The following is a 144,179-nucleotide window of genomic DNA, read 5'->3' as shown; positions in this document are numbered from 1 at the left end:
ACAATAAAAAATTTGACTGTAAATATTTTTTTTTCATTTGATGATGGTTCTCTACAGAATGGTTTTTTACGTCTGATTAAGAACTATAAGAATAATAAAAAAAGAAAGAATATGAAAGTTTTTATTTCAATGTAAAGAATTCTTGAAATCGTTTTTTTATCCTAAGAATTCTTTATTTTCCGTTTTTTAGTTTATAATTTTTTGATAAAAATTGTTCTCAAAATACTTTTTTTGAAAAATTAAATGGTATAACATTATGTGTTTATGTATACTTCTTGTATATTCCAATGTTTGAAGTAATATGATTCAGAAAAGTATGGAATAAAAATTCGGTACTTACTTATTAACGCCACCGCCGCTACAGATTTGGCGGTTTTTAAGTGCCGCTAATCTACACTTAAAATTTTTGCGACAATTCATAAAATAAAACACTTTATTTAAAATCAAAATAGTCAATCGGATTTCGGTGGAAAATGAGCCGATATAGAGTTTAGCAAAGATTCAAAACAATCATATCGCCATATGAACTCTGATAAATAAGATTCCAAATGAAATAACATTTCCAAAACGAACGTTTACCAAGATAAAGTTTTATGTTGTGGGAATTGGTACATTTTCGTTTTTTCGGTAAAATATTTCCCTCCTAAAAAAATACAATTGCATCTTGTTTTTTTTTTGGCAAATCCCAAAGACGAATTTTTGTAGCACTAAAAATGGCGACAAAAAAGAATTGTTCATTTGTTTTTGTTTCGTCAGCATTCTTTATTTTACGTTTCTTAGTTTCTAAATAATGATTTTTATTGAAACTTGAAATTTTTTGATAAAAATTGTTGTCAAAAAACTTTGTTTACAAAATTAAATTTCATTAAATTATGAGGCTTATGTATACTTTTTGTTCATTTTAATTTTTGAAGTAATATGATTCTTAAAACTATAGAATGTAAAGTTTAAATGGGCCTTTCATGTTATATCATTAAATTTAGTAAAACTATTTCTCGGGCATTAGGTTTTAACTCTTATAAGAATATGCATATTTTTTTCTGTTAATGTACAAATATTTTTCCGATGTGTTTTGGATATTCCTTCTCTAATAAAAAGAGATACCATTTTGTTTTCGTTTGCATAAGAAAGAATATCAAGCATTTTTCTTTTTTAAATTTAATTAGCCACAATAAAGAAGGAACGTTGCAATGCTACATGCTACATTAACGACGTCTCTAGAGTAACTGAATGACGGTTCATGTAGAAATCGCAGGTATGCGTCTCATACAACAACGCCCCCATAGTTCGTTGCGATCGCGAATACTAATTGTAATATAATATATTATAAAAAAATTATTATATAATAATTATAATATATTATAAAAAAAACTAATTCTTTCGCTTTATGTTTTTTTACTATAACTGTAGATAAAATTAAACAAAATTTTTGGAGTAATTTTTTATTAATGACAAAAATATTATACTTCAGAATTTGAAAAATAATCCTATCTTTGTTCTTGAGTATGAAATATAATGACGGAGTGACCCTATAAATTCAGTTGCCATCTCATCTCCAACTTAAGATGAGATAGCCACAAAAATTCGAGGAGCGATGACCATTTTTCATTAATGTGTATAGATTTAAAGAAAAAAAAAAATTTAAAATGCGGAAACTTAAATTTTCAATTCTTCTTTATGTCAAAAATAAGATGTATTTTAATATATTCGTATTCACTATCATGTTTCATATTTCCTAAAAAATAAATCTCGTTCGTATTTTTGACGTTAAGGTAAGAGTTACTTTTCGTGGAAAGGTGGTAAGGATGTTCAAAGTTTAGGTAATTCTTCACAGTACGTAATACAGTAAAGAATTCGCATAAACTTAAAATTCTATGTTTTCAAATAACCAAATTTATAAAATTCTGTGTTTATCGCAATAAATAAACTTTATGAGAAATAGTCAAATGAACAAACGCATAACGCATAACCTCCCCTGTCCTCTTCTTGACCAACTACAATATTTATGAAGCATCGCATATTATGAATATAAGCATCGCATATTTATGAAGCATCGCATGAATAGTAATTTATTTACGTCGCGCTAGAAATGCACAACAGGCTTTTGGCAACGGTTTGGAAACCTGGCAGGTACTTAGCAGGAAACCTGGCAGGAAAATAGGCAGGTGCTTTATTTATGTTGCAGTAGAGCTGCCCAATGGGATATTGGTGACTGTCTGGGAAACATCCCTGAGAATGATCCGAAGACATGCCATCGCAATTTTGATTCTTTGCGGAGGGGATGGCTCCTTTGCTTTGGTAGCCCGACGACCTGCACGCGAAGACGAGCACTTTATGGCAGAACAGTTTAATGAGGACCGATACCGCACTCACTTGATCCCTACGCAGACTGATCAAAGTGGCCACTCACCCGCTTACTGACCGCAGCCAGTGCTGCCTGACTTCGGTGCTTTACTGGAAACCGTGTCTTTACGATCAGTCTACTGCGGGACGGATTGTGTAAGGAAGCATTTGCGCTGAATGTGATTGCGTTTGACGCACGAGCAAATGTTATATATATAAACAGCTCGCTCATGCGACGCGAATCGCATTGATGTACTATCACATATGCGATAGATGTTTAAAACATCATCGCCTATCACATGGAGAGAGAATGCTCAACAATCAGTAAATTGGTGTCATAACACGATCGCCAGTTGTTTCAGGCAGCCATTCTCACTGCATGCAACTCACTGTTGGGGGAAAAAGTTTTATTTTTGAATTATGGATGGTGTTCTTACAAGTATTTCTTCACATATCAGGTCCTCCTACCCATTCAATGACTATCAGAGATGCGTGAATTACGTGCAGAAAAAACTGTAGTCAAATTGATGAAAATGTCCTATAACTTCATATAAACAGTTTTATATCTGGCAACGACGGTTCTCTTCCGTGGGCGTGACCAGGCTGTCTGCTACTTAAATATCACATGCGCTAGTATTAGTTTAGAATTTGTTTTGGAGTGCTTTTATGACTTACAATTCGAAAATGTTTTAACTTATATGATGTTATGTAATTCTAACACGATTGTACATCGAGCAAAAATGAGAGGGGCTTGAAAATGGGATCAATGCCGGGGAAAAATACGATGGATCGATTTCCCCTCAAAGCTATGCTTCTTACGTGCTGTAATTGAATAAAATGGCGAGCATGCAAAGGGATCACTGGTCCCATGTGTGGTTGCGGTGCTTACTTCTTAGTCTTTTTTTATGCCGGAATGTGGTCCTTCCCGAAGTTAATAAAAATCGTGAGTTTCTGATCAAAAACAAAAGAGTTAATTCACAGTGTGTATCTCAGGGATGCACAACCTTTTTTTAGATCACGGTTCGGCAAAAAAGAAAATCTAAGACCTAGATGAAAATAAAAAGCGGCTGTTAATTCAAAAAAAAACTTTAACTATTTAACGCATTTAAAACTACTAAGCATGAACAAATATGAAATTATGCATATTTGGATCTAATCATTTATAAAATGATTTTGTAAGATTTGAATAAATGCTTTCTTATCTTACACATTTCCAGTAGCCTAGTGAAAGTCTATTACGTGTTTTTAACTTCTACCAACTCATTTTCGAGCCTGTTTTGGCCCACCAGAAAAAGTTGTGCATTACTGTTTTTTTATAATCTGATAGTTCTCCTCGCATGCGAGTCATTTTTTACAATGTATGATGAATGGATAAAAGAAGCAAAGTATTTTACAATACTTATATTAATTTTAAGCATTTTTAAAAATGTATATTTCATTTACTTTAAATACAAATTCTTACTGAATTGTAAAGCTAAATTCAAATCTTCACATTTTATTATTTTTAAAATTCTTATTAGTTTTATTTGAATATTACTTTTCTTGAATAATATTACCTCCTTATTGTAATATAATATTTATTTGTAATAAAGAGACAATTTGTTATTAACTCGATACAAACATAATAAAACTACCATACACATAATTTGCTTAATGTGCAAACAGTGCTTGTATTGCAAATGCTTTTATGTTGATCATATTGCAAAATTGTAATGAATGTTTCAAGTTCTTACAGTGCTCTTCCCTAGCGTTTTTAGAAAGGCTGTCCGCCCTGCCTGCTCTATAAATTCGTACATTTTACAAAAATGTTTTCCCTATAAATTTTCCTACAAATTCAAATTTGCCCTTCATTCCCATTTTCCCTATAAATTCACACATTTTGTAAAAATAATCTGTCATCCCTAAAAGACACTGCCTTTTTATCTGTATTCCATTTGAAAAAAAATCAATTCACAGTTTAAATAATAATTACACACTGGTAAAATTATCTGTTTATAGGTTTAATTCTGTTTACTATTACAAATATTTACTAGTTAGGATTATTCTCTACTCGATAAATTTTATAGCTATATTTTTTTTGGGGGGGGGGGGATATTAATAAATTTTTTAATGGTTTTAACTTTTAAAATTATCTTTTCAATAAGAAATTTTTTTTTCAAAAATTCAACTTTAAATGTTTATTTTCTCATAATTTTCAGTATAAATTATATAAAAATCTTTCAAGTTGTTTATTAAATAATAATTCTTTTTATATTACTTTTTTTTAAATAAAATTTATGTCCAGAGATTGTCTATTAGCATGCCTTTTATTATTTTTATTAACTACAAATTTTTTTCGTATTTTGATAATGTGAAAGAATTATTTTTTGAAATTTACACATAAAATAGTGTAAGAGGGTGATTTAAAAATTATTGAGAATTAAATTCAGTTATTACGTAATATTACACATTTTGATAAATTTTTACAGTGTTGAATGAACCCTTTCTATGAAAATTTATAGTGCCCTTTTCTGAGAGCCAGTGTCTTGCCCTTTTTTATTCCTAGGGAGAACTCTGGTTTTTATTTCATTGTTTAAAATATTATTGCCCAATAAAGCTCTGTATGCAATAGTTATAATTTAACATTAGTTAGCAACATATTTATAACAAAATTGTTATCATATAGTTATAATCTTGATTATAGAAGCTTTGAATGAAAGCCAAATCTTTTACCATTCCTGTAAATTGTAATCCCCAAGTGCCAGTGCTTGCGTGTGTAAAAAAATGCATCTAGTGACTTTTAGATTATTTTTTTTTTTTTTTTTTGTGATTTTGATTTTAGTTCTGTTGAGGGGAAGATATCCATTAAGGTACCTGCATCAAAAAAGTCGCCATATTTTGATGACAATCAGACAGTGGCACATGAAAAAATAAAATACTATTGTAATCGGCGACTTACTCAAAAGGTACAATTCGTAGCCACAACTAAGCAAACCAACTAAGCATGTATTTTTTAAAAAAAAAAAAATTTGATGAAAGCCCTTTGGCAATGGTATTTTGTAGGAATAGGTACTGATACAGGAATATCTTCCTGTTCAGTCACTTTATGTCAAAATTTTGTGACTATTTTGCTGCCAGTATGCTGATAAGAAAGTTTCCCAAAAAAGATTTAATATATATTTATTCTAGGAAAATTACTTTGAAATTTGTGAAGGCTTTTATCATTTGTACGTCAAGGATGTGTTTGTTGTTATGTATATTGTCACAATGCTTTTCTCTTTTTATTCTGGAATATTGATAATTTTCCAGATAAAATAAAGTTACTACTAGTTATTTTTTAAAAATGTTACAATGTCATTTGTTTTGTCTTGAAGTAAATATAATATTTTAAATTTGTAGTTCAGATGTCTTCACTGTGTTTAAGTAAATCTGAACCAACATCAAGGAGTGAGAATATAAATGGAGGAGCAGTGCTGACATCCAAGAATGAGCTGAACATGAAGTGCGTTGTGACATTTTCTACTGACACAATATTGCAAAGGTTCATGCTACGATTTGAACACCTCGCTTTAGACTGCAATGACCATCTCTATATCTTTGATGGAGGACATGAATATGGGAATCATGAGGTGAGAATTCTTTTAAAAGTATCTATATTTAAGAAAAAAACATTTTTTATTGACACAATATTGCTGCAAAGGTTAATGTTACAATTGGAGCACCTCACTTTAGACTGTAATGACTGTCTCAATATCGATTGTGATCCTATTGTACATATTTTATTCGTCATTTTATCATGTTACCAATACAAAAATTTGGAACATTAGTATTTATATAATGTATTGTTTATTGCTAATTTTTTAAATTTTAACTTACTGCACTCATAAAATGAAGGGGGAAAAAATCATCCAAATTTGATTTTGTTTTAATTTTTTTAACTGCATGAATGTAGTTTTTGTTGCGCATAAGGTATAAAAAATATAATTTTCTTCACTAAATGGTGGTGTTTAAATTTATTTATTTTTTTTTTGTAAAATAATTACATTTTTGTGGCTTACTCAAAACCAGTCACCCAACTTAGAAATCCTTATTTGCAAGAAAAACTATGTTTATTGTGAACATTGTGTCTAAATTTTAAGTAAATTGGTTGAAAATTGTATTAGTAAGAGAAACATAGTTTTGAGTTAATTATGTTTTGTAATCAATAATCCAAATAACTCTTTCAAAATTTTGCAACTAACTATAATGCATCAGTACCAGGTCCATAAGCGCCTCCATTTCCGCTGGCTCAAGTGCTAGTCTAGCTTTTTCTCCTTGCTGATTTACTCTCGTGTGACAGGGCTAAAGAATGAATAGAAGGGCCAGGTCACTCTTTTGAAGAGATTCATGCCCTTCTGAACTTCCGATTTTAATCAGTGACGTCATGGCGCTGTAGTGTCAACTTCTCACTTTAAAAATAAATTGTTTCGCATGTAACTAGCATACTTTTTTTAAAACTTATTTCAATGCATTCATTGTTTTCCATAATTTTTATTTTGAGGTAATTTTTTTCTTATCTCATTGAAAAAATTTCACAGTAAAATGTAACCGGCAAGAACTTTTATAAAACATAAAATGAGAAAATGTGATTTTCAATGCTTTACTTCAGAAAATATAAAGGTGACATCAAATGAATTATAAAATTTACTGGAAGAATTTATCCTGCTGTGAATAAAAAAGCATTATGCTTTTATGTTTAAACATTTAAGAAATTTTATTAGCCATTGAAATTAATACTGTCTCATAAGTTTAAACAGAAAAAGAAAAAATGTATAATGCTGTTTTAGTTTTTTTTTTTTTTTTTTAATTTTAATTTTTGGTTCTATGTTTTGGTCTGTGTTATTGTCACTTTCATCCAAATATTACACATTCCAAATATTTTCCTAGAATAAATTTTTCTTTTGAATTTACTTCTTTAACTTTTTCTTTAAAAAAAAGCCCAATTGATACTTGTAAGCAAACCAGTGAAAATGTTTATGGTTACTTTCTTAATTTCTATACCTGTACTGCAACTAATTTAAAAAAATTATATATTTAGTTTGATAAACAAGTTATTTTTAAGTTAAATTTTCCTTTCCAGTTACTCTGGAATGGTATAAACTCTTTAAATCTTGCTGTGCACCTCTGTATACCCATAACACTATAATATACTGCTTCATAACTTAGAAAATTTTCACAATAAGGAACACACTTATAAATCAAATTTACTGTATTATGAACATTTTCAAATTTTTGCTCAAAAAATCACATTAACTATTCTCTGAAAAGTTTATTTTTTAATTGGTTAATTAAATTATAAATTGTGCATTAAGAAATAAATTAACTAAAAGTTCATTGAATTATAAAGTTAATTTAAAATTCTTGCTGTAATTTTTTTTTTTTAAAAAAAACCTTTAAATGCAAATTAATATGTATTTAAAGATTGTTTTATTTAGTTTTTTTTCCCCTTTTCAGTTTGATCTTTCATGCCGAAGCACTCGTACTGATGTAGGAACCATTTTCACTTCAGGAAGTTACGTAACGTTAAAGTACATTACCGATGCTCGTAGTCATGCTGGAAATGGTTTTAAACTCATCATGACAGCAGTGAAAAAACCAAGTACATCTTGAATTTTTCTGTGTAAAAATGAATTGTTTATGTACGTGATGTATTTAAAAAATCGATTTCGCAATCGAAAAATGAGTAAAACAAAACAACTTATATAAAGTACAAATGAAGGCACAAAAAAGACAATCTTCAGTTCTATTATAAAAAAAATATTTTTCATTGTCTAAACAAAAGGAATTGCTCATTTAAGTACCTTTATTTGCACTTTATTCAGAATGTTTTACTTTATTCACATGTAGCACAAAATGTTCCATATCCTTATTTGGATCAATTTAATGTTGTCTGGAAGTTGAACAGCATTTTCCTTTCATCTTATAGTTTGTTTTTTTTTTGTAAGAAATATATTCATTTTTAAAAACTTGCCATATATTTGGAGCAACAGAAAAGTTTGTACATCATTACTTTTTGGTACTAAAATACAATTTATCGGAGACGAAATGTATTAGGTGGGTTAATTTATTGTAAATTCTGAGTAAATCATTTTAGGAAATTTCATGTCTCATGGTTTCGAAAGTGTGCCAAAGTTGCATCCTGTTATTTTCGCCAGATTTTGCACATAAACACTAACTCTGGGATAAATATGGATGGCTGTTTGATTCGACATTTTGCGAGACGAAACTGACCAGCTATCCTTAAATATTTGGTCGCCATTGGCAAAATGGGGAGTGGAGATTTCGCCAACTATATATATATGTACCAGAGTTCTCCCTAGTAATAAAAAAGTGTACTTTTAGTTTCAAAAGGGCACTCACTTAACTCTGTAAAAATTATCAAAATGTGTAATACTATGTAATAACTGAATTTGATCCTCAGCAATTTTTAAGTTACCCTCTTATTTTATGTGTACTAATGCAAAAAATAATTTTCACTCATTATTTAAATAAGAGAAAGATTTGTTGTTAATAAATAATAATTAAAGGCATGCTAAGCGACAATCTCTGTCCATATATTATTTTTTTTCTTCAAAAAAATGTAAACTAAAGAAATATTTTTTGATAATCAGTTTAAAAGATTTTTTCTATAATTTATACTGAAAATTATTCAAAAATAAACTTTTAAAAATGCATTATTTTTTTTTAAAATGAGGTATTTGTAAAAAAATAATTTTAAAATTTAAAATCAATGAAAAAAAAGTAATATATGTAAAAAGAGAAACTTATTAAAATTTAACCAGTTGAGAATAATCCTAACAAAGTAAATAATTGTAATAGTAATTAGAATTAAACCTATAAACACAAATAATTTTTGTGTGTAATTATTATTTTAACAGTTAATTAATTTTTCTTAAAAATGAATATGAATTGAAAGACAGTGTTGTTAAATGATGTTGACTTATTTTTACAAAAAAGGCAAACAGGGCACATTTATGGGGATCAAAAGGCAGGCCGCCCCTTCTAAAACCGCTTAGGGTAAACACTGTATGTATGTTAAATGTCCCTCTAAAAAAATTACTTTGTATCCAATCTGAAAATGTTCCATTACCCTTACTTTTGAATGATCAAAATGAATAAAACTCCTCTTTTTAAAATGATTTTTATTTTTACACTAAGGATATGCTTAAAAAAAAGTATTAGTAAAAAAGAAAAAGAAAAAAACTTTTTTAAAAAAATTCTATCTTGCTGTTTCTCTGATAGCCAAACATTTATTTTGCCCCAATAAGCAATGTTTCATATTTTTAGGTTGGGAATTTCATTTTCAACTGGTTTCTAAATTTAATTGAAATTTGAATTCAGTTCATTATGCAGTGTATTACCTGTTTGTTTCTACTTGTGAACTTAATTTGAAGGTGATTTTTACTGTTGGCTTGAACTGATGTTTTAGTTAGATCAGATTTTGTACTTTTGGGTTCAAATGATTTTCAAATTTTGATTTAAAGAGATACTCTACTTTTGGTTTGAGGAGATTTCTAATTTTTAGATTGAATGGATACACTATTTTTTTTTCTATTTTACTGTCTTGTTTATTTACAAATGATTTTGCTCTTGATAGAAAGATAACTTGTTATGTTTCAAAAATAACTTGCCTCAGATTGCCACTAGCCAGAAAGAAAATATTTAGAGGAGCTTCTTAAAATGTTTTACCTTCAAAAGTCTAATGGCAGTTCTGATAAAGTTAAGGATGGTGCCACAACTTCCTGTGTGTGCAATTTCTACTGATAATTTTCAAAGTACATAATATTACAATAAACCTAATGAAATGAAATGTATAATGAGATATTGGTAAACCAAATAAAGTTTGAATGAAACCAATGTTTATTTATTTTTTATTTATATTTGTCGGCCAGAATAGCCTGGTTAGCAGGGCGCTGGACTTTAAGAGCCCCACAACCTGCTCGGGAAGTCAAATATTTTATGGTAAACAATTTAACAAGAACCGATACTGCAATCCCTATGCAGATCAGAGAGGTTATCTTCCACTCGGTGACTATTGGAGAGTCAGGGAGTCAACAAAATAGTTTTTATCAATTTATTTTAATGTGTATTAAAGGAGATATTCATAAAATTTGGAATTGCCATTTATTGTGATTTATTTATTATTTTTCAGATGCTGCCTGTCAAGCATTTCGTTGTCTCAATGATCTTTGCATTTCTCAAGACTTGCGTTGTGATGGTATTAATCACTGTGGAGATAATAGTGATGAAACTAGTCAAGCATTATGTGGTGGTGAGTTTATCCGACTCATTTATAGTTCCTTTTTTATTTATTGCAACTTTGTAAACCTGAAATGTTATTCACAATTTAAGAAATTTTGACCTATTTATTAGGTGTAAAATAACTTTTAATTTTTAAAAATTTTCTACTTATTAAACATTGAATTGATTTTAATAATTTTAATAAAAAACAAAAAACTATTGCTTATTTATTGCATATTTTCTTCAACATGAACTGCTAATGTGGAAATGTTTAGCTGAATCTTTAGTTTAGAAGATTAATTGTATTCATTTCCTTTTTTAATGCAGCATTTAATTTTTTACAAATTTTTTTTACACAAAAAACATGTGCACAAAAAGAAAACATAATGGTTTATTTTTAAACATAATTTGATCATTCATAATGGGTACATTTGTTTTTGCACATAATTGTATCTGTTGGGATAATTTTTGTAGATATTAAATTTTATTCATCCATCCAACTATTCATGACGTCAGCAGAAGTGGCAATTCCGTACCTAGAAAATCACACTGACTAAAATTAGAATCGTTTGGGGCAAATCACGTACCTTCGATAACATTTTAAAGTCAATGGAGGTAACGCCTAAGAATAACCAACCTCCGTGAACAACCATTTTAATGTGGAACAGAGAATGGTCGATCCCCAGAGGTTTCACTGCACATATATATATAAATTGTCCTTTTTGGGGATGACTACTATAAAAGTGCAATATCTGTTTCTTTAACATTTTGACATGTCATTGCGGTAATAGCAGAGTATAATTCCACTTTACGAATGGTAACATACTTCAGTGTCTAATAAATTAAATAAAATTGCTACCTTTATATATTTTCTATACCTTCTTTTACATAAATAATGGTAAAATAGCTAAATGACACTGTTACCCTTGTATATCTTTATCCACTCAATGAATATTAAAATGAATTAAATAAAACTGTTGTATATGTTTTCATATGATAACCTATGTTTAGATGAAACTGCTACAAATCAAATAATGGGCCTCAACTTTGGAACATTTGTGTCCCTTGTGCTTGGAACATTTCTACTCTGCTGTGTGTGCATTGTTGGAGTTATAATATGTGTTTTCCGTAAAGAGCAGCAACAACGGCAGCTTGAAACAGAGGCGCAGTTCAGCGGAACTCCCCATTCCATGGTCATAGGCCAGCAGCCATATTCTAGTATGCCAGAAATATTTTTATTCCTAATAAAAGTAGTTTCTGAATTATTGAAAATCTTATGTAAATTCAAAATTTTAATTTAAAATGCGCTCATTGCTAAATTTTAGTGTTAAAACATTTTTAAAAATTATTTAGATTTTTTTACAATTTGAAGGTATGCAGTTATACATTCTTTTGAAAAATGCAATTTTTAATAACAAAATCAAAGATCTAAACAAAATTTGTTAACCTGTTGTGGAAACTATTCATCCAATTTCTTTTATATTTTGCCATAAAAAATTACACTGCTAAATTTATTAATGCTTAAAATAATGCTGTATATTTTACTATTCATATTTTTTTCATCGTCAATTAAATTAAATATTAATACTAAAAGCATGATAAATATTTTTAAAAGTAGATTTTATTTGAAAATTCTTTCAAAGTAAATGAATTTTATAAATTGATGCCAGATTTTTTTGATCTGCCGAATTAGTTCCACAGATTTTTTTTTTTTTTTTTTGAAAAAGGGAAAAAAATTAATTTAAGAGACTCAATCTTTGGATCTCTTTCCGGTAATAAACTATTGGGAAAATAATACTATATTTCAACCACTCCTCATGTTTTAAGTTCAAATATAACAGAGGAAGGGGGGGGGGACATATTTCTATAGAAAAAGTATGTTTTTGTAACCTTATTCATACTGAGGTACATACTAAAAATAAAACGAGGTTTCCATGATTAGTTGTTTAATTTCTAGAAATTTATTTCAATATTTCATTTGCGTATAGTAATTTGATTTTTACATGTGTATATTCATAACATTTCGATATTTCAAGGTTATCTGAACAAATTTCAAAATGGTTCCTCTTGGGAAAAGCTTTAAAAACTTGCTGTAAACAATAATTCTATAGTATTAAACTTAATACTTTTCACCTCATGATACAATATTTAAGCAAATATATTCGTAACTGATAAATTTATTGTAATCAAAATACTTTTTTTTTTTTTTTAATTGTATCCATTTCTAAGGCTGCCACAGAACAGGAAAAAATTTAAAAGTCAGGGATTTTTATAAATCTGGAAAATATTAGGAAATTTTATTAAAATAACTGAAAAGTCAGGGAAAATGAAATTTATGTCACCGATTAGAAAAACCAGGGAAGTTTGATAAAATCAGTCTGTAAAAGTCAGTGAATTTTTTTTCCAAAGTACTTCTGAGCACCCTGTTTCCTTTTTTTTTGCTATTCATGCTTGTAAAAAATCACCATTTTGTTATGGTACTAAAATGAGTTTTAAGTCTTGTACTACTTGGCTTCTTGAGGCTTGAATGAGGCCTTTGGGATCAATTAAATGAAACTCCGACCACCATAAAATAATTATTGGTCGTCCCCGGTACCAGCAACCAATGTAAATGGATGGTATGCTATTTTGTCTAAAATAGCATATTTTATCAAAATTGTGAACATGACACATTTTCTACAATTGTAATTTTTTTAATAAATTCACGTTATTAAACTTATAAAAAAGTATTTGTACAATCGAGATAAGCAAATGAACTGTTAAAAATGTGTACAGACTAGTAATGGTTGTTGGGCCTTTGGATCAGTGACTAAAGCATGGTGCATAGCTTTTTTAAAAACTGTTTATTTTCAATTTTCTTTTTTTAAAAACCCTTAATGGTGCTTTTTTCATGGAGTGTTTTTAGAAAGTGCTTAAATTTCCCTTTTCGAAAAAGAGATTTCTTTCATTACCATGTCGTTTTTTGCTCCATACTATGCAAAAGCGTAATTTTCACATTGTTCTATTCCACTTTTTTGCAATTTATTCAACCGCAATCTATTTTGGCGTATCGTCGGTCCATAGCGTATGAAAGCGCCAATGATGTTCCATGTTTGAGGAAATACTTGTCCATGTGTGCATCCACTGAACTGGGTTCAGTGAGATTCTTGCACTCTCATGTGCAACTCTGCTGCATTTTGCACGATATTCTCAATTTCAGGCTTCATTTTCCCTCTGAAATCGAACCGAACAACCTCTCTATAATTTTAAGGTGACTAATATAATCAAGAAAATAGTTCTTTGTTAGAAACTAGTTATTTTATCATGATCATGTGAAGTTTTGAAAATTATTTTTCATTTTGTTAGTGTATATAGTGCCTAAAGATATTTTTTGAGTGCTTAAAAAGTACTTTAAAGGTGCTTGTTTTTTCTTAAGAGATTTGGCTATGTACCCTATAAAGTTACTTAATTTCTACCCTTGTTTCTTTTTTAGCAATAAAATACATTGTGATTATTAAACTTATTTTTCTCCTCTCTCCCTTATGCCTCACCCATCACAGCCCAGCCCACATTCAGCACCTCTCAGCTGCAGGAGAAGCCGCCTCCTTATCCGGGAAATATGTTCCTCCATCAGTCACAGCAACAGCTGGACGGCACTCGAGGAGGAGTTTATTATCATGCAAAGTAAAGTCAGGCCGCAGGCGACCTCAGCCTCCTAAAAAAGAATGGCTAGTTTGACGACTACAGTGCACAGCTGAAATTATTATTATTTCTTTTTTTAAGCTACAGTCAATTTTGGGTAAACAAAGTTCAATCTATGGATAAAATATTTTAAAATGCCAAAACTTGAAAAAAAACTTTTTTTTTCTTCAAATAACAACAAATTAGTTTTATAATTATTTCAAAAATTTAAACCTTTACTTAAAATAAAATTTCATATAAATTCTTTTCTTTAATAAATAAATATTTATTAATTGAATAACAAGCCCAATGGGAACAATTTTAGGTAAGCTAAGTTTCATCTATGGTGTAAAATGATATTAAAATGAAATGAAATTTAAACAATGTGTCAAAACTAGTAAATTAAATGTAATGATTTGAATTTTAGGAAGTCTATATTTTCTAAATCACTGAAATATTAAAATCTGGAAGGCTTAATGTTGTATTAGTTAAAAAATTACTTTAACTTTCATTTATATTGTGCATATATTTAAAATTAAAAATTTTAAAAAAATTTGTGCATAATTTCTATTAAATTATAGCTAACAATCATTATGAAAAATCAGCTAATAGATTCGAATTTTAAATTTATCAATAATTGACTGAAGTTTTACATTTTGTCGTTACAAATGTTTTATTATTTTTTTATGACAAACATTGAAAGGTGCATTTAATAGTTAGAGTCAATTAAGTTTTAAAGCAAAACAAATTGGATTTTGTTTTATCTTTTACTCAATATTTGTGTTTTAAAATATATGAGAGGAAAACAATTGGTCGTAAATGAAGTAGAGGATCTATATAACACAATTCTATTTACTGCAATTCTCCATAAGTCGTGGTTGCAAACAATTTCTGTTATGAAATGCCTAAGCAAGAACTGTTAAATTTAAAATTTCAGGTCAAAATTTCAAAAGCTAAGTAAACCAAAATTTAATAACTGGTTCTTTAATAGTTCTAATGCTGCCAAAAATTTTAATTTTTTTTCTATAAATAATTACTGCTCTGGGGAACATTTTGTGTTTGTATCTAAGAATTATTTTAAATTGATCTGTTCCTGATGCCATATTTAAAGACAAGTGAAATACTTTATGTAACACTAAATTTCATAAAACAAAGCCTCGGGTTTCAATGCTTGCGTTATAAAAATCTTCTACTCTAATTTACTTATATAAATTATTTAAATTCATAACAAAATATTAGAAAAGACTAAGAAGATAAGACTTTTAAACCACATAAATGTCTCTACCTTTTTAAGCCAATATTATCTATAAAATATTTTCCTGCATTCAAATTTTAAGTATTACTACAATTATAAGAAAGTAACTTTAAAATTATAGATATGTTTAAAAAAGAAGTTAACGTAAGAAAGTCTTATAATTGCCCATGTAGCATATGGGTTCAGATGAGTTGTTGATCTATTGATTAAAAAAAAAGTTAAAATATATAGCTATTTTCTTTTCTTGTAAATTGATATTTTCCCAAATGCCCTGGGTGTACTGCATTATATATATATATATATATATATATATATATATATATATATATATATATATATATATATATATATATATATATATATACATACATACATATATACATATATATATATATATATATATATATATATATATATATATATATATATATATATATATATATATATATATATAAATATATATATATATATATATATATATATATATATATATATACATACATATATATATATATATATATATATATATATATATATATATATATATATATATATATATATATATATATATATATATATATATATATATATATATATATATAATAAAGGAGCAGTGTCACAAGTCTTAAACTAATCTTTTTATTAAAGTTTAGTTATCAATTTTAATTTTTATAATAATATTTCTTTTACAAATAGTGCTCAAAATATATGTAGAACCATTGTATGTAAAAGCATTTGAAGAAGTCTGGTATTCAATACCTTAGTTCCTTGGGCTGAATTAAATTTTAATTCAAGTTCTTTACATTTGAACTTTCATCAACTTAATCCTGGCTTGAATAGTTGTTTTAATTTATAATAGTTTTTTTTATTCAGAAGTTTTTAGAAATTCTGGGAGATAATATTTTTATCCTTAAAAGTATTGTTTCAAGTCAGTGATTTTAGTCATGTCTTGTTTTTGTCTATGTAATAAAAGAATGTTTGTTAGCTAGGTTTAACTAAATATGACTTAAAGATTTTCATAAATTTGCAAGGGCACATAGTACCTGAGCTATTTTAAACTCTTAAAAATAAATTCTTCAAATAGTAATAACCTATTTGTTGTCTGCCAAAATTACACAATTTCTTCCATATTACTAAATCTATTTTCAAATAATTGTTCTTATCCAGTCCAATAGTATTGTTGAGAGTGAATTGATTAATGATGTTACCCAAATTAAATTTTAAAAAAAGAAAGAATTTTTCTAGGTACATAGTACACCCATTAGACTAATTTGATCCCTTTAGTTTAACAAAGAGTAATTTAAACAAAACTCATGAATAAAATTTTTTAAATCTTGTCTTCCGTAAACAGATTTCAATTAATTAGCTGTTCAATTTAAGTTTTGATATTACTACTTTAGAAAATAATTGACTTTGTAACGAGTGCAATTTTCTAAATTAGAACTTACAGATCAAATCTATGGCATAAACTTTGGCCAAATTTGTCTGCGATTTCAATACAGTGAGACAGAGATTATTATTGTAAAGACTAAGCTTAATCTAACATGCATGTAATAAAACTTTCAAATATAAGGTCCTTAAAAACTTAGTTGTTTAAATTAAAGTTAAATTTTGTACAGTATACTCTCAATATCTCGAAAACTTTGTTATGTTGAAAAAATATTTTTCTCCTCTTTATTATATATCCACCTAATATTAATTTGAATGTCTATGTCGAAGAGTTTCTTCTCAAAACCTAGTTATGTCGATTTTTTTTTTTTTCGAAATAGAAAGTTTTTTCAGAGAAATCACAATGTAAGTTTATTGTAAACTAATTATTTTCTATTGAATCCATTATTCTTTTTCACATATTTTTAAAAATTAAATTATCATTGTTGTATTTTGACTTATAGTCAGCTATCATTATGTATTTATTAGTTGTAATTTTTAATTTCATGGCTCTACTTCTTAGTCATATTTTAGAATATTTTTTTAGAACATGTTTAGTTCTGAACATGTTATCTCGAATAATCGCTACCTCAAAAATCTTTAGCAACCCTTCAACTTTGAGATATCTAGAGTATATTGTGTACAATGATTTTAAAAAATACAGTTAAGCTTGAAATCAAGTAACAAAGAACCACTCATGCTTGTTATTTGGATTCCTGCATAAAATTATTGTATAGCAATGCAATAATTTCTGTGTAGACATAAATTAGTGTTAATGGTAAAAAACTTTTGCCAATAATGTGTTGATTTGAAATAAATAGTACTATATTAGTTACTGTTGTAGAGTGAGTCATTGCTATACAATTTAATTGCAATAAAATCCAATAGTGACAGAAACTAACACGCAAAACTATGTACTTTTATAAGCCAAATGCCTCTTCAGCGTCCATGACAAAATCCAATAATGTACTCTCTGACCAATTTTAATTGATTAAATTAACTGTCCAGATTACTGTGAGAACTGAAGTTGAAAGTTTATATATTCTATTTTAATGTTAAACGTCATAGATATGCTAGGTTTCACTTTGAAATAGCTCTATGTGTGTATATATACATCTCAAGGACTCTTTTTCTCTATTGAGAAGAACAACTAAACGTTTATAAAAGAAGATTTTCATTAATTGTGTATATATAATATGACTGCTGTTAAAAGATTGTAACCAGCAATTGTGCATTTATGCAACGTATTTTATTGCTAGAAAGCTACTTTTTTAATGATGCAAAGCTATGTACGTCCTGGATTTATAATTTTTTTTAAAGGAAAAAGTTTATGTCTTGTGTCTACATAAATTATTACAGGTTGCATCTCATAAACCTGCCCAGGTTTCACCCTGAGGCGACAATTTTGTGTGATGCATCTTGGATTTCAGGAGTGCTAACTTCTTGAGGCTTTTCACAATTATTCATCCATTGATTTCCATAGTAATTCACACATATTATGGAAATGAAACTGCTAAAATTATTTCGATGCTTAGCCGCTGTTTTGAAATGCGTTGTTCAGAATTGTATGCATAATTTTGTAAGAAAAATATTTTTTTAAAGATGCAAAACTATTAGCATTTTTATATCCATGCAATATTTATGAATCAGTAACAACTTTATGAAATTTGAAAAAATGTAAAGACATAAATTGCAGTGGCGTAATAACACCCCCACGACTCCCGCAGTGTGTTGGGGGGGGTTCTCGAGATTCGAGGGTGCGCAATCCAGAAATAATGATGGGGCCTACGGTACTGTGACCTACTACCTGTGACCTACGGTAGCATTTAAACCTGAAACACAAACAAAAAACTATTGTATTTTTGTTTTGCAAAAAATAAATAATAATAAAATAAAAAATCAGAAATTTTGCATTTAAGTTTTTGAACCTGCCAAATCTAAATCAATGTTTTTTCTTTGATCGCTTTTTTCAATGGTTATCACTACAAATTTCCAAAGTTTAAAAAATCCCAACAATTTTGACATCCCATCTAGTGTTCTTGTCTCAATTATAATTTTAAAAATAATGTGTTAAGTCTAAGATGTGTTGCATTTATAATTCTTGCAGGAGAGGGCACACCTAAGTCTATGTACACCACTGATAAATTGCAATGTTTAACTCTTCCCATTATAATTTTTATTTTTCGAGGAAGTTTCCTCGATTTAATATTTTCAATGTTTTTTAACCCTCTTGCACTCATCTGACAAGATACCATCACAGAAGAAAAATTTGTCGCTCTAAATTTTAAAACTTTTAGATCAAAATATTTAATAACCACATGACTCCATGATACTATCAAATACTAAATAAAAAGTAATTTACTTTGTGTTTAACTATTCAAGTTATTACAATCTTTTAACTCGAAATTTAAAAGTGTTTGGAGTATGAAATGTTGAGTCACAAGTATAGGGCAAAATTAGGAAATTTTGTTACTGGCCAGTGACAAGCATTATTAACAGTAGCCACTTTTTCAGAAATTAAAAATTTTAATTTGTTAAAAAAAAAAAAATTTGACATCATTAATGTGAAGCATTTCTCAAAATTTTTTTTTTAATTGCCCTGTGTCCAGTAGAGACCATTAATTTTGCCCTACAGTCACAAGGCTATTTAATGGCATGACTTTTGTTATTTATTCATCTCAAAAAGTTGGCATTCTTGAAATGAAATGCTGCCTTGGGTGAAAATTAAGTCCTAAATACATGTTGCACTGGAACTATGTATAAATCACCCTGGTCTGCTGAAAATTATATTTTTGTTATGCGATGTTTTTGCGGCTGTTGCACTGTAGTCAGTTGAAGGGGGCTCTGCCTGCGTTCACTGCCTGTGAATTTTCTTCCATTTTACATGTGCCTGTACCTTCTCAACAGAACTGCTGAAGATATTTGCTTAAGGAACAATTAGCATGTGGCAAGTCTTTCTTTTTTTAATATATTTCGATTGGTTTTAAAAACTTGATTAACTACTTCTTTTATTGTTATACTTCACAAAAAGTTTTGGTACTCTTATGTTACTACTTGACTTGAGTTCAGTGGTACCTGCTAAATTTTTGTAAAAGCCAGAATTTTATTCAACCAGAAGTTATATTTCTCCCTAATGTATTTTTAATGTCGTTAAAACTATCATTATCACTTTAATTGCATTTCTTAATTTTGATATTAATTCTAACAAATAATTATTTTTCAGGCATGTATAATTAATTATATCATATATTAACGTTATTAAAATGCTGAAACTTGACTTGATTTTTGAATTGGGGTTTTAAAAGCTTTTCTATAATTTTACTCATTTTTGCTGATTATTTGGCTACAGCTTTTGATAAAATTTAAAGTAATTTTGTCCTTTTTTTTTATAAACTAACAGCATGAAAATGTATCTATATATTTAAATCTGTAAATAACTGTTGCTGTTTTTTTTCCCTTGTAATATAGTTCCCAGAATTATAGGAGACATTTTGCCTCAAAAAAAAGAGAAAAATGTAGATTTGAGTTTTGAAATAGTAAACAATATTTTTATTTATTATGATACAAAATCATTTCAAATAGTTGAAAATTTTCTAAACATATTTGTTGCTTCTTTTAATCAAGTGTGTAAGTTTTTATGGCTCTAATTTAGTTATTGGGTAAATAATAACCAAATCAGGGTGCATAGCGTTTTAAAAAGTGCTTACTTTCGTTTTTTAAAAGCCCTTAAAGGTGCTTTTTTCATTGGGTATTTTTAAAAAGTGCTTATTTTTCTCTTTTCCAAAAGGAAATTTTTTTTTTTTTGCAGTATCATTTTTTGCCACAAATTATGCAAAAAGCATGGTTTTCATATTGTTCTATTCACCATTTTCACAATTCATTCCACCACAATCCATTTCGGCCTACCATTGATCCATAGCGTATGAAAGCGCCAATCATTTTAAATGTATGATGAAATACTTGCGAGTACACATGTGCGTTTACTGAACTGGATTCCGTGGGAAAAATTCTTGCATTTTCATGAGCAACTATGCTGCATTTTGCAAGAGATTCTCTATTTCGGACTTAATTTACCACCTTCTGAATTCTACCATTTTTACTAATAACGGGGACCAACTAAAAATTGCAAATTTCTTTCTCCATAAAAGCAAAAAAAAAAAACTTTTATTTCTCTTGTTAATTTCATCGTAGGTGAAGCACCATCGTCTTCGTCACGGGCAAGCTAATGACCTTCTTGCCTCTTCTATTTATAGATCAGTTCCATAATCCATGAACTTGACTTGGGGATCATTCATTAATTACGTATTTTCATGTTTGTCCCCAGAGTAGTAAAGAATTACAAAGGTTTCATTTCAAAATTTCCATCTCCCTTTTGTTCTTTTAATTTAATAAACATAAGAATTAATTGAGATTTGAATTGGTAAGATTCTTTACATATTTTTTAAGTGCTTAAAAAGAGCTTATTTTTTGTTCATGTTTGGCTATGCGCCCTGTAAATAGATTACTAATAAATAGAATTTTAATTAAAGTGCAAAAATGTCTATTAGTATAAAAATTTGTCATAAAGTATTATGCTTCATTACTTTTATTAAATTATAAATATAATTTTAAAAATTTTAAATAAATTATTTCATTTTACCTGTTATAGCATTTCTCATAAGTTATCTTTTATAAAAGTTTTAATCAATTCCAATTGATCAATCAATTATTGAAAAGTAGTTATGATGTCTTTTCAGTAAAATTCTGAATAGTTAGCTAGTAACACTGTTTCTGCTACTTTGGTAACAGAAATTTTGTCCCAAAACTTTTTGAATACCTATAAAATATATTTTTATTGTATTTTTTATTTAACAAATATAGAAATGAATTTTGTTTAATGAAGAAAATTATACATTTTGTGATGATTTTTTTATTTTTAGCGTTAATTTGTTACGCTTTTTTTGTTGAATTTAAATATAGTTCTTAATATCTTGCTCTTATTTTGAAATCATTCTTTTAAATTAAACACAATTTTAAAATTTTTGAATCAATTTTTCCTACAGACAACTGTATGATGACTTTAATTTTTTAAACTTTACTGAGATGTAATAGGAGAATTATGATTTTGCAAGTTTAATGTTAGTCAATCAGTAACTGAAACTTTGTTTTTAAAATATGTTAACTACAAGAACAAATTTAAAAGTTTCAGAAAATTGTGGCAGGTATGTATTTATTATCTGTTAAATCACATTTCATTCTGCTATTCAGTTTATATTAATTAAATATTTTCCTTTTTAATTTATTTTTTAATATATCATTAACTTTTTGCACGGTGTAGATTTCGAGAAACATAATTACTATTGTAAGAAGAATGATGATAAATATTCAATTATCATATTTGTTAAACAATTTATACTTATCAATTTGTTAATTCTATTATCACATATGTTACTTGTGATAATTCAGTTATCACAAGTAACATAGTCGAAAAATAAGCTTCAGTTACTTTCTGCAGTTAAATTTGCTGCATCTATGTATTTTGTTCCCCATAAAAATATTTTTGATTTATGCTTTAAGAAATTTTGTCAGCATTACTTTTATTTTTTTTAACAAATAGAAAATAATGAGAAATTGAAAATGAAAGCTATTATTTTAAGAGAAAAATTGAAATAATTTTAATTAATAGAATTTTTCAAATTATTTAAAGAAGGAAAGCTTTTTTTTAAAATAAAAACATCAATTAACCTCAATTATTAAAAAAAAAATTCGTACTTTCCTGTTTTCTTGCAAAACAAATCAGTTTCTCTATTGCTATATATATTTACAGTCTGCAAAGATGAAACATTAGGGAGATTTCAAACTTTTATGTTAGCTTCTACACTCTTCCATATGTGAGATTAAAACAACTGCACATGTATGCGTTTATTTTAGATAATACATATCTTTATGCTGGCATGATTTATGCTACGAAGACAAAGCTATAAGCGCTTTATAGCTGTTAAATGTTGTTTTCTGTTGAAACCTACCTTCGAACTAAAAATATGAACATGGAATGCGAATTTGAAGAAATGTATTGAGGAAATTTAGAAATGAATCCTGTGATCTTACAATTATTGGTTCATTCAGTAAATAAATAATTTTATTGTTTTTTGTTTAAATCTATGGTTGTCTAATTGCACTAGTTCCATAAGAAACTAGATTTTTGCCATTTTAAAATTATAAATTATGTTTGTTTTAACTATACAATTTAGTTAAAAGAAGTTAAGTAATCAATAGAAGTTTAATAATATTTTTTTAAATATTATTAATAATAATAATAAGCTGCATTCTTTATCGCTGAACTCATCAAAATCAATAATCTATCAAATTTTTCTGCTGACAGAACCGCAATTTTACACATCCATTGTAAATATTTGTTTTGATTTTGTCGTCAGAGTTAAAATGATATTCCACTACGTTAGCGTTTTTAACTTACGGATTTTTGCAAAATCTCTTACATAAGTTTTCTATTACATAAGTTAGATATTTTTTCACGAGCACCTGTGCAATTACTTGAAATCTTACATATGGAAACTAACGTACATTCGCGAAATCTCCCTTTTAACAAAAATTAATTTTGTGACAGCTTCAGACCAGAGGTAAAAAACTATGTATGGAATATAATAAGGTTTTTGGAAGAGTAATGAAAAAATGTTATGAATTTTAATAAAATTAAATTTCATAAATAAATTTAATAATTTGCCTAATAGACTAGAAATGTTAAACATTTTGTTCCGTAGTATTTCATTTACTTTTTGTTGACCAAAATTTCTTTTCATTCAAAGTTATTTTGCAAGTGCAAAAGGTTAATGCCTAAAAGAATGGTAGAAATAAAATTTATTTCTTTTACTGTTGCTTACACAATAACAACCGTTTGCTTTTATTCACATTCGTTAATTTATATAGATATATATTTATAATTGAAAATCACTCTTCTGTATTATTCATATATTTGCCACCTGACTGATATCACAAACATAGATGCTCAAGCTTTGCGATATAAATCTTCTTCTGAAACATATTAAAAGGGGGGAATCTGTTGCATTTAATTGTGTGATATAGCTTTACTGTTGTTTCTGGTTATTAGTACTGAATATACCTTTATGATAACATTTCTAGTCTTAGAAAAACTATTTTATTTATTAGGCTTTTTTTTTTATAAAGCCTCAGTTATCGTTTATATTGAATCTCATTTTCCTAAGCATTGTTCGAGATTTATCATTTGTTGTTTATTTTATGAGAAATCTTTATTATTTGATTTTGTTTTATGTTTTTAATCTTTTATTGTGCTCTACAATTTATTTTTATTCTATTTATTTAGTTGCATACAAGTTATAATTTTTTATTATATGATGTTTTATTTATTTAATTATGTTTATATTTCTGCAGAACAGTGATTTCCAGTTGTTTCATTACTAAAAGGGAAAACTTTAAAAGAAGTCATTAAACCTTAAACTTTTCAGCTATTATCTTAATAGTCAAAGATGTTGGAAAAATAAGTCACAATAGAATTGTTATTATCATAAAGTTGTAAAACCATGTTTAATTCCTTAAGCGAGTGATTCTCAAACTGTAGTCAGTGGGACATATTCATTTGGTTTTCAAAATATTGGCCTTTTGGCGTAGTTTTAGCAATGGAATTTTGGCACTGAAAATTTGCCTTGTAAATACCTAAAAGTATGCTTTTTGTTATAAAATATGTTTTAAATATAAATATTTTTTGGGGGGAATTATATTTCAAAAGTATGATGAAACTTTACATAATTTGATGCCCCGTTCTGGGTTCCCTTTCAGAAACAATCACAATGCTATTTCTTCCTAATTAATTAGAAGTGGGAGAATGGTATTTTATGTTACATATTTTATTTTACATATCATAATTTCATTAAAAAAAATATTGATAAATACAATTGTAATATTTTCTTTATTTCTAGGTATTTATAGGCTTCCATTAATTTTAATGTATGTGATCTGCCACTTAAGTTATTAAAATTAAGTTGTTGACTTAGACTGTTATATCATTGAAAATAGACTCTGATAGACCAGGAAAATTTTGATAGCTTTGCTTGTTTTAAAATTATGGCACTGATGATCTATTTCATACTATTGAAATAATAGCTTCTCTAAAAGTCAAATTTAGAATTTAACTGTTTTAACACTGCTTCTAACAGACAAGCCATTTATTTGTGATAATCTTTTACAAATTATTGCTAATCGGTCCTCATATAGCATTGATTGAAATCCCAATTGGAAAACACTGCTGCAGAAACTCCTATTACGTTATGTATTCTGCTCATTTTGAAACTTAGTAATGAATGTTAAGTTTGAGTAAAATAACTAATAAGTTATCATGAATTAGTTGTGTTATATTTTTTATTGCAAAAATATTAAATAATGAACGGGATTTCTGATTTTTTTTTGTTGGGGAAACTCTAAATCAATTAAGTCTTAATCAGGTAAAATAAGATTACCTCTCTCACATTCGATTTCTTTTGTCGATTATAAATTTTCGTGATTGTTACCCACCAGTTATTAAAATTTAAAGTGTATAAAAATAATTGGAGCCCTACTTAACAATGTAAGAGCTTATGATTTCTTTATATACTTATTTATCTTGTATCCAATTAAAAATAAATTATTTTTCATTATTATGTCTTAAAAACATTTTTATTATTAATTTAAAATTCTAAATACTTTATGAATAATGTTGTAAATCAAAACTACTACTTTCAGCATTTTCAGAACTGCATTGGCTTTAAAAATAGGAAATAAAAACTAAAAATGTAGATATTGAGTGAAAATGGGAAATCAAAGCATGAAAATTTTTTTTCATTTTTTTTCTTCTTTTTTTTTTTTTCAGTTTCTTAATTGCTTTTACGTGGCCCGATTTACAAGTAATGGGGCCAAAGCTAAGTTACAATTTTAGGTTTTCAATCTGTTAGTTTCCTACCTTTTCTTTTGTTTAAATGATTTTGTACTTAACTTTTAAAAATCTCATTTTAATTTTTTTTATCACTTTAAATAATAATATTATGTATATATTTTAAATAATATGTATTCATTAAATCATTTTTTATGAAATGTCAATTATGTTATAGTTATTTATCTTAAATATTTATTTTGCTACGCATTGATAGTACTGGTGGGATAGCAACGGGATATTCCCCTACATATATCTTGTCCTTATAGAGCAAATCTGCTGATATCTTTCATGACATTGTATAATTTCATAAAATTTTTTTTATGTAATTGCCAATTCTGCCTCCTTATCAAGGAGCTTTAGCCTGTCTTTCACCAACCCTGTTATTATACTGTGTTAAGTCCAATGAAAGTTCATTCTATAAAAATCTGTGTGTAACTACATATTATTCAACTATTATTAATATTTAATAAGTCTGAGGTAAAATCTAAAGGGTTTTATTAGGGAATTTTACTAGGTTTTTTAATGAATTTTTTTTAAAAAATCTATCCATATTTTCCCCTCTAAATTATGATTTAATTAGAAAAAATTTCTCATAATTAAAAGGCCATAAACTTTTTCGCATAAAGGACAAAAAAAATTTCATGATTAAAGGACAAATTTTTTTCCATATAGTTAAAAAAAAGCAAAGATTTCACATTTCATACTGATTTTTTCCCGTATGATTTTGAAGGTAAAAAAAAAAAAAAAAAAAAAATTATTAAATGAAAAATATCTCTCCAACTGAAGAAGAAGCAGATTCTAAAAATATTGATCTCCGAGTGGGTTTTGTCTTTCATCACTACAATGTGTGACATGAGTCTTCCTTTTAGTGAGCACGATCAATTTGTTTAGGGATTCGTGCCAACTTTCTTTAAGAATAAATGTGTAAAAACTTTGTAAAACTAAATTAGTTTATTTTGGTCTCCTTCTGTTGGAAATTTGTTAATATACAAATTTTTCTCAGGGTGATAATTGAAATTTATTTATTTTAAACTATATTTCTTTTATGTGTATATTGATGTCATTTTTTATTTTATTTGATGTAGATATGTTTTAATATATATTTGTTGCACTTTTATTAGGCTTTTGTATTCCAAGTTTTAATAAAATTTAATCATGTTACTGTAGATAAGTTTCTTTTTTTGACATTTTAAGAATTTTTTTTTTATATTAGTCATTTAATAATTAATCATGTTAATGTTAACTGTTCCTTTTTTCACATGTTATGTTTTTTAATAACTCAATAATTAATCATGGTATAGTATTTTTCTTTTTTGATGTGCCAATATTTTTAATGCTTTTAACTAATAACTAATTTAATTAACTAATTAATGCTTTTAACTAATTTAAGCTTAACTTAATACTGATTTAAAGTCTAAACATGCTGTTATGATAACTTGCTGAGAAATTGAGAAGAAATAAATCCCATTTTTACATATTTTCAAATCTTGATTAAATACTTTTTTAAAAATAAATAACACAACCACCTTTATTTTTCAAGTTCATAAGGAATAAATTCTAATTTAGTATCGTATCAAAGCATGATTAAATCCATTAAAAAGAAAAATGTGTATAACACATGCACCTCTAATTTCATATTTAAATACTACAATTAGCTTAGTTCTGCTAAACCCAAAACCCAGATCCTTTTTTTTTAAATAATAATAAAATCATAAATGCCTAATTGATTGTTTTTCAAACTATTTGAAGGGATAATTGTTATTTGTGTTTATTTTAAAAAAGAAAATAAGTAAGAATGAAAGGTAAACCTCGGTTTAAATTGATTACCAATCCTTGTCAAAGTTTGAAGAATGTTCAATGATTCTACACTACCCTACAATAATGGAAGAGACACTTTCAGTAGTTTTTGACATATTTTTTAAATTTCTCAAGAAATACTTATAAATTATTTTGTAACTTAAGAGATGTTTAGTTCATGCGATTTTCAGAGGTTTAAGAGACTTATAATAAATAACGAAAGAAAACATGCATTTTTAAACACCCTCTGCTAGAAGACCAAGCAATAAGTTTTTAACTTGTATCGATTACTTTAGTTGTTATTTTTATTAACTGCATAAAGCTTCGTAAACCTAGATTAAATATTGATGAAGAAATGGACATTTTTATAAAAATTTAATTTTTATTTTTTTATGCCTTACGTCTTTTCATTATAATTTAATAGATATTCAATGGAGTTAAACAAAATTTTTGATGCAATTTAAAATTAATTACAAAATTGTCGATTTAAAAGTTTGAAAAAAAAAGCAATAAATTAAAACTGCGCAAGACATGAGTATTAAAGCTAGTACTTTTATACTGCGCATTCACTGAAATTTTTTAAAAAGTTTTTCATAATTTTGTAGTGAATCGTATTTGGCAACTAATAAAAAAATTTATTCGACTATCTTCAAAATTTAAAAAGTTTCAAGCCATTTTCTAAGTAGTTTTTGTACTTTTCAAAAGAAAGCTCAAAACGATCAGGGGTTATGCACAAATGTTATTTTGTATCATAAGACAAAATTTAATGACAATACCTTACAATAATCGTCCGGAAACTAAACTTTGATGGTATTCAGAAAGAAAACATACTTTTATGAAGGGGGGTGATCCCTGCAATGCCGGTCTCATTTATAATAAATCTTTTTTAATAGTACAAGATGAACAAAAACTACTTAAAAAATTAGTTGAAGCTTTTTAAGACATTCAAATAAAGCTTTTATCATTAGTTGCCCAATACGATTCCCTACAAAACTATGAGAAAAATTATTTAGATTTTTTTCTGCGCTCGTCTATATAAATAAAAAAAAAAATTTCTAATTTACCAAAATAAGTTTCTAAAAGAATTTTCTGATGACTGTTTGAATGCAAAATAACAAACTTATTATTTTATTTTAAACTGCAAACATCTACTAATAGTACACTTAATTTTGATCTGCTAATAGTGGACATTTGATTTGCTTAAATTTTCCATAGCGTTTCTTAAATAGCTTCTGTTAAACGTAGAATATTTTAACAAATAAATGAAAAATATCTTAACTATTATAGTCAATTCTTAATCTTCCTATAACAACGAAATGCACTTCACGTGCAATGAGATCTACCTTAGTATAATTTCTTAAGCGTTTCTATACTCATTGAGAAATTTTATCTTGTTACCAATGTTGAATAGAAGATTCATTTAATGGATTTGGTGCCTTTAAGGTTACAACTCAATATCCATGTCATTAAGAGCCCCTAATATATAAAGTAATTCTAGATCAAGCTACAAACAGGGAGCAAATTTACTTTCAGGGAAAACTTATAGTGAAACTAATGCGGATTTGTGTTATACGGAGAGAAAAAAAAAAGAAACTTCCCATGTTTAACTCGACGGTAAGACAACTTAAACTAGATTGGTTGGAAACTATGATTATTGACGTAACGGGTAAGTACGGTTCGCTTACTAGTAAAAATTTAGTTTAAAAGTTCTGAAGGCCAATTTTGTCCATACATGTTTCTTTTCAATATAAACATAAATCAACTTATTTGAAAATGTTTCCCAATGAATTTTTTGTCGAATTTTGTAAATATAAAAAGTTTTTTTTTAAAAAAAATAAATAAATAAAATCTACTTTTAAAAAATTTATCTCTTTTTGTTAACATTTGGTATGAGAGTAATACATATTCATCGTATTTTTTAAGCGGACACCTTTCTTAAGTTTCTTTGTACTAAAGGATTTCTTTGTACTAAAAGTGGCCATTTTGTCAAGGTTTCACTGAATTTAAATTCTGACGAAATATGTCATAATTAAACTACTTATTTCTAATTGATTGTTAAAAAATTGACATAAGGCAAGAATTTTCAAAACAACTACTATTTAATGAATAGTTTTATAATTACTCTAAACCTGAATACGGTTGTGCCATGCATACAGTATTACCCAGTAAAGTTGACTGAGCGCTTATTACCAGTTCTTGAAACTGAAAACCAGATTCGGGTACCTGGTAGAGAAATTTTTATTTTAGATACTTGTACCCTGTACAGCCCTAGTTCTAAACAATTCTGGTTGGCTTGACTTATGTAAATAAAATACTTCGATTAAATTAAAAGTTCCAAAATTAAAGGGCAAAACTAGCACACAAAAAGAATCGAAAGTCATAAGTAAATGGGGTTGCAAATACTATACAGAAAACCTAAAGGGGGTTCAAAATTATATGTAAAATACTATGATAATAAAATTAATTTTATTTATTCAGTATTACCATATATATTCAAAATTTAGAACTACAGGAAAGGCTCTAATATTTTGCCAGATGCCTAAGGAAATACATAATAAAGAATGCTAAGACGAAAATTCTGATGTTCTTTTTATTTGTTTAAGAAATATATAAAAAAGAACACATCTTTAACTTTGCACAAAATTGCACACTTTCTCAATCATTCCTTAAGATTTGCAACCCCCCCCCCTTGCAGCTCAGGGTGGTGATTAGGAGTCCAAGATAATTTTTGCATGTCAGCTTTACTTTTCACCTTGGTCACATTTTGAAGCACCGGTATACAAAGAAATTTTAATAACTGCATAATTTAATTCATTTTTACGAAATTTGAATGTTACCAGTTTAATTCAAAGCTGAAATTTTATTTCTTTACAGAAAAGAAATTTTCTTTTTTATAAAAGGAAATGCCCTCCCCCAAGAATATTTTCTCTTCAACATATACTAAACATGAGAAAATTAGTATTTGATATTTTTTGCCAAGCACTGCATATTAAAATGATAGTTGAAACTGCAAAAAGCAGACACATGACAAAAACTTAGCAACTCAGAGTCATCAAATAATTGGTACAGCTCTGTATCAGATTATGATACAAGTTTTGGAACTTTTAAAAGCTGTTTCTCTGAATGAATATTTTGAATTTATTCTTCATTATTCAGGGTATTCATTTAGAAAAAAAAATAATCTTCATTCCAGGATGTACTTTATTTTTAAAAAGTTACAGAGAGCAAATAAGCTGCACAGCAATACTTTATTTCAGTAATTCAGCAGGTAGATACAAAAATACATAAATGTATAGAATATAAGTAAAACCACTGCAAATAAAACTCAAAATAAAACAGTTCTATAAAAAATAAAGCTCTAGATAAAAAGCAGTAATTTGCCTTAAGTAATACTTCAAGAAAAATAGATTTTTAAATGTAACAATGTCTACACACAGAACATTGCATGATTTTGAATGAAAGGACCAGTCAATAAGAATAAGGTGGGGGCATTGGACAAACGCATAGACGGTCAAGGAGCTTGTGATTTAAGACCCCAAAGTTTTCTTTAACTTGATTGGGTCCAACAGATGGATCTCTTGGAAGGTTGGCAACACGAATTTTTTTATCCACCCAACCTATGTACGTATTTTCTCCATCAACTACCCGAGCTGCATACAGACAGTGGTCTTCATTCCCGCCAGCAACGAATAATAGATTACTTTCAAAATCTGGTGACTCAAATTCTAAAGGATTTCCACAGTCGCATGTAAGTACCTAGATATGGAAAAGAAATTAAAGAATGTACTAAGCAGTAAAAAATTACATTGATATTCAAATCAATAAATAAGATTCTTATTATCAGGATGTTCACACTTATATTATCAGGTTTCATACTTCCCTGATTTTTCAAGGTAAAAATCATAAAATCTCAGCATGTTTTTTTTCCCTCATAAAGTGTAGGATGGATACAAGAAAAGTACCAATAATATAAAGTATTTTATTTAAATAAATTTTCCTAACTCTTCCAGTATAAAAAAATGCCCTGATAATTTCAGGTTTTCCAGGTGGGTAGCCACCCTGATTATCTAAAAAAACATTCACATAAGCAATTATCAACAACTTTTAAATTTCAAAATATGATATTTTAAAAATAATAATAATAATAATATTGCACACATGCTAACTGCAAATAAAACAAATACAGGCTATAGGAAAAATATTTAATATCTTTCATTTCCATATTTTTATGACTTATCTTTGCCTTGATTTCTTTTTAAAAAAGCTCATTTTTTATTTTTATTATTTTTTAATAGGCTAATCATGAGATTAAATTAAATAAGCTGAATTATTTTCTAACAAATACGATTTTTTTTGCTTTTACAACTCATCATCCTATTCTAGCTATAAAAATTAGGATTGCAATGAATATTGGGTGTTAGATTAAAAATCCAAATATTTGGTTTGGCTGAAAAATGAAGTATTTGTCCAAATATTAAAAATAAAGCTATTTACATTAATAACAATTATTACACAGCTTTAGGATTACACTTTGGTATCACACATTAAGGAAATTGCTTATTAAATTTTAAACACTATTTTAATTTTATTTTAAATATGAACTATAAGTTTATTTTAAATTAACTTATTATTTGAATTTTATAAATAAATAAAAATTTAACAATCATTGATTTTTATTTAATAAGAGAAACATGAAAAATAATTTTATGATAAATAATTGTGTTTTTCAAAATTTGAAAAAAAAAAAAAAAAAAAAAACTTCTAGGATAATTCTAGGAGGAATATTTTTCAGGAAATGTATTTAAAATACAGGGCTAGAATTAAAAGGAAATGAAAATTATAAAAAAGATTTCATTATGGGCCAATAAAAAAAAAATACCTTAATGGTCAAAAATAATAAAAAATGTTTAAGTACAATATTATATGTCTTATTTGAATTTGTTTAAAACTATTGTGATGTGAAGCAATTGAAAATTAATTTTAAAAGTTTAAGCAATTAAGATAGTAAAACCTAATAAACAAAATATTTTAATATAAAAACAAAATAATAAAGCTGTAGTAGCTATAATCTCCATAAGCAACTTTTAAAAATGAAACATAACAAATAGAGCTCACAAAATAAAACTCATAAGTTAGTGATGCTATAGTAATTGAGATTATTCAATGCTTTATTCATAAAATATTTTGCTATTTAAACACTGGGTACTTATGTTTAGTTTTAATAAAATGTTAAAACTAAATCAAATCAGTTAGCACTGCCTATATCATTAAAACTGAACATGTTTAATAAAAACTGTAAGACCATATTACAGAATTTTGATTAAGCTTAGAATTTAAAAATCATTACTTGAAATTAATATTAGAATTTATTAATCAATTTTTGAACTCTTTTTCTTTTCTTCGAATTTAACTCAGATTTTTTTATTTCAATTGTAATTCTTTTTATGACATTTTAAAAATAAGGGAATTTTAATGTCTTACATAAGCATTACTCATACTCCTCTTTAGTCAGCAAAAATAAGCAGATGATTTAGGTGCTAACATAATATTTGATAATGTCCCTAAGGAAGGCATTTTATTTACATCGCACAAGAGCTGCACAATGGGCTATTGGCGACAGTCTGGGAAACATCCCTGAGGATGATCCGAAGACATGTCATTGCTCCTCTGCAGAGGGGATGGCTCCTTCGCTAGCCGTCGAGTTGCGTGCAAAGTCGAGCACTTTACAGTAGAACAGTTTAACGAGGACCGATACTGCGCATTCTCGGTCCCTACATAGGCCGATCAAACTGGCCACGCACCCGATCACTGACGATGGTCAGCGATGCTCGACTTCGGTATTCTACCGGGAACCGTATCTTTGCGATTGGTCCACTGCGGGACAAGGTTCCTAAGGTAAAAGATATACTTACGTCATAGGAATCTGTAGATTTGAGTTCAGCATTTCTGCTCAAGTAATGGCAGACACCTTTTGAAGGAACAGCAGTACCAATCAGCCAACAGTCATTATCATAAACTCTTCCAATGTAGACTTGATCTCCATTCAGCTTTCCAAACTCTACAGCATTTTCAGATATGCTGCTACCAGGACTTACAGATTTCCATGGACAATCAGGAGGACCAAATGGAGCTAAAAATAATGATAGTGTAACAACACATAAAAAATATGATGCACAACATTTATGAATGTCATGTTCACAGACTTTTGCGTAAAACTCAGTTTAAAAATACAAAGTTCTAATAGTTTTTACTATGATAAGTGAACACAAAACTCAATTTTTAGTCACATTCAAAACTTTTTTAAAAATGAAAAACTCTTTTGTTCTATAGCAATCACTTTTTAATTTTTTTAAAATTTCATATAAATGAAAGTGACTGGAATTCAAAATGTTATATCCATTTAAAGTCTGCAAACGTGACATTCATAAGTCGTGGAATTGCCGCTAGATATTAGATAAAAAGGCTTAGGACAGTTTCAGTTAGAAAACTTCTGAGTGAAATTTTATCTCAATAGTTGCAATGATTAGATAACATGCTGGTCTTTTAGCATAATGCTATTTTTGTAGCAATCCATCTGGGAGAATGTCATCTTTTGAAAGCAATTGTTTTAAAATTTTACAAGAAAAGTAATGTAATTACATAAAACTTAGTTCTCTTTGAAAATATGCAAGCTGTGGCTAAAGAAATTTCGCAGCGATCTACAATAGAATTATTCTGTCATCTTGGTGTTTCTTCTGCATATCTACTCCATACAGAGACTGATGTGTCACTACTACCTTAATGAAAAATATATTAAAGGAAAAAAGAAATTTTTTTTCAGTTTTGGAAAAAATGTTGAATTATGAAGTTATTTTGTTTTTATTGATCAACTTTTTTTTTTTTTTTGTCTAAATTTATGCTTACTTTGATTGTCGCCACATTTATGTTCATAATCAGCTATTTTCATTTGTGAATTCAGTATTTACTGCAAAAGGCAATTTCTAACAAATCTAAACAAATAAAATTGCGAAAAAAGGAGAAATTTTAAAAATTGAAAAGAAAAATATTAAAAAAATTGTTAAATCAAAAATAAATTATTTTAATCTGATATTGAAAACTAGCGAAACAAAATTTGTTTAATGTGCCATAATAAATTGCCTTGTGGAAAGTCCCAAATCCGGAATGTGCAACCTCTGCATGTTCAGCTAATAGGACTTCAAGGTATCAAAATATGTCTAAGTTAAGAAAAAGTAAGAAGCAAAGTCTATAATATACAACAACATTTTCGAACAGGTAAAATGAATGATAAAATACATGCACAGAAATTTATACTTTTCCAATTTGTTCGTGCAAATAAATTTTTTTTTCCCTTCATTTATTTAGATTTTTTTAAATCTCCAAAACATTTGACAACACAAAATGGTAAAGTACTAAAATAATTCTTTAACTGCTCTTTTCTTTTCAATGACTAACAGTGAGTTAATAGAAGCTGACAGAATAAATGTTTAGTTAACAGAAAAACAGCAAAAAGGAAAAAAATTTGTTTTTTTAAATAATGCTTGTTTTTAAGAGATTTAAAAAAAATAATAATGTTTGCAATCTTAAAAAGTGAGTAAAAAATATATTTTTCCTGTATGAATGTCCAGATATAGGAATTTTCACTGTACATAAATTTTTATTTTCATTTGTACTTGAGTAAGGGAATTAGTTATGCACGTATTAGTCACAGATGATACTTTCATTATGGATAATACATCTAAAATTTTTATGATTAAAGCTCTATACCACCTATATTGGTTCCCAAACATGGTATGTTTTAGTTTTTGAAACCAACAATACAGTTATGCATGTATACTTTATATTATGCATGTATACTTTAAAAAGTTATTACTTGCAAAAAATTATGGCATGCAGTTGGATTTTTTTTTTTTTTACATAATATTATTTCTTATTTTTTTCCAAGGTGACATTTATGCATAATGATGGGGAATATGATGAGGCAATTATGGAGAAATAAAGAGAAAGTAATGTGCATTTTAATTAATTTTATTAGGTTCAAAGTAGATTACGAAAAATAAAAAGACTAATTGTGGATTAAATTGTTGTGGATCTTTAAAATTATAACTTTCCATTAGCTACACTTAAAATAATTTGTTATTTTATAAACCTATTTAAGTTTATACTTATATAAATAAAAATGTTCTTAACATTTATTACACAATGTAATTTGTGTATACAGGGGTCTGTCTAGGTTTTTCTGAGAGGTACCTATTTTGTGAAAATTTAGACATAATTTGTGAAAAATTAAAAATTATATTAAAAAATCAACACAAAAATATGGATTTATCGTTTCTTAAGGGATACAAAAATGAAATTTTAAGAAAAAGTATTTGTGAAGCTACCGTTTTTCCTAAAATTGAATTTGTGAAACTACCGTTTTCCCTAAAGTTGAATTTGTGAAGGTACCGCTAAACGGTAGTAAATTCGGCCTGGACAGACCCCTGGTATACATATAATGAAGAAAGACTTAATCTGCAGATTAGGTATTATTAAGAATAATTGTGTGTGTGTGTTTCCTAAATAAATTCTTCGTTTGATTTCTAACCAATAAATTTAGTCTTTATCTTTACAAATTAATGAATCTGTTGAGTTTGAATAAAAACAACTATGACTTAATTTTTTTCAGTGATTAGTTTGTAACAATTATATAATAAATTTAACCATTTCAGTTAGAAATTACATTATGGATATAATATTGCTTTTTTTTAAATAATATTAAGCATTATGAATATTCTAAATTATAACATTAATAGGTACATGTAATAAAATAAATTTTAAAAAATCTGCTTTGAATTTTAAAAAAAATTTCTTTTAGTTTGTTTTTTTTCAAATCTAAGACCTAAAGTAAAAAATAAAAAAAATTTAGCAAAATAAAATTTATTCTAATTTCATAAAAACGGAGAACATATTAACAGGTACTTCTTCATAGAAGTTTCTTACATTAAACAATTTAAGCAGGTTACGCCCTACTATTTCTTACAACCATTAATTGATAAGAAATAATTCTAATCTTTAAAATAGAAGTCTACTAATAATGATTTAAAATGAAGTCTCGATATTTTTTTAAAATATATACATACGTTTAATTCTTCCGTCAGGTAAACGTGCAGGGTACATTATTCAACAGGCTAAATTACTTAATAAGTTGAGTAAAATGTTTAACTTTAGACTGAACAGAAAGAATATGCCCGGTCTTCTCTTTTTAAAGGGGCAACAATGTAAACAAATACGTTGCTTAGAGATATGTAAACCTGTCACGAGGAGATAATAACCAAAGATTCTTATTGTGACGTAACATCGTTTTTTTCTTTTTTTATCACACCTACACTGATATTTTTTCTTAACTTCCTATGAGTCATTAAATCAATTCCTTAATAGTAACGAAACCAGATGGAAATTTTCATTGTTTACTTTTGAATACGAGTCAAACTGCCTGTTTTTGTACAGTTAAGGTGCTTTAGCACAGTTAAATATTGAATTAAAAAGCGTCAAGCTGAGCTAATAAAATTTTCCCGTCCGAATTAAGATTCAAAGTGAAAAGAGGCATTTGCCATGTTTGTTTACAAATCGGAGTGTCTATTGCACCGATTATCGGCGCAGTAAAATTCATTTTGCTATCTTACCGATCAAATTTTTAACCAATCATAGAGCGTATCTGTCCACGTGACTCTCCGATTTTTTTTTCAAAAATAATTTAGCTCTGTTTATCGTAGTCAAGGCAGCTACAATTTTTGTAGCATCTTGATTTTCTTCATATGAAGAATAACAAATAGCCATTCATGAATTTGAAAAAGAAAAAAGGACGATCTTCTGGAAGAGAGAAGCGAAAACTTTACAAAATGCTTCAAAGAAACTTAAAAAATTTGATAAGGCTCCGCTGGAATTGAAATACACATGGTGGAAGAATTCATTAAAAAAAATGTACAGATAACAGTCGCCAATCCAAGTAAGTAAATTTTGTATTGTTTAATTAATTTTTAAAATGTGTTATTTAAAATGAATTATTTAAAATGTGTTAATTGATTAGCAACATCGTTCCTGATGTCACCATGTCAATAGTCACTATACACCTTGTAAAGAACAATTTAACACTCTTGTTTTATATGTTCTCTGACCTGCTATCTATTATTTTATATTGTGTCTGCAAGCCCTTATAGAGTTTAGTTTATACATTTTTTATACGTAGTTTGTTTAAAAAAAATTTTATTTTCCAGAACCTTTACTCAAAATTGTCCAGCTGCTGTCTCCAGATAAACAATTTTTGCAGATAAAATCAATGAATGAGGATCATGACCATGTCCTCTCCGAATCTTTGTTCCGTTCTTCGCCTAAAGAAAGCCTGATACCTGTTGAGCACCAAGAGAAAGTTCAAAAATATGTGAATCTCCAAGTATCTATATTTCTGTTCCATTTCATATAGGTAAAAATTTTTCCTACATTTACTCTAATTATCTCCATTTTCTATCATAATATTGTTTGTATAGTTAAGAAATTATTTTGTTACTCAGAGTGATTTACACTGACTTACGTGTGAATATTATAATATCTATTTGAACTTATTGTTGTTGCTCAAACTGTTGTTAATGGAGATTTCTGTATCGTGATCTGCGGTAGAGTAATCGCATCCAGGAAACTTCCGGGCAGTGACCCGCGAGAAACTAAAAGAAATGTCATAGAAAGGGACTGACTCGTAAGGTATAACTTGTAGTTACCCCTAGGCAATTATCTACATATATTTTTTAAAAAATTTGCAAGTTTAAAATCTGTTTGGCACCTTGGCAATTGTAGTTGCTTCGCCAGATCACAATACGAAATATCCCCTGTTTTTTTACCTTGCCATAATGTCAAATGTATATATAAGAGCATAGTAAATTTTCATATGCAGTCCTTGCTTTAAATTTTATGTATCCATAAAATATGGTTAGAAGCAAAGACACATAGAAAATTCAAGTTCTGAATTTGTTTTTGACCAAGTAAAATAAGTTTTGAGGCAAATTTAATGTTTGTGTTCTAAAAATAAATTCAATGAAATACTTGTAAGTAAAGCAAGTACATTGATTTTAGTTATGCAAACTGTTATAACAATATAATTTTTTTAATAATTTAATGCATGACCCTTATAATAGTATTATATTAGTAAACAATTTGTTTCCGATTGAGGAAGAATATATTCGGAGTGTTATTATCATAAATAGTGATTTTGTGCTGACATTTAATATAATTCATATTTCTTTAAATATCTTTATTCACTTTAAATTATGACATAGTATTTTTTATGATAATGATCTTTTTTTTACAAGTTTTACTGTGTAAATATTTTTATTTAAATAGTATTGTAAAAGCTTAAAAATAGAAATAAATCCAAAAAGTTAATATAAAATGCATATAACAAAACTAAAAGGAGTTTAAATAACGCATCATCACCAACTCACTAATACATATACAGTGATACCTCGAGATACGAGTTTAATTCATTCCCTAACCTTGCTCGTATCTCAAAGCAATTTTGCCCATTGAAATGCCATTAATCCGTTCCGTCCCCAAAAATGCTACCCTCAATTGTTTTTGTTGTGTGTTTTTGAATAAGGAAAATGTATTTATAAATGACAAATACTATATAAAAACATAATAAAAGAGAATGTAAAGCAGAAAAAACTGCTTTTATAAAGTGTACATGCATATTTGTATTTTGGTTACTTAAATGCAACTTACACACAACTTAAATGGTACTATATGCTTAATTTTAGTCACTGCTTTTCACTTCACTGGTCTTTGCTTTTTTAGCCAGATTTAAAAACTGTCCAAGGAGGTTTGTTTCTTCCTTTTCAGAATGCTGGAGAAATGAGTTAGGCAAGTCTCATTAAATAGCTCCGATGTACTACCAGTTTCAACTTTTTCAGGGTGTTTCTTTTCCACGAACTGTGAAATTCTCTTCCACATTCCCAAGAATTCTTTTATCTCATTTGTAGAGATAACCTCCTCCACCTCTGGTTCTTCCTCGAATCCAATTTCTTGCAGTACGCCCGAATGCTCACCCATCACCAGGTCCATGGATTTTCTCAGAGGCACAATCTCCTCCTCCGCTGGCACTTCGAGTTCGAATCCTTCAGAGCTACGGACTTAGCCGACAGCACAATTTTCGGCTATAGACTTCGAGGCTCGGCGGGTGAACGGGAGCATTGTCGAGGACGAGAAGGGCTTGCAAGGCCATTCCTCGTATCTCAAATAACTCGTATGTAAGGGCATTCGTATCTCAAGGTACCACTGTATTTGAATCTTTTTTATTGTTAAAGACACAATTTTTAACTCTAACATTATAAAATATAAATGCAACAATAATGTGAAAGTAACAAGTATATTAATCTTGCATTAAAACAATTTCAATTTGGTCAGATTTATTATTTTCCCTTCCTTAGCTTTTCTAACTGCACAATTTAGCAAATGAGATTACAATACACAATTTAGCAATTCTTTCTAAAATTAAAAAATAAATTTCCTTTTTTTTTTTGTTTTGTTTTGCATATTTAAAAAAAAATCACTCATTAAATGGCCCAAAAATGAATTCTATTATTTATGCCGGGTTCCCATCGTCCTTAAAAACTACTTTATTTTTATTTTAGCAATTTTTATCTTCTGCAATGATTTCTTTTATCTAGCTTTTTTTTTTCTTAAAATATTTTATATTTTTAGGTTTAACGACAAAAGTTGTTGGTTTGAAGAGGAAGAAAGGTAATAGGCCCACTCCTTTTACAAGAAAAGCAGTTTTGGAGGGAAAAAAATATGCTTATGAACTGCTTTGTAGATGAAGAGACATTATCGAAGACCATAAATAAAGGCATTTTGAAGAAGAAGCTGCTATAGAATGTGGTATAGAGAAGGTTTCTTCTTGTATGGAATCATGTGTTGAAATTAATGAAGTGAAGCTGTTCTTTACTTCTGATGGGTGGCTATTGGTTAAAAATGTGATTTTACAAAATCGAGAATGATGACATGGGAATGTTATTCATGCAAACAAGATTGCGGTATGGTGATACTATTTTGTGCGACTCTTATTCGCAGTGGTATCACTATTCCTGTGTCGGCCCTCTGCAGCCTCCAGAGCAAAAGTATTGTTCAAAATCTAAACTTTTTAGACTTTTTTTTTTTTTAGCTTATTTTGATTTTCTTCCTGTGAGATATATTTTGAATAGATATTTGTCATGTGTAAGCCAATTTTGAATAAATATTTGTCATGTGTAAGCCAACTTTATATTTTTTTTAATTCTGAAACAAACTTTATTTCTTAATTAGTAATTTTTATTGCCTTTTTTTTAAAAAAAAAAAATATTTGTTTAACCATTGTCAAATTTCAAGTAAATGTCCACATAAAAACTCATCATTTACCTTTCATTATTAATTTCTGATGGACTTCAATGACATAAATTTTCCCACCAAGTTGTTAAATAATTAAGTTTCTAGGTATAGGTGTTACCTATTTTGATAGAATAGTACTTTACTTTCAATAAATTTGCATTCAGTATGTTCCTTTTAACTGTAATTTATGTAGTATATGTTTCTTTCAACTTTGTGATTGCTTGCTTCTAATCCTAATTGTATAAATTTATATTTAGTTTTTTAAATCTGCTACATTTTTGTCCAATAAAAGTTTAGTTTCTTCCTGCATTTGTGTTTGATGAAATTTTGATAATATACAAGGTTTTGTATTTATAGAAATGTTTCGAGAATAAATTTTTAAAAAATCTACTCCTTTCTTTCCTACACTTAATCTTTAAATATTGATTATAAAATTCCTATTTATCAACTTCCTCTGTTTTATGAAGATTTTACTTTGAAAATTATCTTTTATATTTGATTCTTAATTTAAATAAGTGGAACTTAAAAAATTTTAACCTCCACAACATATGTATAATATCAAACATATATAGTACCAAACATGGTATTACTTTGATACAGGCACTGAAAAAATTAAATCGTATTTAATTAATTTTAAATCTTAAATGACAATACAAATAAATCTGAGTTACTTAAGATTCCAGCAGTTTATCTTCACACAATTTTATTTTTTAACTTATTTTTGTGTCTACTCCAGGTTAGTGAAAGGACATTTTATACTATGTCCCAGGTTCAAAAAACAAGTGCTTTAAATTTCTCAAGAAATACTTAAAGGATTATTTTGTAACTTTGAAGATGTTTAGTTTTTTGCGCATCAGATACAGATCTATAGCAATTCAGTTGAAATTTGAGACTTCTACCCGTAAGGCAGAAAAAATTCTAAGTTTATTTACAATAATTCTCTTAAGTGGTAAAGTGACAAATTTTGCTTTCAGTGGTCCAAAAGTAATCGTAACTTGTTTTGTCAATAGGCGGGGCTGATTACGCTCTGGAAAAATCCCGAATTTTTCGCTAACAGTGATCCTAAGATCGAAGGTTCAGACGTTTCAACAAATCATTGATCACAGAAGTTTCTGGAAATCAAATTTTCAAAGGCGAAACTTAAAAACACAGTTTATTTTATTTGTTTGTAAGGGAGAGCCAGATACTTTATAAGCTTATGTTCCTGATAAATATTTATTTTTTATTAGTAAATGGTTATTATAATCATAAACTCAAGAAAAACATACAGTAAAACCTTTTTTTGTGCGTTGGATAGGGACCGCATAAAAGAAATCATACAAAAAAAATTATAAGTTATTACGTATAACAAACAACTTTGTACGATATAGTACCTAAAAAAAAAATTTTATGCGGTGCTTAGGGACCGCATAAAAAAAGTTGGACTTAAAAAAAATACATCAATGATTTATGAGAGAATGCTTTCAATTAAATTAGACCTAAAGAAATTTTAAAAATAATTAATTCTTCATTGTCCATGTACATGGAGAAGTTTTCATATTATGCGTTAAATAGTTTGCTGCTACTCAGGGCCGTCTTAGTGGCAAGCAGAGCCCCCGGGCACAGAGATGTTTTGGCTGTAGCTTGTCATACTGTTAAAAATCGAACAAAAAAACTTCACATACATAAAACAAAGCATTTTTAAGATATGCAATAATTTTAACTTACTTAAACATATTTTTATTACCCCTAAACACTCAATGAAAAGCATTAAAAAAAAGCATTTTTAAACGTGTGGTCCTAAATAAATAATTTAGGATCCCCATATGCATCATTTTTTTAAAAAAATTGAGATTTGAGATACTAACCATCAGTTGCAATCCTCAAATAATAGAATAATTTTGATAAACCAAGAAGCTAATAAAAAATAATTTAATTAGAAAAACTTAAGGGTACAGCAAATAAAAAAAAAATTCTAAAAGTACGAATTATTTCGCCCAACTATTAAAAAATTGGTTATTTAAACATCTTTCACTGCACATCAGACACAATCAGTTTAAAAGTTGCTGTCCCATTGTGCTCTGCAATTCTAAACTCTCTCAATTATTACTTTATTTAACTCATTATAAATACTAAACAGAGTGGATGGCGGTCAAGCACATTTAGAGACATTGACTTAAAGAGTACCGAAAAACTTCATTTTAACGTAAAAAAAATAAATTTCGGTTGACTTTTTAAACTATTCAAATTGTTGGTGTTTACATCATAAACAATCACTATTGATAGAAAAAAATGCTCACTTTTTACACGAGAATATATTTATTTTAAAAATGATGCGGTGTTGTTTATTCATAGTTTTTTTTTAAAATTCAATTTATGAAAAATTAGATTCTCAAGGGCCCCCTGAGTGGTTGAGGCCCCCGGGCACTGCCCGAGTGTGCCCATGCGTAAAGACGGTACTGCTGCTACTCGTCGTAAGCAAAACGCGCATCTTCTGAAATGGTTAACAATAGCTTGAAGATAGGATTTCAATTGATTTGTTTCTTAGTACCATAAAATCGGTGATCAGTTTTATGACGACGGTCGACTGGTCAATTGCTTGTAAACCTCATGAAGTGTAACTTTAAACACCAAATTGTATCTCAAAAATTTCAGAGTGACCCTCGTATGTACGTAACTGACTCTGCCTTATCAAGAGATTGTTTAAAATAAATGAACAGAGCATCGCGAAGTCCAGATACATCGTTGTCAAGGAGAGACCACGTAATCAGAGTTCGTCCACAACATGTATATGTACATTGATAGGAAAAATTAAACTGGCGCTAACGCCGCTAAGATTCATATACCGCATAAAAATAAATCGCACAAAACCAAAATCGCATAAATAAGGACCGCACAGAAACAGGATTTACTGTATTTGTAAATTTTAATTACTTCTCCTGGTCATCATAGGTATGTATAAAATTTTAAATATATTCTAAGTAAACTAAGAAATATTGAAAAAAAAGGAAAAATCTGAAATAGACTAAAATTATGGAAGAAAAAAAACTTAACGCTTTTTTTTTTTTTTTTTTTTTTTTTTTTTGCATCCTGATTGAATTAGGAAGTAATATGACCCTTCATCCATTAGTTACATATGTAGTTTTAGTTTAACACAAAAGAGAAATTCTTGGAAATTGATCATGATCCGATCTAACTGTACAAACAAGTACGCTTTTAAAACATTGCCCCTGTCCCTGAAGCTGATATGCCTTCAACCATCAAGATTAGAAGCAAAGCTATTTTAAACTGAAAATATTTTGCCATAGTAAAAACGAATTGACTATCCTTTAATGGCAGAAAGGGATGTTTGTCCTGAAATGTATCGTAACATACATTCCATTCGTTTTTCAGCCTGGAATGTACAATGCGCAACAAAAGGAAAAAAACAACGTACTGGACCACCCTGAATAACTTTTGATTTGATGATAAGATGTCTAGGACTTGCAAGTCTGCACTAAAATTAGCACATTTGAGGTCACCATGGTGACCTCAAATGTGCTAATTTTAGTACAGACGATATTTTAAGTGCCAAAATTAAATAGAAATCGCACTTTCTTCCAATAAGCATACCATTTCTGACGGATTTGGATTTCTAGACCCCAAAATATACGGGTAGCAGCAGTCCATGAAATATGGCGGTCAAGAAAGTGCTCCAAAGTTTGGACCTCTTAATGTTAATTTTACTTTACGCATTGTGTTACATCAAAATTTTTTAAGCGAATCGAAGAAAATTTTCACACACTTATAAAATTCATTTATCCAAAAATAATTTTTAGTAAACTTTCATTATTTTTTATTATTTTATTCAATTTTGGTAAAAAAAACTTTTGAAAAGTTATCAAGTTTTTTTGCATCAGTTTTTAAATAATATAATTTTGCATGGCAAAATACAAAATTTGAGCGAAATCAGTCGAGCAGTCTCTTAGAAATTGAATTTCAAAAAGGCTAGATATTTAAACTTCGATCTCTCAGGAACTATTCGATCGATTTCGCTCAAATTTTGTCTTGTAAAATTATAATTTTTAAAATGGGTGCAAAGAATTGTATACCTACTTTTAAAAAGTTTTTCAACCATTATTGAATAAAATAATGAAAGTTCACTAAAAATTAATTTTTTGCATAGAATTATCTAATTTGCTTTAAAAGTTCTCGAGATGTAGCGAAATACACAAAATAGTAAGATTTATTACATTAACTTCTCCTGGCTATAAATTGTTGCCGCTTCCACCTATATTTAGGGGGTTCGTAAATCTGTCTGTAGCCTTCCAAAAATGGTATATGTTTATTCAGAGAAAGTACTTTTTTTTTGTCTGACTTCTTCGTAACTTAAAATATCGTCGACTCTTATTAATTAGCATATTTGTGGTCACCCATCTCTTGAACCATTAAGATTGAGCCCTAAGCGTGAAGGTCTCTGATCATTAGATCAAAAGTTATTTAGAGTGCCCTTAAGGATAAATCGAGGTATTTTTCAAAGGTAAAAATGAAATTAATATTTAAATATGTCATTAGGTTGAAAAGGGTTCAAATGAATATCTCAAAATTTACCTCAAATATACCTCCAGAGGTATATGTAACAACCTGAGGTGTTTCATCTTACATTTGAGGAGAGGTAGATATTTACTACTTTAAGGTGTTTCTTTTTCAACCTTAGGTTATTACTTATCAACCTGAAATATAATTCTTTACACCTAGCTATGGAACTATTTGTTCAACAACCTTAGGTGCTTCATTTTAACACTTCAAGTTATTCTGGAGCTGCCTAAAGTGTATTTTTTGACAATTGTAAAGGTAATATTTCATTAACGTGAAGTGTTCGCTGCTCTACTCATTACAGATATATCGAGCCTAAAATAGCTATTTTTAACGCAAGTAAGTAAGAATGTTGGGCCCAAGCATTATAAATGTGAATGCACACTTTAAATATTGCCAATGATTTCCCCATCATTTTAAATTTAAAAACATTAATCTGAAGACAAAATGTTGAGTGTAGATATAGATTCCTAATAAAACACGGTTTCAAAGTATCTGTCTTTGGATGGAGCTCCCACTCTGCATTTTTGGATTATAAAACCAAGTGAGAGGTTTTCTTGGACGATGGGTTGGATTTTGTCATTGGAATCCATCATTCACTAAGAATTTTGGAATTAAATGACTAAGCAAAATTAATTGCTTTTGATTGTTAAATAAGACAAAAATTAAATTTTTTTGCCATTAAATCCTCGTTATTGGATACATAATTTATTGAAAAAAGTTATTTAATCTTCATTTAATTTATAAGTCAACCACCGAAAATAAATTACATAAAATATATTTGATCAATATGAAGTTAATAACATTAATAATTTATAAGGCAAAATGTTTTCTCTCGCAGTCCCAACAATTCTCTACAAAAATAAATAACTATTAATATTAATATATTATGTTCAAATGCTAGATGTATTATAAAAAGCTGTATCGCAAAACATATTTTCATATATTTTAATGGTATACCATTAATTCCTCTGTCACTTTATGTAGTGTATTATTATTATTATAAAAACAGTTGAATTTAAATTATAATTATGAAATATTATTATTAAAAAATATTTTTCAACCAGACAATTAAGTTTAATATAATTTATTTAAATAACCGTAATCGCTACCGCCCCTAAAACTGTCTCAAAAAATTTATAAATTAAAAGAAAAATAATAATTTCGAAAATTTTGGTACCCTTTGAAATAAATGATAAATAAAAAATAGATATACTTCACCAGAAAAAAAGTAGGAAAAGACACCTTTATTTGCACTTTAATAAAAACTTTATTTAAATTATTAATTATATATTTCGACTAATTTATATTTTATAAAATATAAATTAGTCGAAAGAAACAATTAATATATTTAAATAAATCCAATATAATGTTAATAAATAATTTAGTTTTCAAAAATTCTATGAAAAATTTTATACGCTTTAAGGAAAAAAGAAATAATGTTCTTTTATTTTTAAATTTTTTGTTGTTGGTGAAACAATGATAACCCATCAAACAAATGACAACCCATTACCAATTTCACATACACAGGTAGAAAAGCATAACTTATAGCTATTGTACCGATGAATTAGTTTCTGTAAAGTGGCGCTGTTTTCAATGTCGGCGCGATAGCTCTGAGGCTATCTTACCGATAGTCGGTGTAATAGACACTGCCTTTACAAATAGCTTTGCATGCTTTTGCTGCTAATCTTTCTTTTTTTATATTATAATTTGTATATTTAATTGTTAGAGTTTTATTTAAAAGATTTATTTCAAATATTTTTTAAAGCAAGCTATGGATAAAATAAAAGTCAACAATCAGGTTACTTATTTATTTTCTAAATTTTGTTTTCAATATAGATGAGTTAGACCTCATTTAAAATTTTTATCTGTTTTATTTATTTGAAATAAAATAATATTGAATTAAGAATAATGTTATCATTATAAACACTTGGGATATTTTTTATTGTCTTACAAATTTTGTTTTCGATATCGATGAGTTTGAAATGAACGGAAATTTTACTTATGTCTTATATGAAGTTAATAATGTATTTATTTTAAATGATAAATGTTATTTTAGGTGGTTCAAATGCGGAAACATGTCAAACGTGCCAAATTGTTTGCTATCAATAAGTTCACCAAACAACTCAAGCAGTTGCAAAACAAAAAGTAAGATTAAGCTACTGATCTTTATTTCTTAATTGCATGTTATAAAAGTATATATTAAAAAATAAAGTGATTTTTCTGTTATAGTGCGAACAAATGTGGAATACTTATACAGACTACCTTTTTCTTTTTTTTTTAAATGTGTGCAATTAGTTTTACAAAAGATTCTGGTCTTAAATTAAGAAGAAAAATAAAATCTATGTTTTTTTTTTTTAATTTTTTTGTAATTAAACCCAAGGAAAAAAAATTGCTTTTTTGACCATTTATCCTTTTCTACTTCTCCCCAAGAAATATTGGGTTTATTTCTCGTTGATTCTAATCACTACATTTATCAGATTAGCTTTTCAAAATTTAATTATTATTTATAACACCTTTGAAATGGCAGCATAAACTGGATATTTAGTATACATTTTTATTTAAAAAAGTCATGCCAAAAATCTATAATAAAAAGAAAACATTCTAAGTCCTTCGTCAATTATTTTTATTTATTTTATCATTAATTTCATATTTAATTTGAAACTGTTAAGGCTAAACTTGAAACTTTTATCTCTTTCAATCTTGCTATATATTTGAACTACATAATGTGCAAAGAGATATAGAAAAGTTAGAGAAAACAGTATCTGTTGCAGTTCCATACCATAATTGCCATGTCAGCACTTGAAAACCTGAATAATAAGAAACAGTGTAGGTACATTGGTAAATGAAACAGTTAAATAATGTTCTCTTATGTCTGTAACATTATGCGTTTGGGTATAACATTGAGAATTTTTTTTTTTTTTTAAATAAAGAAAAATTATAAATGTTCCTTTTAATCTCACATTTAAAAAAAAAATATGTATGCCTATATATTTATATGTGTCAACATATCATTTCAGAGGCAATGATAGCCAAGCTGAAAAAAATCAAAGAAAAGTTGAGAGGCTTTTAGAAAAAATTAAAATACTTAAGGTGTGTATATTTTTTATGGAGTTTAATTTTCTGTTTTTATTCATAAAATAAGGTTTAGTATTAATATACCAATATACCAGACATTTTTTATCAGCAACATTTGTTGATGTTGTCAGCTATTACTTAAAGGTATAAAAATTCGTACAACCTTGTAAACTATGTGCATTTAAGTAACAAAGTCCAAAATTTTAACAGAATCAGGTCAATGATTTTCAAGTCAAATCAATTTTGATTTTCAATTAAAAAAAAATTTCCAAATGTGTCTGTTTGAAGTTGTATTGACTGAGTTTGTTTGAGTTGTATGTTTTATAATTTGAGATCACATTCTTTAAAATGATCTCAAAATCTGTGTGTCTGCAACATAAAGTTTTTTGACCAAAAACTTAAAAATATATATTTTGAATGGACTGATCTGTGGGTAAAAAATTTTTATAATTATGTTACAAATTTTAAAAAAAAAATGACCATTTGCAATTGTAATAATTAAATTTGATCAAATTTTATGTTTTGCCATTTTAAATTACATATTTTAAAATGATCCAGAAATATGTATGTCTGCAACAGTAAGTTTCGTGTTCAGTAGATCAAAAAAATTTTTAATCGAATTATCATGGGGTGAACTATTTTTGTTATTGTATGCAAAATTTTTAAATTTACTAAAATGGCTTGAAAAATACAATAAGTAAAATTAACATTATTGAGCCTAAACTTAGGACAACTTTCCTAAATTAACTATTCAGACCATATTTTCAAGGTTACGATTTTCCATCTTATTTTTAGGGTCAGGGTTCCACATCTGTCAAAATAGCTATTTATTTAGAAAAAGTATGTTTTTTACATGAATTCATAATTTAAAATATCGTGTGCTCTAATTAATTAGCATATTTGAATTCACCCCTTTGAGCCATTAACATCGGCTCTTAGTTCATGAAAATCTGATTTTCAGAACAAAAATTATTCAAAATCATACTTCATATTTTAACATATAGTCAAGATTAATTAACTAGGCTATTTAAAGTCTCTCTTTTGAACAATTAAGATTGCATCTAACTGTGTGAAAATCTGACTGAATAGTTGAAATGTTATTTAAGTAAATGTTACTTAATCTATATAAATATTATATGTAAAATTTATCTTTTATTTTATTTCTGTGTGTGTTACAAAATGCCAGTATTGTAACAAAATGCTGTTAGAAGCAATGTATATATATATATATATATTTGTCTCATTTAGTTGTAATTTTATTTAATTTTTTATGAAATTATTTATTTATTTTTGATTATTATTCTTGTAGAAAATGCTGCCTGATTTTGTGAGCAAAAAAGCATTATCAAAAGCACAAAATTGGAATACTCTTTTAACCCAGGTAATGAGCATTGAATTTGTCTGTGTTATTTCAATTTTCAGAAAAAGTTTTATGATCACAAACAAGAACATTATATTCTTTTTCAATAGGTATTATTAAATAAAGCCGGGTGGAGCTGTTCAGCCATAAAAGAATCTTTTGCACTTTTGAAATTTCGACTTTTTCTGCTGTAACTTCACTTAATATATTTCACTTAAAATAGGGGTGCACAATAGGGCTGGGCAATGTCAGAATTTCGATATTGTGGTATATTGTGAGCTTCATATCACGATATTATGATATACTGCGGTAATTAAATTGTTATGTATATTATAAATGCTAAGACTATTTTGCAATTAAAAATTAATGTGTTTAAAGAGCATCATTTAAAAAAAATGGGGTACTTATCCTATATTAGCTCGCAGCATAATTATCCCATGGAATCAACTAATTATAAAGCATCATTATTTTAAAACAGAAAAATTTTATTAATATAAACATCAATTACTAATATAAACATCAACACAATTATAAACATCAAAACAGTTATAAACATCAACACAATTATAAACATCAACAATTATAAATATCAACACAATTATAAACATCACAAGGAGATCCGACAATCTCGGATATTTTTAAAATCAGAAGCACGCTATTCTCAAAATGAAACCAAAATCAGTAACTAAGTATACCATGGAGGGTTGATATAACGCGCGGGTGTTTGAAATCCGATATCGCCAATACCACGGATATGACGCATGCGCTTTAAAGTCAAATGATACCACAATATATTGTAGGAGAAATTTCTAGCTGCCGAGAGGAGGTACCGAAAATATTACGCGCAAGCCTTTGAGTTCTTCACCCCTAAATCAATCACGTGCCATACCAATACCTCCTAGATACCATACCATACCGCCACTTCCTCGCCGCCGGTCGGCCGAAGATATTGGCTAGCGGTGAGTACCGAGAGGTGCAGGCATACCGAAGTTCAATAACTCGGTATTACCGAAGAATATACTTCCGAATATCATTACTGCGGTATCAAAGAAATACCGGTAAATGATGGTATTACGGTATATTGCCCAGGCCTAGTGCACAACCTTTTTGAGTGAAGGGCCACTTGCACAGCAGGTAGATTAACAAAGCAGTCATGTTAGCAGCAAATATGATAATTTTTATCTAAACATTAGTGTTCTAAGCACTAAATATTTTATCAGTAAACTTAATAACATATTGCAGAAAATTAAATGCTTTTAATTATTTAAATTTATTTAAAACTAAAAAAACTTATACTTTTTTAAAAAACACAATTTTTTTTCCCCCAATAATTAATTTATTAAATATATATTAATATATTAATTTATACATATGTCTTGGGAGTGGATATAAATTCTAACCAAAAAAAAAAGCTTACAGAATGAAAGTGCCAAAAACATATGCATTCTGGAGTAATATAAATTTGAATTGAATATTTTAATTTAAGAAAATTTATTATGTTTAATCAAAAACTAAATTAAAAGAATTCTTTTTTGTTGTGTTCAGAAGTTCCCACAAGCCACATATCAACAGTCGGTGGGCCACAGGTTGTGCACCCCTAACTTAAAACATTTTAAATACAATTTAGGCAATTTTTAAAAAAAATTGTGAATAGTGTAATGTGATTGTGAAAAATGGACCTAGATTAGTTATTTTTTGCAGCCAAAAAAAATTTTTTTAGTATACAATTTTAATGTAAGCCAATCTAATTTCCAGATCCTGTGTTTTCTTCTTTATTTTTAGTATTTCTTCAGCTTATATTCAAATTTTAAATTACTATTCTTTTTCAAAAAAAAAAAATAATAAATTATAATAATACTAATAATGCTTTTCAAATAACTTCTAAATTATAAATAACTTAAAGTACCTAAAATTTAGTGATTTGTTTCATTATAAATTTTAAAATTAAAATATAGTGAAAAAATTCAATATATTTTCTTCAAGCAATTTTTAATTTCAAGAAAACTGTGTTTTTTCTCTGGTTTGAAACAGAATCTTGTTTTCTAATTTTAGTTCAATACTTAATTTTAAAAACAATTTAAGTTTAGAAAGTTCTGCTGTTATATGTAAATATAAGAATTTTTGTATACATTAAAATTGAGAAAGATTGTCTAAATGGCAATGTATGTCTGATCAGCTCTATTTGCTTAAAAGTAGCATATCTTTAATTGAGTATAATATTCTAATTATATAAATTGAAGTAACATTTCTCTTGAAAATCCAGTTTTAGCTCAATGTGTGTCACATTAACGCTTTGACCACTTTATCCCTTCTAAATTATTTTAAAACATTATTTATAATACTTAAGCTTTAATTGCTTATGAACAGTAGTTGTGTATGAAGTTATTTAAATAGTTATTGTGATAAAACTACTTAGTAGCAAAATAAGTTTGGCCCTTATTGGACGAATATTCATGAATCTTGGCTCAATAAGGGCCATTATTTTTCCGATATTGAAACTGTATTGAATTGTCCGATTCACCCGATATGTCACTTTACGAACAATATCAGTCCGATAAAAAATTGTCAGATGCATCCGATATTTTATATCCATTATTTAGCCAAAATAGGTTTTATGTTGATCAATGTGGGCCCTATATGGTCATTCTCGGAACAGTATTACAAAATATTGACGTCCCAATATTCGTTTTCTGGTGTATGTTCTTATAGGACCCATCTTCTTCTTATTCAGGAGCGCAACAGCCCTTTGCAGGCCTTGGCTGCCTCAACAGCACGCCTTCTTCAGCTCCCTCTGTCCATGGCAACTCCCCTCCAGTTCTTAAGTTTTAGGACTTTGAGGTCATTTTCGGTGTCGTTGATCCATCGAGTAGATGGTCTATCTCTAGAGCGGGACCCCTGAGGGTTCTTGAAGGTGGCAATTTTTACAGGGCTATCTTCAGAGCCTCTCCAGATATGGCTGAGCCATCTTAGTCGGTTGCTTCGGATTATCTGCATAATTTGAGGATGTTTATAGAGCCCATAAAGTTCAAAGTTGTACCGTGTTCGCCAACATCCCCCCTCTGGTACGGCACCAAAGATAGTTCTAAGTATCTTTCTTTCAAACATTTCTATCGGGCGTTGGACGTCAAGGTTTGAAGTACAGGTTTTGTTTCCGTATAGCAAGACAGGCAGAATGAGTGTCTTATATAATTTTAGTTTTGTTTTTCGGCTAATAAAATTCGATCTTAGTTGACTTTTTAGTCCAAAAAAACATTTGTTGGCCATATTGATTCTATTGTCAATTTCAGATTTCAGTTTGTTTTGGTCATTGATAATTGTACCAAGATACTTAAATTCTTTAACCTTTTCAAAGGAATGTTCGTTTATCTGCAAAGGTTCACTATAGTTTACAGTTGAGCTTGAAAACTCCATGAATTTGGTCTTGTCTTCGTTAATGGAAAGGCCCAAATTTATAGCAGAGGCCTCAAGGGCTTGAAAGGCATCTTTAACAGCCTGTTCTGATCTTCCTATTATATCGATGTCGTCCGCATAAGCGAGGATTTGAAGAGATCTGTTCCAAATCTCCTCCTCGGTTTAATCCGCTATCCCGAATGCATTTCTCCAATGCCAGGTTAAAAAGCAGACAAGCAATTATAGGACATGTTGTGCCAAATTTGAGCCCAACTGGGGCCAAGGTAAAATTATTGCTAGGGTAAATGTATAGGAAAAAGTTATATGTTGTGCTACAATCTAAGAATAGAGAACAAACAGAAACATTTTTCCTTGCTAAAATGTTTACGATTTATATACAGGGTGCCTAGCATTTTTAAAACATGCTTATTTTTAATCCTCCTTTTTTAAAAGCTCTTAAAGGTGCTTATTTTGTAGGGTATTTGTAAGAAGTGCTTAATTTTCTTTGCTTGAAACTTTTTAAATTTTCAAGGCATTCAAATTTAATTTTTTTCATTAGTTACCCAATATGACTCCCTGTAAAATTATGGGAAGTTTTGCTCAAACAAATTTCTGCGCTTGCACAGTATGAAAAGATTATTTTAAATGTTCAGCTGCTGCTCAATTTTTTGCAAATTTTTTCAAGCTAAGTTTAAAAATACTATTTTTGTTACATTAAAAATTACATTAAATATTTTGTTTAATTTTATTGAATAGTTTCGCAGTTATAGTACCTATAAAAAAAATGTGAGGCAAAAAAATTTATTTTTTATAAAAATGTGGGCATTTCTACAAATATTTAAGATCAGCTTACAATGTTGGCCCCTGGTAGGGACCTTCAAAAATCTGGGCCCCAATAGCCCACTTTAATCCAGCCCTAATTTTGTGAAGGAATCATTTTCACAGTATAGTAGTTTTTATAGAATCCATTATTAGACCTGAATTTCAACTCAATAGACCCTTGGAAGCTAATTAAGAAATGATAAATTTAAAAAAAAAGGAGTGTTAAATTTGAAATAATTAGGGAGGGATTTTATTAGTCTTAACTTGTAATTGAAGATACTGTTTGTAAAATGGTTTGATTTAAAAGGATTATTTACAAAACTTGTTGATTTGCTGTCAAGATTTACTTACCTAGAGATTTAATTTTTTTTTAAATTTAATGCTTTATTTTTTGTAGAAATGTTTTTCTTTATTCAATCATTTACTTTTATAATGCTGAGACAAATGTTTTCTAAATTATTTTGATATCTGTTTTTTTTTTTTTTTTTTTTTTTTTTTTTTTTTATAAGGCCATTAAACAAACTAATTATAATTTAGCTTTGTTTAAAAACTGTTGAGTGACAATTCAAAAACATTCAAGCTTTCATATTTAAGGATATGTTGTACAGCTTTAAGTCTATAACATTAATTTGCATTTAAAGCTTTTTCTTTTTTTCTCCAAGAAAAACCAAGCAACAGCTTGTGCTCCTGAAACTCAAAATAAAATGTTAATTGCATAATTGTGGTTAGATTTTTTTAAAGGAACAAATAGTTGAAACATTGTTGAATCTTTAAAAAATTCAACATAATTAGCAGTTTTTCACACACTTATTATTAATGAATAATTTTCAAATTTTGCATATTTCCATAAGCTCAGACAATATTGAAGTCACTTTTCAAATAATAAATATTAATGTGCAAACACTTAAAGAAAAAAAAATTAATAAATAAATAAAAATAAGAAACTACAGATTTTCTCTTCGTATTAAAATTCAACTCTATTTTCACTTTCTATATAGTGGGTACTAGCGAAATTTCTAACCTTTAAAAAATAGTTACCAACAACTGTTATGATACTAGAATGTTATTTATTTATTATTTCATTTGTTGAAAGATCCTTTAAAAAAGTATTCAATAAGGAAAATAATAAAATGCATTGCTCTGTCTAAGTTAAAGCTTATTTTAACAAATTTATTTATTTTGTTCTTCCACTAAACTTAACAATTCAATCGGGGACTTTAAAATTTAAAGGGAACAGTTGTTCTGGGTTCAACTAAAATCCAACTCGGACAATCGTGAAATTATTATGAGTAGATCAGTAATGGATCACCATCAATCAAGTGTAAAATTTATCGTACTCTGACTTGTGTTTCTGCTACAAAAATGGCATCATTTACAGCTGTGAAAATCACACTTTTTCTGTTAATTTTTCATTCAATTTCATTTTGATAATTTTTTTTTTAATTTTATAATCTAATTTTGGTAAATATGTAACTTTTAAACTATTTATTGAAACATACTGATAAATTTCAATTTTAATAAACTTTCATTTTTTTAATGATTTTATTTTTTTGTAGAGGTATAGAAGTTTAAACATTTTATTTGTTTGCTATAATTTACTTCATAATTTTTTTTTTTTTAAATCAAGAAGGAATCTTAACAATGAAAATTTCTATGGGCTAATAAAATCTTTCAGTGACTGGTTCTTCAGATCATTGACTAAGTTTTAGTTTAATAAAAATATGTTATTATTATTTATTTTTTTTTTTTTATTGTACAGAAAAATATCCCTCTGGAAGATCAGTGTCTGGCCTTATTAGCTAATGACAGTGAGATTCAAAAAGAAGTTGAAAAGTTTCATGCTAAAGAGTGTCATTTAGTGGAGAAAATTCCAACTCTTCTTTTGGAATGGGAAATAAAGAGTCAAATGCCCAAATCTCCCGACAAGAAAAAGAAGGCGTCTGACATAAAGAGACAGAAGTTGGAAAAAATTGCAAAGAAGAAAAAGAGCAACTTTAAAGGCGCTACTTTCCCAAACAATGTCGCAGTAGACAAAAGTCTTAGCTCACCAAATCTTAAGAAGAGAAAGTTTTCACAAAATTCTAATGTAGAAGATATGGACGCAAATGAAAAAAACCCAAACGAAAATCCAGAACTTATGGAATATGGTACCAATGATAAGGATCAGCTGAACTCAGAATCGTCGAATAATGCCAGTGGCAGTGACGAAGGGATGGAAGAATTTTTCACAAAATCTGCTGAAAGCAAAAAAAACTTAGTGTCTAAAAAGCAAACAATTAATAAGAACACATGTCACAAAAGTGCTAAGACATCAGATCCTAAAGGAATGCCTTCAGAAAATTCTAATGTAATAGAAAGTGATGTGGATGAAGAAAATGAGGATGAAATCTCTGATTTAATGGAAGACGATTTAAAGGATGATGATCAGTTTAATTCAGAATCATCTAATAATTCTAGTGTTGGTGATTCAGAAGAATTTTTTGAAAATGCTGCCAAAAGTAAAAAACACTCTGCATCTAAAAAGACAATAAGTAAGAACTGTGCACGTAATGAAACTAAAGATTCCCCAAGTAATGTTAAATCTTCAAATGAAGAAGAGAGTAGAGATTCATGCAAGAATAATATTAAAGATAGTATTTCTTCTAAAGTAGAATCAACTGAAGGCTCAGCCACCAACACCCAACCTTCAATATTTGAAAGACTGGCTGCACTCGCTAATAGAGATGCCAGAAAACTGAAGCCTAAAAATAAATCAAATACTCGGAATACAAAAGCTATCAAAGTTCTTGACTTAAATGAACTGCAAGATTCTGAGCTAATTCCTGTTCAAAGTTCTCCCACCCATTCTGAAGAGCTTGACACTCCGCAAACTGCTGTGCCAAAAAAGGATTCATTTTTTCTGAATGGAGACGAGGAGGTTGAGAGTAGTGATGATGATAAATCAAATACAAACAATTATAGGCACTCCCAAACTAAACGTAAATTCTCCGATTTCGATAAAAGTGCGAGAGGTGGCGAATTTAAGAGAAATAATATTACTGATAAGCCTCGTAAATCTTTCAACAGTTTTAAAGATAAAGATTTTAGTGGAAATGAAAATCGATTTCAAAATAAAAAAAGGAAAGATTTTAATAGAAATGAAAATAGATTTCAAAATAAGGGAGAAGATTTTAATAGAAATGAAAATAGATTTCAAGGTAAAGGAAAAGATTTTAATCGAAATGAAAATAGATTTCAAAATAAAAGAGAAGAACGTTTTAATCGCAAAGAAAAGAGATTTCAGAAAAATATAAAAGGGGATTTCCAGCTGAAAAATATCAAAAAATTTGATAACAAATCTAGAAGAAATCCTCAAGATGACTCATTCAATCATGGAAGGTTAGTAATCTTTTATACCTTTTATTTAATGTATTTTTCAGACCATTTGTAGTCATTTAATTATTATTAATTTTATTTATTTTTTGTTATCACACAGCCTATAATTCTAGTGGATTCCTTATTAGACTAATGGAATTTGCCTTATTCTCTTGGTTTTAGTATATCATTACTAAAATTAAGAAAGCAACTAACCTAAAATAAAGAAATCATCATGCCTAAAATTAAGAACGCAACTGATTTTTTTTATTATTTTTATGAAATCAATGTTTTACTCAACTTAAGATTTTAAAAATATTTTTTATACTAAATATTTTTTTTTTTTTTTGCTTCTTCTGTAAGAATTTTTCAAAAAAGTTAAAATAACAAAAACAATTAGGGTAATTCACGATCAATCTGTTTCTGGGGTAAATAATGATCACCTAAGTTTTATTTTAAAAAAATAATTTTTTTCTAAATTTGAGACATGGACAAGAATGCTTGTACACTTTACTAAGGTATAACTACATTTACTTAATAGTTTCTTGTTTAATCTAACAAAATAAGTATCTTTAAACTGCTTTCTGTATTTTCCATTTCAAAGATGGGTTTCAAAAAGTGCACATTTCTGCAAAGATCTCCCTCCTTCTCTTAATAATAAATATTTTGAGTTACTTTTTTTTTCTTTGATATGAAAATAATGTAAGCTCATGTTTAATTGTTTCACATCTACTGTAAACATTATAATTGATTATAGGAAATTATATCAAATGTTGCCCCCTACAGATGGGGTAATTATTGATCACTGCGGTAATTCCTGATCATTGCCATTTCTTTTCATAAATAGTATTGAAATAAGCTAATAAATAGCTAATTGTCTTTTCTTAAGTAACAGTTCATATTTTTCTAGTGGAACGACTATAAAATATATTTTAACTCAATTTAATCACAAAATTTGTTTTTAACCGTATGCTAGACAAATGTGTTCTGATTTGTCTTACTTTGCTTCTATCTTAATTTTATGTGTGTACATTGTTAGAATAATTTTTAAGTTTATAAATTAGCCTAATATAAATATGGTGAGAAATTATAAGCCTAAAAAGGATACAAAGATTCTAGAAAGCAAAATTAGTTCTAGTAATTAAAATTTCTTTTAATGATTGAAAATGAAAATTTCAGTGCGAGAGCTGCTGCCAGAGCTGTTGACATACCTTACTTAACTTTACACTCTCCCTTAATGAAGTTACAAAATCCAGCAAAAGTAACCCATGTGGGAATTCTTTCTTATATTCCAGCAGAACATGAGAATGAATTGGCCGCTTGCCTAAAATGTATAGCACGATACTAAGATTTTTGGAAAATTTAAAGTGCTAACCTTTATTTTTGCTTTTTAAATAAATTGTTTTATTAGCTGCTTAAACATATATTTTTGGTTTATTTGTTTGATCTTGATGTCTTATTTTTGTTAATCACCACTGTATAATTATTTTTAAACAGCCCCTTTATGATTAAAACTGGTGATCAGTAATTACCCCAGAAGTGATCAGGAATTACCTCAGAAAAGATCAAGAGAAGAGGTAATTCCTGATCACTAAAAATTTAAAATATTTTAAATTCTAATTAGATTTTCAAACAAAACAAGGTAGCCTAGGACTCATCTCATATAGCCTCAAACTTCCAGTAAATATTATAATTCTATCTTGAATAGTTTTCTTACAAAATAGATGTTTGCATTTTTTGATCAGGAATTACCCCAGGTCACCCTAGTTCATGTTTTTTTTTTTTTTTTTTAACTAAAAGAATATAATTGAAAGTGTTTACTATTTTACGTAAAAACTTAGTTAAAGATAAATCATTTTGGTCTTTATTCAACCTAGCATTTTCACAGCATTATTATAAAAGTTTTTTTTTTTTTTTTTTTTACTATTTTCAATTATTTAAAATTTTAACTGTCAAAATGTTTTTGTTTTACAGAGAGAATAAGAATAGCACAATGAGTAATAGTTTTCAATCAAAGAAACAATCAAATGAAAAAGGTAAGCATCATAATAAAACTTTCAATTTTCTATTAACCATCAAATTTAAAAACTTAATTTTTAAGACTTAAAGTTTGCAAACCAGGTTTCTTTACCCAGGTATCCAGGCATTCTTTTTACCAGGTTTGCAAACATGTTAAAGTTCACTCTTAAGTGTAGAATATTGGCTTGTTCTGTCAAATCTCACTATATATAAAAATTTAATAATGTTGTCATTGTTGTTCAGTTTTCCATTATTGTCAATGCATTTTTATTGGTTGGAAAATCACAGGGTAGGATCCAGTTTTCTCACATTCATTTTAATATTGATTTGGTTGTCATCAGCAAATTGATATTAGTCATAAAGTTATTGTTTGCCTTTAAGTAATTTTGTTTCCCTAATTTAAAGGTTAAAATTATCTGTACTGCTATTAAGCTTTTGATTTTGTTTAATTTCTAAATTAAGAATTTAGGAGGATCGTTTTTATTATTATTATTATTATTAGAATAATGCATAGGGTATCCGCACTCCTGGAAAGTCATGAATTTCGGTATTGAACAAAATTTTTCATGGATTTAACTATTTTTTTTTTAAAAAAATCGTGAAGAGTCATGGATTTAGGTTACCGAAAAATCTAGTTTTTGAAATGGAATTCACCTCCTCCTCCAATTTTATGGTGTTCGGAATATCTGAATTTGTAATAAAATCCCCACTCACAGTCATATTTGATTAAAATATAAAATGTTTTTATCGTGTTCTTTAAAAATTATGGTGTTCTTTCAAAAAATGAGAAAAAACATAATTTCTAGAGCTAATTATCTTTTAAGCTTCTGTGATTTCAGAATTTTTGATATTTTTTATTTTATCAATTTAAAATTTTAGCTGAAGCAAGCCAGTCATTGGCGAATTTTTTTATTCCGAAATGAGAACAGGAAAATCAGGAGTGTTTCTTTCCTTTCCGATGAATAAGAAAAGTATCTTTAGAATGTAATTCTGTAGGAAAAAAGAAGAAAGAAAATTATTTGCTTTTGTATTTTTTTCAGCTATTTTATTGCTTTAACTCTTTCTTTACTCTGTTTCTTAAATTTAAAATCTATGAAGATGCAGAGTATAACAATTTTGGTAATACCTATCATTTCAGTGAATGTTATTATAATGCTTTTTAAATTGTTGTGTTTTTGTCGTAGAAAATAGTAACTTCGTTAAGTCATGAATTTGAAGATCTAAAATGTAGCAGATACACTGAATGCAATTCTACGTTACATTTTAAAATAAAGTAATTTAAATTGGTGTCTGATTTTATGAACTGTTTTACAATTATTATTATTTTGGTGCGAATTACCTAATAATACTTTGCACATAAGAGATTCGTTCAATGATTTTGATCGTAACTTTCAGCTTCGCGCAAAGCGATGAATGCGAAAATTGTATTTAAAATACATCGGCTCGTTTGGTAAGCAAAATTATTAAATTACAGTTGCGAACTCAACTAATTTGTTATAATAATATACTTTTCATTTTAAATGTTATAAAATGATTTATGTCCATTAATAAATTTTAGAAATATCATAAGGGAAATATTTTGACGTGGGAAATGGAGGCACAAGTGTTCTTTTCAGAACATATATTTTTAGTTGAATAATGTCAACTGTTCTGTGCTAAGAAACAGCGATTATTGCAATCATCGGGGTTGGTGAGCATCAGCAAACAGGGGGCTTAGCCCCCTAGGCTTCAAATAGAAGTAATTTTCAGTAAGAAAAGTTAAGAATCGTTTGAATGAATTGCTTTGTAAGAATCGTTTGATGTTGTTACTCATTCTTAAGATAAATTATCTTGCTGAAAAAATCGCTCTCTCTTCAACCATCTTGTTATGGATTTGTGTTAGTATTTCTTAAGAGTACAATTATGTTAAACTTAAATGTTATTGTGAATTCGTTATGTTATGTTAATCTAATAAGCTCAGCATAATTGTGATTTTGCACTCTTTGTTATTGGTTTGTGTTAGTTATTGGTATAATCTTTTAAGCTCAACATTGTTGTTTCTTCAAAGAATAGCTGTTGGGTGATCATAAAATATTAAGTTTGTAGGCTTATTACTGGAAAACTACTGAAGAAAATGTTATGAAATTTTGTAGTTATTCATATGAACCAATTTTTATTTTGCAACTAAAAATTTTCACACTATGTGTGACATTTTTAATTTATATATAATAAATATAAGTTTTTTAGAGAAAATAAAAATTTGTAAAAGTCTGGTTTATGTTTTCGATAAATTTATTTTCATTCTGTTGTTTTTCTTACAGGTGAGAAAAATGTTAATCTGCATCCATCGTGGGAAGCAAAAAATAAATTGAAAGAAGCTGCAAAAAGTGGATTTAAAGGAAAGAGAATTGTATTTGATTAGTGATTTAAATTTTGTTTTTGGTGTAAATAAATTCTCATATAGATTGTTATCAGTAGTTTTGTTCTCTAAAAATTAATAAAAATCCCTCATCATATATATGGGTCATTCTCACAAAAACAGTCATTTTCATGTCCCCAGTATATTTTATGTTTGTTTTACAGCTTACGAAGAAAAAAAATTCAGGGAAAGTGTCCTTCAGAATGCAAGCTAACAAGAGAATAAAAATAAAATTATCAATTTTTATTTTTTATTTATTTTAGGTAATTAAAATATACCAATATGTCATTCCCTCACTTGTCCCCACTGCTGATTTAAAAAAAGAAAAAAATTGTTTCTGAAATACAAAAATTTTTTTTACAAATTCGTGTTTTTTACTTCAGAATACTGAAATATAGAATTCAGAGAATGAATTTTAAATTGAATTTCTGATAAAAATATTAACACAGCACTATTTTAAACTTTGTCCCCAGTGTTTCGCGTCATTCCCTCACAACAATGTTCTTATCACCTGCAATCTTCTTAGAATAAAAATATTTTAATAAAAACTTCAGAAGTTAACAACTGGCATCATAGAACAAAATTGCAGTATGTTTCCATCTTCAACTTAAAGAAGCTTTGCTGTGGAATAAATTTTGATGAATCAAACCAGGTAAAATTTTTTACATTTGTCATTCCCTCATGTCATTTTTTAGAGTAAAATAAAATACAACTTCATCGAGAAAGTGGATAATTATATGCTGCTTTCTTGTATGAATATAATTGTATGTGATTGACTTCAGAAATTCATTAGGCCTAACTGTTATTTTTAAATTTTATTGAATTCGTCATTCCCTCACTTGTGTATAAAGTGAGGGAATGACGCTGAAGTGAGGGAATGATTCAAGATGAGTATATTATTAAATTTTTTTTTGTTCAATCGTGCCAGCCAATTTTATTTCCCAAGCCTGTAAAAACTATTAAATATATAAGACTAAATTATAATAAATATTAGATATACTTAGTATGTTATCATTTTCAAACTTTAAGTAGATGTAACTTAGATAAAAACATGTATTAAAATAAAATATCATTCCCTCACTATTAGTGTCATTCCCTCACTTTTTAAATAGTGAAAATAATTAATTTACTTATTAATTAATTTGAAAAATGAATTAATTTATTAAATTAATTAATTTATTTAATTAATTATTATAAATTAATTATTTAAAAAATTTATTAATTTAAATATTAAGTATAATTTATAGGATATATACTTTCTTTATAATGTTATTACATATTTCTATTAATATAAAAAGTTTCAGAGCTTTTTATTCACTTTACTTTTTTGGGATTTTATGAACTGAAAAATGACAGTTTTCGTGAGAATGACCCATATATAGTATATATATATATGTAAATCACCCTATAATAATTATATGCATGAAAAAAAGTTAGAATTATAATGTTTTGAATATAGAAATTTTTGAATTATTTTATTTGGAAATAGGACGAATATCAAGTAGCAAGGAAAAAAAATTTAAAAACTAGTTGCTCTCTTTCTGCCAATGTTATTTTACTTTAATCCATAAAAATAAGAACAAGGATTATCACAAAACATAAAATTATTATATGTATATTTGTTTTCTTTCAAGTTACTAAAAGATAACAAATTCGCAAAATTATTTTGTTACCTGGCATAATTTTTATAAATGGAGAAGAATTTCTGGTTCTAGGCATATTTTAATTTTGGTAAAATTCTTTCGAAGCATTGAAATAAGTCAAAAGAAATTGAGAGGTTTAAAATGATTATTTTAAAAATACATAATTGTAAGTGTTATATAAAGTTGTAATATTAATATTTGGATGAGTCGTAAATAACTTCTGACGCTGTTTTGTCTTTATAATTAGATTTAATGAAAACTTTTTAAAATATTCAGATCAACATTCTGAATTAGATCAAAGTAAAATTAAAAAAACTTATGTTGAAAGCTTACTCGTTTAAAATGAAAATGAGTTAAACCAAATAATATTTACATCTGCCCAAGTGGAAGCCAAATAAAATTTGTAATAGGAAGGGATGAAGGAAATTTTCTACTTCGCAGATTGTCAGAAAGAAGAGGATGAATCCCCCATTTCTCTTAAAAATGCATCTTGCCCTGATTTGCGTTTTTTGGCTACCATCGCTTTCTCAGATACCGTAGTTTTCCTCCTTTATTATTTTTCATTTGCTACCGATTTAAATCTGTTTTCATCTTTTACGTTTTGGTTCATCTTGATAATGAGCGTCTGATGCAGGAAATCGGATTACGGTTCGGAAGGGCCAGGGTTCGATCCTGGTTGTTCGTAACGATTTTCCATTTTTTGTTGTTTATTATTGTTATTATCAACGCTTTTCTACCTCGTTCGTAAAGGAAAAAGGGAGAAATAAAACCACAGACGTTTTAGAATATTGAATGATGTGCCCTTAATTTTGTACTTTTAAAAATCTTTATTTATTATTTAAAAATTCTGAATTTGCACATTAGTGGAACTGCATGATATAAATATAATTATCTTCGTTAGCATTTGAAAAAGATATTGGGACAAGTCATATTCCATTTCTAGAAAGATAAAATGGGAACACACTTATGTGATTGCTATATCTCTAGAACTAATATTTTATAATTTATTTGGGTTCTAAGTATAAAGAGTAAATTTTTTTTTTTTTACTTGTACCTATTTACGTATATAACATTGCTATCTAAGCAAGTGAAGTATTGTTACCTATGTATACAAGGCAGCTGATTTTCTATGCTTTTTGGAGCAATTTCTTTTAGGGGTAACTAAGTTTATGTTTTAATGAATGATTCTTTGTTTTGTAAATATAATTTGAACTTATTTGCTTCACCACTTCATGTAAATGGTTCAAATGAAGCACTATTTTGTCCCAGCTCTTTCGTGATAGGGCTTTTAAAATGTTAGCGAAATTACCGAAAATTCTGAAACCTTTAGTTTTTTTAGAATTGTTTAGCACTCTATGAAATGTTTTGAAAAAAAGCTTAACTGTTTGCAGTTCTGTTACGCTAATTCGAATGAAAAGAAAACCAAATTAACTGATTTAATAGTTTAACAGTTATAAAGGTTTCGTGTATACTAAACGCAATATTTGACTTAAATCTATTTACGCATCTGACATTGCTATCCAGAAAAGTGAAGCATTGCTTTTCAAGAAAAAAAAATTTATTATTTTTCTTTTTTCTCCTTTTTTCGTTGTTCTGTAATTTTCCCCTTGTTTTATCTACATTTTGAACTTATTTTATGAGTTCTATTTCTGCAGCTTATACGCAATAAATAAAACTTACTGTTTTTTTTTAAATTTTCTTCGTGTTTTTTGTATTTATTTATTATGCTCAAAACAATCTAAGTGCTCAAAACAATCGAGATTTGATGATTACTAACATTCTGGTTCATTTCTTAGCTTTATGTAAATATTTATAATAAATTGTTATAAATGAAAAAACAATATTTCTTGTAGTATTTATTGAGTATTTGTTATCTACTCTAACAATAACAAATAAATGGGAAACATCACATCGTTAAGAAGCATTAGAATTCAAAATGTTCAGTAAAAACGCGTTTTAACCCATTTTCGACCGAAGATGCGTAAACGCACCATTTCAAAAAATATTTTTTATTAACACTGTGACATATTCACTCAGGTTATTTTTCTTCTAGTTTCAGGTTGAGAAATTTTTGAACAACACTAGTTCCTTCACTTGAAACCAAATTCAATTATTACCAAATGGAATTTGGTCATTACCAAATTTAATTTTTTGAAAAGGTGTCATTATTAAATCTGTCGCAAAAGTCCGCCATGTTCCCATAACAAATCAGTACCTCTGGAGGTACTGGATTGGAGATCGATCGTTCTCTGATTCAGGTCAAAATTACGATCTGAGGATGAATGAATGGATGTACCAATGGATCCGCCCTGTAAACGTCGGTAGGGCACTGAGCCCATGTCCGAGAGTTCGTGGGTTCAAACCCCACCGGCGGTTTCACTAAACAGGCTTGCCCTTGTGGCAAGTGGCATTAGAAACAACAACAAAAAATATGCAGCATTAACAATTGACGTATATAAATATATAAACTCTATCTTAAACGAGATGTAATTTATGGTCAATTTCATATCAGCCTGAATATGAAAATCTACATATTTTAAACATCTTCATCGTAAGTAGTCACTTTTAATAATAGTTGAACTTTGTTATTATTCATAAACTAATTAGAAATTTCGGCAGTTTTTGCCTTTTGTTTTCCAGCGTCATTATCATATTTCTTACCCATAGTAAACTTACCTTTTCTTTGAATTCCTACAAGAAAAATGTTTCAACGGCAATTTCGATCTAAGTAACAAAAAAATTATCTTAGCAAATGATGATGCAATTACTTCAATGATCTCACCTATTCAAAAATTGTTGACTGCCATGAATTATTTTACTTGGAGTAGGTACAGTCCGCAAAAAAAAAAAAAAAAAAAAAAAAAAAAAAAAAAAAAAACGAATCACCCTGAATAACTTTTGTTCTAATGATCGGATTTTCACGAACTAAGTGTCAATCTTAATGGTTCCTGGGGGTGACCTCAAATATGCTAATTAATTAGTGCTAACTGTTAATTAAGTTACGAAATCAGACACATAAACGTACTTTCTCTGAATAAACATAATTTTTTTTTTAAACATATTTGGATTCTTAACCTTCAAAATAAAGGGGGTAGCCGCAATCTGGGAAATACGGTCCCCATAGTTTGGTCAGGAGAGCGATCCAAAGTTCGTACCCCTTAATGTTAATTTCACTTTTTACGTTTTTAGTCATATTTTCAAAACTATTAAAGCAATTCGAAGAAAATTTCACCCAGTCATAAAACTCATTTACCCAAAGATAATTTCATGAAAAAAATAATTTTTAATAATTATTAATTATTTTTTATTATTTAATTAAATTGAGGATGAAAAAATTTTGAATTATAAGGTATACATTTTTTTATACCATATTAATCTACATATTTTTCAATTGAAAAATCTAAAGTTTCAACTTTTTTGATTTATTAAAAGCTGAGAAAATTTAAAATTAATTAATTTTAAAAAATAATTTGGCGACAAAAAAAAATAATTAAATGGGGCGATTAATATTAAAATGTGATAAACTTGCGAGGAACTTGACTTCGCGCGCGAAGCGTAAAATTTCATTCATATTTTTTTCGCTAATAACCGTTTGCTAATCTTTTTATTTTTATTTCTTTCGAACTATGAAATAGGACATTTTTTTAGTCGTTTAATGATTTATTTGCAATTTAGTAAAAAAATTTGAATGAAACATTTTGAATAAAAAACATTTTATTCAACGAATGTCTAGTTTTATAAAAGCGTGCTTCTGATAGAATATGATTATACACCAGATTGTGCTAATTTAATGCGATTATTTTTGATTTTTTGATTTTGTTTTCCAATAACAGATACAATTTCAATAATATACATACGTATGCACAGATTTGGAATAATATTAATCGTCCGTTCTAAATTATGAATGTTTATCATTGTGTAATCCGATGATGTTTTTATTATTATTATAATTAGATCACTTTTTTGTTTACTCTCTTCCCCATATTTTTTGAGGCTTTTTTTAATCTTTTTAAGTATTTTTTTTCTCTTCGTCATACTTTCTGCTTTAACGTTTTTTTCAGCTCTTTCAATCTCTTTAAATTTTCGTTCTTTTTCTGAAGTTAATGCAAAAAAAGTAATTTTTTTCTTTTTCTTTTGATTTAACCTTCCTCTTTTTTCCAAATTTTTGGCCAATGCAAATGTATCTTCGAAATTTCTTTTGATTTTCCAGTACCATTTCTAGAATTCTTCACTGGATAATAAATGAGAAAAAGGATCACGAAGTTCGAGTATAATCCATCTCTCATTGACTTATATCTTGTGGGTCTTCAGCAGTACTTACCATTTACTAATGGAACCAATTGTTTTTGCAACTAACAATGCCTTAAGAGGACTTATCTCAAAATCAGTTTTCAATAAGATACTTTCATTATCATTGTTAGTTGTATCAGCTTCAGAGCCAAAATTTGATTAACCAAATGTTCTTTTTGAAATAAATTCTTCCATATTGAGAAAAGTACAGGCTATTGGATATTTGGGAGATTAAACTTTTCTGTCAGTGCTCCTTTAAAAATTTGCTTATAACTTTAAAAATTAAAAGTTATATTTAACTTAAAAATTAAAATTTTGAGACCAAATAATTTGAGTTAATGAAATTAAATATTTTATCTTTCAAGTTTTTGTGCCCCCATTTCAGTATCTTAAGGATCTTACAAGCTCTGTTTAAAAAGAAAGTATCAGATATATATAAGAAAACAAAAATAATCATAGTAGCAGTATTTGGTGATAAATGTTGCGTATTGTAATTGAAGAAAATGTTGTGCGACATTTTATGGTGAATTTGCGAACGTAAGTTTTAGAATGTATCGAAACATGAGGATGCTATTTGCTAATCATTTTTATCCAAAAAAAAACCATGTAACCTAAATATCTAGCAGAATGAAGCGATTTTTTAAACAATGAATCATACAATATACAACATATTATTTCAATATCTTATTCTTAAGCATAACATATTTCAATGTTTTTCAAATGCTACTAAGCATTCAGCAATTCCTTGAGTTAAAGAAAAAAAGAAATATCGTTAACTATAGAAAACCTTGTGAATGTGCATTAGAATTACTATACAATCTACATTTTATTTTTCAAGTACTTTTTTTTTCTTCAAACTTTCTTGCCTAGAAGACTCGATTAAAGCTGTAAAAATGGTTGTCCCTAAAATTTTGTATATAGCTATAATAAGTTATGTTAATTTGATTTTAGTATGAAATCCTCGAATAAATATAGCAAAAACAGCATAATTTAAGTAATATCAGATATAAAGTTCATGTATTTAAATTCTAAAAACTTAGAAAATCATAAATAATTAATGAATCGATTCAAATTTTCTTTTCAAAGGGGATTAAAATAAATTTGTTTTTGCTTTTTGGACAGAAATCAGCTTAAAAATTGTCTATTGCCTAAAAACTTCGTGATATTTTCTATTAACAATTAATTAAACCTCTCCGAGCAATCACAAAACATTATTTCAATTTTTTTTACAGTCAGAGCGTGGTTGCCTTAACAACCTAGTAAAATTAAGCATTCCTCTTTTGAATTAGTCAATGGGTTATCTTAAAATATTCATTTGCGCAGGCGACTTTTTTTGGCGGTTTTCTGGACTATCGCCAAATATATAAACCTTTATTGCCACCCAATTTACCACCCATTTTTTTAAAAAATTTTCTGCCCCCCTTAATTCAAGTGTCTAGATTCCAAATATGTAAAAACAAATATATGTTTATTCAGAGAAGGTACGTTTTTGTGTCTGATTTCGTAACTTAATTAATAGTTAGCACTAATAATTAGCATATTTGAGGTCACCCCCAGGAACCATTAAGATTGACACTTAGTTCGTGAAATCCGATCATTAGAACGAAAGTTATTCAGGGTGATTCGTTTTTTTTTTTTTTTTTTTGCGGACTGTACAAACGATGTTTCCCACTGACTCAAGAACATTATTCTTTTTTTCCCCTTTCTTTCTTTTCTCTTATTCTTTTGTGTTAAACAAAACTTTCAAAGAAAACAAAAATGTAGTAAAATAAAAAATTTTTAGATTTTATCATAAAATGTGACATTAAGGATGCCAGTTTTTTAAAAAAAAATATTTTATTTATTCTTACTTTTTAACTAAACAATTTCCTCCATTATTGCATTTCATGTTGGCCTGTTACTGCAGCCCCCTTTCATTCGGCCCTGAGTCGATCACGAGCTACTCGTAGTAGCTCAGATTAACGCTCCAGCAGGATGACCTTAATTCATCCACTTTGCCAATAAACTGTATCTAAATTGTTGGGTTTTTTTTCTTCTTTTTTTAAAAAAAAAATCTATAGTTTTTTTGATTGATAGCTCAAAGATTTTATATTTTATTTCAGAACCGTCGTTGAACAGCAGAACCAAATATTGAATTTACGGCTGCTAATGTTAAACTCCGTAGCCTTGTCATTTTGAACCCTATCCCGAAGACAAGGGAACCATTGATATTGGCGGAAATTTTACCTTCGTAGAGGACTTTTTGAATGGAACGAATCCTGCATTTGCGTTACATGAAGTGGAAAATCACGAAAACCTCCCGTAGTTATCTTGACGGTAAGGAGACTCTAACCCATGATCCGTCTATCACTGAGGATATTTTACGTCAGCACTGTGGTCAGAGTAAGCCAGATACGGAATTCGTATCGACCAGCTATAGCTGAGATTCGAACCGGTGTCACCTCAATCGAAGGCGAACGCTTTATCCTGTCAGTCATCACGGTTCCATAATTAGATTTCAAAAATTTCATTTCAGTTCGGCGACCACTTTTTTATCTTAAGGGATTTTGTTCAAAAAGAATGGAAGCTTTTGGAGTTCGTTCCAAGCTGTTCATACGATACGGTTCGAAAACTGACTGAGAAGTTTAAGGAGTCTATCTTAAGAGAAGTGGGGAGATCCTTCTCTTTTTGTTATGACTAAACAACAAATATTTTGAAAACAAACTTTTCATTTTAATATGAAATATTTTCCAACGCAAGACCAACAGTATTATCATGCTCTTTTTTATCAAAATAAAAATTCCTATAAAATATACATTTCGGAATCTGATTGGTGCATATTGTAATATCTTCTCTAACCACAACTGGAATTTAAGTGAATTGCGCATTGTGTAGTTTCACAAGCATGTTTTAATTTTGAAGAGAGTAAGTTCGATGGAGATACTCTTCTACTGAGATATGGATCAAAATGTTCTTTTATTTTTTTATTTGATAAGTTTTAATTAAATTGCTTTTGTTTGTAACCAAGTCCAGTCGGAATTTATGATTAGAATACGTTACAACTATTTTATTTTATATCCGTTGTTGAACAGCCGAACCAAATTTTTTGGTTTTACGACTGCGAATGTTCAACGCTGTCATTTTGGAACACAATCCAGAAGACAAGGGAATTCCTAGATCAAGTATTGGGAAAAATTGTGGAGGACTTTTTGATGGAATTAACCCGCATTTGTGTTACACGGAGAGAAAAACCACGAAACTCTGCCACGGTTAGCCTGACGACAAGAGGATTCTAACCCATGTCTACCGTAGAGGATATTTTACGTCAGCACTTTGGTCAGAGTGAGCTGGGTGTGGAATGCGTATAGACCAGCCATCGCTAGGATTCGAAACCGGTTCACCTCAAGGGAAGGGGAACTCTCCCCCTGAGTTACCACAGCTCACGTTACAATTTTTTAAAAATAACAAATGCGTAAAATTTCGTAAACCTAGAGTAAATATTTATGGTAATATGGACATTTTTATTAAAAATTAATTTTTCCGCCTTAGTTTTTTTTTCCCTTCGTTTTTTTAACTATAACTTTATAAATATTCAATGGAATGAAACAAAATTATTGTAAAAATTTAAGATTAATTATGAAATTGTTTATTTAAAATTTTTAAAAAATTCGTTTAAAACTGCGCAAGATATGAGCATTAAAGCTAGTTTTTTTTATACTGCGCATGCGTAGAAAAATTTAAAAAAGCTTTTTCATAATTTTGTAGGAAATCGTATTTAGCAACTAATGATGAAAGCTTTATTCGAATATCTTGAAAATTTAAAAAGTTTCAAGCAATTCAAGTTGTTTTTGTACTTTTTAAAAGAAAGCTCAAAACAATTAGGCCACAATTTTCTAAACAGAATTTATTCAAAATGAGATCGGCATTGTGGGGGGGGGGGGGGATCACTCCCATAAAAGTATGTTTGTAACAGATTTATACTACCTTAAAACTGAATTACCATCTTGTGGCGAAACTTTTGAGTTGAACTGCGGCAACCGATTGGAGAACATCTCCCAAATAATCTCTCCGTTTAGTGTTATGTGAGTTTCGTTTTGTTAATATGTTTTTTTTAGTAATTTGTAACTGTTTTCTGTGCTCTGCTAGTAACTAAATAAATAAATAATTTCAGAGCTAGCCCGGTATTTTGTTTTCTTATTGTTTATTGAAAAATGGTTACGTGTTTTCTTTCTCTCTAATACTATCTAAGTTTAGTTTCCGGACGCTTGTTGTAAGGTATTATCATTTGTTCTTAAATTTCGTCTTATGATACAAAAGAAAATTTGTGCACAACCCCCTGATCGTTTTGAGCTTTCTTTTGAAAAGTACTAAAACTTCTCAGAAAATGGCTTGAAACTTTTTAAATTTTTAAGATATTGAAATCAATTTTTTTCATTAGTTGCCAAATTGGCTATATTATCAGAAAAGAAATTCTAATGTAATTTATAATTTAACTTAAGTAAAAGTCTGTTGTGAAAAGAAACTATAATAAATATAAATAAAAAAGTGGAACTCACTGGGATTTAGATGATCCCCCGCAGAAGGTGGAGCACTTCTTCATTTTTAAGCAATTCCTGTAATTCTTTGATTAATAACGCTAATCAGCGAGCAAGTTTAGGCTTCGAATTTGATGTTGCTCGAGGGCTCCTTCTGCTGGGGCGGGTCTCGCACCCAGTTTAGTTGGCTGTGTGGTTTTTGTAACAATTACAGCATTTTGGAGGTGTTGTTCTGTCTTTGTTGCATTCATGAGACCTGTGGTTTTCAGCGCATTTTACACACCTTGCAGGTGCATTGCAGTGGCTTTGTGTATGTCCGTAATTTTGGCAGTTGTAACATTGTATAGGTCCTCGACCTCCTCGAAATCGTTCGATTTTGATCGGGATCTGCTGTATGTTGTTGACTTCGAATACTCTATAGTGATTCGCCGTTGATGTTAGGATTATGAGAAAAGTGGAGCCGATAGGCCTCTCCCGTTCTCTTCTTAAACTGCACTATTTTAAAGGTTTCAATATTGTTTTCATGCAATTCTGTATTGATGGCATCTGTATCAAAGTCCACAGGCAGGCCCCGAACCAAAACCTTAATAAATCTAGCTTGCGGTGTCATTTCAGGTTTGCTGGGTGGATCCCGTACTTTGTCGGTATCCTCCTTAGGTTTTGTTGTCGGCAAGATAGTGGCGTCATCTGTTGAGTTATGTTGGCTAGAAAAAGGACAGCTGTTTGTAGACATGAGTGTAGAATTATCTTCAATTATTTTGACTGCATTTTGCTTTTTCTTCTTCTTTTTTTTTACTTTGCTGGTGGTTCTGTATTATTGTTATTATTGATGTCCGTGTCAGTTTCTGTATTCGGTGTTGTATTCAGGTTTTCATCTTTATTTTCCATGGTTATGTCTTCAGTGCTTAGATTAGTTTCAGTCATTATTGATTCGACTTGAATGGATTTTTTATTCATCTCCTTGTTTTCTTCTGCTTCAAAGTTTTTCCTCTTCCATCTGACGCGATAAGCTGCATTTGTCAGTTTTAGGAAGTATGAGTATTCATATTCTCCAGGGTAACTTGATCGTATTTGAATGAGCAGTTTGCTAAGTAATTTATCTTAACCAATCAGCTCCTCTGTATCAAACTGAGTGTAAAACTCTACAAGATCGTCAATATGTTCATGTTCAACTGATGGAAAATATCTTTTTGAAATCCCACAGGTAGCAATGATTTCTTCTGATGATGTGGATTCTTTGCAATGCGACGGTGAATTACGACCGGACTGGAGAGTGAAACCTTTCCACCACGAGCTGTTTTATGATACGGCATGACTTGAAAAAACAAAATGGCGAATTTAAAATCCAGTTATCAAAATGGTCAGTTGTCAGTATTGTCTCTCCCGCCTCAGGAACCTGACGAGATCAAAATCAGTATCACTCACCTTGTAACGTTCAGGATAATCAGCATCATGATCAGCATCGCAATGGAGAAGAGAACATCAGTAGAGCATGACCAGCATCAGTAATCGGCATCCTAGACCAGCATGACATCAGCGTAAATGTCTCTAATTCTTCAGCAATACATATCACGGTTCCAGACAAAAACCCTGTTTAGAGTCGAGTTAACATGTCTTATATGCAAGGGAATTGTATTTTTGTAGTGGTAGATACACTACATATACCTTACAATTTAAAATTTTAGGACTACTGTTAAATAAAATAATAAAAATTTACTAAAAATTGTATTTTTCATTGAATTATATTTAGATAAATAAATTTTATAATTGTGTGCAAAAATTTTTCAATTCCCGTAAAAAGTTCCGAGATGTGGTGAAAAGTTAAGAGGTCCAAACTTTGGAACGACGCTCTCCTGACCAAACTATTGGGACTCTATATCCCCAGATTGCGGCTGACCACAAGGGTCAGAAATCCGAATTCGTCGAAACACAGGTATGTTTAATCAGAGAAAGTTCGTTTTTGTGCCCCGATTTAGTAATTTGAAATATAGTCTGCAATATTTAATTAGCATATTTAAGGTCATCCCCTCGAACCATTAAGTTTAAGTCCTAGATCATGAAAAATCTGAACATTAGAACAAAAATTATTTAGGGTGGGCCGTTTTTTTTTTTGGTGCACTGTACGTTATTTTAATTATGTTGCTTAGTTTTCTTTAAAATTATTGTTAACAAAAAAAAAACGTTTTTTTAAATATTTTTTTTTATTTTTTAAATAAAGAACTGAAAACTATTTATAAAGCAAACATTTCTGTCTCAATTATTTTTCATAGTTTACTTTTTCAATTACCCAAAACGGTCTTTATTTTATTTGATATTGATTCGTAATTATTTTTTTTGTTTTATTTTATTTATATTCAATGCATATAATATGTGTGTGATTGGATATTTCAGATGTATTTCTATGTGATTAAAAATGTCGAAAGTTTTATGTCTAATTTGAAGAACGTGCTTTTGCGTCCACTGTGCAATATTAAATTACCCGTAAAAAACTACTAGCTACCTAATTTGGTTACTTTAGAGTTTTGAAGAAAAAAATTCATTGAAGTTCGAATGCATTAGTCTATGTTCGAATGTCTTCGAACAATCGATATGTGAATTATGGGGATTCGGAGAATCAAATGCTATTTCTTTTAATCTAATAAAGCAGCTAAAAAAATAAATTAGCAAAAATTTAAATCTAATAATTTAAAATAAAATCCAAGTTGGTGAAAAAAAAGGCGGATTTGTGAAATAATAATAAATTTTTTTTTAAAAATCACTCAATGTTTGTTGCATCAATCATTTACTAGCTACTGTTCGAGAGTGTTTTACTGTATAATTTTACGTAGGAGATGACAAACGGATTGTTACGATAAATTTTAATGATTCTAAACAGATAGCACGTCCTCAAAATAATATTACGCTTCATTTTCCCTTGGAAAAACGGTTGTTGAAGTTCTGAAAATAGGATGATTTTTTCATTATTCATGTCCTTTACATTTACATACTGCATGAAAGTTACGGAAGAAAAACGGAAGAAAAATTAACAGGTAAGTTTATTTTAACTAGTTTATATACTCCGATTATTATTTTTTTTTTGTGTGTGTGTTGAGATATTGCATAGTTTTTTGTTTCCTCTCCCCCTATCTTTTTGTGGCTACTACAGTATTTCTTTAAGAACTGGAACTTTAGTTTGATATTACACAGATAAACAATCTATAGATATCTGGTATGGTGTTTTTTTTATCTTATCTTCTTTATATGAGCTGATTTCAAATCTTAAAACCATTTAGTTCTATGACCTCAGATTTTTAAGCTATCAACAAGTATTAATTTTCAAGGAATAAAGTTTAATTTTTATAGAATACCGTTTAATGTTTACAAAATTTAATGGAATATTGTTTAAATTTTATTAATTTTAATTGAGTTTGTTTGTATCTGTTACAACAGCCTGCACACCACAGCTACTTAGATTTTGTGAATTTCTTCGTAATGAGTAACATTTTACGCTGAAACCACACAAAAAAAAGCACTCGAAGAAAAGGGATCGGGAAAAAAAAACATTACTTTAACAATTACATGAGTGATTGTTAAAGATGATATTGAGTGACGCCACACTGTTAAACATGAATTTAATATAGTTAAATATTTATTCGAATGTACTTTTTTAGGAACTGATTAATATGCAAAGTTTGCGTAAAAACAACTTTTAACGAATTTTTTAATTTTTCTTAATTGTACATAATACAATTATGTAATATATTTAATAGTAATATTATATAAATTAAATCAATTAACAATTGTTCCTCAGAAGATTATTTTTGCGATAAGTTGATATAATATTGACATCATAATATGGACATAAATTATGAAATGTTTCATTTCAAAACATTTTTTTAAAAAACAATCTCCCTCTAACCAAACTTTATGACGACATAATTAGTGTCATTATTGGAATTGAGAGAAATTATGAAATTGCTTAAAATTCTTATAAATGTTGTTAGATTGTACGTAAAATTCCTCCCAAGAGCTTTAAATGAATCCTAGTTAGTTTTTTTAATAAAAATAATATCTAATTTTATTAGAATAAAGTATTTAATTACTTTGAATTTGGGCTTAATTCGCTGAACGGCGCAAATCAAATCGAACTTAAATTCGTATAATTGTCAAAGTAATGCTTTTTTTTTTTCGAGAGAGAGGCCTAATTATACCTAATTATTTATTTGATGCCCTAATTATTCCTAATTATTTATAGTTGTATTTAATGCCCTGGATAGATAAAGGAGCTACGTGCCGCCATCTTGGTGACCGTAACTTTTTTCAATGTAGAAATGCTGAGTTTCTATTCTTTTATCTGAAATTAGATATTTTGCTTTCTATTTATTCCATTCAAGGAAAATAATATCTTTTCTAGAACATAATAAGGTAAAGCTTTCTCATTTCGTCTTTTATAATTTGCGATAACTTTTTTTTCTAAACTCATTTAAATTTCTTGCAGTCGAATTTTTATGAGGTTCAAAGGGTTAAATATAGTTAGATGTAATTAAAATAATATCAGTTTCTTAATCAATCAATAAAACAGTCAATAATTAGTAAATAGGAGCTTTGTTACATTTAACAGCAAAATAGATGAGTTGAGAATTCTTATTCAAATTCAGACTATTAAATATAAAAAAATTATTTTGCACTGTTGCAAAATTTTACTATAATGTATGAAATATTTTAAAAAATATAAAATAAAGGAACTAAGACTTCAAATAGGAATTATATCATCTTATTAAAACGTACACTTTTTAAATTTATTCATTTGAAAGATATTTAATATTTTATACTAGTTTACTTTCAATTCCGGCAAAAAAACAGTAAAATATTTAATTGCTATTAAAATTTATTTTTAAAGTTTTACAATTTAAGAATTATTTAAGTTGAAAACAATATTCGTAGTCTTTTTTCATTTCTTTCAGGTGAATATATCTAATGCAATTAAGTTTGTTAAACCTCTAATTGAAAAAAAAAAGCGAAACATATTTAACAAATTCTTTTGGCCTCCTGGATAGCGTAAATGTTCCACTGTGCGTCGACGAGGATCATTTCTAGGTAAATACAAGTAAATTTAACTTGAAAGTCATCCACAAAAACGACTTTCTCTCGATGTGAGTTGGGTTCTAAATTGCAATAAATCAGTAGTTCTTTGGGATCCAAATTACAATATTTAAAATAAGTTTTCTTACCTCAAATTTTCTTACTCAAATTAAAAAAACTGTATTTATCAACTTTTATGAAATGGACATAAAATACCCAAAATTCTTTACTAAACACTTTAAACCATTAAAAATTTTAGCAATTTTTTGAAACTTTAAACTCAGTCTATAACGTTTAATACTTGCTACGATGAAAAAAGAAAAATAATTTCATTCAATCATTGAAACGAACTGATTCATCGATTATTAAGCTCATTTGTGTCCTGGTGCAGATTAAAAATTACAAGAATACGGAACAAGTTTTATTGTAATAATTCTACTGTGTTCATAAAATGATTATCTATTATCAAAATACAAATTTCAATATTTCACTTATGTTGGTCAGTAAAAAATCAGAACAATTTATTATAGTTCTTTATTCAATCAAAGGAGAATAATATTTGCTGTGGTGGAAAAAGAAGAAGAAGAAAAAAAAAACGATTTAGAATTTCATTTGTCTTTCGATTAGGGTTCCCCAAATTACAAAAATACAGAATGAGATTGTATTGATAGACTGTTTATCGATGAATAAGAAATTAATAAAATGAAATACTCTTAAGTACTTTACATAGTGAACCATTTAAAAATCATTGCAATTTATTAAACTTCTTAATAACTAAAGAGAAAAATTTTTGTTATCTGGTGAAAATAGAACCACGATAGTTTGAAATAATTACTTTCATTAAAGTAATGAAAATAATTGATTAGATTTGATAAAAAAATCTTTAAGACACACAATTCTGCCTTTAAGAGATCGAATAGTTTACAGGAATAAATCGAAGTTTTACATTTAGAAGAATCATTATACTAAATGAATCATTTTAGTTTATCAAAAAAGTAAGTTAATAGCCGAGAAGAAACCTAAAATGATTTACAAGCTAAGTATAATTTGAAAATCCTTTTTCGACTTACTCCAAACCTTTATTTTGTTAACTATTTTTAGTTTCTTAAAATTTTTTATACCATTATTAACAACCTGAAGCAAATCAACAAAAATTAATAAGTAAATAATTGTTATAGTTTTCCCTATTCATGTTATTGTCGAACACATATTGATATTTCTTCAAATTCTTAGAACTTGAAAATATTGTAATGGTGTACCTACAAGTGACGTAGTGTGAATTTCTCGATCTTGATTCGTTGCTGAAACGTGCCATTTGTTTATGTAAACAACTGTTCTTTCCATTCTATTTCGAATTAAGCCAAGCCGCCAAACATCAATTTTCTTAAATGAATTTTCTTAAATTCTTTCTATATTCTTACACAAAGATTTCAATTCTATCACTATATATTTCTTATTTAGCACAAAAACAGACAGGAATCCATTTAGAACATAAACATACTAATTATGGATCAAAGTTGCCAGGTACACATAGCAAAACTATATCACAATTACAATAAAATGCATAAACAAATAATAATTCTAAGTTAAGTAAAAGGCGTAGAAGATAAATAATTATATTTCAATTAATTCGATACGACACTGTGTTTAATTAATTTCACGTAAATTAACATTCTAGCTTATGTGAAAAAACTTAGTTGAAATTTAACATGTCATTTTGCTTAAGAGCGATCAGCTGACGTCATAGGTCACATGTGTGGGTATACATGGTCTTCTTCTTGAAGTGCAAGTTAGCACCCATTTCTAAACGATTTAATTCAAATAGAGCATTTTCAATGTTTAATTGGGGTTAGAATTTATGACGGAAATTGACTTTAAAATAATGAAGTATATATCTAAATTTATATTTATTGCATTCAATTTAAGTCTAATATGTCTTTCTTTAAAAAAGAGTAAAAACAATTTTAGGAAAGGTATAATATATTTTTTTCAAACTGTTTTGATGGTGTGTTTTGCTTTAACGACTTTAGTTTCATGGAAATTTGACGGAGAAATAAACAGCATTACAATAGGAAATTTTCTTTTGGCAGTAGTGATAGTGCTTTTTAGAATTATTCTATTATTGAAACAAAGTGTAATGAAGCGAATTTTGTGTTACAACTTGCCTAAAACGTGTCAGAGAGACAAATCTACGAAGAACTGGTTCATTTGCTCCTGGATTACAGCGATAATAATACTACACGTGATATTTGCTTTTTATTCTGTACAAGCATTAAAAAATGAAAACCACAAAGGACTGTACAATATTAATAACATGGATTTAATATTTAAATCATTGTTCATAGTAATATATATTTTCTTTAACACGATATGTTTTATATTACCAATCAGTACATTCTCAATATTTTATGTAATTGTTTGCTACACATTTATTCTGAGACTAGAAATTATTGCAGACAGACTATCATCACGTGGTCCAGTTGATTATAATAAATTAATTCAAAAGTTAGATGAAATTAAAACTGCGGTCTACATTATTGATGACAATATTTCGGTATTGGTGTTTATGGTGTTCGTTTTTGTGTCGGCTGCAACATATTTTTCTACTTCCACAATCTTACATCCTGTTCTATTTAGTAGCATCGAAATGCGTCTTGCTCTGTGGTCTTTATTTGTTAACAACTTTTTATTAGTTATAACCGTGACTGTTTCTGCTTCTCTGATGTCAGAGGTTTCTTCAAAAATAAGATTCAAAGCAAATAACCAGCCTGACAACGAGGAGTTAAGGAGAAAGTTTTTGTCTGCTCTTAAAAGTGAAGTCAATTTCACCGTCTGGAAAATTATACCTATAAAAAGAAATTTCATTATAGGGTACATCGGAGCTATGTTTACCTACATTGTTTTATTTGACAACATGAAACCACAGTGACAAACCGTATAAAAGACCTTAATACTGTTACCCAACTTAGTATTTTGATTTTTTTTTCTTTTCAGTTTTACAAACAGCCCGTTTCTCCTTTCCTAAAAAAACACAAAATATGTATCCGTAAAAGTTCACAATCATATTAACTAGCTAATCTTAGGATTGACTAGGATGATAATTTAAAGTAAAGGATCAAAAGCTTTCTCAATTTATCAGAGAATAAAACATTCTCAAACTGAACTCTCAAAATTTCCTGAAACTTTTACTGGTATTTAAAAAATTGCGAGATAATCCATGCCTTGAAAATTAGCTGATAAATTGCAAAGGTAAAGCTATAAAAAATGTATAAAAATTTTCACTTTCTACGCCCATTGCCAATTTGTGAAACCAAGTCATCCGAGTTTTTATTGTGCGATTTTAAATTTATTGAAGAGCATTTTTTTGCATTCGATTTTGCATGATTTTGCATTTGAAATCATTTGATATCCTATTTAAACATATATTTTGCGTTTAAAAGTGCATTTTCTATTATTTTTTAAAGTTTCATGAAATAAAAAAAGGCTTTAATTTTCTGTTATTTTGTTTGATAATGAAAATCACTTTTATTTTTGAGTTTAATCAAGGATTCCTTTTCTCTATATTGAAAAGCCTTGTTGGTAGTATTGTTTATTTTTCTAAATCGATTTTTTTTTTAAAGAAAAATCTTTTTATAAGTTTAGTGACCTTAAAATAATGTCACAACAGATTAATACTTTTAACGAGGTGTGGACGTTGGGCAACGAGTTTCCTATTCAAGAACTACCTGATTTTTCAGATGCCTAAATAATGAACTAAATAAACTGAATGAACTATAATACAATATAATATAATATAATATAATATAATATAATATAATATAATATAATATAATATAATATAATATAATATAATATAATATAATATAATGTAATATAATATAATATAATATAATATAATATAATATAATATAATATAATATAATATAATATAATATAATATAATATAATATAATATATGTGGAATACAGATCCAATCTACGAAGCATTCATCCTATCACGTGATTGAAACCAAGGACATTAATAGACATACGTCTACATTCTTTTGTTCTTTTACAAGTACACCATTATTGTTAGAATGACTGGCTCGAGGAGGATGCCAGTGGAAATTGTAGCTTACTTGCCTATTATTGTTAATATATATTTTTATTAAGTTTAGCACAGCTTCTTTATTTTTGAGAAACCCTCGCTTCACCCCCTTTATCCTACAAATGGGGGCTCGTCCACGGGAATGTGGATCGCGATTTGAGCAATAACCGGATCTGTCGCGAAGGACAGAATTGACCCAGAAACTTTCATGAAACTTTCGAATCATCCTGAAATTATTGGATTATTTTGTGAAGCAGAAGTGCAGTAATCTTTTCCGTGGAAGTGCAGTGTGAAATCCTTGGATACGAAAAGGGATACGAATCTGGTTTGAATCAACGAAACATTGGATTACCATTGGACACTGAGAGTCTCTTCAAACAAGGTAGGAAATTTTCAATTTTAAAAATGTATAAAAATTCAAAGAAAGAAGACCTAGTAAAAGTATTAGAGGAAATAGGAGGCATCGCAGACAGCAGCGATAATATCGTTAAATTAAAAGAAAAAATTGAATGTTCCGAAATATTTAAGAATGATTCTGAATTTGTCAAAAATTTGATAACTAACGCCGTAGAAGAAAGAGTAAAAATAGCAGACAGGGAACTAAAACAAAGCGAAATTCAGATTGAGTTAGAAAAACTAAAATTAGAAAGACTCGAGAAAGAAATGCTTTTATTAGAGGCGAAAAACAAAGCATTTGAAATTGACCCTCCCAAAACAATAAATGATACACCTCAAACAAACATTGAGAATCTAATTCATAGCATTAAAACTCTATCTCTTCCAGTTCCATCGAAACCTGAAAACTTTATTCAATTTTTTTCATCGTTGGAAAGAGCTTTTAATACGAAAAACATAAATGAGAGGCTTAAAGCTGAAATCTTAATTAATATGCTAGGTGAAAAAGCAAACAGCATCTTGTTATACATTGAAGAAGAGGAATTAAAAAATTACGAAAAACTTAGATCATTAATTCTAAGAGAAAACCAAATAACCCCTCAACAGTGTCTATTTAATTTTCGCCACCAAAGAAAAAATTTTGATGAATCACACATTCAATTTGCAACACGAATTCGTTCAACTTTTGAGTATTATTTACGTCTGAGAGAAGTAAATGACTTTAAAACATTATGTGATTTAATCATTTCGGATAAAATATATGAAACACTAGACAGAGACACATCCGCCCATATTGGCGTAAGACAGGCTAATGGTTGGTTCAAGCCTCTCGAATTAGCACAAGAATGCGATATTTACTTTACGGCAAAAAGAAAATCGCAAAATGAACAGCAGTCAACATTCAACCACACAGAAAATCAACATCGATATAGGAGCACTTTTCATTCTCCTAAAAACACTCATCAAGAAAGATATAGGGCAAACACTTTTAAACGAACAGATAAATTGCCAGACACTAGAAACTGCTACATTTGCGGTGCGAATTCACATTTCGCAAAAAACTGCGACAGGAAGTTTAAAGAAACTCAAAACCAAACTAATCCTTCACAAATTAATCCAAATCAGATTAATCAAATCGAAAGTAAAAACTCAATCAATGAACAATGTGTAAATAATTTGGAATTTATTGAATTAAACGTTAATGAACGAAAAATTAACTGTTTAGTAGATTCGGGTTCACGCATTTGTGTTATAAATAGCAAATATGTAAATTTGAAAGATCGTATCCCAGAAAGTTCAATTGAATTAAAAAGTTGTTTTGGAGAGATAATTAAAGCGAAAACTTATTCTCTTACAATTTCACTCCCAAGTCAAAACATCATTAAACGTGAATTATGCATCCCGTTCGCAGTAACCGATAAACTTTCGATGTGTTGCGTCATAATCCCTCAAGTAAAAGCTCTTCTTTTCGAGTGTCAAATTTCAGATTCGCCAGATGTTAAATTCAAAACAACTTCGAACACTTCGAATAAAAAAATAAATGATCAAAATGCTTATGCAGGAGATTTATTGCAAAAGGAAAATTCTCAATCTCAATGTTTACTTTTAAACAAGAAAAACGATCTGTGTTTAAATGATTCCTTGTCTTTTGATAATTCCTTATTATGTGATACTTTGCATGATGATAACAACTTTTTATTTGAATTTCATGATGATATTTTTAATTGTTTTCAATTGAATATAAATGATATAAATACTATGCACTTAAATCATATCAAAAATGAGCATGTTAAACAGGGTGTATTTAATCTTATCCAAAACTATAAGCCTCACAAAGTGAAAACAAGTAATTTAGAAATGAATATAATTTTAACAGACGATACACCAATTTACTGTAAACCTCGTCGATTACCATATGTTGAAAAACAAATAGTTGATTCCCAAATAAAGGAATGGTTATCAAAAGGTATTATTAAACCTAGTAATTCAGATTTTGCTTCCCCTATTGTTTTGTGTAAGAAGAAAAATGGTACTATGCGTCTTTGCGTGGATTATCGTAAGTTAAACAAAAAGACAATTAAGGACAGATTCCCCCTTCCTGTCTTAGATGATATTTTAGATAGTATAAGCGAGGCAAAAATTCATTCTCTACTGGATCTTAAAAACGCATTTTTTCACTTACAAATAAATGAAGATAGTCAAAAATACACATCATTTGTCACCACCAATGGTCAGTATGAATTTACCAAAGTACCCTTCGGTTTAGCTAATAGCCCTGCCGAATTTCAACGATTTATTAATCACATATTCAGAGATCTAATTAATGAAGGCATTATGGTAATATACATGGACGATATAGACGTAATAGCGAAGGATGAAATTGAAGGTCTAGAGCGTTTAACAAAAATCTTTAAGATAGCCTCAGAATATGGCTTGGAGATAAATTTCGAAAAATGTCAATTTCGAAAAACTAAAGTTAATTTTTTGGGACACATAATCGAAAACGGTACTATTACACCTTCAATGGAAAAAACGAAAGCAGTTACAAATTTCCCTGAACCTAAGAATATCAAGCAAATTCAGAGTTTCTTAGGCCTTACAAGTTATTTCCGTAAATTTATTCAAGGATATGCATATATTGCAAAACCATTAAGCGACTTATTGCGTAAAGACACTAATTTTATTTTTGGACCAGAACAAAAAATCGCTTTTCAAAAATTAAAAGAAAAATTATCAACAAACCCAGTTCTCAATTTGTTTAGACAGGGTGCTAGAACAGAATTGCATACAGATGCATCTAAACTTGGTTACGGAGCAATCCTATTGCAAGAGGGCGATGATGGAAAATTCCACCCAGTTCATTACATGAGTCGGAAAACCTCAGTACAGGAAGAAAAATATTCCAGTTACGAGTTAGAGGTCTTAGCTATCATAACAGCTTTACAGAAATTTCGCATTTATTTATTAGGACAAAAATTCAAAATTGTTATCGATTGTTCGGCATTCCAAAAAACTATGGAGAAAAAAGAAATTACCCCTAAAATAGCTCGTTGGGCATTATTTCTAGAAGAATTTGAATACGAAATAATTCATCGCTCAGGGACACACATGCGTCACGTTGATGCCTTAAGCCGTTATCCAATAATGATTATTGAAACCCCTGAAATAACACCTAAAATTTCAACAGCCCAAAAAGAGGACGAATTTATATCAACAATTAAGGAATTAATTAACTGTGGTAAAAAGGATAATTACTTTGTGAAAAATGATATTCTTTACAAAATTGTTAACGATAGAGATTTATTAGTGGTCCCTAAGACCATGCAAATAGAAATTGTAAAAAATGCTCATGAATTAGGTCATTATGGGGTAAACAAAACAGAAAATCTTGTTAAAGATAAATATTTTTTCCCAAACATCAGACAGTGCGTAGAAAATGTAATTAACAGTTGTGTTAAGTGTATTTTAGTAAACAGGAAAAAGGGAAAAGCAGAGGGTTTATTAAACCCAATTCCAAAAGGTGAAACTCCATTAGACACATATCACATTGACTTTATTGGTCCAATGCCATCCACCAATAAAAACTACAACCATATTTTTTCTGTGGTAGATGCATTCACAAAATACGTATGGCTCTATCCTGTAAAATCTACATCATCATTCGATGCCATTCAGAAATTAAACCTACAACAAACAAATTTTGGAAATCCTAATAGACTGATTAGCGATAAAGGTGCCGCGTTTACTTCTAAAGAATTTAGCGACTATTGTGAAAATGAAGACATTACTCATCTTACCATCACAACTGGAATCCCACGAGGAAACGGAATGATTGAAAGAATTCACGAGACACTTATTCCCATTTTAGCAAAACTATCCATAAACGATCCAGAGAAATGGTATAAATACGTACCATTAGTACAAAGAACATTAAACTCTACTACATCTAGAAGTACCAAATACTCGCCATTTGAACTGCTCACTGGCATTAAAATGAAACAAAAACAAGATGACAAGCTTTTGGAAATATTGAAGGAAGAACATGAAAACACCATAATGTGTAACAGACAAGAGATTCGTGACAACGCTAAAGTCAACATTTATAAGATTCAAGAAGAAAACAAGCGAACATATGACAAAAAGCGGAAGAAAGCTCACAAGTATGAGAAAGGGGATGTCGTTGCCATTCAACGAACGCAGTTCGGTACAGGACTCAAGTTGAGACCAAAATTCTACGGACCTTATGAAGTTACTAAGGTGAACAACAACGATAGATACAATGTCAGAAAACTTGGAACTCACGATGGTCCTAATATGACTTCTACTGCTGCAGACCATATGAAGATCTGGGGAAATTGAGGAACCATATGGACTGAAAAAAAAAAAAAAAACTAATAATTTTTTTTTGTTTCTTATAGCCAATTGTTTTGAAATATTTGCTTTTGTACTGTTCTTTTTTTTTCTTGTGTATTTTCAGAAAATGTCTTTGGAACAAACATGTCTATTGGTGAGAAGGTGGTCACCGCGGTCGGTGAAGAGCAGGACGGCCGTGTGGAATACAGATCCAATCTACGAAGCATTCATCCTATCACGTGATTGAAACCAAGGACATTAATAGACATACGTCTACATTCTTTTGTTCTTTTACAAGTACACCATTATTGTTAGAATGACTGGCTCGAGGAGGATGCCAGTGGAAATTGTAGCTTACTTGCCTATTATTGTTAATATATATTTTTATTAAGTTTAGCACAGCTTCTTTATTTTTGAGAAACCCTCGCTTCACCCCCTTTATCCTACATATAATATAATATAATATAATATAATATAATATAATATAATATAATATAATATTGTGTAATATAATATAATATAATATAATATAATATAATATAATATAATATAATATAATATAATATAATATAATAAATAATGAACTATAATAAAAAAATAATGAACATTTTGATGAAACTTGAATGTATTTATTTGCGAAAAATTTAGCGATGAACTAGATTCATCGCTATGAAAATAAGTTTTCTGGTTTTAATTTCGACAAAACAGAGACGACTGATGAAACTTTTGTAGATTGGGAGGCTGATATTGAAGTATGTTAAGATTTTCCATTTGAAACAAATCGTTTGTTGATAATGTATGCACTTAAAAAAAAAAAGATGAAGAAAAAGAAGATTGGAGGTAGTCAAATGTTTAATACTGATAATTGGGATACCTGCAGGTGACGTAGTGTGGGAATTTCGATCCTGTTTGGGCTGTTGAAACGTGGCATTTGTTTACTGTTTTTTTTTTCTCCATCCTATTTCGAGTAAGCCAAGTCCACCAATTCTCTTAAGTGACACATACTATATTCTTACACGAAGATTTCAGTTATTTCACTATATATTTCTTACTTAACAATAACAGGCATGAAGCCATGTAGAACATAAACAAACTAATTACGCATCGAAGTTGCCAGGTACGCAAATTGTGGAGAACTTATGCTGAGAAACTGAACTTAAACATGCCATTTCGCTCAGAAATTATCAGCTGGTGCTGACGTCATAAGTCACGTGTGTGGTTATCTGTGATCGTCTTCTTCTGGAGTACCCAATTGTCATTTAAAAAGGAATCTCATTCAGAGAGAACACTTCCTGACAGAATGAAAGTGTTTCATCCATGCTACGACCCATTCGTACACCAGAATACCCACAATCAGCTAAGATGGAAAGTTGTTGTCACCTTTATTTTTTTGTGGAACATAAAGGAGAAATTGGAACCCGAGTTTGGCAAAATGTGTTTCCATCCGACATTAATGCCTTTATTTCAAACTGTGAGAAAACGGGATCAAAGGATTTATGCGAATATTTAAGGTATTTTATGAAATTATATTTTTATTGACACCTTTTGAAAACAAATATTTGATGGCAACCAACGGGTAAAAAATGCTCACAACTCATCTAGTATTAGTTTCCGTTCGGGGAAAGTTTCTGATTTAGTTACAACCAAACAACTGATATTTTCCAATATTTAAAAAAGGCAATCCACAATCAGTTTTATTCACCATACTGAATAAACATGAGGAAATAAATACTAAGTATTTTAAAAATAAGAGTAATTTCATTTAATGTATAATGTAAAATCAAGAGCATTTGCTCGATGTAGCTGATGTAAAATATGCTTTTTCTCATGAGCTTCATACTTGCGATACTTTTAAAAATGTAATCCTTTGCCGTCAATCTATTATATTACCTTTTATATAATTACTGGGATGTCTTTTTTATTTTCCGAGAAGATTGGTTTTTCATTTGTGAATGCAGCTTAAAAGTGTTGAAACTAAAGTTATCGAAATAAGATAATATAATTTCACGAATCGAAGTAAGATATTTACCTAGTAAAAATAATGATTCATTTAAACAATGTCAATTTATTTGTTAGAAGTAATAACTAACAAGTGAATAATCTTTGCTGACAAAGTATGGTTGAAATTAAATTTAGAACAATTTGTATTAATATTGTACCTTTATAATGATGACTTTTTGCAGATCGTAGAAAATGTGGCTAGTAGATATTTTGAGTGCTGGTTTCGGCATAGGTTCATGGATTGCCATGACTGGTTTGTGGGTAGAGCTTCCACTCTTGGTGCAGAGATTGCCAGAAGGATGGGCATTGGCGTCTCAGCTCTCTTTATTTCTTCAAGTGAGTATATGGAGAAAAAAAAATTTAGAACTTCGATGCGCAAAAATTTAGCATTTTAGCCCTTCACTGGTCGTATCGCGTTAATCGGCAAACAACACAAAAACAACAGCAACAAAAAGTACTGTGTATGAAAATCGCAAAAAAAACAATGAACTATAATAATAAAAGGAAGAGTTTTTCTGTCTGTCTGCATCTCTCATAACTCCAGAACCGCTTGCACTAGCGTTCTGAAATGTGGGCAGTGGTTGAAAGAGAGGAGCAATTTTAGCCCCCGATCCTAACAAGTATTAAAAAATTTCAGCTCAAACGTTCTTGAGAGACCTTTGAAAAATGGAGTTTTCCCATTGGCTTAGAACTCTTGCCATTGATATTAATTAAACTGTAGATTCTTCTCTTTTTTTTCCCCTTCAAATATTATTATGATAACATCAGTGATATTTTTCTAGTTAATAGCTCTCATTCGAATTCTTTTGCGCGTTCTTTAATGTATAGTTTTTTTATTCGTCAAGTCAGATAAATTCAAGGATTAATGTAAACGTGGTGACATAAGAGGACAAAGTGCGAAAATATCATTTATCTATATTAATAAAATGAAGAGTTTGTCTCTCCTATAACTCAAGAACCGTTTGGTCTATCATCCTGAAATTTAGACAGCAGCTGCAAGGGGACTCTCTTCTTAAATGAATTAATAATGTTTCTCGATTAATTTTGATTACAACATAACTTATTGTTTTATTTTAACTAGCACTTTCTAACAAAATTAATTGTCATGTCGTCAAAAATGGCAATTTTTTTTTTTTTTTACATTAGTCCTAAACGAATTAGTATCGTTTCTCCATTAACTTTGCTTTTTTTTACTTGGCTTATTTTTTTTATTTCAGTTAGTACCCATTATTAAAATTAATCGCGCATCATTTTTGTTAATAATAGGATGGCTATTTTTTACGTTTCCCCTGAAGGAATTATTACTAATTCTCCATTAATTTAACCTCTTAGTACATAACTTTTTTTTTCAATTCAGTTACCGATGATTTTAGATCACTTAGTTTTATCGAAACACGTTTTAAAAGCGTAACTATAAACCAAATATACACATAGTTTCAGTTAAATTTAGAAACACAAAATTTAGTGACACAGTCCACCTATGCTTCCACTTTTACGTTGATCGTTCAATTAATTTGACAAAACGAATAAAAAATAATTTAATACTAAGAATGTGCAATAAAATTCTTTCTTCAATGAAAGTTAAAAGCTAGAAAACAACTGATGTTATCTTTAAAATATTTGATTAAAAAAACGGAATTGTCTGAAATTTAGTATTTATCAATGGTAAGTTCTAAACCAATAAAACAATTCAATACGTATTTCGCTAATCTTGCTCGAACGGTTCATAGTAGGCTATTCTTGTCATCCAATGTCGACAGTGACTTTTTCTGTGCTTTGCAAAGTTTCCTCACTTTCAGTCTGATAGTTTAAGAGTTTAACAAGGACAGACTGACAGATCTTGATAGACTCTTAAACTACATCGAATTTAATAAGCATAGATTTTAAATTATGTAGCATCTTGTAAAATAGAGTTGGCTGCCCTCAAAAATAGACATTAAATATTCAAAACATTGAATACTTTTTTTTTTCAAAAAAGGAGCAAATCCTACAAGATTTTATCACGTTTTAATTTTTTTCTTAAAGTTTTGTATACTTTTAAAAATTTAAATGATGCTGCAGTGGAGCAACTTTCCAAATCATTAAAAAATCTAGTTCACGAACACTTTTATTCTTTAAAAACGTTGGATTACCTTTAAATTAAAATTATATATAATTTTAGGCTAGACAAACTATACTTCGAGCAAAACAAACTAAACTTTTGAAGCTTATTAAACTCAAAACAAACTTATAAAACTCGAGCCAAAACTTAACTGTTACGAGCTCACAGCAGTTTTAAAAATAGCATATAAATCACTAAATAGCTTTATTTCCATGAGAAGATAGACTTCAAAAATAAATAAAGATTTAATATAAGTGGAGAAAACTATACTCCATTACAAGTTTAAAAAATGACCATTTCATATATATATAGGATTTAAGTAATCATCTGCGACCGCATATAATTCCGTTTTTATTTCGTTAGCAAATTATACAAACATGCTTTCGAAACAGCATGAAAGTTAAACTCGCCAAGCAGAAATTTAATTCGAACTATCTTTTACGATTTACGTCATAGAATTATTTAAAAAAAAGGTTTTAGTTTCATAGTCCAACTTGTATTTTAGACTTGGCGACATATTTCGATAAATAAGGAGAACATCCGCTCTTGAAAATGAATAAACTATATGACGTAGCAAGAGCGCTGGATTTGATTGGACTACTAAACATGGAGTGTCTTATACTGACATGTTCTAACCAAATCAAATGAGAGATATAAAATATTTAACTTTTGTTTAGCTGTGGAAGAAAATCGTCTGCAAAGAACAATATTTGTTATTCCTTTACGGTGGGAACTTTGCATCCATTCGACGTGCACTTAGATGCAAACAAGTTCTCTCCATGGGGATAATGGTTTTTTCTAAACTTGCAACAGAGTATTTTAAATGAAGAAACGTTTCGTCATGTTTGGAAAATTTATAAACTATAAAAATAAAAAAAATTGTGTTATTCTGATTAATATCTTATATCGAAAGAGTTAGTCTAGGTAGCTAATATAGGTCCTATACTCTACGGATTGCTTCATCATTGCTGGCCAAGATGTACGACGGAGCGAGCGGCGACGCATTTTCAGCTGGCTGTTGGAACTTTGTCCACTTTCCTCTTGATCTTCATGTGGCACTGGACTTTCTTTGGACGAAGTATACCGTTTTTCATTCTCTCTTTTGGCCTATCTCTCGTTGACTGCACCTCCTCTGTTGTTTTCCTTCCTTTCATGGCAAATTTCAGGTAATTTCATCTTTTTTTTTTTATTCCTCATCACCACTAATGAAGATTTATTTTGTTTCTTTTTTCCTTTTTAATTCGTGTGTCATTATGTCAGATGTACCCTGTTAACATTACACCGAGTAGTAAAACTCAGGAGCCTAGTAAAACTTGAGATAAGCTTATAAGGAACCTACAAGAGCATGAATTGGGAGACCAAGATTGGGATACCTATGAATTTTGCCCCAATGGTTAACGAAATGAATGAACGATGTGCCTCTGTATTTGAAAATAGATTAACAATGGCAATGCAATGTCGAAAGTTGCGAGAAAAGTGCGACACGTAGCTCCAGAGAGTCTAACTTTCATTTGTAACTTTCATTTATAACTCTTTTTTATCATTAGATTTGTTTATATTTTGCCAATTTCTTTATAGTGAGCCGTGGTAGCTCAGGGGATAGAGCTTTCGCCATCCAATGAGGCGAACCGATTTCGACTCACTGACCACAATGTTGATGTAAAATATAATCAGTGGTAGACAGATCATGGGTTAGAATCCCCTTGCCGCCAGGTTAATCATGGGAGGTTTTCCTCTCCATGTAACTCAAATACGGGTGAGTTCCATTAAAAAGTCGAGTCTTCTGGATAAGGCTCAAAATCATAAGGCTACGGGAGTTGAATATGAGCAGTCGTGAACCCAAAATTGGGTCGTCTGTTCGACGACGGTTATAAAATAAAATATAAAATTTCATTATAGTCAATTACTGTGCGAAAATAAAGTCGGAAGTTCCCAAAAGGAATTTGGCACAGTTTTGGCGTAAATGATTTACGGGATAACGCAGAAGTACCCGATAATTGTAGGGTGTTAATATTTTATTTTTATTTCGTTACAGGTCCCGTTACTTAACGCCCTATCTAGTGGGTGAGGGGGTGAGTGGCCTCTTACCCAGTCTCGTGGCCATGGCTCAAGGTATTGCGAATCCAGAGTGTGTTAATGAGACTCACACAGTTCTCGTTGAGGGAGTCAACATCACCGAAGTCATTCTGATACCACTCATCAAAGAGCCCAGATTCGAACCTGAATGGTTCTTCGCCATCCTGTTGGTCATGGTCCTACTCAGTTGGATTGCTTTTATTGTTTTGGATAGGAGCCCCAGCTGCAAGAAAGAAAAAGTTTGTTCCATTACATTTTCAATTTATTAGATCGTCAAGTAAGAAATTTGTACGAAAAAAAGACAAAGTAGGCTGAAATCTTACAGACATAAGGAATTATTTCTTTAATCAAAGCATGCATCCATATTTTCTTTTTCACCGTGTAAGCGGCAAACTTGTTCATGCAAGTGGTAGAAATTAATCTCTAAAGAGTCAATTAATTTCTAAAAGACCAGTTTTATAGTATTTTTGGAATTAAATTGGTTTTTAATTTAATAGTTGGCCAAATTTAGAAAGAAGTGGTAGTTAGTGTCTAATGAGTGTAAAGGATGATGAAGAATTTCCAATTCTTGTACTTTCGCTCTAGTCATTTGCGCATATTGTGGTTTGGCAAAGACGGGAGATAATTTGTTGACCAACCTAAGTTAGGGAGATGATCTGTTGGCCAGTCTTTGCATCCTTTCGTCCAGCTAGTTGCAGTATGTTTCTTTTGTGACCTTTGAGTCGTGTTTTGGTGATTGAGTCGTGTTTGCATCCTTGAAAGCCTCGAAACACTAAAACCAAGTCTATAAATATGTATAATATAATTGACTGCGACCACGCAGTCAATATTCTTGTTAGAATATTCTTGTCTTGTTGCCAATATTCTTGCAGTTCTTGCTAAAACTCACGCTTAATAATAATACTTTTATGCGAATACCATTAGTACTAGTGTGCGAATAGTACTAATGCAAATTTCCGATAATATTACTTCGATAAGATGCACTTTTCAATAAACTAAATTTTTAGGAAAAACATATTTTAATTTTTAGTGTTTACAACGAATTTTTCAAGCAGGTAAGATCTGTAAATTTTCATTAAAAGGAAGAAAAAAAAAGCTAAAATATTTAGCCAATTTTAAATTATAAGCTGTTAAAGTTGACACATCCAACCTATAAATTTCATCTTTGATGACCTAATACTATTACTATTGTACTATTTATTATAATAGCAATCTATTAAGATTTTTTTTGAGGTACATAAACGAGAAAAGTTATACCCGGTGTCGTTACCTGAAGTAGTGGTTTCCATTTTCTTTCCGGCAATAGAATCTCAGATAATTAACCTGCTTTCAGCTGAACCCCAACTTTATAATGAAGTATATAAAGGCAATTCTGAACGAATTTACCAATAAAAGCTTTATTTAGAAAATACTTCATATGAAAAAATTCCATTCCCTTTATTATTTTAGATGATCTTCAATTAGGGAAGCCGTGATAGTCTCAGGGGATAGAACTTTCGCCTTCTAATGAAGTGAACTGGGTTCGAATCCCAGCTATGGCTGGCTGATACGAATTCCACACCCAGCTTGCTCCGACCACAGTGCTGACGCAAAATATCCTCAGCAGTAGACGGATGAGGGGTTAGAGTCCCCTTGCCTTCAAGCTAACCGTGGGAGGTTTTCGTGAATTTTTTATCCATATAACGCAAAATGCGGGTTTGTCCTATCAAAAAGTCCTCCACGAAGGCAAAATTTCTCCCGATATTTGGTCCTGGAGTTACCTCGTCTTTTGGATTGGGTTCAAAATGACAAGACTACGGCTTTAAACATTGGTAGTCGTAAACCCAAAATCGGGTCGGCTGCTCATACGGTTATAAAAAAAAATTTCCATTAGGGTTTATCGTTCTAGAACTGTATCTAGTCTAATAATGAATTAGATTTTGATGTATATATATATAAGTTGAAAATGAATAAATAAAAGTCAACTTATATTTTTCTTAATAAAAATTAAAAAGAACTGCTATACATGTTTGTTAGAGAAGCATATGTCTTTAACGAATTTATTTTATTTTGGTTTGAAACGTAAGATGGGAAATACTAAAGCAATATATTAATAAATGCACGTTTCCCCCCCGATTTATTCAATATATTGCTATTAAAACGTAACATTAAAAAAAATGCAATTTCTTTTTTATGGGCGTTTTATTTTAAAAACTTTATGCATAAATGTTAAATAATAGATCATTGATTGGGTCTAAGTGTAATTAAATTGTAAATAAAAGTCCTAATTCTTGGAACCACTTTAACAGAGCCCCTCCTTACCTAAATTGTATGCATAGTTCTTGAAAACATAATTTACAGACTAGTTAATGTTTTAAGCTTAACTAAGAGAAGAATAAGAATTTCAAAATAAATGTTTATGTGTTGTTATATAAAAGTTTACATAAATGTTAAATGTTTATATAATTTCAAAATGTATGTTTATATTTTTGAAAATTTATTTCAGTTGAAATACTTAAAAAAAGAACGGAATTGCTATGAATTAGTAGAAGTATGTGAAGAAAAGAAATTGGAAGAAAAATTGAAGAAGCAAAATAAATCTCGAACTGTGTATTTCTATTTATTATTCCTCCAATTATGGGCATCCATCATTACATTTGGTGTTTTTCCAGCAATACAGGTAAAATTTTTTTTATCGAAATGTTATGCTTTAAAAAGGAAATAGTTGAAGAGCTTAGAATTCCACAGTGATTTAAATAAGTTATTTTCAAGTCCATCAGGATTTTTTTTTATCAAAGTACTTTTTTATTGCAAAGCAAATGTGATCAAGTTATATGATTCTCACTACGAATATCATTTTTTTAAAAAAAGAAATTTATTTTTGTCTGGTAATGAATTTAACGGGAGAGAAATTTTCCTTAAGAGGTCGGTAAAAAAAAGAGAAAAAATCGAAACCATACTGAATAACTTTTGATCTCATGATCGTATTTTCCGTACTGAGACTCAATCTTTATGATTTGAAGAGGTGACCTCAACTATGATAATGAGTTAGTGCAGACAATATTTTAAGTTACAGAAATCAGTCTCAAAAACGTACATTCTCTGAATAAGCCTGCTTTTTTACGACACATTATAATTCCAAAAGAGGGGATCGATCAAGGAAATGGGGGTCCTAATAGTTTGGTCAGGAAAGTGGTTCAAAGCCTTCATTTTACTTTCTGCGCATTTCGCCATATATCGAGAATTTTATAAGCGAATCAAAAAAGTTCTGCACACAATTGTAAAATTTGTTTATCCGTAGAAAACTCTGAGAAAAATGTAACTTTTAGTAAATATTTACTGTTATTTATTATTTTATTTAATAATAATCGAAAATAATGAACTGATAAACTATTCATTATGTATAACAATGGGAGAAATAATAAAATAAAAAAAATAACGGCTCTTAATTGTAAATTAAGGTATATCAAATCTGGCCGATATAAAGTTTCGGAAAGAGTCAGTCTAATACGAAGTCGTACTGTTCAAGTGGGTGTCAAGAAATTCTTATGGCATCGAAGCCTTTTTTTCAAAAGCCCTGATTTTAATATTAAGAGGGTCCCTGGGACACTGTAAAACGACTCATCCAAGGATTGTGACTCGGAGGCTAATTCATACGGCAAAAATACACTTCAATAAAATCCTCAACATTATGAGCCGCTCACTATTGGCCATAAAAACGAAGTGTAACCTTATAACCGTGATGACTTCCTTTCAATGAAGGGAAACCGGATTTGAATCCCAGCGACGATACGAATTTCACATCCGGATTAAACTGACCACAGTTCTCACTTAAAATATCATCAGCGGTTGACGGATCGTGGGTTAGAGTCTCTTTTGCCATCAGTCAAACCGTTTGAGGTTTCCGTGGTTTTCCTCTCTATGGAACGCAAATGCGGACTAGTTCCATCAAAAAAGGAAATTTCTTCCAATACTTGATCCAGGAAATCCTTTGTCTTCTGGATGGTTATAAAATTTAAAAAAAATAGCACCCCAGAGCAACCCTTCAAGAACCCCAACACTATTGCGATGTGTGGGGACAGTGCTGGCATCGAAGAGTGGTGTATGAGTATGCCGGCCCCAGACAAAGGTTCCTTTAAAGCCAATTTGACAATTTCTATTACATAGAAAGAATGATAGCGAGATCGACCTTCTCTTCAGATGAATTCGACGAGATTCATTCTATGTGATGAATCTCGATTTATGACTGAACAGACCAAGCCCCCATTCTTGTTGTGTAAAAGACTGCAGCTCCCCTACACACCCTGATACAGATGCAGTTAAAGGAATATGCATGACTGGAGGTCAGACGTAGATCTCTTTCTCTCTCTCTGAGGGGGCAAAGGCCCTGTGTGATGCTATTACCGAGTATTATTATTTTATTTCATAACTGACGTTGAACAGCCGAGCCGATTCTGAGTTTACGACTATCAATGTATCAACCTTCGCAGCCTTGTAATTTTGAAATCAATTCAGAAGGCAAGAGAACACCTGAATTATCATAGGAGCAAGCTAGATTTCGTGGAGAACTTTTTGGATGGCACTAGCCCTCATTTGCGTAACACGAGGAGGAAAACCACGAAAACCTTTCACGGATACGCCGAATGGAAGGGGATTCTAACCGATGCTCGGTGTACCACTGAAGATATTTTACTTTAGCACCGTGGGCTGTACGAGCCGTGAGCAGAATTCATGTCTACCAGTCACCACTGGAATTCGAACCTGGTTCACTTTATTGGGAGGTGAAAACTCTATCCCCTGAGTCACCCCAGAATGCTATCAACCTACACTTCGTTTTATGAACGGTAGTGCGCGGTTACACAGAGACCACATTGTTCAGAATTTTATTAAAATTCATAATGAAAACAGAGTAATAAATAAAACATATTATCTTGTTTTATTTTTAATACATGATTTTAAACGGGTGTTTTCTAACCTTTTTCCATCTAGTTCATATCAAAATAACAACTTTAAGGCCATTTTTCTAAAAAAAAGAAAGTAAAAAAAAGAATATCGAATTTTAAGTCCTCATCATTATATTCTTCCCTTTTTTTTTAAACAAAAAAAAACTCTAATATTTTAGTATATTTAAACACGGGGATTTTTAAAATTAAAAAAAAAATTGATATTCGAAGAGCTGTGTGAATGAAGTTTATAAACGTGTCCCGCAGTGGACTGATCGTTAAGACATGGTTCCCAGCAGATCACCGAAGTCAACCATCACTGGCTGCGGTCAGTAAGCGAGAGGTTGTCCACTTTGATCAGCCTGCGTAGGGACCGAGGGTGTGCGGTATCGGTCCTCGTTAAACTGTTCTACCTTGAAGTGCTCGACTTCACGTGCAGGTCGTCGGGCTATCGAAGCGGGGGTGCCATCCCCTCTGCAGAGGATCAAAATTGTGATGGCATGTCTTCGGATCATCCTCAGGGATGTTTCCCAGACCGTCGCCTATAGCCTATTGAGCAGCTCTTCCTGAGGGCAAAAATCAGTCCAGAGACAAAACCATTCGCCAGAATCAAGTGAATTTGGCCTAAAATTGGCCGTAAATACATGTGAAATAAAAATAAGTAAAAAGAATGTCACCCAAACGGAAAATAAATTCTATCAAAAAAGTTATTACCATACAAAGATATTTTTTCAGCCTTACAGTTGTCTTCCCTATGGAGAAACTCCGTTTCATCTGACGGTGACTCTGTGCGGCGTAGCCTATCCTGCCGCATGTCTCCTGGCCATGTTTCTGGAAGTGAGGAACATATCCTGGATATCCTGGATGTCTGTGGTGTTCACCATTATTTCTGCCTATGCCATGATTGCTGCCCTCCTCTCCCCTCTTCCACCTCTCCTACACTCAACACTGGGATCCTGCTTGATTGTAATTTTATTTTACTTTCCTTTTATTTTACTTTAGGAACTATTTCGGATTTATATTTTTAAAAAAGCCATTTAAGGTAGAAAAATTCTGCAAAATTATTGCATCTATGCATTTGCGGGCCGAGATAGCCGGTTGGTAGGGCGTTGGGCCCATGTCCAAGAGGTCACGAGTTTGATCCCCGAAGACTCCATGTGTAGTAAATGATGACAGGTACACGTTAAATCTGTTGTATCACAAAGTCCGCCATGTTCCCACAGCAAATCAAACCTCTGGGGGTACTGAATGGGAGATTGATTGTTCTCTGGTTCAGATCAAAATTACGATCTGTCTATGAATAAATTGATGCATGAATGGAATCGCCCTGTAAATGGGCTGTGACGTGTGTGTGGCTTATGTCGTATTCTTGGGCATAGATTCAAACAAAATTCAAACCATTCAAACAAGAAACACACCCTCTGCTTAAATTCACTTGGTTTCACCAAGTAAGCCTTCCCCAAGTCAGCTTTTTTCAGGTATTGGTATGTGGCATTAGAAACAACAACATAACTGCATACAACAACATAACTTGATACCAGGTTGAAGATTAAATATATCATAATGTTTAGCACTATAGTCTTAAGTGGGCCATGACTTTCTGTTGAAGATCTCCAGGACAATATGTTTTTTGACCTGGATTGCCAATCAGTTATCCCAATCACTCGAAAATCCACAAAATCGAGCTATCGTTGTTTTGCCATTCATCTATCTCGACTAGTGAAGGTCTTTCATACAAAATTTCGCTGTCAGTCTAACGATTAAACAAACACACATAGAACATTTTCCATTTTATTAAGGATAAGTTGATTAGATAAGATTTATTTAGATAGGGAAAAAAACCAACTTTATTGAACAGTTATCATACTCGAAAATAAACTTTACCTTTTCTACTTGATGTACACGTCTGATGGTTTCTAAACATACGCCGGAAATTAGCGAAAAGCAATCCATGAATTAAGTACATGCATATGAGTTTATCAATTATTGTTGTTAAGATTTAACCGAAACCTTTAAAGTGTGTATGATTCGGTATCAACTTGAAATAAAGTATTCATTTACGAAATTTTTCTTTAACACCGAATTTGGTTCTTACAGTGTGTAGTGGAAACAACTAACTTTCAAAACTCGAGAGAAGAACAATCGTGTAAAGATAATTTCATGTTAGAAATGTGGTCGGTGTGAAGCATTGATGATCAATTTAGCATCATACAGGTTTGAAGATCTCAACGCGTCATCATTAAAAATGTTATTTCATCCCAGCAGCTTTATTTAAACTACGGAAAACTTATTATGGTTATTGTATAAAATCCCACCGAACATTTTATGCTAACACGTACCTGCAAGAGACAATAAGGTATATCGATCCTGATGGGTTGTTGAAACTTGGTATTTGTTTACGTTAGTAACTGTTCTTTCCATTCTATTTCGAGCAAGCCAAGTCCGTCAATTCCCCTTCCTTCTCGCTCCCGTGAAATTTTCGGGCTGGAGTGTTCAGTAGTAATGCGCCAATAAGAATAAAACTGATTCATTTCTTTTGACTGGAAAAAAAATTTTTATTTCTCATTTTACACACCAGATAGCAGTACCAGGATATTTTTAAGGTAATTGTAAATAGTTAGTTTATTTTAAATTAGATACCAACACTAATCAAATGCGAGTATTTGGCAAAATAGACACTTTTATGACCGTTTTCTTGAAAATTAACCGATCGTTAAGGGGTTAAGAGACACATTCTATATTCTTACACACTCTTTCACAAAGTTTTCAATTCTTTCACCCTATATTTTTTACTTAACACAAAGACAGGCATGGAGTCATGTAGAACATAAGCAAACTAATTATAGATCAAAGTTGCCAGGTACACAAAATAAAAACAGATCACGATTACAAAAAAATACATAAACAAATAATAAATCTAAGTCAAATAAAAGACGTAGATGTGAAAGAATTATATTTCAATAAATTCGACGTGTGATACGGCACTGTATTTAATTAACATTCTAACTTATGTGAAAATCTTATAATATGTAATCGGTGACGTCATAGGTCACGTGTGTGGTTATACGTGGTCTTCTTCTTCTTAAAGTGAAAGTACCCAATTAAGCCAAACAACGCGAATTTTTGCCAACAGTGGGAAACTATATACCAAATACGAGGTTATTCTTTTATGGATCTTTTATTGAAATATATTTGCCGTTGTTGCTCAAAATATAATGAATTTAAAGTATCTTTATGTTTAGTTGTTTTTTCAGAAAACTGCGCCATGCATTTCTTTTAACAGTATACTCTAAAATAGTAGTCCCGCAGTGGACTGATCGTTAAGACACGGTTCCCAGCAGATCACCGCAGTCAAGCATCACTGGCTACGGTCAGTGTGCGGTTGGGTGACCACTTGGATCAGCCTCCGTAGGGACCGAGGGTGTGCGGTATTGGTCCTCGTTAAACTGTTCTACCCTAAAGTGCTCGACTTCGCGTGCTGGTCGTCGGGTTACCGAAGCGGGGGTGCCATCCTCTCTGCAGAAGATCAAAATTGTGATGGCATGTCTTCGGTTCATCCTCAGGGATGATTCCCAGACCGTCGCCAATAGCCCATTGTGCAGCTCTAGTGCGACGTAAATGAGCAAACAAACAAACAAAATAGGAATACCAACATTTTTAAGACAGAAAATAACTCTTTGTTTTAATTGGGTACTTGGAACTAATCACGTGGTTGGTTGTGTCTAATCACATGGTAGCGTGTAACGTTAAAGCTTTTAGGCTTGGGTTTATTATCACGCTATATCAATTTCGGAGTCAGATTGGATAACTGCAAGCAAGCCTGACTGGCTGACCCACGCGGGACGTCGCTCGAAAGTATCGAATTCCCATTAAATATGCTCTGGTTACAATATGAAACGATTAGCTGTCCATTTGGATAAATTTGTGACAACTTTGATGGTCGGCGGGATTTTACACAAGCTAGCTATGAATGATATCTAGTTCAACTGAGCACCATTTTTTTAAAATTTATTTTATTGATTTCAGGTGGTGTGTTGGGTAGCTTTCATGTTTGCTTTCTCCTACATCAAAACAATGGTGACCATCATCTTAGGCGATGACTACGGCCATAGGGCGCTCTTCTGGTGTGGAGCTGTAACACAAGGTGGCGCTGTATTGGGAGCTTTTGTTATGTTTCTACTAGTTAACCTGTTCGATGTCTTTGAAGATAAAGGAATGTGTATTGTTTGATGAAAATATAAATAAATTAATATTAGCCTAGACTCCTTATTTCATTTTATCAATTAAAATTCGTATTTACCAATGAAAGTTTCATTAAACCTGAGACTATTTTTAATAAAGTAGTGCCTGAAAAAGCAAAACACGATGAAGAAATTCTTCAGAAAACAAGCAAAAAAATGTAACGCTCATCGAAATTTAGTTAAGCACAGCATGAATCTACGTTGCTTGTTTGCAAGTTTTGAGTATGTATAACAATGCAAAACGTGTGCCTCGAAAACTTTCAATTTCTGACTAAGTTTTCTTGATTTTCTATTCATAATGCCCTTATTTTTTAAAAAAAATAAATAATATAGATGTATTGTTATTCATACATAGTATAATCTATTGCTGTACAATTTTATTTAGGTTGGAGGAGCCACGTGGTGGCTTTTTATTCGTCATAGTTTTTTCCCCCTTAAAAGTCGATAAAAAAATATTCACTTTATTCCCCACCGTGTTTCATGTTGTCCACGATAGGGGGCAGTATTTGTAGAGGTTGTTTCAACTTCCGGTAGAATAATTTCTACTGGTGTACACTAAGTTGCGTTAATCCGCATCTTAATGATCAGGTCATTGCGCATCAATATAGGTTAATTTCCCAAAGTACTTCTTTCTCATATCTTCATCCGATATTTTAAAGTGTGAAGAACACATTTTTTCGCAAAAGCACGACACAAAAATTAAGTTCAAAACAACTGAGTATTCTGAGTATATAAAACAAACCCGGAAAGTCCAACAAAAAAAAAAGAAAGAAAGAAATAGTTACGTCAATGTTATGACGTCAGAAAAGGACCTCAAGGTTTGTTTATTATTTTAGAACAGATAGTGAATAAAATATATAATTATTGTAATTTAATCCAAGCATATTTAGTTAACATGTTAATCATGACAAAATGTATGGATACCTAGATTTGAAAAAATAATCAACTGCTCTCGAAAAAGAAATTAAACTTAAGAATACAAACTATGCATCACAATGAATGAAAAAGAACGAATAAATGGTAACAATTTTACTTGTAAACAATTCATAACGATAACCTTATAGCATACAATGCTTATCATAAATTAAGGGAAAATTACAAAAATAGCGCTCACTTTCCCAAAGATAAGCCAATCCCAATGAAATTTGAATAGGTTGTCGAATGAGAGTTGCTAAAGTGAATCTGCAATTTGTAAATTAGAATGGTATGACGCCATGAGCATAAAATTGTATGTTTGATCACGAATTTCGCTGTGTTTCTGAAATTTGATATAGCCCATGTGTAACAGGCATCATTTGTTCAAAGAACTGCGATGGAGATCTATTGGAGGACAGAAAATAGTCAGACAGAACTGTGATTCATAGACTTTATTGACCGATATTTGTCGTTATGTGCACCAAGGAATAGAACCTCAAATCTGAGTCAGGTCTCTTTAAATACATCCACCGAAAGATTTCATGATGGACTGTCGTTGAACAGATGTTTGAGTTTACGACTACTCATGTTCAACTCTGTCATTCTGAACCCAATCCAGAAGACAAGGGAACTCCTGGATCGAGTATTGGGAAAAATTTGCCTTAGTGGAGGACTTTTTGATTTAACCAACCCGCATTTGGAGGGAAAACCACGAAAATCTCTCACTGTTAGTCTGACGGCAAAGGGACTCTAACCCATGATCCGTCTACCACTGAGAATATTTTACGTCAGCACTGTCAACAAGTACCCTTTCTTGCACTGCATTCTCAAACTTTCCCATACTTTGTATAGGTATGCTTTTATTAAAGGCCGAAATAGAGAATGATGGCATTCTCCGACTCATATCATTATTCACGTGATCGTTTTGTCGAAAGTCTTAAATATTTATTATGTATCAATATTTAGTGTATATTCAGTGTTTCTGGGCAATTCATTATTTGACAAAATTCTTCCTAAATACCCTATTCGGAATGTTTTTTTTATCACCATTTTTTTCATTTTCGACCATTATACAAGAGCCATGTGCACGTGACTAGTTAATTCAAAGATTAACTAGGAAGGTGGGCATGTTTACGTATCACAAGCTCTGTACAATGGGCTATTGGCGACGGTCTGGGAAACATCCCTGAGGATGATCCGAAAACATGCCATCGCCATTTTGATCCTCCGCAGAGGGGATGACTCCCCGACTTTGGTAGCCCGACAACCTGAGTGCGAAGTCAAGCACTTTACGGTAGAGCAGTTTAACGAGAACCGATACATCGCACCCTCGGTCCCTACGCAGGCTGATCAAAGTGGACACCCACCCGCTTACAGGCCGGAGCCAGTGATGGTTGACTTCGGTGTTCTACTGGGAACCGTATCTTTACGATCTGTCTCCACTGAGTCACAAAATTATAAGTTTTCTTCGCTTCAACATTAAAGGTTTCTCTCTTTCTTTCTACTAATTTGTTGATATCAAATTATTTTAGATATTTTTATTATACATTATTTTTAGATATTTAAAAATAAATAAATAGCATTACGTTAATTTTTTTTATTGTAATAATATTTTAAACAGCTTGATTCATTATAGATATTAAAGTGGTTGATGGTTGATTCTGCTAACTCATCCGTTGATCGCAGTAACTCGATTTTTTAGATTGCGAAAAATAAATAAATAACAGAGCAGAGAACAAAAGTGGATTACAGTAGCTAGTTCACAACCTATTAAAAGCATACAGGTTGTTCGCACAATATTTTCAGGTATTATCGAATCAGTTCCGAAAATAAATAGGTATGAAAATGTATATGTATGAATTCTTGTATGAAAATGTCATCTATTTTAATTTTAATACACATGCATTTTCAATAAATCAGATTTTTAGAACAAAATGAAACTGCAAATTTTCAGAAATTTGAATTTAGGATAGTTTACTTTAGCAATGTAACATTTTAAATTTTTTGTTTACCGAATCATAGAACGAACGGAAATAAACTAGAAAGAAGAATTACTCTTTTTCTAAAAAAACTGTAAAATACTCCAACAGAGTCATATTCCGTCACTTCCTGTGTCTCATGTCAACAGGAAACCCGCGATCAAACTTTATTTTATTAATTCCATAATTAGGATGATGCCTCTCATTTTCGCATGGACAGTATTTTTAATTAATCTAGCCAGAACAAATGGTAAGTCGAAAAAAAATTTGTTATAACATTTTTTATACCAAATAAACTTTTTACTATGAAGATGTTTGAAAATTTTAATAACTATGATAAATTTCTATACGCAGCTGAACTTGACCTTACCACAACCTTACCCTTGACCCCAAGTTGAACTTTAATATCATTCAAATGAATTAATTTCGAACTTAATTGCGCGATATTAAATGGTTTGATTTGACGTCTTAATGACAGTAAATATGTATGTACAGTGCGCAAAATTAAAAACCGACCATCCTGAATAATTTTCGATCTGAGGATCGGATCTTCACGTTTTAAGACTCAATTTAAATGGTTCGAACTGGTGAACTCAAATATGTTAATTAATTTGTGCAGATGAGATTTTAAGTTATGAAATCAGTCACAAGAACGTAGCTTCTCTGAATACCTTTTTTTTCGGACGGATTTCTGAGCCCCCAAAGTATTGGGGGCAGCTGCATAATAGGGTCCCAATAGTTTGGTTAGAAGAGGGGTCTTAAGTTTGGGCTTCCTAATGTTAATTTTACTTTTTTCGTATTTCGCCATATCTTGAAAATTTTTAAAGCGAATTAAAGATTTAGATCACGATTATAAAATTTGTTTATCTAAAAATACATTTATCCATCCAAAAAAAAAAAGTTCAGTAAATATTTATTATTTTATTTAATGACGAATGAAAACACTTTGAAAAGTAAAGGTATATGATTTTTTTCCCCATTATTTCAAAGAATTCAATTTTAAATGACAAAATGCAAAATTTAATGAAATCGGTCGAATAGTTCCTGAAAAATCGAATTTTAAAGAAGACGTATCTTAAAAAATCGATTTTTCAGGAACTATTCGACCGATTTCGGATAAATTTTGTATTTCGACGCATAAAACTGCATTCTTTAAAATGATGTAAAAAATCGTATACCTTACGATTCAAATTTTTTTTTTCGACCATTCTTAAATAAAATAATAAATATTACTGAAATGTATTTTCTGCATGGAATTTTCTTCAGATAACCAAATTTTATGATTGTGAGCAAAACATTTTGAGTTCGTCTTGAAAATTTTCAGACATAGTGAAACACACAAAAAGTAAAATTAATGGTGACTCTATTTCCCAGAATATTTTGGGGCTCAGAAATCCGAACCCGTTGAAAATAAAAATAATAAGGTCATTCAGATAAAGTACGTTTACGTGTCTACTTCCGCAACTTGAAATATTATCTTCCATAACTTATTCACATATTTGAGGTTACCTCCTCGAACCAGTAAAATTAGGTCCTAAAACGTGAAGATCCGATCATTAGATCAAAAATTATTCTGGATGGTTTGTTTTTCGTTTACGCACTGTACAATGTTCAGCAAATAATTTCGTAGTATGGTGCAATTTATTCTTGAGTCCTTTTTAAAGGACTGTTTCGTTTTTCTTTTCAACGAATAAAAAGTGGTATCACGAATATTTTATTATTAGAATTTATTTTGAAAAAACAAGATAGTTTCAGTTCATCCTAATACATTAACATATTATGATGGATACATATTTATTTTTAGATTTGAAGTCAAAGAACAGAGTGTTTTCATAGTTAAAATGGTTGGAATAACTTTTCATTTAGTATGGACAAATATGTAACACCGAATTTTTCTTTAACAGCATTACTGTAGTATCTGTGGTTACAGTAGGTTAATAAGGGCTATCCTAAAAAATAACTGACGATTTAGATTATCAAATACATGATCTGCTGCGTTCTTCTCAAGAAACCAGAATGACTTATTCTGAAAAAGTTTCTTAAATTAATTAAAGTTTTTAACACACAACGCTGCTGACTGAGAGAAACTATAAAATAATGCTTTTTTGCTTCATTCAACATCATTCCAATTTAAGCGTTTGCGCAGAGAGCTGCTCACTATGTCCATAAGAATGCTACACGTTGTTATTAAATAATTTTGCTTTATTACAATTTATTTACATTGAGCCGCGATGGCTTAGGGGATAGAGCGTTCGCCTTGCAGTGAGATGAACCGGGTTCGAATCCCGGTGAAGACTGGGCTATTCGATTTCCGCATCCGTTATATAGTTAAATATCCTTATATAGTTAAATATCCTCAGTGGTAAACGGATCGTGGGTTAGAGTCCCTATGACGTCAGACTAACCCTGGGAGGTTTTCGTGGTCTTCCTCTACATGTAACGCAAATGCCAGTCAGTTCCACCAAAAAGTCCTCCACGAAGGCAAATTTCTCCCAATACTTGATCCAGGAGTTCTCGTGTCTTCAGGATTAGGCTCAAAATTACAAGGCTAAAAAAATTTTTCTCCATAATTTTGCTGGAAATCGTATTTCAGCTACTATTTAAAAAAATATTTTTATTTGAATATCTTAAAAATTCAAAAAGTTGCAAGCAATTTTCTAAATAGTTTTTGTATTTTTCAAAAGAAAGCTCAAAGCTCTTAGAGGTTATGCACAAATGTCATCTCAAATGGGTCATAAAAAGATTAGTTGAAGCTTTTTTTGTTGTACTAGAGGGCTCCGCCCCCTGCTCGCTGACGCTCGCCAACCCCCGGAGAATTGCTTCGCAATTCTTGCTTGGTTTGCTTCGCAAAACCAAGAATGCTTTGATTTCATATATTTCAATATTAAACTGAATATTAACTGTTATCATCGAAAAGAATTAATTTTCTTAAATGCAGAATAAGCAGTGTGTCAATATCAATGTCACTTTTTTTCGTTGACTACAGTTCCTTCTATGTCCTATTTGTTCTTTAAATGAGCCAAAATTGTCAGAAATTAACATCAATGTGCAGATATAATCTTAATATGAAACTTGTTTTAAAAAAATGATAATCACAATAATACAGACTTTGTCCCAAAGAAATGAATATATTTTTAACACATTTAATTCAATATATATATATATATATATATATATATATATATATATATATATATATAATATTTTTCAATAAGCAATATTGTTAAGAACAGGGTAATTTTTAAAAAAATATTTTAATAATATTCAGCAAAATAACTATAAATAAAAACATTAATTTTGCGGAATTAAAATAAACAATGCACCAATAGCATTTTCTTTACGCTAAATACATTTATAAATTTGACATTATATATATATGTTATAATATTTCTCTATATACAATATTGTTAATGACAGGATCATCTTTAATAAATATTTTAATGTTCTCCTTCGTTGTGCATCTTGACAATGCCACATATAATTGACCGTGAGAAAAAATAGGCCGTTCAATATATAGCCCAACTTTATCGAAGGTTTGGCCCTGGGCCTTATTAATTGTTAAGGCATAAGCTATTCTAACAGGAAATTGTCGTCGATAAAGCACAAATGGTAAGGAAGAATTACTTGATAATGTATTTAATTCTATTCTTGGAAGATTGACCAGTAGCAATTTGGCAAGTCAATACTCTTTTCCCTATTTTAAGAACAGTCAATCGAGTTCCATTGCAAAGGCCATCAACAATAGATATGTTCCTGATCAGCATTACAATGCATCCAACTTTTAATTTGAGCTGATGAGGTGGCAGTCCCGGGAGATTTATGGAGTTTAAATATTCAATAGAATACCTTAAAGTAGCTTCTTCTTCTCTCCCGTCTGATTTATCTACTCCATATTGTGTGGCCTTATCAATACTATAACTTATAACCTCTTCACCTGGCACACGTGATAAAATATTTTCATTAACTTTGTTAACTTCATCATTTTGCGGTGATAATATGATGTGATTAATGAAGTTAGTATTAAGACAATCGATTTTTTCAAAAAACCAAGAAATGATATCTTTACAATAAAGATCAGGAGTGCTTGCATCAAGATGTAAAAGTTCTCCATTGCCAATTGTCAACAACCAATTGGCAAATTCTTGGTTACCAGCTTTAACTCTCATATTAATTGTCAAATGAAGGATTTCAAAAAATGGCCAAAGAAAAGAGTATTTTATAGTTTCATTAATAACCTGCATATGTGTAGCTTTTTTAACGACAGGTAACACTTGTCGAAAATCTCCACCTAAAATTATTATCTTACCACCAAATGGTATCTCATTAGCTAGAAGATCACGAAAAGTTCTATCGATCATTTCTATTGCTTTTCTGGGAATCATACTTGCTTCGTCCCATATAATAACGTCAACATTTTTTAAGCGAATCTTATCACATTTTTTTAAAATACAAATCCCATCGTCACTTAGATCAATAGAATGTAAGGTTCGCATAAGTCTAATTTTATTATAGCAGAGAATAGTTTAACTTTCATAAAAATAGGTGGCAACATTCAGAGATGTAAATAGAACGCTTCGCAAACGCATATATTTCGCTGTTATTATTTTTCATTAAATACTTTTATAAAATATCTCTTCGCTTATTTACTGTATTGCATATTAATTAAATTCCTTGTCATTCAACTTTATCTTATATGCCGGAACCAGATTAAACTTACGAATTAACGTTTTAGAAAACAAATAATCAGATTAATCAATATATCAATACGAAATAAGTTGAGATGTTGTAAAACTGAAGAATGAAATTCTAACTATTTTGTGATTGGTTGCATCTCTGAAAAAGAAAATTCAGACTTGTAAATCGCTTTTTTAAGCTTGCCGTTTTCAGACATGTGATTGGCTGTTGTGAACGGCGGTTATTCTTCATTATTAACTGCAAAATCGTGCTTTAAAACTAAAATAAATAAAAATTTAAAATTATGTAAAAGATTTGAATGCCCTAAATGTCTTCCCTGAAAGATTCTGAATGAATTGATTCCTTAATCTTAGATTTTCATCACGTAGTTAAAAAGTTTTTCAGGGGACAAAATTAACTGCAAAAACTTTTTTTTAGAATAGAGAGATATATTTAAATCAAATTTATATACTATTTCGATATAAAGTATAGTATACTGATGAATATGATTTGCCGCAACCCACCATAAATTAACTTAGAATCAACTGGCGTAGGAGGGTGCTTATCAAAGATCTTATCATTTTATTAAATAACAGATAAATTTTTTTGTTCCACTACTATAAGAAACGAAAATGTTTTGCGAACGCTTATTTAACGGCCCAGGACAGCTATTTTCAGTTAAAGGAATGATGAACAGCTACCAGTAAAGGACAGAAAAATGTGGCCACAACTGATTAAGAGTTTTCTATTCTTAGATAAAAAATTTCATAAGTATTAGGCAATGTTTAAAATTATAAATAAATGAAGCAAATATTTTTCCAAAGACAAAGTGGTTGTTGTAAAGTGGGCGAATAAATCTCCGAATCTTAATCCGAAAAAAGGTTTATTGCCTATCTGCCAGCAAAAGCTCACATGATTGCCGAGCAAAAAATAAATACCCTCCTTTGTTTATTGATTTAAGTATGGTATAGGGATGAAGATAGTGTCGAAAAGTGTAAATCCTTGCTAGAATCCACACCAAAAGATGAATTTGGTGAAAAGTAGGAAAAGAAGTTTAACTATTTCTGAAATCGAAGGGAAGCCATATTAAAGTTTAATTGAGAAGAGAAAGGTAGTCGTATTCATATACCCAATACACTGTTTTTGAAAATATGAAATTAATTTCATTAATACGCTCGCAACTTTAGATTATTATTAGGTAATAAAATGCTTCTCTCTCTATGCTTACCATACCCCTTGGCACACAACGCTTGCCACACGATTCTTGACCACGAAACCGAAGACTTTCCCTTATGAAAAAATCGAGGTATAAATGAGGTATAAACGAGGTATATTTTAAAGGTATAAAGGAGGTTGTTGTTTAAATACGTCGTAAAGGTTGAAAAGGGTGCAAATGAATACCTCAAAATCAACCTCAAATATACCTTAAATATACCTCCAAAGGTATATATGTTTCAGTCTGAAGTATATTTTTTTACACTTGTGGAAGTATTTATTCAACAACCTAAGGTGTGTCATTTTACACTTCAGGTTATTATAAATCAACCTCAGGTGTATTTTGTTCGACTTCAGGTAATTATTTTTCAACCTCAGGTATCTAATTTTATGCTTGTAGAGGTAGATATTTTTCAACCTATGGTGTGTCATTTTACTACATTACATACATTATGGTGTATCATACTACAAATTTAAATAATTAGTCAGCTGAAATTCAAAGTACTTTTATTTAAAACTAAAATTTCACTTTTTTTACAAACCAACAAAATTATTTTAAATACTGTTTCCGTCTACATGTTGAAACTTGTAATTATTGGAACCTAAAAGGAAAAAAAATATAAATTAGTAAGAAAGTCATATTTACAATAATAGTGGCAGGTCTTAAAATATTAGAAAGTATTTTTTTTTATCATTTAAATTAACTGGATGAATTTAATTTTCCTTTTCAGATAAATATCTTCTGCCATTTCTATTCAATCCTCGTAGCTAAAAAACATGACATGTATCACAGCCACAAAATAAAATACACTGAAGACAGTATTACCATTAACAACATTTACAGAAATTCAAATATACAGGGTGTTTATAAAGTCTCGGACCGATTTTGATGTTTAATAACTCATAAAATAATAAAGATAGATTAAAATTAATAACGTTAATGGTTAGATAGACTCAAAAAGTTTCATGACCCTTGTCAATGAACTTCCACGTGTGCCCCCTTCGTCGCACGGAGAATATCAAGTCGATAGTCAATTTCACGCCAGATAGCGGCAAGCATGTTGGCATCCACAGAGGCTATTGCGGTTGTAATTCTGGCTTTTAGGTCATCAATGTTCGACACGATCCTCCTGTAAACATTGTCCTTTATAAATCCCCAAAGAAAAAAGTCCAGCCGCGTTATATCAGGTGATCTGGGTGGCCAAGGAATTGGACCTCCTCGCCCAATCCATCTTCCTGTAAAATGGTCATTCAAAGAACTACGAACGATGATACCCCAATGAGGTGGTGCACCATCTTGTTGCAAAAAGACATGTGGCTGAAGCTCTTCTAGTTGTGGAAATACGAAGTTTTCCAACATGTCTAAGTATACGACTGATGAGATTGTCTTTTCTGTAAAAAAGAAAGCTACCTCTCGTGAAATTGACTATCGACTTGATATTCTCCGTGCGACGAAGGGGTCACACGTGGAAGTTCATTGACAAGGGTCATGAAACTTTTTGAGTCTATCTAACCATTAATTTTATTAATTTTAATCTATCTTTATTATTTTATGAGTTATTAAACATCAAAATGGGTCCGGGACTTTATAAACACCCTGTATAATTCCAATCTTATTATGCAATTTTAACACTTTTTATTTTTCTATACATCTGTAACATTATGGTACTTGTAAGTTTAATAATTAGATTTCCTTCCCTTTCTTTTTTAAAAATATTTAAACTCAATAAACCTAGTCTATATTTTTCAACTTTTTGTCAGACTTCATGAAACTAGCAGCTTTTTTTTAAATTTTTGACGCTGATTCTGAAAAGGACTTATGTTATTGTCAATCACATCAGAGTTTCTTAAAAAATAGTTATTTTAATAATTTTTAATCAATGTAATCAAGAATCTACAATCGTTTAATAAATTAAAATTTTAAAGTTATGTACCAATTTTTATTCTTTTTTTACACTCAATCGAATAGAACAAATTACAAGCTGATAAGGAGCATTTATTTTAAAGTTGTGAGTAATTTTATGTGAGGAAAATGTCTAAGAGAGAATGATTTGAAATAATACTTTTAAAATAAGTTGAGTATAATATCTCCTATATAACTTATAATACCGAGCAGAATAAAACGAATAGTTGGTTGTTACAAACACTTGTTTAAATATAAATATACATCCCATAGGATGAAACTCAAAATAATGCATGTTACTTTCAACAATAAATGTTTTAATTTGCAATTGATTTTATTCAATTCAGGATTAAAATTGCATACTATACTGACTTATTTCTAAAATATTTAAGATTTCCGAAATTCGCACATTTTTGAAGTAGTGAACCATAAACAGCTGCATGAAAAAGCTCATAACCTTGAAGCAAATTGTCATATAATTTCATTCTGCCCAATATTCTAATAAGTAATAACAATCTGATTAGTAAATAATTAACGTGGGTAAAATACGAGAAAATAGCATGTAGTGAAAATAACAGTTTTGTGATCAAACATGAAGAAGTGAGCTAGTACAGTTACTAGTTTTCAATTATCAAATATCTAGCAAACTATTGTTATCAACAATTACATAAATTCTGTAGTTTATTAGGAGAGATTTTATTTTATTTTATAACCGTCGTTGAACAGCCGACCCAATTTCATGGGTTTACGACTACTTACGTTCAACTCCGTAGCCTTGTAATTTTGAACCAATCCAGAAGACAAGGAAACTCCTGGATCAGTACCCCCAGAGGTATTGATTTGTTGTGGGAACATGGAGGACTTTGAGACTCGACAGATTTAACGTGCATCAGTCACCATTTACTACACGGGGAGTCTTCGGCCGGCGAGGATCGAACCCACGACCTCTTGGATATGGGCCCAGCGCCCTACCGACCAGGCTATCCCGGCCTATTAGGAGAGATTACTTTTTCTTTTAGGTATAAAATCAGAACTATATCCTAGGGGAAGGCTGAGCAGTAGCTTGCTTGTCTCTTCTTCTGCGCCGCCGCGCATGTGCTATTTACAGCCTAGGCCATCTCAGTAATATCAGGGAACTGTGGATAAGCTCTGTAAATATATATATATATATATATATATATATATATATATATATATATATATATATATATATATATATATATATATATATATATATAAACAATAATATAAACTTTGCAACAAATATCCAAACGATAAGCATGCAGCTATAGTAGAATTTCAAAGCAAAATTGCTATTTTAAAAATCTTCCAATTTTCAATGATTTATTTATAAGAGAAATTGTGAACAGTTTTCTCAATTAATCAGCGTGCATACTGCTACGTTAAAACATATACATTTAAGCAAAATAAAAAGAATAGTTCTATTTGACTGAACTACAAACAATAAAATATACTGTGCATAACCTGCTGTAACGATTCACCAGTAATGTTACCTAAAACAGTGACGAGAAATATTTCGGTTATTCTCTCTTATTGCTAAGCCTACAACGATAGCCTCTGAGAATATCCTCCAACTTAAATTATTTAAAATCAGGACGCGTCGTTAAAACAAAAATAATAAAATTTAAGTTTCAAAATTGAAGCATATTTGATTAAAAGTGATAAAACTAAATTAATAAATGTCAAGCACACTTACCGAATTTCGAATAGACTTTCGATTGTCAACACACACGCCATTTGCCGGCTCGCATGGAACTCTGGGAAGTGAGTTAGTGTACTTTAAGCAACCTTAAAACAAGCTTAGGTATGAATAAAATGACTTCAACACCTCAATAAATACCTCACTATCTTTAGTTGAAATAAGATATATTTTTTTATACCTCATAAATACCTCAATATCGTTAGTAGAAAAAAGGTATATTTTTTATACCTCGTAATTACCTCACTCCCGTTAGTTGAAATAAGGTTGATTTTTTATACTTCATAAATACCTCTTTTGTTACAAGTGTAAGAGAAACAACCTCGTATACCTTAAAAATCATCTTATCAGTCTGGATGATTTGAAGTGAATTTAAAACCTCAAAATAAGCTTAGGTATAAATAAAATGACTTCACATACCTCAATAAATACATTTTTATCGTTAGTTGAAATAAGGTAAAAATTTTTATACCTCAAAAATACCTCTTTTGTTACAAGTGTAAGAGAAACAACCTCGTATACCTTAAAAATCATCTTATCAGTCTGGATGATTTGAAGTGAATTTAAAACCTCAAAATAAGCTTAGGTATAAATAAAATGACTTCACATACCTCAATAAATACATTTTTATCGTTAGTTGAAATAAGGTAAAAATTTTTATACCTCAAAAATACCTCTTTTGTTACAAGTGTAAGAAAATAAACCTGGTATACCTTAAAAATCTCCTTATCAGTCTGGTTGATTTGAAGTGAATTTTAAACAACCTCAAAACAAGCTGAAGTATATATAAATCAACCTCGTACACCTTAATTACAACCTTTACGAGGTATAATTTTTATTGCTGTTTTCTCTGCAACCTTAAATATACCTCAAATATACCTCAAAACAACCTTAATACCTCAAAAATACCTCAAATCAACCTTAAATATACCTTAAATTCTCATAAGGGTTCCCACCCTTATCGTATGGAATGTAGGTATGTCGAAACAACAATTTGGATGGTAGTCAAGAACTGGTGTCAGATGTATCGTGCCAATGCACCCAGCAATATGGAAAGCTGATTGGCGCGAATCCTAACTAACCATAACTTTCTCCTTAGATCAAATTTTTCAGTTTCAGCTATGTGTTAAAGCACATGCGCTTCCACTAAGTCCATCTTATTTTGTCCATTTGCAGGTGTGCCATGTCAGCCGCCAGATGTGCCATTCGGAGGGTCATATTTACCCCTGGAGAAGAGCTATTTACCTGGGGACAGAGTGACATATTCTTGCAAAAAAGGATTCACGAGGATCGGCAGAGAATATAGGTCATGCCAAACTATTGGAAAATGGCTTGGTTCAATGCCCTTTTGCGGTAAGCAATTGTTCTCGCTGCTGCAAAAGACCAAAACTAGGGAACCTCTGATATATATGTCGACATTCAACATGAAATGATGATAGAAATTAAATATTTCCATAGTACCATTATTTCGCTCTTACGTCAGAAAATGTCGGTAGTCAGCATGCACAGATAAATGAAATGTGGGGGGGGGGGATAGAAACAAGTATTTTTAGCATACACTGCTGAATGCCGATATTTTCCATTGTAGAAACAAAATTTTGATGCTAATGATTGAATAATGTTTGGATTTAAAAGATTCACCTAAGTGACTTTTTTCTTTTCTCCAAGCCCTGAGCATGTACCTAGGTTATGAAAAACCCTTAACAATATAGCCCAGGACTTGGCCACTAGTCCAGATCACTCCAGCCTAGAAACGGGTACCTACTCTATTGCTGTGTACTTTAATCCAGGAAATTTGTATTGATGTGTGTTGAAGTTCTTGTTGAATATCAAAAGAAATTCTATTATTTGTGCCAAAATCAAGTATTGATGATATTGATGCTTTTGAGTCTGACCAGAGGATATAACTATCATTATTATTGAAGTTTTCAGTGCTCTTAATATATTTAATGCATTCAAGAATCGCTAACTGTTCGGCTTGAAAGATTAAATTTTCTCCGTCTAATGTGTAAAGAAAGAAAGAAAGAAAATTTTAGAACTATCTAATAATAAGGAAAAAAATTATAATAAATTCCTCGAGACAAGGGCGAAGATGTTGGAAATCTGTTTCTAGTTATATAAAGTATATTTCCAAGCGTTTGCCTGGTTTGCTAGCTGGTTGACGACGGTTAAAAAGTGGAATCTCAACTCTGAATGGATAGACGAAACTCCTTCAGTTCATGTAGGTAAGTTGGGCAGGATGATGAGGAGGCTCTGTGGTGACAGTCCAAATTTAGGTTGAAGTCTTGGTTAGATGAATGACAATTTATGCAATATTCTTCCCTTTCTGTGCAGTTTTCTACACTATGGCCTTTGTAACAGCATTTCTCACAATAACAATGAGACTCTATACATGAGTTTTGATGGTGTCCAGTTGTTCGGCATTTTCTGCATCTGAGTAATACTAGTCTTTTTTTGATTTTGCACCTATGAAGTCCAGTGAAAAAATTTTGAAGTTTTAGAAGTGTTGTGGAAAGTCTGTGGTTGACTCTGATGATGATGTGACGCTTTGTGCTGTCTCCTTTATGGGGTTTGTTTTTAGTTAGTTTTATGACATCGTAGTTTATATTAAAATCTCCATTTATCTTTATTACGTCAATTATCTCGTTATCTGTGAAAGTCGTGGGAGTGTTTAGTAGGATTAGTGAGAAAAGTTTCACCTCCTTCTCTTTATATTGTAGACCAGTTTTCTGTAACGTGGTTAGAACTTTTTTCTTTTTGTTGAGTATTATGTGGAATTTGAACTCTAGCATCTTGCTGCTTTTGTATACTTTTTTGATTGGTAATTTTGGTTGTTCCTGGATGAGCTTCTCTACAATCTCGTTAGTGGTGCAATCTTCTTGTGGTTTGACGATTATAGGTTTGGGTGGTAATTTTGTTTTTGTAACGTCAACTTTAACCATTGAGCACATCTCTAATTTCTCAAGTCTTGTGTTGATGATTTTTAATTTCTCATCAATTTAGTTTAATGAATTGTAGGATTGATCGTTGGTTGAGTCATTGTCAAGTTTTCGTCTGATGTCATCAATTTTCTCTTCTATGGATGCTAGAGATTTTGTAGAAGTTGTCACGTCATGTGTGTCAGATGTTATTTTCCTTATTTGTTGGATAGCATTTACACAGGCCATTCTTGGTTCATCTATTGGAGAATGATTTTATTGCGATTGCTGTAATTTATGTTTTTTTCGATGATTTGAATATCTAACTTTGTCTGAGACATACTTGTAACATTTACGTTGGGAGAAATTGAAGTACCAGCAGCGATGCAATCGTTGGGTACCATCGGAGTTTGGTCATATGCAGAAGTGAGATCAACAGTAACTGACGGAGAGATTTGACTGTCAGATCTTGGGATGGAGTACGGTTGTCTACGTTGAGATCTTGTTGATCTGGAAGGCGTGGCGGAAGTTTCGGCAAAAGTAATATTGTCCATGTTAAAAGATATGCAAAGTTTGGATGAAGGCAGGAAGAAAAGTCAATGATAATCAATGAGAAAAAAAATAAAAGAAGGAAACTTAGTTTTGTTTCTTTTAACAATTAGTGGCGGGGGTGAGTCCCATCCAGTTACGCAGGGAGAGGAAACTTAGAGGAAACTCATATCAAGTAAGGTCTAGAAGATTGGTGAGAAATTTCGATGTCCCATTGATGCTAGTGTATGCCACCACCAGTCAGACAAAAGTGTGTGACTGCAGTACTAAAAAGAAATGTTAAAAGCAATTAGGGATATTAATAAAATATCATTAGTTGTGATGATAAAACTGAAAAAGAGGAAGATGTTGAATCCGGCTCTAGACAGAGATTAAAAATCTAGGAAAAAGCGTTAAAAACCAAAAGCGGCCCTAGACGGAGATGAAATACTCCAATGGTTGAGACAAAATAATCATACATTGTTAAATACACTGGTGGCGGCAAACGAGTAAAAAAAAGAGCCTATTAGAAGATTAACTAGAATCAGATGTGATAATTTAAAAACATCGAATAATGTATCAGAATTGGCAATCTAGAAAAAACCCACTACCTGAGATACTAAATGGCATTTGGTCGCAGAAAGTTAAATCAAGAAATGTAATGCAGAGCTGAGGCCATCGCTATGTTAAGGAGCAATTACTGAAAGCCTAAATATGGTGAAAGTTGAAATTAAAAAAAAAAACAATCTATTAGTTGGCACTTGGCCAGGGCTAGTAGAATCAAAAAATGTAATAAATAATGTAACAATATATAGCATGGACCATTACTATATTGACAAAGATATTAAATACCGTTGTTGACTAGTTGACCTGGGTAGTCCATTTGTTGATAGTATCCATAATCTTTTGGTACGCTAATACAAGATATTGCTAGAAGGCCTTAAGCTATGTATAAGTATGCTAAATTAACTTGAACAATAGTATGTGGGAAAAAACATTATAAAAATGCATAAAAAAAAACAAAAGAAAGCACTCAGAGACGGTATTGATAATTATTTAATGAAACATATATTAAGGAATACTAAAAGATAAAAATTATGGCCCTAACCTATGTAAGATGATATATAGGTGAACTGAAATAACATATGCACAATTAAAAACAATATAATAAAGGTTTGTAAAAACTGACTCTGGCATTAACTGAAAAACAACATGGAATAAGAAAAGCTATTAAAATGAATAATGTCTATTATTATATTAAAAAATATAAAAAAATAATGGTTATGGCGTGATTTGAAGCACTTGACTGTATTTCAGATCAAAAAGATTGTTTACTTTTGTTATGGGGAATAGAACACCAATAACTTGGGAAAGAGAAGTCTCTTTAAAAATTTATATAAAATCAATGGATGGGAGAAAAATTTAAAACAGGGTGTCGAGCAATTGAGAACAGTTGGGGGAACAACATATAAAAATTTAGGCAGAAATAAAAATATTAAGATATTAAATTGAGTTTCCAAAGTCAGAGTTAACGATTGGCAATATTCAACACAGCGATAGCCTTTACCCGCTCGCGTCAAAAAAACAATTTTCTAGATACTAATAATTAGAGTGCCAGACCACCGGAAAATAAAAAGTTATTATATCTGAATAAAAAATCGCATGGAGGATTGAAATGAAATGTTTTAAATTAGAGAAAGAGTCAGTAAGTAGATAAAGATATAAGCCAAAAGTAGTGATGATTACCACTTGCAGTGGATGACATGTTAAAATGGCGATCTGATGCTTTAAGCCTAGATCAATGGAACATCGGAAATCAAAAGATTAAAAAAAGAAAAATAGACCTCCCTGAGGCCGGAAAGGACTCACCGGAGATGCCTTCGACTATAACATGATGTTTTTGTGGGGATTTAGTAAAGAAAAAAGATTATTTAATGGTTTTTAAAGAAGTTTGAGCTACTGAAGAAGTTGATGTTGCGAGAGTGGGAACTGGATCCCGTCTTTTTCACCACCCAAGTGACTGTGAGAATGTCGAAATTGCCCCAGAGGAGGTAGATATTTGCCGAATTTCAGACATCAGTTGTAACTCTTCTATGTATTGCTAAGCAGCCAAAACCGAATCGCTCTGTTTCCTTCATTCTCATCCATTACTGCAGTTGCCGAAAGTTTTCTTCGAATGATTGATAAAACTAATTTGCATCGAAAAAGCTCTGCAGAATGTTCCAACTTTTTAAGTAACTGTAAAGAAAAGTTTAGATGAAGTGCATTATAAAGTATTTTGGACTTGGGTGGACATCCACCACCTGTAGAGCCCCTGAATTAGACAGGCCGACTCATCATCTATTTTTGCTCCAAGGAGCTAACATAAGCACAATACTAACATAACGTTAACTTGTGAACTTTTTTGCTCCAATATTGCTTGATAGGTCAGCTCTGATAGTATAGGAGCCTTAACCACCTGATATATTTTCCAGCTATGACGTCATCAAAGATGGCGTCCGCTCTATTATGCAATTGGAAACATTTATGTATATACTTGAGAGAGATTTGTTATTATAGCCATTGTTGAACAGCCGATCCAATTCTTAGGCTTACGACTACAAATGTTCAACTCCGTGGCCTTGCAATTTTGAATCCGATCCAGAAGACAAGGGAACTTCCTGATCGTTGAGATAAATTTGCCTTCGTAAAGGACTTTCTGATGGAACGAATCCGCATTTGCGTTACACGGAGAAGAAAATCGCAAAAAACCTCCCACGGTTAGCCTGACGGCAAAGGGACTCTAACCCATTATTTTACGTCACGCCATTTTACGTCAGCACTGTGATCGTACGAGCTGGTTACGCAATTCGTATCAACCAGCCATTGCTGGGATTCGAATCCGGTTCACCTCATTGGAAGGCGAACGCTCTATCTTCTGAGCCACCACGGCTCTGAGAGAGATTTGCATAAATATTGAGCTAGTATACCATAACTACTGCTTATAAGTTCAATAACAATGTCTAGGTGCATGAATTTCCCGATATTCTGATCGCCATGACGCCTCACATGGTCTCACATGGTGCCCAAAATTTCAGTATTTTTTTCAAACAGTTTCTTAGACTTAAGACTCCAGAAACTACCCCTTACACCGAATCACAAAAACTTCGACTACTTTTTTTTTATATTTAAATTTTTTGTGACTCATCTTTGTCTCACAAATCATTTACTCATTTTTTTTGGCAGCCGGTCAGGGGGCCAAACGGTTAAAGTACCTGACTGCGAAGGCAATGGCTGCGGGCTCGAATCCCGCTCTGGGTATGGGTGTTTCTCTCTATGTGTTGTCCTCTGTTGTGTGTGATGTGTGAGTGAGACCCACCTTATGAACGGGTATCTGTGGCAGTGTGGCGTGGGTAATATTGCTCGCCTTCGTGACTAAGAATCAGAGGTGCCCCCTGGGTAATGTTAAATGACCAACACTTCCAGCATCTTCCCAAATGAAGGACGTAAAAGTCCATTACCTGCCATTAGAAAAAAAAATCGGCACTTTATTTCAATATGTTTGTTGAATTGTGTGAATTGTTTTATAATTTGAATATTTGCGCGTAAAAATTCATTAATGTTGTAAAAATTTGTAACTAATTTATAGTTAAAATTCACTAATAGAGGCTATGCTTCCTGTTCGCTAACGTTCACCAACTCCCGATTATTGCTCTCCATTTAGTAAGATCAGACACAGATTTAAATAACTTTATTTTAAAATGTAACGTAGAATTCGCGATCGCAACGCTCGAGTACGCCGTCTAGCGGGAGCCTCTAAATATCGGACATTAATTTATCACGTTTTTATTTAGTTCCATCGAAATCATTGACTGAATCAGACGCCATTTTTTAGCAGCAAATAGGAAACAAAATTTCCCTAAGGAAAAGGCCGAAGAACTTGAAAAAAATCTCCAGAATATTAGTAAATCTTTCAGGAACAGAACACGCCAAACATTTGAAGAAAAATTCTTCAATAATTTTTTATTTCTATTATCAACAAACTTGCAACTGATGACTTCCGATTTCGGATACTGTTACAGATGTGTGTACTAAGGTAAAATGCATTTCTTCTGTCTTCAATTCATTACGAATTAAAGTGAAGTCAACATTGCTTTCGTCATTCCAGTGAATAAATATGAATTCAGAACATACAGAATTGTAATAGTTATAAACTGCTGTTTGTAGAAAATGCAACACCATGAAGGAATCATCAGAATCAAATGAAATTCGCAGCAAATGTCAATTATAGGATATTATGCAAATTAATAAAGTTTCAGAGCCATCGCGCGTGCGTGGCGCGCGCAGCGCCCTCTGAATTGATGCTGAAAGCGTATAAATAAAGTGCTGTAGCGGGACGTTGAAAATAGTCTATGATTATTTGTTAGTGGCAAACGTTTAGTGAGACCTGAGTATGCCTCCACGACGGAAGAATAAGAAATCCAAGCAACTTACGGAGTTTGAACGAGGGAGGATAATCGGCCTTCGAGAAGGAGGATTTTCCTATCGCGCAATAGCAGCTCGTATGCAGCGGAACAGTTCCACAGTGATGCGAGTTTGGAAGCAGTGGACCGACGAGCACCGAACAACTCGAAAAACAGGCACTGGACGACAGAAGGTGACGTCAGAGCGCGATGATCGACACCTGCTCCGCATGGCGGTGAATGATCACACAGCTTCCTCCAGGCAGCTGGCAGCACATTGGTCTACTGCTACAGGTGTACAATTGTCGGCTTCGTCAATTCGTCGTCGTCTGCTGCGCCGTGGATTGCGTGCAAGGGTGCCATTATACAGGATTCCCCTCACGGCGGATCATCGACGGCTGCGTCGGCAGTGGGCTCTTGAGCACAGAGACTGGCGAGCTGATTGGCACCAAGTTGTCTTTTCAGATGAATCACGCTTCAATTTGTGGACCCATGATGGCCGTGTTCGTGTTAGACGTTATGCCGGTCAACGCTGCCTTCCTGAGTGTATTATTGAACGACATAGTGGTCGAACACCCGGAGTTATGGTCTGGGGTGCGATTTCGTATCATGGACGATCCAATTTGATACGAATTGAGGGTAATCTCAATAGCAACAGATACGTCCGTGAAGTGCTACAGCCCGAAGTCGTTCCTTTCCTTCAAGGCATCCCTGGAGCTATCTTTCAGCAGGATAATGCACGCCCACATGTTGCGCGGACTGTTAGAGACTTCTGTTCAGCACAACGCATGCAACTTCTTCCTTGGCCTGCTTATTCGCCGGATATGTCGCCTATTGAGCACGTGTGGGATATGGTTGGTCGGCGTCTCACTCGTGATCCGCGTCCTGCAGTTTCCAAAGACGAACTTTGGTTGCGCATACAAGCGATATGGAATTCTCTTCCTCAAGCAGATATTCAACATCTGTTTGACTCCATGCCACGTCGTATAGCAGCACTTATTGCAGCGCGTGGTGGCTGCACCAAATACTGATTTCGGACGCTTAATTTGTTTCTTTTGTTTTGAAAATTTCATCATTTATTTGTATCAGTACAAGTCGTTTCTGCATTAAATTTCATTTGATTCTGATGATTCTTTCATGGTGTTGCATTTTCTACAAACAGCAGTTTAGAATAGTATATATTTCTGTATCCATATAATTCGGAAAACAACAATAAAAAATTATCCAAGTTACTTGAAATAGTGCCATTTCTGCTGATTCTTAATTAATTTAAATCGTTTTCTTGGTAAGTTTTTTTTAATTTTGAAAGAATAAGTTCAACTAGAATTCAGCTATTCTGTTTTTAGCTACATATTCAAATTCATATCAATTATAAAATTTTGCTGTGTAGTATGTTATCTAAAAGTAATGAAGGTATAAACTATGTATCTATTATTTGAGAATAAAGTTTTCAAACAAGGAACTTATCATTTTGGAATTCTCCGGGAATCATAAATCAGGTAAGTGCAATGATTTTTACAATAAAAAATTTGCTTGTAAATATTTTTTTTTCATTTGATGATGGTTCTCTACACTACAGAATGGGTTTTTACGTCTGATTAAGAACTATAAGAATAATAAAAAAAGAAACAATATGAAAGTTTTTATTTCAATGTAAAGAATTCTTAAAATCGTTTTTTTATCCTAAGAATTCTTTATTTTCCGTTTTTTAGTTTATAATTTTTTGATAAAAATTGTTCTCAAAATACTTTTTTTGAAAAATTAAATGGTATAACATTATGTGTTTATGTATACTTCTTGTATATTCCAATGTTTGAAGTAATATGATTCAGAAAAGTATGGAATAAAAATTCGGTACTAACGTATTAACGCCACCGCCGCTACAGATTTGGCGGTTTTTAAGAGCCGCTAATCTACACTTAAAATTTTTGCGACAATTCATAAAATAAAACACTTTATTTAAAATCAAAATAGTTAATCGGATTTCGGTGGAAAATGAGCCGATATAGAGTTTAGCATAGATTCAAAACAATCATATCGCCATATGAACTCTGATGAATAAGATTCCAAATGAAATAACATTTCCAAAACGTACGTTTACCAAGATAAAGTTTTATGTTGTGGGAATTGGTACATTTTCGTTTTTTCGGTAAAATATTTCCCTCCTGAAAAAATAAAATTGCATCTTGTTTTGTTTTTGGCAAATCCCAAAGACGAATATTCGTAGCACTAAAAATGGCGACAAAAAAGAATTGTCTTTTTTTTTTTTTTTTTTTTTTTGTTTCGTCAGCATTCTTTATTTTACGTTTCTTAGTTTCTAAATAATGATTTTTATTGAAACTTGAAATTTTTTGATAAAAATTGTTGTCAAAAAACGTTGTTTACAAAATTAAATTTCATAAAATTATGAGGCTTATGTATACTTTTTGTTCATTTTAATTTTTGAACTAATATGATTCTTAAAACTATAGAATGTAAAGTTTAAATGGGCCTTTCATGTTATATCATTAAATTTAGTAATACTATTTCTCGGGCATTAGGTTTTAACTCTTATAAGAATATACATATTTTTTTCTGTTAATGTACAAATATTTTTCCGATGTGTTTTGGATATTCCTTCTCTAATAAAAAGAGATACCTACTTGCTTTCGGTTGTATAAGAAAGAATATCAAGCATTTTTCTTTTTTAAATTTAATAAGCCACATTAAAGAAGGAACGTTGCAATGCTACACGCTACATTAACGACGTCTCCAGAGTAACTGAATGACGGTTCATATAGAAATCGCAGGTAAGCGTCTCATACAACAACGCCCCCTATAGTTCGTTGCGATCGCGAATTACGTCATGTCTTATGCTGATGACAACCAAACGAATATGAGAATTATTGTAGGAAAACTAAATCCTACCATGGGATTTTCCGGCCAATAAAAATGCACCGACAACAATGGAAAATTGTGACCCCATCATTAGATTTTTATATATAGTTAGATTATGATGTTGAGGAATTGGTCTGTAGGTTAAAAGACCTATATCATTTAAAGGTTCAAATTAATTGAATTTTAACTAGTTGTTAAGAATTTTTTTTTTCTGTTGAGTGGCACCAGTGTGTCAAACATTACTGTTCTAACAGACTCAGGCTGCGCAGTTGAAACTGTGTTTTAATTAAATTTGTGTTTGAAATTTTATTTTTAAACACTGATTTATCATTCTTATATAATAAATTCATTAAAATTATACAGCTTTTTCAAAAATAAAATGTTTTGAATAAGAAAGAAGAAATCTTGTTCCGCATGATATTACGAAATCGAAATTTTTATAAGACACTGAAAATCGGGTGACTTTTCCATTTGCCTAGTTTAATTTAATAGATGAAAGCAGATAAAATGAAATGAAAATAGTATTTAAAATTTTTTTACACGCAGAATTTAAAGATATATGTCGATTCCGAACGACTAATTTTCTTTTTCTTCTTCTCTTTTTTGCTTGTTTTCCATCTATATTTTCAAATTACAATTATAGAAAATTCTAATTAAAGTAATACTATATGTTTTTAGTAACATAAGCTTTTTTGGGCATAATTTTTGTAATCAAACTTTTTATTCATGCATGCTAGATTAAGTCTAAGTGTTACACTATTAGCCTTCTAGCGTTAGGATTTTTTCAGCGATCCTAACGCTAAATTAACATTAATAAATCAATCAAATTAATGAATATTCAAATCAATAAATCAATCTTTATTAATTTAAATGAATAAGGATTGACTCCTCAGGTAGACAACAACAGATTTCTTTTTTTTTTCCAGATACACCAAGTGGAGTGAAAAATCCGAGAGCTTCCACCGTCTCCACCGATCCCAAAAAAGGTGTCACGAATTTGGTAGATGGACTCACTGACACATGCTACAGTTCTCGCAACAGCACTGGACAGACGTTGCAAGTGTTTCTGTATGAAGTAAACGTTATCACCGGCATCCGTCTCTTCTTGCCAAAAGGTCAGATTCTTTATATAAGGCCACCAGTTTCATTCATTTTTTAAATGTAAATGGTCAGTTTTTTTTAATGATTTACCTGTTGATAACTTCAGAAAAAAGATGAATAAGTAAATAAATGAAAATGGAGAGCCTTGTTTACAAAAATATGGTTCTCACAGTTTGTTCTCACACACTGTTCCCAGTAGATCATCGATGGTAAGCCACTCTAGTTGAGGTCAGCGAGCGAGTAATAGTAACCAGATCTATAAGATCAGACTGCTATAAGGGACCAAAGATGCGGTCCTCTTTAAACTGTTCTACGGTAAAGTACTCCATTTAGGTCGTTGGGCTACCGAAGTGGGGAGTTTATCCTCTCTGCAGGGAATTAAAATTGCGTTGTTGTAGTTTATTTACGTCACACTAGAGCTGCACAATGGGCTATTGGCGACGGTCTGGAAAACATCCCTGAAGATGATCCGAAGACATGGCATCACAATTTTGATCCTCTGCAGAGAGGATCGAAATCAGAGGAAGCACCCCCGCTTCGGTTGCCCGACGACCCGCATGGGAAGTCGAGCACTTTAAGGTAGAACAGTTTAATGAGCACCAATACCGCACACCCTCGGTCCCTACGCAGACTGATCCAAGCGGTCACCCACTCGCACACTGACGGCAGCCAGTGACGCTTGACTTCGGCGATCTGCTGGGAACCGTGTCTTGATTAAAATTGTGATAGTGTGTGTACTCAGATCATCGTCGTCCAGCAGTGGACTGATCGTAAAGACACGGTTCTCAGAAGAACACCGAAGTCAAGCATCCGTGGTGGGTGGGTGATCGCTTTGATCACCCGGTGTAGGGACCGAGGATGCGCGGTATCGGTCCTCGTTAAACTGTCCCACTTTTTCATTTTTATTTTATAACCGTCGTTGAACGGTCAACCCAAACCTGATCTACTGTAAAATGCTCGATTTTATGCGCAGGTCGCCGGGTTACCAAAGCAGGGGAGCTATCCCCTCTGCAGAGAATCAAAATTGCGATGGCATGTCTTCGGATCATTCTCAAGGATGTTTCCCAGACAGTCGCCAATGGCCCATTGGGCAGCTCTACTGCGACGTCAATAAAGTACCTGTCTACCTACCTATCAGATCATCATCAGGTATATTTTCCAAACCATTGCCAACAGCCTGTTGTGCATTTTTAGTGCGACGTAAATAAATTACTATAACTCCATAAATATTGCAGCAGTAACGTCCAGCGGCATGTGGTCAAAAAGAGGACCGGGAAGGTATTTTCCTTTTTGCGTTATGCGTTTGTTTATTTGACCATTTTTTATAAAGTTTATTTGTTGCGAAAAACACAGAATTCTATATATTCGGTTGTTTGAAAACATAGAAGTTTAAGTTTATGCAAATTCTTCACTATATTACGTACTGTGAAGAATTACCTAAACTTTGAACATCCTACACACCTTTCCACCAAAAGTAACTCTTACCTTAAAGTCAAAAATACGAACGAGATTTATTTTTTAGGAAATATGAAACGTGATAGTGAATACGAATATATTAAAATACATCTTATTTTTGACATAAAGAAGCATTGAAAATTTAAGGTTCTACATTTTTAATTTTTTTAAAATCTATACACATTAATGCAAAATGGTCATCGCTCCTCGAATTTTTGTGGCTATCTCTCCTTAAGTTGACTGAAATTAAAGGGTCATTCCGCTATTATATTCCATACTCAAGAACAACGATTGAATTATTTTTCAAATTCTATAATATAATATTTTTGTCATCAATAAAAAATTACTCAAAAATTTTGTTTCATTTTATCTACAGTTATAGAAAAAAACGTAAAGCAGAAGAATTAGTTTTTTAAAAATATATATTAAAATTATTATATTATAATTAGTTTTTTTAATAATATATTGTATTATAATTAGTACTGTTTCGTAATATATTATAATTAGTTTCTTTTATATATAAATGTCCATAACTCCATAAATATTTAAGATAGATTTACGAAATTTTATGCAATTGTTGACAACCAAAGCAATTAATACAAGTTCCAAGCTTATTGCTATATTTTTTGGCCTAAGGTGTTAAAAAACATTCTTTTTCTGTTCGTCATTTATTGCAAGTCCCTCAAACTTTTGAGAGATTTACACTTCAGTGACATGTATGAGAAATTGCGGGATTTGAACAATTCTAAAGAAATAAAATAATCCTCTAAGTATTTCTTGGGTAATATGAAAAATGAGTTACTATAGAACATAATTTTGTCCTTGTATGTGCCTTAAAAGTCCAGCTAGATCGGAAAATGCAACCTGCGTATTGAAAAACAACAAAATACTTCATACACGAAAAATAATTGACCCATAAAGAAACTAAGTAAAAATTTCATTACTTCTTGTTGACACAAAAAATAATGCTTTGTCCAAATTAATATACAAGTTACATTGCTTCCCGTGGAGCTGATACTGCAATTATACTGCAATCTATTAACACATATCGGAGATACTTACATTGGCCACATCCTCGGAATGACTCCCTCACCCAGACTTACTCCATTTGGAATAACCTATAGGGTAAGCCAATAGGAAATATCCAATAATTACCCTATTGGTTTTAATCCAGTTTCTAATTTATTTTTTTTTAAAAATTGAATTAGGTGTCGTTTATTATTAAAGTTTTAAGTACCTTATCTTATAAGATTATCTTTTTTAATTTTCTTTTTTAATTTCAGGTTCTATGAAATTTGATATTAATACTTCGTACGGAGGAGCATCAACGCATTGCACAAGTTTTGATAGAGATTTGGGTATGCCTTATTAAATACATAATTCCTTCAGACTTTCCATTGAAATTTGCAATATTTATTAATGAACCATTTATCGATCATTTTATGAATGAAAATTATTTATTAAAACGCGAGTAAATTTCAAAATCGAATTATTTTAAATATTATAAATTCGCGATGTTAATTAGTATACCGTATGGAATAGTTAAAATCCATATCTCTCGTGAGTGGTTAAATTTACAATAATGGATGTACATTTAATTTGCAATACTTTAAATATAAAGTTGTATTATAGATTATGACAATAATTTCTGCAATTCGTAAAGTCAGGGAAAGCTCGTCACTGGAAACTGATTATTGTGAGCTCAAAAATCAATTTTATCTTATAAAATAGTATGTTTCGAATCAAATCATCAGCGTTTGAGTTTACAATTAATCGGTGTATCACAACTTCGGCAAACTTGTAAGATTTCGGGAATCGAAATTCCTCAGAATGTTTTGCTCACTATTTTTATAAATGCCCTCCCTAAAAGAGTTTGACCCTGCAAATGGTATTTTAGTACGAAAAGGTATCTGTATTCAAGTATGAAGTGTTAAGAGAAAGCTATATCGTGGGAGAAACTCTTCGTGAGAAATTTTGTTTGACCTATATCATTCATTTAATATTTTAATGGTAGAAAAAAAGTAAGTTCACGTATATTTAGAATGAAACACGTAAAGCTCCAAATACTGAAAAAGTTTTTTTTTCTGTGCAATATCAAAATGTAAACAAATTATGACAGGATTACGTAATAGGGAAAAAATCCTAATGTGTCAGCATTTTGAGATTTTAAAAAGAAGAAGAAAAAATATGGGCGTTGAAATTTCATACAGTTGTATGCGAAAACTCACTTTTTTTTAAACCCAAAATGTTACTGATGTAGGTCAAACAGAATTTCCCATAAAAAGTTTTTAATGCGAGATACCTCTTCCTCTTAAACGTATGGGAACATTTCTGATATTTTTCTTGTTTTAATAGCAGGTGGATTATATTGGAACCATCGAAACCCTATGGCTACTCCACTTAAAATCAATATTTTAATTTTCAAACTGCAGTATTTAAGTTAAAACATATTGCTCTAAATATGTTGTCATTTTTGAATTCCTACTATTAGTTCACTATATCTTGTTCAAATTTTCAATCGTTAATAAAATACTTTTAAATTTTTATCCATTCAAGTTACAAATACATTTTTTAAGGCATGTAACACTTGATGTTAATACAGTTTTTTCAAATATTAATTCATTCATTAAATTTAATTAATCAATTTTAATTTTATTTTTTATTATTTAATAAAAAGTAACTAAAATAAATTTTTTCTATATTGACCTAAGTAGGTATTTACTTTTTAAAAAAAAATTTACATTACTTGTTCTACATTCTTTTCTGATTTAAGTCACCAAAAGTTTTTTTTATTACTACCTCATCTTTTAACATTTTAAAAATAGATAATATTTTTCGCGAAAAAGTTTCGAGCAAATATTTCGATCTGACTTGTACCCTTAAAGTTGAAATTTTATGCCTTGTTTTTAAGTTCAGTATTTTTCAATAATTTTGAGCGTTAGATTGTCTTATTGTTGTTATAAATATTACGAATACCTCAAGCAAATATCACCAAAAGAAAGAGTACAAGTTCGTTAACATTTGCAACTTTTTGTTGTTGTTTTGTTTCTAAATAATTTCTAACAACCTTTAATGCGGAATGTTCAATAAATTGTCCGATAACTGGGAAATAAAATTTGTACCTAGTGAGGGATTATTGTCGGGTAGATTAAGGAATAGATTGGATGGGATTCTAGCGTGGGCTTTTTTTTTTAAAAAATATTGTATGATGATGTGTCAATAAAATAGAGTAAAATTAAAATTGATAATCAGGATAGAAAATATACAAGATAGAAAATTGACTAACAGGTGGTTTTATACTTTGAATTACCATAAAAAAAAGTATTCTATAGATTTGCGAAATTATTTTAACAGAGGTGAGTCAATGGATCCAGCTAGATTGTCAAGATACGATGAAGAGTGCAGATTCCATTAAGATCTCCGATACGTCACCAAGATCAAATGTTCTGAATGTCTGCGAGATTGAAGTATATGTGAAAGATGGTGAGAATTTTAATTCGATTTTTTTAACAGCATCGTTAAATTCATCATTTACAGTTTTGTGGTTCAAATCATTTAAGGTTTGGAACGCTTGCACAAAAAAAAAAATATTTTGAACCTAAGAGTAATATGCTTAATTTTTAATTTTTCTTTATTTATTTTATATTTTTTGAATATTTAAATTTAAGGTTAGCGCGAATTAGGCGCTCTGGCTGATTTCTTTACCTGATCGGTTTCCAAACTACTTTTCCTACGCTAGTATTCTTTTTTTCTTTTTTTTTATTGCATTAGAGAAATTGTTGAATCGATTTTCAAACAATGTTTTTCTGAATCCTCTGGCCCATTAAGATGCTTATTCGCATTTGAGATTAAGGATTTTCGACGTCGAAGATCTTTAAGAAATTTATAGAATTTTTAATTCTATTCAAACAAATTTTGAAAGTTTTTAATTACAATTAAATGATTTTAAGAAATTTTTCATTCAAATAATTTGAACTAAACGTAAATAAGATAATCAATGGCTAAAAGTGAGAGCTGCAGCAGTCATTGAGAAAAGAGTTCAGAGTTATTTTATGCAAAATAAAGCTAGAATTCGGAGAAGGATAGTAATAAAGGAATTTTAAAAAATGCAAAATTTGACCCAATCAAACAGTCAACTTCTTATGTCTTAAAATGACAAAAAAAAGTAAAACAGGTGACAAGATTGCTAATTTTTAATTAATGTTGATTTTTTTCAATGTGAAAATCAATTAATTTAATAATCAATTAATTTAATAATCAATTAATTTAAAAATTATCAAAAGAGTGCAAATTTTGACCCAAACAAACTTTTTTAACTTTGACCCAAAGCTGTAGACTTTCTTCAATTTGAAAATAGCAAAATAAATAAGATCAACACTGTTGAAAGATGTGAATAGAGTTTACAAAATTTTGTGAAGGGAATGTTTAAAATTAATCGGTATCCACACTACTACATCAATTTTGATTTTAAAATGGATCGCATAATGCGTAAAAATTAAAAGAAACAGCATTAATTCCAAATTAAAAGACAAGATAGCTTTTGAGGCAAGTTTAGGGAAACATTTACGTGATTCCCCAGCATATAAGCAATTCTTTTGTCTTTGACTTCAGAAGTCCTCTTGCGTGACGCATATTAAAGTATTATTATTTTAACTAAAAACACGTTTTGTTATTAACATATCGATGCTTGAAATATCTTAGTATCACACCATTTCTCTTCTTGGCCCTTACAGCCCAGGGACGTCCTAACGAGTTTTTGTAATCGAAGTCTGTCAAACGTTTTCTTTCTTTTTTCTATTACTTTCTTTCAATGGCCATCTGAGTGGACGTCTTCCCCGCTTCCTAATGCCACCTGGCTTGCTCAGAGGGGTTTAATCCTCTGATCAAACCATTATTCATGAACCTCGGTGGCTCAGGAGCTAGAGTGCTAATTTCCCAATTATGTGGCCCAGGTTCAAATTCCAGCGGTGACTGCTTAATGCGAATTCAACACCCGGATCACATCGACCACGGTGCTTACTTAAAATATTCTCAATGGTTGACGGATCATGGGTGAGAGTCTTCTTGCCGTCAGACTAACTGTGAGAGAGGTTTTCGTGGTTTTCCACACCATGTAAGGCAAATGCTGGTTACTTCCATCACAAAATCATTCACGAAGGCAAATTTTTCCCAATACTTGATCCAGGAGTTCCCTTGTTTCCTGAATTAAGTTCAAAATTTCAAGGCTACGGCTTTGAAAATTAGTAGTCGTAAACCCAAAAATTGAGTTGGCTGCTCAACGACGGTTATAAAATAAAATGGTAGAATGATCATGGGTTAGAATCCTCTTGTCGTCGGGTTAACAGTGGCAGGTGGTTTTCCCCTCCAAGTAACGCAAATGTGGGATAGTACCAATAAAAAGTACTCTACGACGGCTAGTTTGTTGAAATACGTGATCCAGGAGTTCCGTTGCCTTCTGGGTTGGGTTCAAAATGACAAGGCTACGGGGTTGAACATTGAGAGTCGTAAACGATGACTATAATATAAAATAAAAATAAATAAAACCATTATTCATATTTTCAAAAGCCTTATCTGTATAACTTACTTTCAATGCAATTATGGTGTCCTATTGCCCTGCCCGCGTCAGTGGAAAATGCCTTCCGATGTTTTATGTAAAGAAAATCACTGAAAACCTTTCACGGCTAGCCCGACAGCAATGAGACTGGATTCTATAATAAGTCAACAACCACTAGACAGTTATTTGCTTCTGTCCACCTTTGTGCACTGACACTCTTGTTGGGATACAAACCTGGATCAATTTTCAGACTTTGAATGCTTCAGTTGTAAATGCTTTAGTTATCAAATGATGTTGTATAATACAATGTATGCAATGTAGATGTTTGGTGCAAGAATCCACCAGAGATATTCATCCCCAATGGACATCTTGAAGTGAGCAGAGAAAAAGCTAGTCTTCGATGCAATTCCGGATACAGCGAGGGTGAAAACACGCGCCTTGTATGTGACAAGAACAACAACTGGGCAGGACCCAATCTTCAATGCAACGGTAAAGTGGGGAAAAATATAAATTTGTATTCATTTGACCTATTAGGAAATATTCAGTTTTTAATGTTGATATATTCGTCTAAATTTTCATGTAATTTGAACTGAGCCAGCTCATTTCAGTAAAACAAATTATAATTAAAACTAAAAATCGCATTTAGAAAATGTTAATTTCTTTGAAAATCTAATGTTTTCATTATTGCTGTTATTTACAATAGAACAGGAACTTAAAACTGTTTCATGGCATGGCATAATGCATTCATGGCACCCAAGGGCGCCGGCAGCGGGGTGCAAGAGGGTGCACTTGCACCCCCAGGCTTTCTTTTGTTATAAAATTATTTTATTAAAAATATATTTATTCAAAAACAAATATTTTAGTAATTATTGATTATAACAATTAAACAACATTTTTGGGTATTATAACAATTGAAAAATTGTTTAATCAAACAAGAATTGTAATCGTATCGTTTGCTATCCAAATCTGTTAATAACTTTTTCAATGAATTCTCAGTCATCTTTGATTCTTTTCTTATGCACACTAAGCATGCACAAACTTGGCAGATATCTAGCTATATTTTTAAATTTTATTTAATAAAATATAAATAATATTATATTTTCTATTAGTTATTTAGTTTAACAAAGGTGTATAACACAAACTGCCTTCTCACAACTGAAAACTTCATCAACACAATGAATACCAGTGTTAAGCGTGCACAAACACGTTAGTATACGAAACTATTGTTTGTAGTTATTGGTGCTTCAAAGTCAGTAGCTATGCCATCGCCATCAATGCAGTTTCTCGTGGCAAAATTTGCAAGTACAAGAAATTCGCACTTTTTTTTAAATATCTTGTTAACAATGAAGAAATGTATCTTGAAAAAAATTAACAGATGAAAGTATATGTAATAACAAAACAAAATGTAATAACAGAATATTTAAAAAAAAATTGTTTTTGGGGGGCGGGGTTATAGTTTGTTAGAGGGTTGCGCCCCCTTTTATATTATTCTGCCGGCGCCCTTGATGGCACCCTTTTTAAATACCTTAGTCATGAAATTTTAAACTTCATTATCAGTTTTGCCACATAAAATCTATCAAGGCAAGGAAATTTTAGATATCCTGATAAATAGGGGATCCTCTAGGACTCACTTTCTAGAGTGAGTCATAGTGGTAGTGATACCCATTGATATGAAGAGTGAGTCATAGTGATTGCGATACCCATAGATATAGGGTGTGAGTCATAGTGATAATGAGTCATAGTGTTATTGATAGCCATAGATATAGAGAGGGAGCCCTAGTGATAATGATATCCATAGTAATATAGAGTGAGTCATAATGATAGTGCTATCTATAGTGCACTCAGGCATTTTTCTTGAAGCATGGTTTATAGATTAAAAATTTCACAAGTGTATATTAAAAGTATACAGGACGCTCTTTTATATTTTTAAAATTCCTGAAAAAAATGAATCTAAAAATATACATAATATTTATATTTATCTAGAAAAAGAAAAAAATACTTACATCAAAACCTGATTAATCATTAACGAGGGAGGTGAGATTAAAAATTTAAAACCTGATTGATTGCCGGAAGAAACTGAGAGAAAGTGAATGGCTACTATTTGAATTACCGTTATTCCAATCGGGAAATCAAACAGGTTTAGGTGCATTTTAATCCCGTCTTTCTCACTATTAATAAGTCAAATTTTAACAACGTTTTTCTATTTGTTTCAGTACTTAAATATAAATTCGCTACCTTTAATGCTCATAATTTTATGACCTCATTTTTGGCAAGCATTCTAAAATTATATTTAAATGTGTTCCAAAATTATTTATTAGTATTATAAGTATACTTCTTATATGTAAGTGTAGTTATGGTAGAAGTATATAAGTATAAAAGTTTATAAATATAAGTATACTTATGGAACATCCTGCATAAGTATATCCTGTATTGAATTAAAATGTAATTGCTCTTAGAGATTTTCTGCGATCTATCGTATGGAAACTCTTCTGGATTTGAATGGCGCCTTCAAGGAAATAAACCATCTGTTGGTTCTCGAAGGGTGCTGCAGTGCCAGAAACCAGATTTTACCATGACTGGTCAGCCTGATAGTGTTACGTGCCAGAAAGATGGCACTTGGACACCTACGGATGCCAAGTGCGTTCGTAAGTACTATCTAATCATACTTCCCCCGCTGTCGGGTTAGATGAGGATCTTTTAAACTAGTATATCCTTAACACATCTTTATATCTACAACCTAAATAAGTAAAAAGTATTTTTTTTAAATATTTATTAGAAACTAATTACAAAAAAATTTCGAAATGAAAAATTTTTTGTCCAAAAAATAAACGACATACGTTTTTTAAATCAATAGGTTTCAGGATCATTATTTTGGGTATACTATAAAATATATCGTGATTTTTTTTTCTAAATTTAAACTCGATGTATTAAAAAAGTCTATTTTAGAACAAATTTTTAAGGCATACATTTAAAACAAACTTCAGTTTTCAAATTCAAAAATGCAAAGTTTTGTACGCGATAAAACAAATTATAATGACATGTAATATTTAAGAGACAGTTTTTTCTAAGAATCAGGCAGGGTTTAAATGCTAGACATTTTTTATTTTGTTGAAATTTTCAAGATATGGTTTATATGTAAAATAATGACACTTGATAACACATTTTTTTTCTTCTTCCGCGAAGAAATATTTTTTTCCAAGGGTTTTGGGGATCCAAGCTGAAGATCCTCTGGGATTGTGAGAAAAAGACATCTATCTATATGCGGTACTACTTCTAGTGAAGTAAGTAAACCACGGCTTTTAGCGGACCTTTGAATCGAAGGTCAAAGGTCATTCAAAAATCTTCGAAATAAGGCTATTATCATAGACTTTGATCGTCAAAATCTGCTTGTGCTAACAGTGAACGATTAAGGTATATATTTCCGTGAATACATACTAATAAGTAGTACCTGAAATCAACATTTAGCTTGACCGTAAAGTAGCAGGAAACTAAAATTATACGCAACTTTCATGGTCATTAACAACTTTTGTCAAAACTATACTATTATGGGATTAGCTGGAAAAGAAGTCGTAAGTATGACACAAACAGAATCGATTTATGGATCTAAGGTAACTGATTCAACTTCTACATAATAAGACTGTTAAAAATTCCGAGCCATGTTGCACCAAAAAATGGTATTCATTGGATGGCTTCATAAAATGGAGCTCAATTTCACCCAATTTTGGCATTTTCACTTACTCCAAACATCAGTAGAAGGTTGTACCTAAAGTAGGTGTTTCGAAGAAACAAAACACCGATTTTCATTCCTTCTTTTATGAAAGTAGAGAAAGGTTGCACCATTATTTGGTATTAAGGCACCTAAATGCAGGTCAAGTTTGCTATTTACCGTAAGTAAGCCATTTTATGGCATACCTCTAACCATTTTATACTGCCAACCAAATTAAAAGGCAAACATAAACGGGTTGAATAAAACATTTACCAACGTAATTAAGTTGATACTTGAAACAACATGGAGGAGTCGTTTCGATACACCGAGACCGAGCTGTAAAGAAAACATGGCGTCGTAAACAAATGTCGTTCAGTTGACAGTCCCCGTCGAAGTTTTGTGTCTGTTACCAAATTTTGGTGCAGGTAGTTACACCCTGGAAGAATTTTTCGATCATACTTCACAGTTTATGGTGCAACTAAAATAAAATAATCTTTCGTTTAACCAAACTTTGAGATATTAAGAAACTTTGCACCAAATACTGGTTAAGGATTTACCGAGTTTTTCTTCTTTTTTTTTTTACAGTTGTAAACCTTAACCCATGTTTAATTCCTAATTGGTTTCTCATTTTCATCTTTTATTAGAATTATATTATATTCTTCAATTAGTTTGATATAACTTTTCAGCAGAATCATTCACGACTACTATCTTCTCAAGTTAATCCTTTCAAGTTTTGTAATCAGGATCGTCCTTCTACGTTGGAGGATCTTTTTTCAAAAAGATCGGTGCAGATAGAAAATATCGTGAAGACACTTTTTATAGAGATGATTACGAAAGACCAGAACTGATTGGGAAAAATCAACTTTAAGCATTATAGAGGAATGAAAATCATTTTATAGCAGTTGATTCATTTTTTCTTCATCTCGCAAAACCTCAGCCATACTTGTCTCAACGGTGGTTGGAACAATATCACCCTATAAGGCTAAAGCTACAATTTTGGTTTGTTCGTTACAGAAAGGCTGGTAAAGCAGTATATAAAATGGACATGTCATTCACATAATGCTTTCAAGAGTTATCAAATTAGTTTCGGAAATGAATAGCGGCTCCTTGTAAATTTAAATAAAATGCAACATTTCTAAGAGAGTAATAATTTTTTTCTTTACATTTTTTAGGTAAAGAAGTAGAAAAAAATGTTTTGAAAATTGTGGGTAAGTTGGCACTATTTTATAATCATTGATTATAGTATATGTAAATTCTTTTTATCTTATGGCACGTGAAAAAAGTACGACACGAAAAAAAATCGCTCTTCGACGAGTTTTCAATTTTTTATTTACCCAGTTCGACTTGAAAATAGCATTCTATGTTTGAGCAAAGTTAAGTGTATTTAATTAATATTTACAAAATAAATATTCAACAAATACTTCTGTCAATACTATTCTAAGAATACGTTTTTGTTAGAATTCAAATTATTTCAGATTTTGATAATTTTTTATATTTTGCTTCATATTAAATTTTTATGACTTTTTGAAATGAAACAAAAAGTTTTTAGGCAAGTATTTTTTAACAACTCTCTAATTGATTTCATATTTTCAAAATATTTCACAATTGAAAATTAATATAAAAAATCCAATTGAAGCATTAATATTTAATTTTTAAATTAAATCAAGCAGTGATGGCTCGGAGATTAAGACGCTGAACAGTGATTGTGAGAAACTGGGGTTCGATGCCCAATGGCAGCTTCATGCAGCCCACCCAGCTTCAGATCGATGAATTGCCAACTTTTCATTGAAGTAAGGGAAATGGTGCGTTATGCATACTACACTGACACTATCGTGCTGTTGGTTACGGAATTGTGGATCTCCATGGTTCACAACTGGCTGTTGCAGAAATGGTTTACTTTACTTTTTGCTTTCATCATTTAAAAAGAATGTAAGATTTCTGTGAGACGATTTGGTAAAGAAATTAATAGATAAAGTAAGCTTTAAAATATGTAATGTCTAATAGCTAAGCAACTTTATCATTTTTATTTCTTTCCTTTTCTCGATTATTTATTTATGCATTTTAAATGTCTTTCTGCAATTAAGCCTTTTTGTTAATGCAAATAGTTCAATTTAGCATAAATATAATTTTTTAAAACTTGTATCATTATATACTTGATTAAATTTTTTACGAATTTTTAGCATAATTTCTTTACATATTATTAAATATTAAGCGAAGTTTAAAATTAATATGTCAATGTATCTCTGTACATTATGGAATAAAGAAATGCATATAAAAGGAATTAAAAAATGGTTTCGTGTTTTTCAAGTGTAATTAAATAATTATAGCTTACTGCTTTTCAGGCATAGCTGTTGGGGCAGTTGTCATTTTCATAATATTTTTATGCTTGGGCCTCACTCTCTGCTGTATTTACAAACAGAAGTGAGTATATATAGTTTTACTATAGAATTATTCTAAATTAGGAACATAATTTTTATTATCTAATTATTCAAAAACAAGTACAAACACTTTCTAACTTATGCCTCAGATTTTTAAAATTCAGTCTGTAAAAGAAAATAGAAACAAGAAGTTACTACTAATAATTTTTTATCATTGAAAACTATAATTTATTTTAAAACTATTAATTCATTTTTTTAAACTTTTGGCTACAAATAATAGGAATGTTACATAAAGTGTTTTAAAAGTTTGTTAACAAAGTTAAGGAAAAATAATTAATTTTCATAAAATCTTATGAAAAACTACACACAAATTGCAATTTAAATCCCAAAATCATTTCACGTAACATTTGCGTTAGTCCCTATTTGGAACAAGACATTAAAGGTTAGAAATTGTTTTTAACTAACTTCATATTTCTATTGCATTTAATTGAAAATTAAATAAATGTGGTGTTTTGATTCAATTTTCCAAAAATTTGCCATATTTGTTGAAAACTGGGACACAAAATATTGTGTATATTGTATATGAGTACAGTTGACACATACAAAAAAACTAAATTTTCTAACATAACAAAGAGAGAGAAAGAAGTTCATTCTTTATATTATTAAAGTCTACAGTCTACTTCATGATTAAGAATTTTTTATCAAAATTTAAAGAAAAAACTGAATTATATTTAACAAGTCAATCTTCATCTCCTTTAGAGCATTTATTAAAATTTCAAAAAAACTGAATCATATATGTTCAACAAACCAATCTTCATGTCTCTTAGAGCATTTATTAAAATTTCAAGAAAGCTGAATCATATATGTTTAACAAACCAATCTTCATTTCCTTTAGAGCATTTATTAAAACTTCAAAAAAGCTGAATCATGTCTAACAGATCTCAACTTCATTTCTTTTAGGGCAAAAGAAGTGGTGGTTGTGTACACAAATGGGGAGGATTCCACAACAGTGAATTCAGAACCAGAATACTCATCAATCTATTACGAAAAAGTGACGCCACCTACTATGAAGAAACTGCCCAAAAATATGATTTCCTCTAACGTACCGTTTGGAACTTTAAAATCATCCACTCTATATGGAAAGTGATGCCTAACTACTTTAACTGAACTCAATTATTATATGTATGTTACGGAATAAATGGTAAACACCCTACCATTCATTTCTGCAAATTTTAACTCAGCGTACAAAATGATGTCGAAATACTACAGACTGTGTCTCTTAAATAAAGCTACCTTAATTTTGTGACATAACTAGACGCAAAGAAAACCAATTTGAACCGAACATATAGATTAAGAAAGTTTGCATCTAAACACATATTTAAAAGGAGTAACTTATGAACTGCTCCACTGCTAGTCAGAAGAAAAACATTGAATAAGTAAAAGAAAAAAAAGTGTCCCCTCGAAATAAAGGGCGAGGGGTGTTGCTTGGTAGCAACGGAGTTCCTGTGCTCTATGGCACGCACCTCCGATCGAAATATTAATGAGAAAGGACACTTAGCTGTTAATCGAACAAAATGAGAAATAAGAAATTTTGGGGGCGAGTCCGTCTCGTTCCATCGAAGTAAAGCAGCTCCAGATTACAGTTAATATAGCTCTCATGTTTATGTATGACTTGAAATATAAGATGTTGCGTAACATTTCCTAAACCTTGAAGGACATTAGCATCAGTGTTGTCCCAGGTTTTAATGATGGCAGCCTTCAATTCTGCTACTTTTTTGGCTCACACAATCCTACTGACTACAATCTCGCGTTTTTTTTTCGGGGGGAGGGGCGTAGGTTAAGTAAAAAAAAAACGACCATTCATGAAATACCCCCTATCATAAAAACCCAACGTTGTGAAGATTTTTCAACGTAAGTAGGGAGACTATCTTGCTGGAATATCTGATTTGAACCACCAAATCTCCCTGCAAACGGCAGTAAATAGATTTCCAGAATTTTTTAAATATCAGCAGTCTTTATACTGCTTGGGGGAGAGACAATGTAAGCCTTCACAAAATTAACAAAGCCTCCACCTTGTAATATATTGAAAAAGAAATCCTCATCTTTTCTCATGCCTTTATAATAGCCCACAAAACTGTGTGGGTCATCTTAATTCTTTCCTTTTCTACTCTCCTTTGCTTGTGGATAGTTTTGCTGTTAATTTTTTTTCTATCGTAAGTTTCGTGTATGATATGTAAAAGGAGCATTAGAAAAGAGAAAAAAAGAGGAAATCTTCTCCAAATGAAGAGGCTCATAAATTCAGCGGGAAGGTTATGGTGGTAAACTTAACGTTGCCTCCCAAGCCGTATAAAGGCTACCGATCATTAAAAAAAAATGCTATAAGCTCATTTACTAACATTTGAAGGGAGAATAGCTGACCCGAGTCTGGTTTTCCAGGAAGAGAATATAATGAAGATTTTGCATTTACGTTGCAAAATCTTCTAAGTGATGATGTTTTTATAATAGGGAGCATGTCGTGAATGGCTTGCCCTTTCTCATGACCTCGATGGACAAGAAGACGTGAAGGGGTGACCTCTGTAAAGCTGTATATACACAAAAAAAAAAACAGTTTTAGTCAGTGGAACAATTGAAGACTGCCTTCAGTGAAACTTAACATTAATATAAATGCTATAATGCCCTCCTGAGATAGGAAAATGGCATGAAACATCACTTATTTTAAGCTATATAAAAAAATATAGCTGATACTTTGGCTATAATCAAACGTGGTTTTATTCCAGTGGGAAACTTTTTTCAATACTTTTTTACTTATTCGATGCTTTTTCCTGAGTAGGTAAATCAGGGAGTGAGTGAGTTACTCCTTATGTTTAGATATAGACTTTCTAAATATATATTTTTGGTTCTCATTGTTTTTCTTAACGCCCAGTAACGGCACAAAGTCAAAGTGGTTTAATTTAAGTGAAACACACTGTATGAAAGTATATATCACGTAGACCACCATAAAAGTTTCTAGGATGTTATTTTAGAAATATAACGTTTATGAGAACAAAAAAAAATTACTTTTAGACAGAAAAGTACATTGAACATTAGAAAAAAAATTTTAGATCGGAAAAGTACGTTCGACATTAGAAAATTAAATATAGAGAAAATTATTTTTACACCGAAGCAATGCATTATATATTAGAAAATTACTTTTAGACAGAAAAAGTGCATTATATATTGGAAAATTATTTTTAGACAGGAAAAGTACAATATATATTAGGTTAATCCATTATTTTTTCGATAGATGGCTGTTATGATCAATATCTTGTGAAGTATCATTCAAACAGTTTCAAATTTATGCTCGGTGGAAAGGTGACATTTCGCATCAAAAAAAATTTTTTTGCTGTTTAGATTTTTAGGTGCCACACCAATTAACACAACAAAAAAAACATGATGGATCGAATTTCGATTTTGCAAAACATTTCCAAACGGAATGAAATAGACCCATTTCTTAAACGGATGGTGACTGGGAATGAGAAATGGGTCCCATAAAACAATATTGTGCTCAAACGATTATGGTCAAACCACGGTGAAGCAGCTCAAACGGTGGTCAAACCAGGAATGATGGCCAGGAAGATTCTGCTGTGCATTTTGGTGGGAAAAAATCCTTTATTATGAGTTGCTTCCATATAACCAAGCACTAAATTCAAATAACTTCTGTCAACAACTGGACCGTTTGAAGCTAGCGATGAACCAGAATTGACCAATGGGAGAGGAACTATATTCCATCAGAACAACACCAGGTCACACACGTCTAAAGTGACTCTTTAAAAACACCGGGAGCTGGGTAGGGAAGTTTTGATGCATCCACCATAAAGTCTGGATCTGGGCCCAAACGATAACCCAGTTTTTTTTTTCATTGCGAAACTTCCTTAGTGATAAGAAATTGGCATCAAAAGAAGATTGTGAAAATCGATTATAGTTCGTTCACCTGGAGTTGGCACTTTGCTCCGCCTTCATCACGTGGTATCCGACGATACTATTTCGCTATTTTTGGGATAAGGATGTGAACAATCCTGAACAAGGTTGCTATTTGGCGATCGGGTGACTAAAATATTTATTTCCCAATCTTAATGGCATTTTTTTAACATTAAATATTTCATAAATTTGATGATACTTCTTTCGTTTGAGTGAATAGTTTGTTCTTTTTGAGGCATTTTGCTGCAATATAATTGATTAGATGGAGTAACGAAAGGTATAATAGCAGATGATAAAGTGAAATAAATGACTGAAAAAGAATTCACTGTTTGCGCTTAGCAAGCATTAAGGGTTGTCTCATTTTTAGGCGCGGAGATGTTTCTCCTCTTACCCCCGCGCGGAAATGAACTCTTCGACCAAGGAGGTGGTGCCAAGGGCCAACTCCTGGTGAACGAACTATACCACAGTTTCTCGCCAATAGGGACTAAGACTTCTATGAGAGAGGCATTCTAAAGCTATTTTTAAAATGGCAACAAATCATAGAATAAAACGGGGCATATTTAACCACAATTGGTAATCCATAGCGTGTTAAATGAAATTATTTATTTATTTTTTACGTAAAACTTATTTATTTACTTTATTTATTTACTTATTTCTGAAATAAATAAATTTATTTATTTATTTCAGAAAAGTGCATTTAGATGAAAAAAAGTACGTGGAATGTAGGAAAGCAAAGTAAATTCAATTTGCTACTCTGCGAAGAATCTACCTTCTTTATTAAATTAGTTAATATTTTTGAACACTTTTTATTTCATTTAATACAGTTTTGACCAAATTTTAAAGTTGCAAGCAAAATTAAGCTTTTTTTGAAGTGCAAATTTTAAAAATATAAAATTTCAAGAATTTTAAAAATTGGTAACTAGATTCAATAAAGCAGATTTCAATAAATAATGAAACAAAAGAAATCAAAACTGGTACAAGTTACTTAAAGAATATGGAAATTGCATTGATATAATTCTCCATAGGTTAACAAGGAGGAACAATTAGTTACTAAATGAATTCGAAAATTGGGCTCATAGAAAATGGCTTTCGCTTAAAATGGAGAAATTTAAATAATATTTCA

The 144,179-nt window shown here is 30.3% G+C and overlaps 5 protein-coding genes and 3 long non-coding RNA genes across 11 annotated transcripts; 6 read left to right on the top strand and 2 right to left on the bottom strand.

The window, feature by feature from the left end:
* Positions 1-2,912: 2,912 nt before the first annotated feature.
* On the top strand, positions 2,913-15,214 carry LOC107454233 (uncharacterized). Its single transcript, XM_016071348.5, has 6 exons — positions 2,913-3,286; positions 5,722-5,951; positions 7,816-7,960; positions 10,514-10,633; positions 11,614-11,820; positions 14,142-15,214. Exons 1-6 carry the CDS (start codon positions 3,181-3,183, stop codon positions 14,267-14,269), a joined length of 936 nt encoding a protein of 311 aa, XP_015926834.1. The 5' UTR covers positions 2,913-3,180; the 3' UTR covers positions 14,270-15,214.
* Positions 15,215-30,866: 15,652 nt separating this feature from the next.
* LOC107454242 (uncharacterized) lies at positions 30,867-36,896 on the bottom strand. Its single transcript, XM_016071363.4, has 3 exons — positions 36,803-36,896; positions 33,596-33,813; positions 30,867-31,439 (listed from the first exon to the last, which is right to left on the bottom strand). The coding sequence occupies exons 1-3, from the start codon at positions 36,837-36,839 to the stop codon at positions 31,152-31,154; spliced, it is 543 nt and encodes a 180-aa protein (XP_015926849.1). The 5' UTR covers positions 36,840-36,896; the 3' UTR covers positions 30,867-31,151.
* A 356-nt stretch (positions 36,897-37,252) lies between these two features.
* On the top strand, positions 37,253-62,102 carry LOC107454241 (uncharacterized). 2 transcript variants are annotated; one of them, XM_087149716.1, is made up of 8 exons: positions 37,253-37,294; positions 47,295-47,430; positions 47,689-47,777; positions 48,650-48,722; positions 50,017-50,088; positions 56,039-57,657; positions 59,608-59,669; positions 61,953-62,102. In XM_087149716.1, the coding sequence occupies exons 2-8, from the start codon at positions 47,404-47,406 to the stop codon at positions 62,051-62,053; spliced, it is 2,043 nt and encodes a 680-aa protein (XP_087005842.1). In that variant the 5' UTR covers positions 37,253-37,294; positions 47,295-47,403; the 3' UTR covers positions 62,054-62,102. The 2 variants fall into 2 exon arrangements, with proteins under 2 accessions (XP_087005842.1, XP_042900672.2); XM_043044738.3 differs by lacking the exon at positions 37,253-37,294 and having other exon boundaries at positions 47,251-47,430.
* LOC147805233 (uncharacterized) lies at positions 37,275-41,465 on the top strand. 2 transcript variants are annotated; one of them, XR_015428604.1, is made up of 3 exons: positions 37,275-37,668; positions 37,937-38,142; positions 40,413-41,465. It is a non-coding gene; the product is annotated as an uncharacterized LOC147805233 (long non-coding RNA). The 2 variants fall into 2 exon arrangements; XR_015428605.1 differs by lacking the exon at positions 40,413-41,465 and adding an exon at positions 39,552-39,676 and having other exon boundaries at positions 37,511-37,668.
* A 13,249-nt stretch (positions 62,103-75,351) lies between the features above and the next one.
* Positions 75,352-101,755, top strand: LOC107454234 (solute carrier family 52, riboflavin transporter, member 3-B). Of its 2 annotated transcripts, XM_043044739.3 has the most exons (7): positions 75,361-75,526; positions 88,577-88,730; positions 91,420-91,661; positions 92,531-92,810; positions 95,057-95,230; positions 98,229-98,459; positions 101,520-101,755. In XM_043044739.3, exons 2-7 carry the CDS (start codon positions 88,587-88,589, stop codon positions 101,721-101,723), a joined length of 1,275 nt encoding a protein of 424 aa, XP_042900673.2. In that variant the 5' UTR covers positions 75,361-75,526; positions 88,577-88,586; the 3' UTR covers positions 101,724-101,755. The 2 variants fall into 2 exon arrangements, with proteins under 2 accessions (XP_087005841.1, XP_042900673.2); XM_087149715.1 differs by lacking the exon at positions 98,229-98,459 and having other exon boundaries at positions 75,352-75,526.
* Positions 81,515-86,789, top strand: LOC147805232 (uncharacterized). Its single transcript, XR_015428603.1, has 2 exons — positions 81,515-82,026; positions 86,518-86,789. It is a non-coding gene; the product is annotated as an uncharacterized LOC147805232 (long non-coding RNA).
* Positions 101,756-104,763: 3,008 nt separating the features above from the next.
* On the top strand, positions 104,764-140,344 carry LOC107454239 (membrane cofactor protein). Its single transcript, XM_087149713.1, has 10 exons — positions 104,764-104,878; positions 115,317-115,493; positions 125,832-126,020; positions 128,745-128,819; positions 130,816-130,944; positions 133,337-133,504; positions 135,472-135,660; positions 137,894-137,929; positions 139,064-139,142; positions 140,060-140,344. The coding sequence occupies exons 1-10, from the start codon at positions 104,821-104,823 to the stop codon at positions 140,244-140,246; spliced, it is 1,287 nt and encodes a 428-aa protein (XP_087005839.1). The 5' UTR covers positions 104,764-104,820; the 3' UTR covers positions 140,247-140,344.
* Positions 111,042-114,191, bottom strand: LOC147805231 (uncharacterized). Its single transcript, XR_015428526.1, has 3 exons — positions 114,138-114,191; positions 113,180-113,569; positions 111,042-111,119 (listed from the first exon to the last, which is right to left on the bottom strand). It is a non-coding gene; the product is annotated as an uncharacterized LOC147805231 (long non-coding RNA).
* Positions 140,345-144,179: the final 3,835 nt, after the last annotated feature.

The sequence above is a fragment of the Parasteatoda tepidariorum genome, chromosome 8 (assembly GCF_982258835.1).
Source record: "Parasteatoda tepidariorum strain Cologne lab strain chromosome 8, Ptep-v5.0, whole genome shotgun sequence".
NCBI classification, from domain to species: domain Eukaryota; kingdom Metazoa; phylum Arthropoda; class Arachnida; order Araneae; family Theridiidae; genus Parasteatoda; species Parasteatoda tepidariorum.
This window is presented reverse-complemented; position numbering and strand designations above follow the sequence as displayed.

Bases quoted from the DNA above. Each gene is read 5' to 3' on its own strand.
- LOC107454239 (XM_087149713.1), top strand. From the start codon at position 104,821: ATGATGCCTCTCATTTTCGCATGGACAGTATTTTTAATTAATCTAGCC. The intron at 115,494-125,831 runs GTAAGCAATTGT...TTTTTTTTCCAG, and splicing joins TGGTTCAATGCCCTTTTGCG to ATACACCAAGTGGAGTGAAA. The intron at 137,930-139,063 runs GTAAGTTGGCAC...ACTGCTTTTCAG, and splicing joins AAATGTTTTGAAAATTGTGG to GCATAGCTGTTGGGGCAGTT.
- LOC107454242 (XM_016071363.4), bottom strand. From the start codon at position 36,839: ATGTACCCTGCACGTTTACCTGACGGAAGAATTAAAC. The intron at 33,814-36,802 runs GTATGTATATAT...CATTATTTTTAG, and splicing joins ACCTGACGGAAGAATTAAAC to CTCCATTTGGTCCTCCTGAT. The intron at 31,440-33,595 runs GTAAGTATATCT...TTCCATATCTAG, and splicing joins AATCTACAGATTCCTATGAC to GTACTTACATGCGACTGTGG.
- LOC107454241 (XM_087149716.1), top strand. From the start codon at position 47,404: ATGGATAAAATAAAAGTCAACAATCAG. The intron at 47,431-47,688 runs GTTACTTATTTA...ATGTTATTTTAG, and splicing joins AAATAAAAGTCAACAATCAG to GTGGTTCAAATGCGGAAACA. The intron at 50,089-56,038 runs GTAATGAGCATT...TTTATTGTACAG, and splicing joins GGAATACTCTTTTAACCCAG to AAAAATATCCCTCTGGAAGA.
- LOC107454233 (XM_016071348.5), top strand. From the start codon at position 3,181: ATGGCGAGCATGCAAAGGGATCACTGGTCCCATGTGTGGTTGCGGTGC. The intron at 3,287-5,721 runs GTGAGTTTCTGA...TTAAATTTGTAG, and splicing joins TCCCGAAGTTAATAAAAATC to TTCAGATGTCTTCACTGTGT. The intron at 11,821-14,141 runs GTATGCCAGAAA...CACCCATCACAG, and splicing joins AGGCCAGCAGCCATATTCTA to CCCAGCCCACATTCAGCACC.
- LOC107454234 (XM_043044739.3), top strand. From the start codon at position 88,587: ATGTGGCTAGTAGATATTTTGAGTGCTGGTTTCGGCATAGGTTCATGG. The intron at 95,231-98,228 runs GTAAAATTTTTT...ATATTTTTTCAG, and splicing joins GTGTTTTTCCAGCAATACAG to CCTTACAGTTGTCTTCCCTA. The intron at 98,460-101,519 runs GTAATTTTATTT...TATTGATTTCAG, and splicing joins CACTGGGATCCTGCTTGATT to GTGGTGTGTTGGGTAGCTTT.